Genomic DNA, 121896 nt, shown 5'->3' with positions numbered 1-121896 from the left:
AGTATATATCCAGAGATTTTAAGCCTTGACTGTACAGGCTTACACAGGCTAAAGATCGTCTAATTTATTAAGTCAAGGAGGACTGTGTTGGTACATAACCCTAGTCTAAACCTTTTCTGGATGAGATGTGGATCTCCTGTGCATGTGTTTTATTGTATATTCTCTGTTCTTTTCAAGATGCTTAAACAGAAATAATATAATCCTTCTCTTCATGATTTATGATTAGTATATATTTGAAAATTGGATCTCTTATGCAAATACTGTAATTATGCTACAGTTTTCTGTTGACAAGTATAAATGGAAAATATAAAATAAAAACTTTAAGTTATGCAAATGTTTGTCATTTCTGTTGCTCTCCAGTAGTGTAATTAGTGTTTATACAGTACATGTATTTGCAATAGCAGTACGTGGGAGGGCACTATATTTATTGCCTTCCTAGGTTATTTTGGTCTTACATCTTCTGATGAAAATGAAGCACATAAGGCTGGCCTGGAGATGCTGAAAATATTTTTTGTGCCTATATATACACATGCACACTTTATGAAAAGTATACAGGCTAGCATGTTCTGTAATGTTTAGGTGTCTGGATCCTGACAGTAAATACACTTCTTGCTCCTTATTTACACTTATTGCTCTGTATGGGGGTATTCTTCAAGTTATCAATGAAAATAAAAAATGTTGACTTATATTGATATTTAATGTATGGCTATTTGTGCTGCATAAAATATAAGATTTTTCAAAAATATGGGGATTCCATATGAGGTGCTTGTAGAAAGCTAAATGGATTTTGAACGTTTTTCTTCTAGCATTGTTGGGCTTTTTTTTGTAGGAAACATAAGCTGCAAAAGTTAGGTTTTTCTGATTTTTTGCAAGAAAATGTGAGTTTTTGTTGCAGAAATCTGCTGAAAGCATATTGAACAACTTTCCAAATAGAAACAGTAGGGCCCATTAACAAATCTTCAATGTCAACACCAGCCCTTTGAACAGATACAGTGTGCAAGAAGAGAAGAGTAAACGTAAGTAATATTCAAATGCCATGATATTAATTGCAAGTGGATGAATTACATAGCTGAGCATAAACCCAGAGTAAAATGTTAAATGTTCCATGTATTTATTTGGTATTTGCAAACCTTTTCACTATTCATGGTCAAAACTAGGTTAGATTAAATTCCTCTCTCCACTTAAGTTGAGCTCAAGCTCCTTTTACACTTTTACAGAGCAAGAATGATTTTTTTTTTGCTGCTTTGTTTCTTGCAGACTAAGTGTTGTGGTGATTTGTTTCTGTAATCGGATGTTCGTTGTGATAGATTGAAAGTGATGTGTGCACTGAAAATCCCATTAAAGCATGGCTTAGAAAGGCACTGGGGCTTTGGAGTGGAGATTCTGGTACTACTTATGCCTCATGTGTCACTCTTGATTAACAGATATATTGCTGAAAAGTTGATAGCTCAACCACATACATTAGAAAATGAATGGGTGCAAAGTAAATCTGCTCTCTGAATGCAGTCTCTAAAGGCTGATAGGTACAATAACTACACTTGTAACTACATATTTACACTTGTAAATATGGGGGCATATCCTTTAACCCTTTACTGATATTGAGAACTGCTTTTTTTATCTCCAGAAATGTTCTGTTTTATATATTTAAGGTGCACAGAATAGGAAAGGAACCAAACACCACTTAGGTGACATTAACACATTTTATAATGTACTAAGAAACATGCATGATTATACAGATTCTGTATGAAATGGTGGTTCTACTTCAAGCCATTTTTACTTTCAAGTCGAGTGCTATGTAACCCAGGGAGTGAATGTACAGTATATGTATACACATATCGGGAATATGGACATGCCTCTGGCCAATGACAACCATTCTTGGCATGCTATTTTGATTCATTTGAGGTTGTCTTCTGAAAACTACGACCTCCAGTGGATCTATTAATTTTATAGAGATTAACTTGTCTACTCAGTTTCTTTGTGATATTCCAGATATCACCAAAATTGTGTTAACTAGATTGCACAAAAGCTCACAAAGAACCCAGAGACCATTGTAAAAAAGATTAATTCAGGTTTTCCCTAACTGGCTTTCCCTTGTTTTGTAACCTTATGTGTTTAAGTGTTCAGTCTGGCACATTGCTGCTGTAGCTGGGTATGTTGCTGTATCTCCATTTTAGTTGCTGTTGCTTTTTTAAGGTGCATCTTTTTGTCATTCATTCGCACACTGTGCCTAAACATTTTTAAAATTAGCAACTTTTGTTAAAAAAAACAAATTTGAATGATTTTTTTTAAATGTAGGTAAAATGTGAAAACTTCCATGTAACTGTATGATTTAAACATTTTTTTAGCAAAACATATCCAAAGATTTACTACAGTTGCTCTGAGTATTTAAATTACAAATGCTTTTTTTGTCTTTTTTCTCTCACAGAAGATTTAGGCTCCCTAAGATCTCTGGTATATCCAGCATGAAATTAAAAAAAATATTGTGTTGAACATGTTACCTCTCAAATCTAAACAGAAGCATGTCTTGTGCTTGAAACTCACAGGAAGCTTTGTTGACTCAGTTCTTATGTGAAGCATACTTTATGAAGCATGGATTTTGTAAGAAGCATGGAACAAAAAATGCTAACAATCTGAAGCTAAATCAGTCCCTAGCAGCAGTTATTTTATTGATTACCTCTGTAGCACACGTTAATGGCATTAATTTCCAGATTTATTAAGATATCGTGAGGCCCTAAAACATGCCTTAGATAATAAAACAATTATTATGTTGTCAGAAATTCTGATTTTATAGGATCAAACTGCTTGCTTGTGCCAAAACGCTTAGTCCGTTTTCAATTCACAACTGATTTTATTTTAATTAAAGCCTCACATTACTGCAAGCATAATGGTCTGTGCCATCTAACCAAAAGTTAACAACATTAAAATGTATTATTAAAAATAAAATTACTAAAATTTGTCAAATAAATTATTTTAAACAAAGTTAACTAAAATGAAAACTCCTTTTTTGTTAGGCTCGCTTTGGTTTTGTGTTAGGAAATTGTGATGAAGATGAACAGTTTATGTGAGGTACAGTTTCAAACTGTAATATTGATATTCAAAGAGTGATATTGAGAAAACCGGGGGAGAGTAGACAGTCTTTCCCCATTAGGCGGAATAATTTGATATTTTATATCCATAAGGAAACCATTTTCTCAAACAAGAATACAGATGGAGTGGGCAGAGGCACAAAATAATGCAACATTATTTATACAAGATCACATTCACTAGTGCCTGAGCATTTGATTCTAACTTTCTACTGTTAGATGCCCAAAATAAATTAACATTTATTCATTCACCTCACTCACCCTATGCTTATTCATGTTTATATCAAGAAGAAAATGGTAGTGTTTTTAAAGGCTTCAGAAACAAAGAAATTTAACTTTGAAACAAACAGCCAAAGAGAAGTCCAGTACTGAATAAAACTCATAGTTAGAGTAGTTTTCACAAACTACTCATGATTCCTAAATTTTTTCATCCTTGGGTATTTTTAGCAAATTGTCCTGTTTTACAGGGAACTTTGCTTACTGTCTTCTTCAAAACCTGATGTTTTTATAGACTACTAAAAGAACATCCGACACATTTTTCACAAATTATCCAATCAGAATTTTTAGAAAAAAAAACGTAAACGACAAGACTAAAAAGAAAATTAAGCTCCAATGAACTGGGTCTCTATGGCGGTTTGTCTTACCGTATGGTATTTCTCCCTACTCCCAAAATGTTGAACTTGAGCTGTTCTAATTTGTAGTTGTTTTATGACATAGACTTTGTTTTTGCACTTGGTGTTCAGTTTGATTTTGATTTACAATGTCTGTTCATACTGTGCAATGACAGTTATCCATTTCTCCCTTTAGCTGAATTTGTTATGTCCATTATTATCTCATCCAATTTGAAATTTTAGGCAACCTTTCCAAATGGCACAGGGAATACAACATCCCAATGGAGAACATGCTCATCTACAGCTGCAGGGCCCAATCTCACACCTGCCCATTAGAGTCAAGACAAAATGAAGATGACATACGTCCATTATCACTGTCTTTTCTGCTCTTCAGTACTGTTCAGTTGGCTTTCATTACTTCATCTCTTCATGGTGTTAATGGAATCCTCAATGGAACAGTTGTCGGACTCTGCTTCACAGTTTGAACCTGCTTGCAGTCTTGGTAAGCACTTAGCAACCACTTTGGAGACCAGAATCTTAGGATACGCATTACAGATATTAGAAGCCACTGGGGTTGCTTTCATTTTCTAAGGAGGAAAAGGTTAATTGCAGTCACCACCTTTACGTGTTCCAAAACACAGGTGAGACCCTGAGGGACATTTAAAAGGTTTTGTGTACAGGCTGTCCAGACCAGCTTAGCTGACGATGGGGATGTGTTTCCGGGGCACATTTTCAGGCCCGTAGTCCGCAGCTGGGATGTCCATGTTGGGGTCATCGTTGCCCGTGGCCGCATTGATCTGGTTAGATTTGCCCAAGTTCTTGATGATGTTGAAGTTGGACCTGGCTGTCTCCACAAAGCTGTTCTCCAGGATCCAGCCGTCTGACTCGGAGTCGGGGTCTCCTTGCCGCAGAACGTTCTCCAAGGCTGTTTGGAGGTACCGCACCCCTGTCAGCACCGAGAGCTACAGGGAGAGAAGCATGTGGAATAGTGAATTCTTCACGGAGAGGGAAGGTCAGCAAACCTTCCCACAAAAAGATGATGTACATTTATTTTGCATACAGTATACTGTATGCTTTTATTCCTGATATATATATATTATAAGTACTGTAAATAATACAATAAATATATTATAAATCATAATATAAATATATTAAATATTTTAGGATACATTTTTCACTGTTTTTTCAAATGTTTTTCAATATGTCTTAAAATTCAGCATCTATTGAACTGACCAGTTTTGATATGGTAATATGTATTCAAAATATTCTTCCATGACATTCTCGGTTTTCAAACAAAGAGGAAAAAAATAGTAGATAATCTGAAATTGACACATTATTTATTATGTTACAGTACTGGTGACCTAAATTGTTCATTGGTGTTTTTTGGGATTTAAATATTTATTTAGAAACGTTAGAAAGCAACAAATGAGTAGCTGAACCCATAATATTTCTGCACTATTATATTTCCCTCTGTAAATGTCAGATCTAGCAGTGGACCTTTGTGGTTCTGAGTGGGAAAAAGTTGAGTCTTGGGTTGCAGTGGGAGTGGGCTGTGCTCTAGATTGCTTTATGTGACAGTGCACAATAGACCAAGCACTGCAGGAACTGGGTGGGTTTCAGTCAGCCTCAGCTTTCCTGCATCAGGACCTGCCAGGCACCTGTGAGTTAGTTCAACCAAAGAACAATTGGAGCATCCAAATGTATAAAAAAACTCAGCCATGGCCAAGTTGAAACAGACAACATATTTTGGGTTTATAGATTCCAGTAAACAACATTCAGAATACCTGCAGCAGTCCATTATTAGTATTAATTTAGAGGGTCAATGCAGGGTAAATCACTGATAAGAAACACAACACAGCAATGGGTGATAGCAAAACTGAGGGTCCTTGACAGAACTAGCACAGGACGAGTGGAAAACAAGGAGCTGAACAGGGATGACATGGTTCTGTGACGGAGTGTATGAGGAATTATATAAAGGATTATGAAGAACACATTGTGAATGAGCAATGGGATTCATTAGAGAAGAGTGGAGTCATGGCAACTGAACCTGTCAAGGTACCAATGTGCCCATTTTGACTTAACCTGTGTAAGGGTCACTCAACTTGGAGACCTTCTAATCTGCTTTATTATTAAGTTGATTCAACCAGCTTCTAAATTGTTATATTGTTCTTGCAAATCATTAGTAAAAGAATCAATGACCTTGTTGTAGTAAACTAGTACAGTATAGTAAGTGTGAAGGTCTACAGGTTGTATAGCCCTGCTGTATAATAAGACACATTACTTGTATTATATTGCAGTTCAGTAATAACACATCATCACTTTACCATGCAGGCTGTAGGGAAGCAGTTATGTAGTGCAAGTGCAGGCTGTAATTTACAAGGCTTTCTTTTTTAAAGAAAAAATGAAGGAATTGTAAAGTTAACTGACATTTTATAAACTGAACTTATTTTTAACAAAAATTGTTAACGTTAGCAGACCAATACAAAGATGCTTGTATGGAACAGCAGGTCCCTTATCCCAGGGGCATTTGAAATCTTAAAGGAATGCGTCAGCCTGTGGGTAGCGCTGAATAAATAGAAATCTAATCACCAGATGGCCAAATTGAATCTAAGAAATGGAGATATCACAGTGCTTGTGCTTGAATGTTTTGAGTGTCAAGGTTGCCCGCATTGGGTCTATAACCTTATGAGTTAAAACAGTCAATTACCTAGGAAGACTGAATTTAAAATTTCCCTTTGTACTAGCTTTATTGTACTATTACTGGATTTGTTTAACCCTTTGAAATAATGAACAAAGAAATAAACAGAAAAGTGTATGTGTGTATTTTCTACCACTTTAATTCAATTAGTATGAATTATTCTAAAGCCTGAAATGTTTTTTTTTCCAATGAATGTCATTTTTTTCTGTGAACTTCCTATGTATCTCTTGAAAATTCCAAGACATGCCCATGGCACTCTTCCTTAGATACAGGGCTACTTCATTTAGTAGATGCTGTGTTCATCACCATCTCCACTGCAGCGTGGAGGTCTATATAAGCAAATGCGAGCAACATAATATGTTTACAAGTAATTACTGTGCACAGACTGTGGGAAAATTAATCTGACAATATATTTGCGTTCTGTAACAAAAGGTAATTGTGTGCAATGAAGTGTTAGTATAAACACTTTGCTCACAGCTTGTGGATATAATAGCAACAGGGTATGTATCAGACCCACCTCAAAGAGCCAGATAATGAGGACCGTGAAGCCAATGGACTGCATGATCTGTGTGTAATAATCCAGCAAGGCCTGCCGGCATCCTTTCTTCCACAGGTTCAGCTCCTCCTTCTGGAAGTCGTAGTTAAAGTGGGCGGAGCTGTTGGTGATCTGGTACTGGATGCAAGGCCGGGGGGAGTTGATGCTGCAGCAACTAAAGGGCACTGCGTCCATCAGATACTTGCCATCAACGTTGCTCTTCAGCCGGCTGGGGGAGTGAGGGCAGAGAAATTGTTGGGTGTGAACTTTGTCAATGTTCTCGGACAGAAAGGCAGGGGGCTGGAAAACAGTACAGCGTAAAGTGAATGTTTTCTCGGAACACAAACAAGGAGGAGCAGTAGATGAAGAATGCCCAAAACATTTGAGAAAAACATGATATGAATGTGTAGTGTACAGTATGTAGCCTAACCCCAGAATCAAACAACTGAAAAACCCTCCAAATCCCTGTGTAGCCACGCCACACAGACTAAATGAATTAAGGAAGAATTAAGTTTATATACAATCCATGAAAGTAGAATGCTAATTCAGATGTAGAAGGGTAAACAGAAATCACAATTCAGAAATCATTCACTGAGGGGCTGCAGAAGAAAGCTTCTTTCGGTTAGACTAATATTTTGTTTTACTCGTAGCACTTTATATGATTTACCACATTAGAACGTGTTTCAAGCACTTTCAGCAACTGCTTAAACATCCTACAAACTGTATACCTGGGATACATCCTGGACAGAAAATCTCTTGCTGAGCACACACTAATTTTTCAAAAACAAATTAACCTACCAGCATGTCTTTATACAGTAGGAATAAACCCATGTTAACAAGGGGAGAACATGTAAACTCCATCTAGATAGCACCCCAGGAACTGAAACCAGGGCCCGAGCACAGCAAAGCAGCAATGACCACTGCATCACCATGCTGTCTTTTTAATGAATCCTTTCCTCAAGTCTGTCGAATCACATACATGATCTGATTAGAAACTAGCACCAGAACTAGCTGCTTGTAGTTCATCAGACTCAAAGTCTAGCCTTGGTGCCCCCTGGTAACCCTGCTTTTGCAAAACTCCCTATGCTGGAATGCAACCTCACCTACCCCTCCTTTATTGTTCACAGAAACTTTGCCTGATCAGTCTTTGCACTACTCTCCATTCTGTCTCAATCTCAGTTCAGTGGCCATTGCTGCCAAAATGCTGCTCTCACTCCCAAAAGTATCTTATGTGCTTTCGTAGATTTCTTCTCCATGGAGGCAGACAAGAAGAATGCCAGAATACCAGGACTACTTACTCTATGACCTCCTTGCTTGACATATCAAGGTAACGGTTGCTGATCCACTGAATTTCAAACCAGTCCCGGAAACCATTATTTCCGCAGCACTGGAACTCTATCTGCAGCATGTCAATGGTCCTCTTTAAGAAGCACCTGCCCGGGGTGTCCGTGTCCTTGTAGTACCTCAAAGCCTCTTTTAGCCCTTGGTAGAGAGACTCTTCCAGCTCGTTCCTCATGGTGTAACACATCAGTGCCCCCACTAGGATGCAGAAGGTGAAGAAGAAGGTGCAGATGATGTATGGAAGCATCACCAGCTTCCACCGGTGAAATTTGTTGGTATCCACACAGTCGTAACAGATCTTTCCACCTAGGAAGTTGATCCCGCAGGCGATCACTCCCACCGCAATCAACATGTTGGGGACAGAGTGGATCTCCCGGTTGGACATGAGTTCCCTGCGTTTGTGAATCTCAATCTTCAGGAAGAGCCCTAGACTCAGGAGGATGATGCCGGTGACCACTGAAATCCAGTTTAAGATCCACAGCACCTGGGCAAGCTTGTCCCTTTTGTGCTTAGTGAATTTCACTTTCAGGACAGCCATCTTCTTTAACTGGGGTTTAGAAGACAGGAGAGGGCGGGTAGGCAAATCGGCTACGAGACACAGAGGTGGGGCTGGGGGGGATCTATTTTCTTGGAAACCTCATAAGTAGCTTATCAGGTATTTATAAACATGCCCCTGCATATTACCAATTTTTCCTCCTCAGTTTAGACCACCAAGCACTGAGCATGTTATAAGCATCTCCATACTTGAAAAAGAGAAATGAAGAAGCATATGCTTTTTGAAAATGCTCACTTGTCAAGCTGTCCAGCTTTGATTCATCTGCAAGTCCATATAAGTAGCTTAGCAGAGGTATTTATAAACATCCAGGACAGTGGCTATCACTGCTGCAGAGGATGACCCTGTCAAATAAAAAAAATAAACTAAATATAACGCAAACACTAAGTACTGTAACTATAGGGGCATATATGGTCCTAATTTCCAGAATTCCATGTCCTGTTTCTAATACATTTCATATCCCAGTTGATTAATTCACCTTAAGAGTGTGTCTATGTCTGCAACTGTACTCGGTCACAACAGATTACAGTATGACAAATGTTCAAGAGCAATTCATTATGTTGCACCAGAGTATTGAAATTGCACCACAAAAACATTTTGATCAAATACAACCATTCTATGATTTCCCTTAAAACTGCACTTCAGACAAAAGACAATGGCTTTCTTTTTATATAATCTGTTTCAGTTTCCATATTAAAATTAGTTCCCACATTATGTACAGTAGGTCAAGTCAGCAACAAAATAAAATAAATGCACAGACTAAAAATAGAAACTAGGATTTACCTTTAGTTTGGAAATGCTTCTATTGCTGGAGGAAAGTCAAAATCAAAAAGAGGTTTGTCTCTCTGGAGGTGTGCTTTCCTAATTATCATTCTGAAAAATACTTAGGAAGGCTGACCTAGTGGCAGGAGACAAAGACTGTGGTTGCTACATCAAAATGACTTCCATACCCAAGCTATGCCCATCTATCTAATCCCCTTAACATTAATCAGCCCTATTGGATTTAAAGAAACGCCTTCTGCTGTCTAGCTCAGTCTTACAGTAGCAAACAGCTCCTGTGGAAAGAGAAATAACAAGGGTATTCTGTCATTTGTCATAGTTGCCTCTCAAATAGAAGTAAAAAAAAACTAAAGGGTTTTGGCCAAAAAGACTTAAATATGTTTTCAGAGATGAAAAGGATCAGTTACAGTATTTACAACACATCCATCACTTTTCAAGCTGCTTTATTCAATACAGGATCGCAAAGGAGCTGGACACTATCCTGGTAGGCAACAGGCACAATGCAGGAGACACCCTGGACAGGATGCCATTCCATCATAGGGCTCTATGTAGTTGCATACACAGGTCCACTTTTCCCAGAAGCCTTTCAGCCTAGCAGTTTACTTTGTAAACACAGGGTGAACAAAAAAACTTCACACAGATAGCATCCAAGGTCCAGAATTGAACCCAAGGGAAGCAATGCTAACTACTGTGCCACATGCCACCCCAAAACCCATATAATGTACGTGAATCAATAATCATTGGCTCTTGTTAAAATGTAGTTATTGTAGATTACATTTATATAAATAGGCTGAAAACAAGCTGTCTAAACTATGGATTTATAATGCCTGTAGGTATTCGGGGATTTTTCTGACTGAGAAGTCTTCAGTGGTTCAAAAATAAATATACATCAATCATCCTTTGCCAGTCAGCAGGGCTTGCTGAACCACCAGACTCCAAATAGTTGACTGGTTTGTCATCATATAATCTTTTTACCCTATAAGGAACAGAGTATGCTGTTTTCCAAAGTCTACAAAAGTCAATATGTTCTATAGCTGACTTTCACTTCGCAATAAGCAGTATGTATGCCATGGTAGAACTTGTATAAATTACTGAGCAATACTATTTAAATTGAATTGACATATTTCCATAAGTATAAGACATAAGTCCTCTATTGACTGTATTTTTGTGAAGGTAATGATGTCTAATTTGAGACTATACTGGTGTATTTTGAAGGTCTGTCCATTCATCTACCCATCCATTTTTAGGAAACTAATTTACACAAGCTCGCTTTAAATCTTTGAGACAGACAACAAGGTGGGATTGAAAGCCGTTCGTCCCCTGGATGAGTAGCCATAGAAAATATTTTGCTAAAGTTTTTTGTACAACTGGTAATTGCAAATTGGGTGAGTTGCATAATAAAAATAATTGATGATTTCAATTTTAAAGAAAGCAAAGAAGGGTTCTTCTGAGAGGTATACATAAAATGTACTATTCCTTCACAAGTAAAGACAGAATTTAAAGCATAATGGTTGAACATTTTAAAATACAACAAAATCATTTTTTGGATTGTGCTTTTGATAGTAAATTTTCTAACACCTTGTGACAGGCCATCTGTTGTGAGGATTGAAGTTGCTGTTAACCTACTGTATGACTAGAGGTTGTTGTGGCCTCTTTTATCTGTGTATAGGTTCATAGAATTGTTTATCTAATTAGTAGTTGGAGGGCTGAGAGTTACATTCTCACATGAGAGTAAATTAGTGTTTGAGATATAAAGGTACCCATGATGTTGCTTGATTTTTGTGTCATTTGTTGAGCAAGACGTGTGTGTCAGTGGAGAAGCTGTTTGCCAAATAAAGTCTTCTTACACTGTATTTTTACTGTCCATTGTGAGTCTCATGTACCTCACATTGAGAGGGAGGCCTACATCCTTCTGAAAGTGCATTGGTTAATATTGGCAGAACAAAGGGTGTTTGAAGAAGTTTTTTCATTCTATTTGATTTAGAAATCCATGGTGGTCTAAGCTGTAACTAGGTGTATGGAACCTGTCAATATACAAATGTCTTCATTTGAAATGCACATGAAAATGTGTGCTCACTGGTTGCAAAATACTGGAAATACAAGCCAAGAACTTGGGCTAATAATGAATGTACTGTAGTAATAACGCCTCTTAGTGTGTTTACATTACTTCAGGCTGCATTTGTTTGATTACCTGTCTCTTGTGGTTTACAGTTCATGTGTTGAATACATACAGAATCATGCCTTCTCTAGTAAGTTTCAAAGGTCTCTGCTGAATGGTGATACAGTATGAAACCAGTGCTCTCTTGTCTCAGTGGGGAACTCCACTTAGACAACAGCAAATCATGGGTAGAGTACAAGGAAAGAAGAATGATTTAAGTGTCTCTTTCCACCTCTTGAAAAGCTATAAGCCTTCAATAACAACTACTAATTTTCTGTTAGCATGATAATCTACAGATAAAGTAACGTCAAAGTTATGCTGTTTCTATTTATATACAGTAGGTATGTACAGTAATTGCTTGTTGTACATTACTTCTAACCACAAAATATGTCCACTAGTCCATTGTTAAAATATCTGAAGCTTTATGACTTATTCTTTTGGTCTTACAATATCACCTTTTCCACATAGAATTACAGCATACTTTAGAACTGAGCAAGCAAGTGTACAGCAGCCAATAAGGAATTGAGAATGTGAGATTAGTGGATTACCAGTGACCAAAGAAGATTTTCTCCTTTGTAACACTTATATCCTTGACATGCCTGAACACTCTCTGTAGATCCTTCCGTCCAATGCCTGACCCTTGCGTCTGTACCAAACAGGTGTATTGATAAGACTTGCAGAAGTAATTAAACACTCAACATTATGAAGCCATGTTAGTGGAGAGCTGGATAACTATTTGCTGTGTACTGCAAATACGAACTCATTTGGGCTTCCCTGTTGTTGGTTAATGTAATGTAATTAAAAGGCATACATTCATGAATTATTGAGAGAAAGAATAAAGGACTCAAAACAAGGTAAGTTCCACACATCTCTGTACTATCACAGTGTTTTGTTGTTGTCAAGTGAATTACAATATAGTGGTTACTTTAGAACAGTATAAATACCATGTGCCTTTATTATGTTTGTTAAAGAGATTATCTCATAAAAGGTTGGATAGAATTAAAACTATTAAGTGATTTTTGGAGACGAATTCTACTGATTTTAGAAAGCTGTCACGATACCTTGTTTATTACCTCTGATTGTTTCCATTTCTTTGGTATTTTTTCTATGACATCTCAGTGGCATGGCTGCTAGCACTGCTGGCTCACAGCTCCTGCATCTTGGGTTCAATTCTGGCCTGGGTTTCTGTAGAGCTTTTCTTATGAGTGTTCTGGTTTGCTCCTACAGTCCAAAGACATGCCATCCAATGTTATTGGTTCTTTAAAAAGTCCCTTTTTACTGTATGTATGTGTGTGGCATGCAAGGGGGGTTGCTTTGTACACATTTTCTGCCAGTTTATGGTCTGGCTCATTGCAACACTAAATTAGGTTCAGGTTCACTAAATTATTAACAATAGATGGGTAAAATATTTTTAATATATAGGCATGATTTTTTTATTTCAGTTTTGTTTTTTGGTAGTACCCATGAAAGCTTCATATTGACTATTACTTTTCTCATGTGGAAGCTTTTTGAAAGTGGTATTTGTAATTGTTTTGAAATTGCATTTGCACAAAGGAAATGCTGTTGTAGTTGATGTCTCATAGCACTGGGGCTCAGGTTCAATTTATGGGGTACTAGCGTGGAGTTTATATGTTCAACCTGTGCTCGTGTGGGTTTCTTTCGGGTGCTCTGGTTTCTTCCCATGATCTAAAGACATACTGGTAGGCTAACAGGGTTCTGTGAAAAAATGTGTGAGTGTCTGTGGATACCCAGTGATGGACTGGAGTCCAGGGTGTATCGTGCCTTGAACCATTGCTTGCCAGGTTAGACTCCAGCTCCCCAGTGACCCTATGCCGGATAAAACAGTCTAGATAATTAATGGATGGAAATCCTATATAATAAAATTCTTATGGCATATATTTGCAGTATTTCTACAATTTACTTTGGAGTATTAGGGTCAAGGAGTGGCGTTTATTATATTAAATTGCTGATTTCTTTATTTTGAATCTCATATGAAATTTCCTGTTGATGCAGGAATGCTGGTAATGCAACAGTATTGTACTCATTCAACATTATTAAAGCAAATATGATTTACAGAACATTTCAATGAGGAGTTCATAAGTAAAATGAAAACCATTGCCAATTTTTCATCCTATTAAACTGCAGCTTTGATGAGCTGTTGATAAACCTTTTGAAGACCATGTCAAAATAGAAATATTTGAGCCACCTTACGCAGAACAGAATTGTGGAAGTGTGCATTTTTTTAATTAGTATTAATTGCTTAAAAACCAGTTACTGGTTATCAAGCAAAAATATGAAAAGAATGTTCCTTTAGGACTGCAGCTTGCTTGTACTGTTTCCCTGCAGTGAGGAATTAATTACTAATTTGTCTTTATATTCCCTTGCGAAAGCTTAAAAGCTACATTATGAAAATTGGGGTATTTGTATACCTGAATGGGGATTTAGGACATGTACTGTATATATAATCAAGTGCTGTTGTGAGTAATTGATTTTTAATTGCTTTGTATCCCACATGATTTTGTAGAGAGAAGTACAAGACTGCTGACTGCTACACCTGCTGACCTTATAAGTCACAAAGCAATTACATAATAATTACAAGCATGTATTAGAAAAAATGAGGCATTTAATTAAAGTTCTGTAGCTAGAAAGATTTGACACACAGTAGCATACACCAAAATGAGTCCTTGGAATTTTCTAAGCAAAATAAGCTCTTGGGGCAGTTGCTGGATTCAATTTTCTGTATCCTTAAACTATACTAAAAAATCGTCAGACTACTGAATAGTCTTTTCTTGTTTGCTACCTTGTATTTTATGTAAGTCCTGTGTTTGTATTAAGGGTTATACAAAATAATATTATCTTCCAACATCAAACAACACATATTCCTACTCAGTTTTATTTGCATATGGATATTGTCGAGCAGATATTATTGTGTTATGTACAGTGTAATGAAATATTGATTAGTCACTAGTCCCCTAGTTCAACTGTGACCAAACAAGATTAACATTTTTTGTATTGTTATACTAGATGCTGCCCTCATCAAAGCTTAATTACAGCATCCCCTTTTCTGAACCTGCAAAGCACTGGTGCACTGGAGACCAGTCACAAGTAAAGGGGGCATTTTCAAAAGGTACCGTACAAAACTTTTTATGACTGATCTTAGCTTTTTGTTAAGTAGGTAATTTGTTATTAAGTACCAGGAATCAGGAAGAGTCTCTGAAGTGCAATAATCCCATCTGCAGCTTGCTGAGTGCTAGTTACTTGTCTCTTTTACTCTTTTACTCTCTTTTGTTGTGATATCATTGCATTTTTTATGCATGCAAATTGAAACTCAAAGTTTAATCCATGTGAATTTTCACAATGTATAGCATTTCATCCGGGAAAGGCAAAGGGGAGAGAAAAATAAAATTCAGGGTTTTGTATTAACATTTTCTTTGTCTTTTAATACCTTATTTAAACAAATTGGTTAGGACTACCCAATTGATATTGCAATTTATGCACTACTTGACTTCTTATTTTCAATTCCTAGACATTGCAGTCAATTTGTTATTTTCTTTAAACTCCCTCTAAAACTGTAGATAAATACTGTATTCTCTTAGTATTCTGATTTTATGATCAGGTTGCAGGAGAGACAAATAATTATTCCTACGCTTTTGCAGTTACAATACTAGAGGTTCCAGTCAGTAGAAAACAGATTTACTTCTGTTTTTAATACTTTACAGACATACAATTGTTTTAGTGTTGAAAAGCACATTCAATAGCATTACAGTTGGGACAAAACTGTAGGTTATGTGCCATTTTCCTACTCTGTCCTATAATGTGTTTATCGTCACTAAATAAATGTTGATACAGAACATCTGGTTTGGCACTCACTTCACAAATACTGATATATGACAAATCTAAATGGTTGTAGTCCTGGAGATGGAAGAATTTGCATATCTGGAAATAATTACAAATTACAATTTATCCCTCTTTGTTTTTCAAAGAACACAAGAATATCAGCAAGGCATGTGGGAAAAGTACATGTACTAGTAATGTTAACACTTCAACCATTGAATAGCAATTTGACTTTAAAAATGCTGCCTTTTTTAAATACCACAGAGTTTCCAGGCATCTGTTGGGTTGTGTGTGGAAGTAACTTGACGGTGATCAGGGTGCTAACTGGAGAGTGCCTTTCGAGCCATGACTTCACAGACAAAACAGTGGTTCAGGTGACAGAGTTTACATGGAGAAAGAACTGGTATCTGTTAGTAGAACTGCTGGATTCTAATGGAGGTTCACTCTGTTGTTACTGCCTGAGTTCATCAAGAGTACTGAGAGCCATCAGCATTCCCAGAAAGGTATAATATTGCTATTGCAGTCTCATGCTTCCAATTCTAATCTTTTACAGTCTAGAAAATACTACTGAGATACAAATCCACCGATGGTCATGCTAAAAAATCTCCACACTAAAATCTACGACAAACTGTGTAATGAGTCATAATTATGTCTTAGACTTTGCTGTCAATTGCTATTTAGATTAAAATAAAGTTTGTCAAATTTTAGATATGGAAACTGTGTTACTTTGAATTACAAAGAGCCTGAAGGACACATAGGTCAAAATTCTACAAGGTCTCCGAAGTCATTCTACTTTAGAAGGCAGTTATTATGCACTTTGCGAAATTGCAAAGAAAAAGGAAAATGTGGTCATGCATTTTTTTACATTGAAATTGGATCGTTTAATATTTGTTTATCCAAAAAGCAGCTAAAACACAAAATGGTCACAACATGCAAACAAAGCAAATAGGAAATTAAGTAACAGAAATATACATGAACCATGTACCCATTCTGTAGAAATCAATTTGAAAGTTCAAGTCTTTATAAGACCTAAGATATTATAGGACCTTTGTATCTCATACTCTGCATCTCAAGAATGAGTCTGGTTAATCCTCTATAGACTTTCTCTGAACATTTATATCGCTTTGTAAAAATGTATGCAATATACTCAAAATGACATAATGGCAGTTGTGATAAATGTAATAATGGTTTTGACATACAGTATGTATGTACTGTAGAGAGATTCTATTTTATGTATTTTATTTTATTTATTTTATAAATAGATGTAGGACAGTACAAAAATCCATACAAATATAATTTTGAATTTTGCACAGCAGGAACATCTGTGACTCTTCACAATGATTCACTCAGGGAATTTGAAAGATAATTTCCAATTAATTTATTAACTCTGTATACTCTAATATACCTAAGCAATTTCTTGCAGTAACATCTGACCTTTTTGTTAAATTAAAGATGCAGTACTAAATTACATCTGGCATAAAATATTTAAATTTAAATTACTGTTTTTCACTTTGAATAATTATTCTTTCTGTGTCTATTTTCATGGCACTTTCTTTCTTTTAGGTGAGCTGTATGATAGTGATTGATGAGTCTTTGCTGTTGGGGTGCAAAGATGAGGAATATCTTCATTCAGTTTTGAAATGTTTTTCTGGCATAGCTGTTATTGGAACAAAGCAAGGAGAAATTCTGCTAATAGATTTAGCCCTCAGAGATCCAACCGTATTCAGTACAGAGAAGAAGATGTCAGGTAATATTTACAGAAGAGAAAAACCTATACTTGTCATAATTTCCCAATCTACATACTGCAGATTCTGATTTTTGGAAAACATTTAAATTCTGGTGGTGATACAGCAGAGAAGAGACATCATCACCACATAATGAGACAGCTTAAAGTGGCTGCCTTCATTTTCACTCTTATAAAACCAACCACAGTTTTATAAAAGTGTATAGCATGTTGTAAAATGATACATGAAGGACATTTTGACAAAAGATTGAGTTTCTTGATGGAAGTGTGGAAGTGATAACAATTTCATATTTGTTATTTTTTGCTTCTGGAACGATCTGTTAAAATGGCTGGCTAATTCTGGACACAGAGTTGTAAATAAATCAAAAACTGGTTTGCCTCAATAACCTTTGATGACAAGAAAACAAAGTTAAATGCAGCTTTTTATTTGCAGTAAGGCTCAAAATGAATTGGAAGAAAATATATGAGGGTAACTTTCTTTACCTCGACAAAAGCACTGTACTGCATGACTTTTGACTTTTAGACATCTTTATAATGTGGACAATTTAGCGCAACTAATTTGTGCCTTATCAGTAACGGAGTAGTACCTGCGTCAATGTTTATTTTTTCTTTACTGGTTATGTAGAGTGTGAAGAGGTGCTCAGATGTGAAGGAAAAATTGAAGATAACTTGGATGTTAGCAGTCTGAAGCAGAAACACCCCTGCCTCTATCTACACAGCCATCAAGGAGCTCCTGCTACCTCTCTGCTCTTTATAAAACCCACCAACCAGGTAGTGGCAGGAAACTCAACAGGAAAACTGCAGTTCTGGAACCTTCAGTATCTCAATAAAGAGTATGTGTTTTTATTTAACTCAATAACACAAACAAACCGTACAATAAATCACCATTGATCACAACAAAGACATACGATCATGCATTTCCAAATCGAACAATAATTAAGAAAATTACATAGAGCACCCCGATTCACGCAAAAAAGATAAAGAATAAGAATCACAAAAAGAGATGTACAGAGCACAACTGTGTCTTGAGTGTCTTTAAAACACTTTATGGCCTGAATGTTTGTTTTTGCGTAAAAACAAAGCAACATGCTCAAATTGTAGGTCGCTAATCACATCGGGACCTTTGGAGACAAGCTCCCACTCTGAGTATTCACCAGGATTCTGAAGTCTAATGTCATGGTTCACTGAAAATCTTAATACTCATATTCATAGTTCATAGACTTTTTGTACTGCTGAGACTTTCGAGTTCCGATGGCCTATAAAGGTATAATTAATATACCTTTAATTAAATAAATTTGAACAAGGAGATGGAGCATCTCTCTTTGTACTGTAGTACTTCTTGCATCATCCCTTCACAGTACCTGATTTTTCTCTAATGTCTCATAGATTACTTCTTTTTGTGTTCATTTTGTGGATTTCCAGGGGACAAGATCCTTATGTTGTGCTTCTATTACATTATAATTTCTGTGGCAGGTGTGAAATTCAGTTGGAGTCTGGTCTGATACCACTAGTTTCTCTTCAGTTCCAAGAATCCTTCCCCTTCCATGTGCCACGGTGCTATCTTTGGGCTGTCTCCTCCGAATCAAGCAGGTACTGTGAAAGTCATTCTTTGTCATTTTGTGTCTATTTTTTGGTAGTCGTGTTACTGTGCTGTTTCATTTATTTTTTGAAGTGTGAGTAAGTTTGATGGAGACATTTAGTCAGACACAGGCTATTTCTGTAAAAACACTAATCTCTTGCCTCCACTGCAGTTATTCATACTGTATATAAATTACCCTTCTAACGTGTGGCCTGTGATGGTTTTCCCCAACAGTTTATTTGGAAGTGCTAACAAAGCATGAAATAATAATATGTTTTTCACTTATATTTCTTGCAATTAAGCTGTGATATCTCGAATGGATAACACATTTATCTTAATTTTTCTTCCAGCTGTTGGGGTAAGAGCTCAATAAGGGTAAATCTTGTAAAGCTGTTGTTCCGAGATTTTAATCAATCCTCGCAGGTCAGATACCAAGTAAGTTTACAATCCTTTTTGGAGCGCACTTATTTTTCTTTCCTATTATTTGTTTTCCTGTTTTATTAAGATTTTTCAGAGTGATCTGCATCCTCTTTTTTAAAGTAATATCACACACTATTAGTGGCAGATTGCAAATTGTGAAACTTTGAGTCATATAAATTGAAAATTTGCCTACAGCCTCAAACCCTTCAGTTGGATTAGGAGATTATGAGAAGCAAGACAGAGAAAAAACGTTTTGACATGTGTTTCCAATCCATGTCTTTCATTTGAGCAAACTGAAAAGCTGCCAGAAAGACCACACCTTTTTCAAATAAAAAAGAAAAATGGAAGAACTGTACTTTTAAACAAATCAGACTCAATGCGTATGCCAAGAAACTCACTGGAAAATCAAACCACAGTATAACTCTAAGAGCTGGTAACACAACTGTATGAATAGCAATGCAATAGACATAATGTACATAAATAACAATTAGTAACGATTAATAACGATTAGTTTTTTCCATCTTCTGAATCAAACTCCCCAGGGTTTTCTGCACGGTAATGTGTGTCACACACAGAAGCTGTGTGATGGAGCTGATCTCAATCCATGTGTTTCCTGGTGTCGCCTTCTCAGCTGCAGGATCATCAGCGGCTATGACAGAAGTGCCTGGGAATTCACTGCATCACCTCAATGTGGTGAAGCAACGGCTGTTTTTTTTCTGTATATCTGTCTAGCCATGGAATGGAATTTTTCTATTTTCAGCATTTTAGTTTTAAATGAAATTTGTAGTTTAATTTACATCTCTGCATCATTTTTCTGAGCTTCATTAAGCATGATATGCAACTGTTTGTTTTTCATATTTTTAGAATCTCTCAAATGGTTGCTTTGTTTGTTTTTCAGTAGTCTATTTTCCTCTTTACATGTCTGATCTTTTCTGTATGACGTTTTTGGCTATTTACTCCAAGAGGGTTATTGGAATCCCTGGGTTTCTGTTCTTTTTTATCACCTTTGTCTAGGTGTCCAAAGGAATCTGGACTATGGAAACCTTGCTATTTTTGCATGGGAAATAAAAAAGCCAGAGCTATTGACCTTTGTAGCCGTGTTTAGTCTTCAGCAGTGGCTGCAGAAGGAAATGCCGGAGCCATTAAAGTAAGGGTAGTGTAATGCTTTTTAAATTTCTAATATGAAACCATATGGCTGTATTGGTTTCAATGCATCATTATTAAGGGAATGAGGACTGCAGTAACTCTAGGGTAAGGGCAGAGCAGATTGAACATGAGAGATTGCATCCATCTCTTTTAATTTTCCAGGTTACAGTAGTTATTCTCATTGGTGCCTGGACAGTTGAGATGGACAACCTTCTTTGATGATGGTTCCTGATGGTTAGGAACAAATAAGGGAATGTGGTCATTTTTTCTGAATACAAAGTGTGATGCTTGTTATATACATATCTTGTATATCACATCTTTTAAAACTACTTAAACTACTCTCTTTATACTGTACCCTTTAAAGATATTGTGACAGCTTTTTGTCATACTCCTCGGTTGCATCAGCCATATGCTTTGGGTTGCTGTCACGCTGCATAGTGAAGTGCTGCCCAATCAGTCTTGAAGCATTGTCTCATATATACAGTACGCAAACAAAATGTTCCTAAAGATTCTAGAACACATTCTGCTGCTGTAAAAGATCTGTCACAATATCTATTAAGATGAACTATCCAGCTCCAGAGATGGCTATGTTTCCCCAAGTCATGATATCATACATCTACAGTACCATGCTTCAGAATTTGGACAGATGTGATCAAGATAAACCTTTACCAAAGTGATGGAAAGGTTAAAGTGTGCACAAAGAAAGGAACTCCAGATGTTCCAAAAATAATTCATATGTGTAATGTAGTGGAGCAAGTATGACTAAATGCATGAAGTTATTCAACAGTAAACATATATTATACTAATCATTCATGTTAATTTCATGGTTGCAAAGAAAAACTGCTTAACTGTAAAACAAACATTTTTGACTTAGCACACCCAGGACCTCAGGAGGGCACTATACATTTTACTCATTGCTTTATCTTTCATTTCTGTTATTTCTAGGTCTAACAATGAGCTGGAAGGTTGCCCCTACTTGAATTTGTGGCTTTTGGCTCCAAGGAGCAGTCACCCTCTGCCTATACTGGATACAACTGTGTTTAAAGATCTCCACTGCTCTAAATGGAATAAATGGAACGATGACATGGGGAATGGGAACTCCATTGATTTACTGGCATTAAGTGAGTTTTTGTATCATTTGCTTTCATTTTTCCAAAATATTTCTAAACACGAATTTCTGGTTTTATTAAAAGTGTCATGAATGTAGAATATAAAGTATATTTTATAAAACTATTTACCCTTAATCTGTAAGATAAATTCGTAAATTCATTCAAATTCAGCTGTTGTGAGACAATTGCTTTTAAATGTTTCCTGTTCTGGAATACATTTTATGAAATTAATAGAAAATATTTATCTTCATTGTATTGCACAGATGTTATGCAAATGTTGGTCATTGCATGTAAATCTTTATTTATTTAGCTTTGAAATTGGACTACTGACTAAAACTAAAACTTTCACAAAAGCAATTGGTCCTGTAATGTACTGTACATACTGTAGTCAACAGGATCATCTTTATTCAGTGTAAATGAGCGTTCAAGTGTATGCATGGTCATCATTCTGCTTTTAATTATTTTTAATAGGTGCTGCCACAATGTTTGTAGATGGCTTTACGTTTTACAGGTTTCCGGCTTGTCGAATAAAGGTAAGCCAAAAAAAATGCAGAAGACAGAGGTGGAGACATTTTCTTTTAAGTGTCTTTATTGCTAAGTGACTTTTGTTTCTCACAAACAAGCACAAAAAGAAGACAATTGCAATTTTGACAGAATTTGAAAAGAAAGAAAAAGAAACCAGATGATTGAAATAAACTTTGATGCAGTAAATGCAAATCACACCACAAGCCTGTATTGGATTTCATGGTTATTTAAATGGGTGAATTAATAAAATTGTACAAATATTCAATATCAAAATATCCACCCCATTGCAAGTAAATAATATTGTTCTTAAATTGAGTGACCCCTCATGTCACCCCTCCTGTCCAGCTTTACTGCTCTTACAAAATGAATTGGAAAACTAATTTGTTCATTAAAGTGCCTCCGGGGGGACTGTTTAATTTCTGAAGACATTAGACATTAGTGACTAGTTCATAGGCTGAGTTCATAGCTTGTTGTACAGTATTTACAGTTATAGTAAACTGATCCTCAAGGGCCAAAATACTTGCCAGTTTTGTTCTACTTTGAGTTAAGCACCTAATTTAATTATTTATTCAGTTAATTGTGAAACATAACCTGGTCTTCAGTGAAAAATGTACTAGAAATGTAAAACAAAACCTCATCTGATATTTTCTAATTTAGTTAAGCTGCCATACAATGTCTTTATTCCACCCAGTCAAACACCACTTTGTACTTTATTTCTTAAAGAGATATGCTTTACTAAGATATTAAGATACAGTATGTTACCCAAGTTAATTTAAAATGGAGTAGAAAATTTTCCTTCAGATTCCTCAGATTTATTCCTGAGGAACTAAATTATTTACTTTTACAGCAGAGTACAGCAAGAGTGTTTAGGCTATTTTCGAAGATATCATATGGCATGTTTCATTGATGAGGGACGACAGATGAATTAAAAAAACATTACATTTTTAAATTTAACAAATAGCTCATTGTATAGACTCGGTTCAGCACACTGAGAAAAAAGTCATTTTTGCTAATCTGCATTTTGATTTATATCTTATTTCAGCCTCTCTGTGTGAAGGGTTTTAGTGCTGATTTCCCTGTAGAAATCACAAGCAGCCCTATAGGGTTCCCAACAGGCCAACCCGCAAATTTCTGTCCACAGGTAAGCAAAAGCAAAGGGAGCAATAGTCATTTTTGTTATTAAGTTTCTTCACATCTGACTTTTCTGAGATAATTCAGACTGATTAAGATGAGGTTTAGGCTTCATACAGTATTCTGATTCTGCTTTCTATTTGACATACTGTATAATGCAATTTTTTAATAATAACACTTCAAAAATCTGCAATTAATTACCATTAAGATAGGTGAAATGTAGCAAAAAAGTATTTTTTTCCATGAACAATTCATATAAAAATAAATATATTTGGTGGATTTTTTGTGAATTTTCATCTTATTTTCTAGATTATTACATTCTTGCTTTGTTTTTCTCCATTTTAAAATGTACTGTATAACAATTTAACAAGAATCGCAATCAAACAAAAACAGAAAAACAAATTTCGTTACCAAACAATTTAAGAAATTTAATGACTTGTTAATTTACAAAATTCACAATAGCTGAAGTTAAATAACTCATATCTATACAAACAGATATTTCTTTATTTCAAATCTTTTCTTGAATTGGAAGAAGTTATGATCACTGATGGATAACCTCCTGGTCCTGACTTTTTTTCGGCATGTGAAAATATGTTTTAAAGATTTAATTTATTTTGAGGACCACATCTTAGCAATAATAGCAGCTGCTTATTACATAATATATAACAGTAAAAAAGATATTCCAATAATTATATGAAAGTCTAAAAAGAATTGTAAATTTCAGGAAGACACATTGCAGTGCTTGTTGACTCGGGCACTTACAAACCACAGAATCAGAAGAATAATTTGCTGGATGAAGAACCTTTCAAATGAAGGTAAATCTGCTTTTAATATAGACTTTATACTGTAGTTTTGATTTAATTCTCAGGCTTTTTTATTTCCATGTTTTATAGCTGCATTATTATCTAGTCTTATTATATTTTATGTAGTCTTGTTATATTTTAGTCACAGTTGTATGTTGTTTGGATATAAAACCTACATTTATTTGGCGTAATAATTTTTTGTGTTTAATATGTGTAATTTAGCTGACCCAGATTTAGACAACACGTTGTGCGTTTTAAGCTCTTGGGTTCAGAAAATGGTGGACCATGGCAAAAAACAGTTTCTTGCTCTCTGTAAGTATGATGTGAGTCTTAACATACCATGCATTATACTGTATGTTATATCCACAAACAGAAAATCTATATTATTGATCTGAAATACAGTATATATATACAGTGTATAGTTGCAGAATGTGGGACAGGGTTATCGATGGAATATATTTTGATTTTAGAATTTAGAGAATTCTCTACTCTGACTGCTAAAGTTTGTACAATAGTTTCATCGGCCCTGTTCCAATGAGGAAACTGCATTTCCATGTAGGTTAAGATAAGGTTCATTTTTGCATGTCATCTACAAAACCCTTGGACTTTATGAAATTCTACTTCTCTTAGGTTTCACTTCCTGCCAGAGCCATTGGATGTATATGGACCATCAGTCTCTGAGTCATGTTCTTCATCTTCTACAGTTTCTGAAGAACCTTCTAACCATCATCCAATTCATGAGAAAGCTACCACATCTTGTCCAATGTCCTGGTAAAATACTTGCCAATAATCAATATACCTTACCTATATCAGTACAGTATTTTGAAGGTTTTCAATTCTAAATAAAGACTTTGTCCAAATTAATCATTTCCGATGTGTGTCTAAACTCTATTACTGCAAATAAAGAAAAAGCACAGAGATCTAACAGTACATTTTGTCCTTGCTCTAACAGTACTGCAGATAGAATGTTAAAAACTGTTTTCCTCGGTTGTAAATGCAGTACATTGGGATCAGGAATACAGGACAACGAACCAGTACATTTTTCTTGTGAGATTAGTGCACTGGCTGGGCCTTACTGGACTTCTCCCAAAGCCTACTGGTAAATACATTTACTGCTGTTCTTGCCATGTGTATCAGTGCCCTTCGCATGCAGCAAAATAATATCTGTGGAGACACAAGCTGAACGCAGCAGCAAAAAATGGGAGGGAATAGTATACATCTGCCTACAGCAAGGTTTTGGCTTTGTAAATGGCCTAACAAAAATCTTTACTGTAAAACAAAAGCCTCTTCTGATTCATTGATCAGAGTAACCAAATATGTTTTAAAAACAAGGATACATTGATTACATTGGATTGAGCAAACTTTAGGTGATAAATGAGGAATAAATGAATTTTTTTCATTGCCTCTTTTCAGATACATGTGAAATAAAACGATTTTCCGAGATGTGGCATGAAATGGAACAGAGTTATGAGTCTTTTTGGTAATTAATATATATATATATGATTCATGATTATCTGTCATCTCCCTTTGTTCTCTTCAATTTGCAGAAATTCTGTTTTATAATATTCCTTTAAAAAGTTTATTCCTTTAAAGTTTAAATAAACTAAATTACTTATCAACTAATATACCGATGACTAGAATTTCCACAAGAACCTGTAGTTCCTATAGCATTTTAGTTATTTTAGTTATTAAAAGTTATTTTTTATACTGTTCTTAAAGTCATCATTGGTAAGCTAATTCGTATAAATTTTGTATTTTCTCATACTTTCAGGAACAAAGAAGAAGAAGATGGTTTGTTGATACACGGCATTGTGTCTCATTTAAATAAAATCTATGGCCCAATTTGGAGTAAAGAAGAACAGCATTCTGAACTTTATCCACCACCAAACCTTCTGGTAGGTTACCTTTTAGTTTTCGTAGAGATAAATACACAAACAGAAAGCAACTGTGGGTACATATTAAAACACATTCTCAAAATCAGTTCTTAAAATTTACTTAATCTTATCAAAATTATTTTCTATACATACTGTATGTGCATAATATCAACTGTCTTAGCACAATGGGCACAGCTCAGAAAAGAGAATGTAAGTTGTCTGTAAGTTGTCTGTCAAAGTTGTCAGTCAGTTTATGCCACCAGATGGTGACATTCTAAAGAGAGAATCTAAAGTGTCAAGCCATGTGCATGAGGTTTAAAGAAAGATTTCCTTATAAATAGCCAGAGAACACAGCAGAAGATATCTAGTCCCATCATGAGATCAATCCTTATAGTTAAGTTAGTTTCAGCCTTTGCACCAAAGTGCACATCTGATAAGGCTCAGTGCTCACCCATCAGGTTCAGGCTGAAGGAACCCCACTAAGGTTTAGACAAAGGGAATGCGGGTGAAAGACCATATTGGAACAGGGCAGGGATTTTACTGTCCTGCCTCAGACTCAGGTGTAAGATTCTCAATAGTTTGGATTGTTAAGGTGAGTAGGTCCTACTACACCACACTACAGGTTAAGATGGACCTGCCAGAGTAGAAACGTGAACTTTTTCAGAATGTCAGTGTAAGTGCTGAACTTTATTGCCAGACAAAGGAATTTGATTTTAAAAAGTATTTCTATGCATCTTAGTATGCTACACTGTAGTTTTACTGTAGGTTACTTTGCTCAGCTGAATAATTAGCTGGCTTGACATTGCAGCTAATGCTCTGTGCACATGAGATCATATAGTAATTCAAGTATTTCCCTACTATTTTTGTCCACGTTAGAGTAAAGCGATGTATATTCTGATTTGTTGGATCATTTTGTATCATGTAATAAGGAAATGTAACTTGTGATCAGTACACTGCATAAGAGTGGAGTTATGCTTCCAATTATTGATCTGTTAATGCTTCAACCTTAATAGTAACATAAAAATGCAAAAAAGGTCAGTGAAAAGGCTAATCCTTATGCCCTACATTTGGATTTATGTAATGCATGGTTATGTATACCAGTGTAGCCACCATGTTCATGCAAAATCCTTAGAGGTAGAGTAACCACAAAGACAAAAACTGGAACAAAATATAGTAATATTCAATATGTTCTAGTACTAACTGACATGGAGGTCAATCTTTAGAGTTTTGCATCTAAAAAGATAAGAAATATAGGCAAAAAACTATCACATAAAAGGTTAACTTCTTAATTATTGACAGATGAAAAATAATCATTTTAAATACTATATGCAGTATAATACCATATGTTAGATATACTGTACCACTGATTTAAGTAGATTAAAAACCAGAAGTGCATAGACACCTTATTAATGTCACACTTTTTTACAGGCTGTTTTAAAGCTGTTTCTGTTGCCTTGTATTGACACAGTTTCACTCCAGTCCACTGTATCTTTTTGTTCTTGGTTAGTATTACAAAACATAATGTAATATCCAGAGAAAGAAAAGGAAAAGGACAAGGCCTTATTACAACTTCTTTGCTCGATAATAATGTGACAACTCATAATTGCACAATTACTGGGAAAGGTGAATTCAGGATCACATATGGGTTTATTGCCAGGTTACTTACAGAGAGATGTGCTAGTCACTGCAGCCACTAGACAGTCATGAGGAAGAGTGAAGACACACCTTATTATTATAGGGAGGAAGGGGAAAGAGTGAGCCTTAAAGGGAAAGAGCAGAGGTCATTGAGACATTCTACTCAAGGGGGTACAGAACATTACAATAAATAGGGTTTCACAATGTTCTGCAATGATTAAGTATTTGTATTCAATGATACCTTTGCAAGCTGAAGCCTTACTGACAATATAACAAAACACTGAATAAAGCATAAGATAAACTAAATTGCTAATGGGATTCAGAGAAAGTTTCCTGGTCATCCAGGAAATCCAAGTTTTCTACTCATTCTAATGTAGCTTGTGTAATTCATTGAATAATTTTCCTTAACAAACTTTGGTAGTTTCTTTATTTCCTGTTGGATATAACACACTTCCTGAGGTGTGAAGACAATGTCTTGACGTCTTTTACACATACATTTGATGTGCCACTTGGTTTTTGCCAACAAATCAAGGGGCTTTGGTTTCTGGACCATGGGCACATTTCGGTAAGTATTCATTTAATTTCCCAGTAAGATGATGTGTCAGCACAAAAAGCCAGTCTGCTTGTGCACTGCATCTGTTAATCTCCTGCCTTTTTTCCATTCTTCCCCATGTATACTATGTTTCAAGCACATCACTAACATTTTACAGACTTCTTTGGATTTACTGCTGCACCCCAGCACTATGAGGCCTTGGCATTCTTGGCAACATTCATTGATAATCCAGACGTTGTTAAAGGAAGGGGAGTCTCTCAAAGCACTGCACCACATTCATCAGATACAGCCACCAATTGAGAAACCCAAGGACCTTAAGTTGTACATTGATGTCTTCCTTCATAACAGGTACAACAAATATGATAATGATAATGCAGCCTTAGCGGTTTGAAGTGTCTTATTTACAGTATTATGTATATGTTTTCCAAAGCTAGAAAGAACTCTTGAACACACATTAATCTTGTCACCTAAATCTATCTGATAGTGTTGATCAATTACATTTTCATATTCAGTGTTTGAAGATTTTGTTAAATTTTTCTAATTTGTTTTAAAGTGTGAATGCAATGCACAAAGAAAAGAAACACTACTTTTCATACAGTATTATACAGCGTTATACTATACATATACTCAATTATACATGTACTCAATATATAGACTGTTAGACTGTTTTCATCAGCATTAATCAAGTACACATTTTATCTATATTCACTCCCTTTTGCTAAGGTATGTTAAACTTAAAACAGGATTAAACAAAATCCCATATTTTTGTCTCTTTTTGTCATTTGTATGTGGGACTTGATGTAAGGTGTATTGCTGAGGCCTGGGCCCTTCTGAGAGAGATTGAGGACCCTGGTGATGACATTTTCAAGCACTTTCTTCAGAACTGTGAGGACTTAGGCCTGTACTTGGACCTGAGTTCCTTGTTAACATTGGACAAGGTCTAGCTTTCTTTTCTTTCTGAGCATACATTTTGTTTTGAATCAGATTTTTTCATTTGAATAACAACCCTTAATGTGATGTTACATAAGGAGTGGTACCATATACATTAACATACTGTAGTCATTATAAGGTTAAAAAAAACTTTTATTGACATTTCTATTTTGCTTGCACATTTATGTGTTTGTTTTTTCTATATGAACTAAGACATTGTGCTATGTCCCAGCTCCAGTTCTGGAAGGCCTGTAGGATTGCACATTCAACTGAGCTGGTAGTCTCTGGTTCTAATTAGTACCTTTAAATAATCTACTTGTTCGCTTGTTTAAAAAATACCCTCCTTCAGGTGTAGTGTTCCAATTTCAGCATATAGAACCTGTGTGCAGTCTCTCCTCATCATTTTTTATAAGGAGCTGGTAATATTATTTGTGTGTAAAGAGTTATTAATAAGTAATAAATTCTTGATGAACACACTGAGATGAAAATTACAATTTATCAGACACTTCCCCAACGAGTGATCAGAACCCAGCAGTACTCCCCCATCATGCTTATCCAAGTATTATTAATGTAAATAGGGTTAGAATCAATAGATTCTAGAATAGAACAAAGACAAGGCAAACAACAGAGATGGAAGTGGGCATTCTAAAAATAGCACATTTGGAAGACCACTTTTTTGCAGTAAACACCATTGCTAAGAATTTGGTATATACAATTTTAATGATGCTTTATGTCAGACTAACACTTAAGATGTGACCATGCATAGAGTGTATTTTCACCTGATCTACCTTTTCAGTGTCCTGTATATGAATGGTCATTCTCAAGGAAACAAAGGACATATATTCTTGTAATATATTCAGAAATGCATTAATTTCCAAACTGAAAATTAATCAGATACAGTACCTGATGATATTGGAAAATACAATTTGAACTATTTCTCTTAGATTGATCCGGCTCTGCAAAGAGAAGCTGAACTTGAATCCTTTAGTATAAGACCATGCTGATTTTCAGAGTATCACAGTGGTTGAATTAATTTGATTAAGAGGGTTTTAAAAGAGTGTTAAAGAATTTTAAATCAAATAAAGTGGAGAAAATTACATTAATATTAACCTCCTGAAACCAGACCATAATGACAAAGATTGTTATTTGATTCAGAAGGACATTTCACAAATGTAATTAAAGAAATGTTGCTGTTTTTAAAAGATATCTACTATCTACTTTTAAAAGAGACTTTTTCTCAAGATTGACTTTTTTGTTATATTTCACAGAAATATATGACACAAATTAAAAGAAAGAAAATCAGAACACCTCTTTCATTTGTTCAAGAAGGGTCATCAGTTGACGTCTCTCAGAGAGTGCCGAGCTTAAAAGTAAGAGGTAAGCCAGAGATGAACATTTGCTGTACGTTTTTCTGTTTTGGTTTAATCTTTTGAATGACCTGCTCAAAAAAAATCTTGGGTTTCAGGCAACCCTTACAAAATTTTGTCTGCATTCACATCAATGTAATGGGTCCTGAATGTTAGCCGATACTCTAAAACAATATTGAGGAAGGTATTTTACATACAATATGCAATCTCTATGTTGTAATACAGTATATTTATATAACAAAATAATGTTAAGCTGAACACTTATAAAGAACAACTGCTTAATAAAAGCAAAGGATAATGTTGATCTTATCCCTTTATTGGTGATTGGTTATATTTATTACTGTATATAAAAATAATAAATGACTCAGGGTACATTTTAAACTTAAAACAACACAAATCCCATGCTCATTCTAGTGCTTAAATAAAAATATTTTTATACTTTTCTCTTTTATGGTTTACAGCATTGTATTTCAAGTACAGATCATAAAGCAGCATAAAAACTTTGAATGTTAATGAGCTAATATATTTTACAATAAAAGAATTTAGTTTAGTTACATATACTGTAGATGATGGTCTGACGGAAATCTTTGGAGTTACTCTGAATTTCTAATTGACATTCTGTTTATAGGAACCATTTGTATCTGTAAACTCAGCATCTGTACTTCACACAAACAGTGCGACTAGTTGGGCCAAATGATTTGCATCTTTTCTTATGTTTTTCACATGATTAAATAAAAATTAAAATATAGTAGGTTCACCAAAAAAACAGTGGTGCAGCATCTTTTATAACCTCGTTATTATTCTTACCCAGGACAATCTCCAAAACCGTTTTCTACCTGGCTGTACAGTGCTAGTACATGTGAACCAATGTCTTCAGAGGATTTTTTTATTTTGCTGAAAGAATCCATACGTGAGGTGGAGGAAACAATTTCACCTAACAGGTACAAAGGATATATTTAGGGGATTTTATATAAATAACACTGAAAATATTAGTAGTCCAACAATAACACATTTGAAAGAATGATATCTTATAGTTCCCTGCCATATTCTAGGATATACTGTAATGCTTAGTTTACACGCAAATAATTATGCAGGGGAATGATTTGTAACAAGTACTATTTACCATATGAAGCTCAAGCATCAGAGTCTTGTGATTTGAACAGTGATGTCTTTTCTCCAAGGCAAAACAGAAAAGCTGTCTGGCCGACTTATTTGAAAGAGGAACCACGTGAATCTCAGCTGCAGTTGTCTCTCACCCCTCAAGCACTGAAACACAAAACTCTCAGTCCTTCTCCAACAGTCCTGAGTAGTGCGTTTAATTCAGACTTAAATGAACCGGGTGAGGATGTAACTGTCGAAGAACTGATGTCAGATAAGGTAGAGTAACATATCTAACAGGAACATATATAAAAAGAATAGATTACAGTGTATGTAAGACCTAAAATGAGATTAACATAGTTTCACCCTCCTCACATGTCTTTGAGAAAAGTTATTGGTTTTGATTTTGGTTTGAAGATAAGGGTTCAGTTACTTTAGTTACTTCTAAAACTTCTGGCACAAGTGGAGAATTACATGAGACATAGCTGTTTGGCCTAACTCTATTTTAATTAATTCCTGTGATTTTAGTATTAATGAATAAGTCAATACTTCAGGTTTACTACACTTTTTTTTAAAAAATGTAAGACGCTAAATGTGTGGAACTACCCCCAATGTTGTTGAAGGTGATTCCCTGAGATCCTTCAAGGAACAGCTGGATTGGCTGCTCATATTAATAATCTACAGTACTATCAACTAATGAGCTAGATGGTTCAAACATTATTTAATTTTTTGTAATTTTATTGATTGAATTAGCTGAATGTCTTCTTTTACCCTTTACTTTTTTTATCTTTGAGTACTCACTCATTCCAGTACTTCCCTTTTCCTCTTTCTCCTTGCAGGAGTATCCTGACAACCTGCTTCAAAGAGGCAGCATTAAACCTTCTCTTTCTCAAGAAACCTCCACCTCATCTCCATTGAATAATGGTCAGTTAGACAGTCCAATTTCATCCCAGATCTCAGGATGTTCACTGTTGGATGTATCCTACCTTCTGAATGACAGTGTGTGTGAAGTAGGGTTGGATGGGAACTTGGAGTATGAGTACAAACTCCCTCCTGAGGATTTGGTTCCAGGCCATTGTGATATTCTCTTGTCAAAAGAAAGCAGAACAGCGTCTTTTGCATTAAACAGTGTCAGTAAGGCATCAACTTCTGACTGTGAGTAGGACATCATGATTGTACACATTTTGTTCTTTAATGCTTAAATATTTTCTTCATTAAATACAAATAACGTTACACATAGCCGCAGGTTACCAACAGTTTAGTACTGACTTTTTTATCACAGTGGAAAGAAAAAGGTGCTGAATTTAATATACAGTAGCAAACATTCATCCATGAAGGAGAAGAGAAAGTCAGGTGAATATAATAAAGAAATAACATATTTATTAGTGAATATGTAATTGCATTTCTCAAACACTGATTTAGAATTCACATCCATAGGGAAATTCCACATACCTTGTTTGAACCCTTAATTGAACTATATTTTAAAGGATTTTTCAATTCCTAAACAGAAAGGCAGATTTATATATAGTAGATATTACCATGAACATGCACCAAATACTGGATTTTAGAGCTTTCAGAGAATCTATTTTTTTCAGATCAGAACATCTATGTTTAATTCATGAATTTGAAATGCAGCTTTTAATTCAGGTCATATTTGCAGAAAAATGCTTGCCGTCTACTCAGAATGTAAGGAAAATTTATATTGGGTGAATATTGGGTTGAGAGTGAAAACGACATTTAACACAAAATTTGTTTATGCAAATTATATTACATAAAAAGTATTTCTTATTTTAATGGCCGCTTATTGTATCATCTTATAAACGTTTACTGGTTCAAATCTGGACATTTAAACGATGGCTTCATACCAGTTTCCATTCCCACATATTATAATGTGCTTTCTTGGTGTTTCATTCTCATTTCATCTTAAAATAAATGGAATTAATCATACATAACTAAGTGAAATTGTCATGTTTAGAAATTAACAAAAATATGAATTAAACATATTATCAAGCTGTTCTGCAGTAAATAATATAGATCTAACATGACATCAAAGCAAATAAAGTAGCCCCAAGAAAATAAAAAATACAGTGGATGTTGATTTGGATGACAGACTACATGTTCACAAGACAATGATGTGAACAGGTGTAGCATTTAAACAGTGTATCAAAATACATTCAAGTTATTTACTTATTATTTACTTATTCTAAAGTAAAAATTACACCAGAAAGGTCACATTATTACTTTATTTTTATTTATATTTAATATACTTGTTCACTGAAAATAATGACATCTGTTTTAAACAGCAATGCCTTCCACAGTAACATTTGTTTATTATGTTTAAAAATGTACAGGGAGTATCCAGGAATGCACGAGCTGGGCACAGCCCCATGGAATAGCTAGAGATGGTCTGGTAACAGAAGAGGGTGCTACAGGCTTGGCTGAGGACACAATACAACTTAGGGAAAGGTAATATGAGACTTTTGAAAATACAATTTAACAAAAAAGTACAGAACTAGAATCATAAAAAGTTGAATATGTTATATCTTACACGCATACATTAGCTTACATACAGCATATTGTATATGCTAAATAATTGCTAAATCTGAGTTTATGGCATAACTGGAATCACTTTGATTAAATACTCTGTAGGATTACTAAGTTATTAGCTGTACAGAAATATCTGCAGATTTGTGGCAACATTTCTTTAATTATGATATTTAGAGATCAATTAAGCTTTTTTACACTGTCATTACTGATCAAATTATTTTATGCATGGTATGAATTTAGTCTGAATATTATAATTCTGTTGCCTTAAATTTCTATCTGTATTTAGTTCTTTCATCTGTTTTGGCATTATTAACTGCACCGTTATTCTTGTAGTAACTATTACAACTATTTTTGTCAGACGTGGCAGCAGAATGAACTTGCATCCTCAGACCTACAGCAGTGATGACGATCAGTCTGCTTTCTCTGCCAGTGACAGCCCAGCAGAAAATGAAAACTTCCTGTCACTAGACAAAGGTATTCAGCACGGTTTAATGGTGGTTTTATTTTACTTATTTTACCATTTTTTGCTGTTCCAAACTGCCAAGAGAGATAAATATATTCAAATGTACTTGTGAGCTTTAGCTTCACATACTGTAAATATACAGTATGCATACCTGTATATTGCAGAACTGCAGAAGCTTGCAGAACTGACATTCCCTGCAGGCAGGCTTTGCTACCTGAGTCCTTATGTAGTTTCAAATGATATAGATTAAACATTTTTGAGAATGTTTTAAGAATTTTTAACTTTAAAATGCTGACTAACAGTTAATAAAACCATATAGAATGGTCTTAACTTTGTTTTACAGAAACTGTATATTTTTATCTATACATCTTTTGGTGAAAATATCAACTGTTCTCAGGCTGTGTAATTGAATGATTTAGAGAATGGGCACCAGGTGAAAGAAAAGCATGATTTTTTACAAGTGGCAGATAAAGAATACCAATGCATTTTGCCCTTCTTATTGTTTCTGTTTGTTCCCTTAATCAAAAGTGATTTATGTCGATGGCTCTTCTGCAGCTGGGAAAGAAACAGAGGAGTTGGGGAATGGCACTCCAGTTGAGGACAAAACAAAAGAACTTTCTTTTTCCCAAGATTCATTTTCAAGCAGTAGTTTTGCCTCCCACTCTTTCCTTGATTTGGAGCCTCTACAGGTAATCCACTGGTCCCTGGGCCAAAGCTTGTCTTTTGAGCTGGAGTTTTGGAAATAGTGATAAGTTTCTCCATTGCTCTATGAAATAAAGCAGGGGTGTATTTATAGAGGACTGCACTCCAGCAGGTCAATAACTTGCTTTCAAACTCTTGCAACAAAAGATCTATAGAAAGGTAATAAACTGGACCAATTAAGATAATAATTGCATCAGTTAGGTAGTTAAGTGCTTGTGTAGGCTAAACATCCACAGAAACCCTCCAGGTGTGGAGCTGTGTACATATAACTTAATGTTGGCTTTTCTTAATGGATTGTTTATTTTTCTTCTCCATCAATTTTGACCTTTGTCAAAAAAAGCTGAAAAGCTGCACTGTTTAGTTGTTTCATTAAACTATAGAACACCACACACATTCAGTGTATTTAATGGAGTAAAACAGAAAAGTAGATAACCTATTGCCCATTACCATGTATTTGTGTTTAAGGCACTAAATAAGATGTAAATTTGTGTTACACAGAGAGCTACAGATGGACTGGCTCAGAAGGAAAAGATGGAACGGCACAGAAGAGATTCCCAGGAAGCAGTTGACCAGCCAGAGATCCTCACTTCCTGTGAATTTACTGAGACTATGCAGAGCTTCTTCAGTGACTATTATGAAAACAGTTACCTCGATGATAGTGAAGATGAAAGCCAAAGTGCCCCCAGTTCACCAGAAAGAAAAGTTTCAATAGGCAGGGAACACTTTCGAAAGACCTCCCTCTTGGTCACTGAGTCTGAAATTAAAGCTTCGGAGAGGTTTAAAAAGATCTTTTCACTGCAGGATACTCCGCTTTTTATTCCACCCCCTAGAACAGTGAGACAGACACACCCACAGGGCTCTAGGGCTTTTCTGTCTTTCAGGGGAAGCCGTGACCCTGCACTTCCGCACCTTCTGTCAGAAACACCCACTGACAAATGTCAGAGTGGAAGGCCTCACAAGAAAGAGGCAATATGTTTCAAAACTACATCTGACCGACTAGGTCACTGCAAGCTGGGCAGCTGGTGGAAGCAAGCTTTAGAAACCAGAAGAGCATCATCAGGGCTCCTGCCTGCAATCGATCAATTTTCTAGCACATCACCAGGTAATGCTTGTTTTTTTCTCAGCTTTATACTGATACTTCTCCATTCACATGAAAAAAGGTCCTACTGTATTCACTTTGGGAATTTGGCTGCTTGAGTTACTAGTTTAGTAACTAGAGTTACGAAAGTTCTGCAAGCTTTTGAAATAGCCTTTAAAGGAATGCAAATCTAGATTCTGCAGGTCTCCCTGTTGAATTTCAGAGTTGTGACAGATAGAAAGTCCTCTCAGTTTTCTTTTCAATTTCAACAACTTGTGACTTATTTGAATCACTCAATGAGTCGATTGGCCTTAATCGCCATTTGTTTCCTGGTCGTCCTGGTCTTCAGTATTCAGAATTCAGTTCTCTTTAAAACTTGCAGGGCTGTTACGTTCCAAGTCCGGGAATGTTTTAGAAGCTCCCTGAAGTCCAATGGCATCTTCTGCATTAAAGTAAATCCAGTAGTAAAGGCAATTGGAAAACACATTCCTTTCAACTCTGGGATGGAGTGGCATCCTGTCCAGGCTCCAACACAACCCTGTATTTAATAAAAGCAGTTAGAAAATGAATGGATGGATTGCTTTCAGTTAGCACTTACATTATGTAGTCAATGAGCTAAATGCACTGTAACTTATGAGAAATGTTACTTTCAAATTTAGTGCCTGTGCAATTTTTTAAGTTAGCGATTCAATTATGTGCAACATAAACCAAGTTATTTTCTCCTCTTTTTGGAACCCTTATATAACTATTAATTATTTTAAATGGCAATATCAGGAATCTTGTTCTAAATGATTACATCAGTAATTCCTTGTTACAAGACTGTCCACATTTGAGATCTTGGTTAAAATATCAGAGTTTTTATCATAGTTATTTGTAAAAATATTTCTTTCTAATTAAGAAACCTGTATTTTGCATCTTGGAATAGATTTAAACTGAAAATATCTCCTCATTCCAGTCCAACTGTATCTATATAATGAATGATTCCAGGAAAGGATTGATGTGATTATATTTGCCAAAATGCACCTTTGTAATTGTGAATAACTTAGCAGGTGATTATTTTAAAATGAATTGAAGCTCATGCCCCAGGTGTGCATTAATGCTCAAAACCCAATGGTTTAAAGCTTAGGTAATCATATGTGCCATGCTTTATGAATAATAAAAAGGGACTTAAGAGGAAAAATGAAGCTTTGTGGATTTAGATTAATGAAGTATGATTGAGTGGCTTAAATATTTTTTTTTGTTCTTAGAGTTTCATTATTTCATTTATTTCATAATACATACTGCATACTACACCCAGTGTATATACCAATGACTATACCGTTTTTAACAGAAATGCAGGAAGAACAAAAAGGTTCTAAAGGTTACCTTTTCTGGAGCCACTATTTCTAAAGTAGGAGAAATCAACATGCATTAGAGCAAACAGGAATATTGTTACAACGCAGTAAACATGATAACATCTGCTTCACCAAAGTGATCAAAATGTCATGGCTTCAGACTTCTAAATCAAGCCTCGTGATATCCTGTATTATTTTCCCTATAAAAGTCTAAGCTTGTTTTTTTAACTGCCTTAGTCTTAAAGAAATGGTGAAAGAAGCCTTAGGGAGGGAAGAGGTGTAGTTGTCAGTACACGTTCTTTCATTTTATACATCACTCAGCAACACTGTAAGATGACCCAAATCAGGGTAAGCATGGCAGTGGTGTCAGCCAGCTGTCTATTCAGCTCACGTACTGTACTAGGTGATGGTTCGAGGAGTTGTTAGTAATCGCTGGGAATTTACCCATTAATGTCTTCAAAGAAAACTGATAGCATTTCTAATAGCACACTTATATAAAAGAGAAAAAAATTAATATCAGTAAGTATATATTTCTCCACCCATGATTGTGTTGCTGCCCAGGAATATTAACTTGGTTTCTTTGTAATAATCCTCTCTGTGGGGAAGATTCATTGTAACTTCCATTTCCATGTATATTGATGAAGTGTCTTATTAAGGAAGGACATATTAATATGGATGAGGAGGCATTCTAGATAGTAGAAATGCTAATCATTCTGGGGATGGGAAGCAATAGTTTCAGGTCTTGTCTCAAATTGGATAGGTTAAGTTTGCATGACTGTCCACTTGAACACATGGTTGTTTATTGTCTGCTCTGCATTGTCTCAAGTCCTGAAGAGGCTTATCAGAATGCAGAATGGCTGCTGAGAATAAACTTGGGCATATGCACTCTGAAGGGCACAGAGAAAGACACTTAGAAGGTCCTGTTAAGCAGCTCACAGGAAACAGTAATGGAACTGCAGATGGAATGTGTATCTTTTAAAAAATGATCATCACAATACAGTCTGCTAATGCAATAAATATAATTCAATTTGTCTGCAAAATCTTAATTAGAATACTGTCATAGAACAGAAAGATACCTCATTATTATGACTGGAAAAGAGAATGAAAATAAGTTCGAACACAACATATTATTGCCAGCATTTTTAAATCCTTACATCAGAATTTCTTTGGAGTATTTTTCCCAGTGTGCAGGTAGGCTGCATTTGTCAATGACATGGTATGTGACTTGATTGAAAATGTCAGGCTCTACAAAGCAGCTGTTGAAGCTGGCATCTAGCATATGGCACACATGTTTTCTTCTGTGGAGACAGTGTAGTAGGTCCCTTTCACTTTCTACCAGCTGTTATGAGTAGTTCGTAAGCTCCCTATCTGATAACTCATAAACATTAATCAGTCACTCAGATGATGGCACAGGACCTATTGTTTCTGTGTTACCTAACATTCAGGGTGGCATGCAGTGAGGTCAGCAATGGAACTATCCCTAATGAAAATCTGGATTCTGCTTGATGGATGCTTGCCTGTTGCTGTCATCTCAGGAAGGCAGCTGTGCACAAATGTGACTCAGGTGCAGAGAAGAGGCAACGGTCCTTCCTCAAGGCTGTAGGTGCCCAGCTGTTATGATCCTGAGTCCCATCTGCTGAAGGAAAAATGAAAGGGGGGGGGGGGGATTTATCATGATCTGTCATGCTGCTTATTGACTAATGAAAGGACCCCTGTCTTTCTGAAATGGGTGCATGCCACTGGTACAGTCCTTGCCAGATGGGTATCTGTTTAGCCATGCAAATTGTCACTGCTTTCTTCCCTGAATTTGACTGTGGAACTGGGAAAGCTAGTCCCTGAGCAGAGTGATGTGTATTTTCTTTTACAGAATTCTTAAATTTTCATTTACCTCCTGCAGGTTTTATGTTATCATGGTTGCCACTCTAGTACCAATTTTGTACTTTTTTGTAAAATTAATTTCTGAAATGAATTATTTTATTAGATGTATATGTAGCAGAGCTAGTTCGGACACGGTGATGTCATTGTCCTCCGTGCGTGTAGCAGGGACCTCAGCTGCCTGGGCTGAAGGAGGTCTCCTTTAGCTCATGCGGCTGGTTTCCTGTTGCGTTCCCGATTTTGTGCCCCAGGTGTTGCGGGATGGAACAGCGGAGGGCACGAGCCCATGTGGAACCATGATGGTCACATATACGCCTTTAATCATTTTTATTCCTTATATATATATATTTATTCCATATATATTCCTTTTATGCTTTATGCTTAATATAGAAAGCCATCTAGACATGCTTCTAAACAGCTAAGTTGAATAATCTTGCTGAAAAAAGAGTCTTGCATTATTGCTTTCTGTTCCTTATCCAAATGAATTGGATTTGCATAAATATATTATAAAGCAAAACCTTTTGCTGCATTTAATTGTAGAACGTTTGTCTTTCAGAATCTTTTATTTTATTCAGAATCTTTTATTCTACAGCATCACATTTAACACTATATCTAAAACTTGAGGCATGAAATACAACAGGTTGGTTTTTTGTCTAGAATGAATTTTAAAAATCCTGGGCAATCTGAAAAGCTAGTTTTTCTAGGTCCACACACACGTGTTTTTCCCCTTAAGATTTGACAAAGATCTTGAAGAAAGAGCAGGTACAGAACCTACAGTGCACTGCAGTTACATTGCATCATGTTATGGGAGCCATTCATGACTCCCATGAAGTGCGTAGTTTAGGACCCTATGCAGACGGTATAATCAGGAAGAGACTGGAAAAGGGCTACAGGGAAAACACGGTCAGGAATAGAAGGGATGGCGAACATGGGGCGTTGCTGACAGTGATCCAGGTGTATGGGGGGAGCACAGGCAGACGAGTCAGAACGAGGGAAGTCCAAGCGGGAAACCAAGGCGCAATCCAGGGTCCAAGTGCTGGGAGGTTCATCCAAGACAAATGATTAAACCGGGAATAGGATCAGGAACAGGAACAAGGAAGTTGAAAACTAGGCCAGGAGCTCCGAGCCCTGGACTCAGCTGATCAGGACACCGTTTGGAAGCCTATGCCCTCAAGTTGCGGTTTGCGGGGTGACTTGGTGCAAGGTGGGTCTCCGGGCCTCCAGGCCTCAGGGCCTCCGAGTATCCGTCTTCCAGTGCAGAGCCTTGAGCTTCGGGGGCACAAGGTTTAAATAATACAGGGAACAAGGGGCAGGTGAATGTAATAATGAAAATAAAATACAAAAGGGTCGGAGCACCCTCTTGAGGAGGGATGATGTTCGTGACACATCAATGTGCTGTTTGACCTGAGAAAGTGAAAGTGCTAAATACACAAGACAAAGGTTAATGCCAGTTAATTCAATCTATTTTAATCATTTGCCTTTCAAAAAGGTCTTGGAGTGTGAAGATTGTATTCTTTAGACGCTGAATGTAAATATATTCTGAATATACTGTGTTATGGTGTTGACTTCAGGTGTAAAGATCTGGACTCACAGAGTTGGTCTTTTTGGAGGTGATAAGCTGTGGTTTAATCCTTTTCTAAGTCTGTATTCCCCTATTTAATATCACAGTGATCTGTGCTCACCCGATCACTGCTATTTCTATGACCTGGCTGTGAAGTGGCTGAGCTACAACATTTATTGATAAGTGAAGAAAAGATTACCACTTATCACAAAACAGGAATCAGAAAATGTCAGTAGAATTTGATTCTATGTTCTAGATTAAACAAATTAAAATCAGTTTACTATAAGTGTCTTCAAAATTAACTCTAGTGTACGAATCACACACTACTGTTGCTGTTGCTTTGAGACTATTTTTCTTTAGCCTGAGTTTATTTCTTTTATATGAGAAAAATAATGGCCACAAATCATACTGGCAAAGATCAGTGATTGTCCATAAGTAGCAAAACATTTAGTGGATTTTTAACATGTTAAATATTTATGTTTTTTTTTTTTATTTCACTTAGATAAAAATGCTTCATTTCTCTCTGGCAAACCTCTGTCATGCAGTCAGGGGAGCTTCTTCCATCCAATACCAAACCAGAAAGCTGAAAAATGGGAAGCAAAACAGGTAAATGCATTTCTTAGATGTATTCTAGGAATGTCTGTCTGGAAAACGTTTCCTTAACATCATCATTTTTTTAACATGTCCTCTTATTTTCAAGTGAAAATTTTCAGAATTAACTGAAACTTTTATTATGCATTTAGCATGAAAAGACATCTGAAGTTCTACTATGTTTATTGGTTTACTGCTCTTTTGTCTGAGAAAAACTGTATTGTGGTGGCAATCTAGGTATGTAACATTAAACAGACATCTCAAGAGTGAATTTGCCAGCTTTAATCTCGAAATCGAAATTACTTATCACATGTAATCTTCACATATAATTTCAGTTGGATCTTCAAATAACATTAAAAATACAATAACACAGCTTCTATGTGAACTCTTGCATAAAGTGCACTGTGATCCCATTCCATATGCATAGCACTACCCTTGTATGGAATTCATTAACATGCAGGACAACTATTATTAAAGTGTGTTCATTGTGAAAAGCAGCAGGAGGCTTCATAGCTGCCTTAGGAAATGCAAACAGTAATTAATCAAATAGCATTGGAAGTAATTTTGAACATGGCATATTTGCTAATAAATACCAGAGTCCCTAGCCATGTGTTATTGAAAATTAAGGCTGGGAGGTTGAGATGTGATTTATTTCTACTCTTTACACTTATGACACCAATATAAAGTTCCATGTGCAATGTATAATAATATGGATATGTGTATGTCAGAAACACAGAATGATTTGTATAAGAACGGGCAAAGATTGGGATGATTGTTGTTTTGGTTTGAATTAGAAAGATTCAAGCTGTCAATAACTAAAAATCTAGCTATATTTTAATACAATGTTCAAGTGTTTAGTGAGAACCTAATGTTGCATGAGGTGCAATTCAGGTACTACATTGCCTATTATTTAACATTAACTGCATGTAATTTGTATGAGACTGATCTGTAATGATACAGGAACAGAAAATCTGATCTGCAAATGGCATTTTAGCTCTCTTTAGCTCTCCAAAAACTAAAAGAAAACGTGCAGAGCTATATTTTCCTTATTTTATTTTCAATACTATAAACATCAGAAGATGAAAGAATGGTTGGTAAATAAAATTACCTAAATCCCAAAGAACCTTAGCACCTCATTTTGTGACAAGAGGCAATTCTGAGGCAATAGTCATGATTCTCATCCTTTTGAAATTAATAGAATTTGGTCTGTGAGTTAACGTATTTGATAAAAGCATCAAATAAGCAGAAGGATATCAGGGAAAAAAACATGAATGGTTATTTAATAGAACGAGACATGGAAAAGGGGGCTTTATTTAACTTTATATGATTGCCAGCAGGTGACAGTGTTGCCCAAGGCTCTGTTTTGGAGTGACTTCATGTTTCCACTCCATAGCTACTCCACCCAAAACATCTTAATGCTGCAGGATTTTTTTTTCTTCTCACAATCTAGGCACTTGCAGCATTTGTTCAGTTTCATCCAGTGAATTAATACAAACTCATATTAACATTGGGGTTGGCACATAGATCATGATAAACCTTACCTTAAACTATGTTTTAATATTGTTTTGAATTTTAAAATAACTCTTTATTTTCGTAACAATTAATTGAAAAACAATCAAATATTAAATGTTCCAAAATAGCTTTACAGAGCTCATACAACTTAATGAGGTATTATGGAGGCTACCATTATGATTTTAAGAATTGTAATATGCCTTGCATATGGATAATTAGTTTATTGCTCTAATTAGTGAGTGAGAGTCATGGAGACTGTCAGCGAAATTATACACATCAAATACAATTAAGGTAATGTCCAAATGATAATGATGATGATGATGAAATTATATTAATATATTTTGTGATACATTGTGTGTAAATTTTAGAGGAAGTCAGATCACTATATTGAATTGATCTTTTTTAAAGTGATGTTGTGCAGAATTGCAATAATATACTGTAAATATGGCACTTCTCTAAAATATATGATGTGTACACTAAACACGGTTACCATAAGAATATGGTCTTGGGTAAAAAGCATATTTACTTCAGGTACCGGGTATGCACAATATATATTATTTATTGTATAAAATAGCTGACACTAGCACAGAATTTACTTTTGAAAAAGAAAAGGATATTTTTTTAATATTGGAGGGTAGCAAAATTCATTAAATGTGATGTATGACCATAAATTGTTTTGTTGGTCTCTTTGAAAGCTTTGTCATCAATCTAACAGATAGCTTTACCTGTCGCTGGCTGTAATTCGAGGATGCCACAGGACGTTGATGGATAATATGTTGATCATTAGATTCTTAGAGATGAAAAAAAAAACATTAAATTGTCCCATGATTTACTTTGCTTTAAAAATGGGCACTTAAATTATAATCCCCTGTGTTATCTTCACCCAGTAAAGCATGCCAGTCATTTAAAAACATGCTCTATTCTCATTTCCATTAAGTGCAGCATACAATTTTGCATTTCTCTTTATGTGTCTCAGATTTTGGTTTTAATGGATCTCTCCATCTCACATCTAATCTTTGTAAAGGTGAATCTTTGAGTCATCATCAGGCTGATAATTGACTGTCTTAAATTTTATTTCATAACAATGAAAATACTAATATGGTATGCTTAGATTATATTAACTTTTTAAACTTATTTTACATCTACTGTAACTGATTTACAATAACCATTATTCACATTTTTCAAAAATTAATATGGAAACAACAAAATAACACAGATTCATTACTAACTTACCTGTTGTGCTCTGTAGAATCTCAAGAAATATTTTTAATGAGGTTTCCCAAAACAATTGGCAAGGAGCCAAAGAACTTTTTATTTTGTGCTACTGTACATTGGTAATGTGTTACTCTTGTGATTTATCCCTGATTAAAATTTGTTTTAAAATTCAAACACTCCTTCTGTTGGCTATTAAATCTGTTAACATCTGGCTGGCCATTAAAAACTTTTGGACTATATATTGTTGAATAACGTACTCCAGGCATTCATGGTGTTAATCTGAATCATGGAGTTACGTATTTTTGGCAAATAATAGTCCATTGGTACATTACCAGTGCAATGTTTCTGTCAAGTTACCAAGTTAGCTATGTTTTCTTTAAAGAATATTTTATTGGCAGTTAATTGACAGTATTTTAGTGTCTATTTTTTTAGTATTTTGTTTTTTGTTTTGTTTTTTAATTCTCAAAGAACTTTGATGCATCTGTGAAAAACCGTGGAAAATAAATGCTGCATTGTGTGTACAATGTATGAAAAATGAATAATTCAACCTTGTTTTTCTTTCATTGTCCAAAATGGGATTAAAAAACAAAATAAACGCTGCAGAAAATAGACAGTATGTGAGGGAACAGGGAACAAGATGTAATTCAGTGCAAATCGGAATCCCTGAAAAATTAACCCTTTGAGGCTAATTATTCATGACCAAACCTGTGTAATTTTTTTCCTTACAAGAAGCGAAGCAGAAACAATGGGGAAGAAAATCTTTCTTCTTAAGGTGGACATGGGGCATAATAATTTCTTTTTGAACACCGAAAAGGAAAAGATGTAATTAAAATATCAATGAAAGCTAAGCTAGAGAAATCGTTTATTGGACCAAGGTGGATAAAGATAGTTTGAAGTGGCACACCATGCCATTGACAGAAGAAATTAATGGCAACTATTAAAGGCATTTAATCACTGACACTTCCCAAGATGCCTTTTTCTCAAACCCCAGAAGCAAGATTAATTGCCCCGGATATTTCAAGTCCCCAGATAATACATAAAAAATGAACTGTGTGTCTGATTGTTTTTGTCTTTTTCAGGTGGGAAAAGAAGATGTAATTCTTAAGAAAAACTCTTGTAAATTCACCATGTACAAGTCTGAGAAGAGTGTGGGAGGCCGCCATGTTATGCAAACTAGGAGGACTAAGAGAAGCAAGAAATTCAAAAGAGCATGAAGGTGCTTGTGTTTCTAATAGCTCCACAACTATAATTAAAGATCAGACAAAAAGTCCTGTTATTTCAGAGATAATGAAAGGAAGTTTTAAAACAGAAAAAATTGAGTATTCTTTTTCAAATGTATTTTCTAAAACCCCAAATTTAAGCAAAACGTCTATAAAGAATATTATTATTAATTTTAAAAACACAGCATGTGCACAAAAGTGGTTTAACTTATATACCAGTCTTTTCATTTCAAACTAGCATAAATAAAAATTAAGAATGTTGAAAGCCTGGAAAACAACCTTTGGCTAAAGAAATTGGTTTTAAAGATGTGCCTTTTTGGAAAATTAAGTTACTGTTTTGATCCTGTGCTTCAGAACAAATACATAATCCTTTCCAGATATGTTCTAGTGTTATGTACTGCTCCATTGTAGATATAACTTTTTAAATCTAGATCTAGAAACACATTAAAAGTTATTGTATTGCTTTAGTGCATTTAAAAAGGCACATTCTCTTTATAGTCATTAAAGTTTGAGACAATGCTTAATTGTGATATTAATGTGAGGAAGGTGGCACATTGTTGTTACTTCTAACAAACCTTAATATTGTCTAACATGAAAAAAAAATTACCTCCTTACAGTAATGAAAAAATAACACCCGGTCAGAATAACTCATTTGTACAGGAGCCATTTTCAAAAAATATTATTGAAACTTTGCTGTTTAGTAACAAATTGATTTTATTGAGCTAATCATCAGGGTTAAAGTGCAATAAAGAAAGCTTCCATTGTGTCAATTGGGTAGTTCTTTGTGCATGTGAAAATATTATTTTAAAGAAACACTCTGCATTTCATCATTATTTGCAGATTGAGTAGGAATTTTAAAATATACTCAAGAACTGATTTGTGTCTTCTTTTCTCTTGGGCTTTGTGTGACCAGTGTACCTCTGCAGGGTTTCGAACACGTTGACTCCTAGGCACCCACCTTGTGAGTGGAGAAAACTGCTTCACGAAAAGGCTGGGCCTTCTAACATGGTTAAATTCATTGCTACAGTATATAGATTCTGATGGAGTGATATAACCTTTTGATTTTGGAGTTTGTTTAAATTGTTTAAAACAAGAGCCTGAAACATTTTTCTCTCTTTTTTGGTTTGTTGTGAAGCACTCTTGAAGGTGCTAGGGCAGGCAGAATCCAACCCCTGTCACTGGTTCTGTGTGCAGCTCCCTAGTAAAACAGAAACACATTCCATTAATGACATGAATCCCTTGTGGATGTCCGTGTTACTCTAACCCCCCTTCTACAGTCACAGTGCATTCCTGCTCTGTACTCACGGCTGAAAAGCCAGGAGGCCACTGTTTCACTTCTTACACCAATGTGAGGCTTTTAGTGGATCTGATGTGAGAAGTGAGGATTTAGACAACAGAAAGCCAGTCTCCCCTACACTAACAATGCAGCGGCACTCTAGGTTATCAGAGAAAGATAAGAAAGAGCTACAGCTGTACTGTGTAGATCTGGAGTACCCACAATGAAATCCTCTTGTTTGTATCCTTCCTTCTTCTAATGAAATAAATTTATCAGTTCTCAAACAATAATTACAAGTGTTTTCTTATCACCTTTTCTTATTGCTTATGGAACTAACTGTCCATTCAACAAAAAAAAGGGTTTTTAAAATCAATTCTTAAAAGCAAAAAAGGACTAGAATCAAGAGATCACCCAAAATACATTTTTGATAACCACCTTCACGTCTGCAGTGCACAATGTCTTATTAAATCAGTTTCACACAGTATTATTTCTCTTAGTTCATAATTGCCATTAATATTCATACAGATAAAAACATGATGAACAACAGAAGACATACATAACAAATAAACAGAGAGGGATTAAAACAAAAGGAATTAATTTCCATACTAAACTAAAATATGATGCAGAATTTGCTAGTGTGTGTGGTGAGGCTCTTGGACTTGAAAGTCATGATGAACAGTCCTTTCGGCAGCTCTTCTTAAGATAGGATGAGTTAATACAATCTGACAGGCTTTCTCCTAGCACCTTCCTCCATTTAAACTGCACACCAGCAGAGTGTAAGATTGGACTATGAACGTGCTTTGTATACATTCCCCTTGACTTTAGTGTACAGTTTTCAGTGTGCATTGAAAGCCTCTCATTTATAATTAACCACCTCAAGTAATTATTAATAAGTGCTAAATAATTAAATGCTGCAAGTTATATCATTTGCCTTGGTTGGCAGTCCTTTGCCAGGCAAATAATTAAAAAATACTATTATGTTACAGCCCACCTTTTATCATTAATATTATGAGTGAGTATCCAGCTCTGGAGTTTTATTTTTGCTGTTATTAGAATTTTCGATTTGGTTAGTTCTAACCTGGCCTATAAAATATGAAGCCTCACCAAGGCTAGACAATACTGATCATCTTCTCTTTTCTTAACATTTACTTGGTTCCTAGGGAACACATTAGATTTTCTTTTTGTGTATTAGGTTGAATAACTTACAGTAACACACATTTGCCTTACACACATCTTACAAATCTGACCTTCTGAATCACAAGCCTTAAATAAAAATACTTTTAAAGGGTAGGATGCTTGCCAAATCAATGCAGCTAATCTATATATACACGTTAGTGTAATGGATTGCCTATGACTGGTGATCGTATAGGAATCATTTTGTTTTGTCTGAGAACATGAGTTCTGTAGAACACATTTGGTCTGTTTTTCTACAGTAATTATTGATTGTGGAAGTATGATGATAATGAATTTAACATCTTTTGCATCTTACATTCCAAGCAAAAGTTTAGAATAGGAGAGACCTGTAAGTCATCTGTTTCCTACTTATGGATGATATACTAATTCACAACACAAGATGGACAGCCTCTACAGATATATGTTTTCCACTATGAAGTAACTATTTTCAAAAGGAATATGCATCCACCATGGATCACTAAAATAGCATGTATTACAATTAATTAATGGCAGTCAGCAAGATATGTGCCAATAATAAACTAGTGTTATTTGCCTTACAGGTTTATCTTCTGAAGAGTTACAGTACCTGTACTAAATATTCTCTTCACGAATCTTACATTTATACTAACATTATGTTCACTGTTCATCATAGTGGTGCTTTGGATTCTTCGAATATATGTCTGATCCACATTTATTGTGGATCCTGAGCTTTTTGTAAAAGCATAGTATTTACAAGGATTATAAGACCTGATGAATTGAACCATCTCTAATGATGTGAACAGATTAGACTAATTACAAAACACTTGTTGATTACATTTTTCTAACCTTGAATCTGAAAACAGTTTCCAGATAAAAGTTTTTATATTTGTCTATTTTCTTTCTCTTTCTTTCTTCCTAGTTTAATGAGATCTCTTTCCTACTGTGTCATGTTTAACTGATGATATAATAGGTTGTCTGAACAAGAGTTCAAATTAATGGTTTGATAGACACATTTGCCTTACTTTGTTCCCTAATTTCCTTTATATTTGAATCTTTTGAGGTCTGCTTTCTGTGACACTTATTGGTACTATGCAGAAATGGTTTAGCAACTTACCCATTCAAACATTTACTATGTAACTTAATAAGCAAACATCATTACGTCTCAGCAGTTAGATTCTTTTTGGGGGATGTTGTGTTTCATACATTGAAATAAACTTCCATTCATTTTTCCATTTTCTAACAGCTTCTTTCAATTCAGGGTTGTAGGGGAGCCACAGGGTTGTGGACAAGCAACAGGCACAAGGCAGGATACACCTGGATGAAACGGTAGATCATCACATAGACACGCACACTCACACTAGGGGACAATGTTCCCAGAAGCTAATTAACCTACTGTAACGAACAGTTCTTTCCGGACCCTATGCAGACGACACAGTCAGCGCCTGGCTTTTAAGGTGGGCTGGGGATAGGGAGCAGGTGCACAGAATAAAGTCACAAGTGAAAGGGCTGGAGCACCCTTAAGGAGGGGGGACTATAATCGTGACAGTACGCCCCTCCTTTTCAGGGCGGCTCCAAAGCCCTAAGAAAAAAAAAAGGGGAGAAAAAAAAAACGATGGAATCCAGGCTGCCAGGGTGCCGTCCGCGGGGTCCAGGTGTTGGCTCTGCATTCTGTAACGAACAGTTCTTTCCGGACCCTATGCGGACGACACAGTCCGACGGAGTGGGGAAACACTAGGGAAACGTCATGCAGGAAAACGGGGCTGAAGACAGGGGGGCGTGTCCAAGGTGCGCTGGTGCACGGGGGAGGTGTGGCCGAGGCGAACAATCCGAGAGTAGTCCTTAGGGAAAATCCAAAACGCAAGGGTAAGTCCAAAACCAGGAGATCCATCAGAGGAAGGAATTAAAAACCACGAAGGCCGGGTCGGAACCGGCGGACGGGGAACAGGAACGGGAACCGAGGTTAAAACCTTAACGGGACCAGGCGCTTCCTGGTCCCGGACTCGCACGATATGGAAATCAGAGCAGATGAGCGTCAGCGCCTGGCTTTTAAGGTGGGCTGGGGATAGGGAGCAGGTGCACAGAATAAAGTCACAAGTGAAAGGGCTGGAGCACCCTTAAGGAGGGGGGACTATAATCGTGACACCTACCAGTAGGTGTTTTTGGACTGTGAGAGGAAACCCATACCAACATGGGGAGGACATACAGTACAAGCTCCACACAGATACTACCCCAGGTTCAGAACTGGACCCATGACCCCTGTACTGCGAGGCAGCCACTGTAATATTCTAAATAAAAAAAAAAACTGAACAACATTTTGGTTTATACAGTGAACTAAAAGTAATTTAAATCTTCCAAATCCTAAATGGAAAAATTTTGAATTTGTTTCCATTAATGGTAATGCTTATTACCAGGAAAATGTTTATTCCATGCTGAAAATAAAATAAAAGAGTCACAATGTTTTGGAGCCTTCTTCAGGTGTGAGGGTCCACAGCCAAAACGTTGTTCCTCTTTTCTTTTACTTTCAACATGGAATAAGCCTTTACCTGCTCCTTTGCAGTCTACACATGCTGATGCAGCTACCTGCTTGTTATCCTATTAATAGTGATTATATCCATAGCTGTGAACGGGTAATACCACCTTTCTTGTAGTTAGCTGTTGTAAAAAAATTTTTTCCAGACATATCTTGTCCACAAGATTTTCAACAAGCAACGCTTAATGAATCAGAAACACATGAACTCTTCCCCCTCCTGTTTCTACCACGAAGAATGCTAGCTAAGCAATTGTGCTACTGGGACTTGGAAATGTTGATTACTTTTCAAAGCACATTCAAAAATCCCTGTTTATTGCCTGTAATGCAGTCTACAGCTACTATGGTTGGCAAACATTTTAAACATTCATGCGATTTTCTTTTTAAGACTGAAAGAAGTTGTTCCAAAATTATGAACTCGGCCAGGTAAATCTTGTGTCTATGACAGTATTATGTTGAATATAGTAATAAAATGCATTGCGTAGAATTTTGTGGAGCCCTAAATAATGCTCTGTATGTCTAGCATCTCTCCATGCCATTCTGTTATTCTTTGCAGCAAAATACTTAATTTAATGTTTCAATGTTTATCAATTTTTAAATAACTTGCTTATAACCCTAAATAACAAATGCATTCTCAAAACATAATAGGAAACACTATACCATATATACTGTACATGCTATACACATGATTTTCTTCTGGTCTTTAAAAGTATTTTTCATCAACACTTTAAACATATCTTGAGTACAACAGCGTATGCTATTTTTGTGTTTTAGAAATATATTTTTATTTGAAACAAAAAGGGTTGATAGAAGAAGGACTTTAATCATTTATACTGATAGAAATCACAAGAAATCATTGTAGACACACCAAATTAGGCATAAATCACCACCACCACCCCCCTAAAAAAGATACTAAGCTTAACAAAATGTGAAGTTTACAAATGATGCTCCATACTTGGTAACCTATACATATAAATACCTGTCTAGGTGCTGGAGGAAAGACATTTGTAGTACTGCTTGACTATTAATATTTGGCAATGCAAACAGCAGAAGCAAACCCTTTTCTTTTTTCACTGTCATTATGCCTCCCCCTATGTGTAGTATTTATTTCTTCCTACCTAGACAGTCAAATTCAGTTTGATATACAGTATATGTATATAACAACAGAAAAAAAAATGTGTAATAGTTTTAATAAAATAACCTGTCATATTTTCCAGAGGATAGTATGATATTAGTTGATTTCATCTTTAGTTTTCTAATGTTTCTTTCACTTATTGAGACTGTTGTCATTGTATTTTAGGGTTTTATGTTTTCTCATGCGTAATAATCATGTGTATTATGTTTTGTTGTTCACAGTTTTCTGCTGAAATTTTGACATGCATAATTCCTATTACCTGAATATAGTATGGCAGTACACAGCGTGTCCTTTTGACTGCTCACTGTTTCTTTAGCAAGCAGCAATGATTGAATCCGTAGATGTGTATGAAATCTCTACTCACTGTAATCAGACCTAATTGACATCTCCTGGTGAAAGCCTGATAATTGTAATCAGTGTAAGAACCCATCTGTTGCTTATTTATAAATGTCATCCCAATTCTCCACACTGTATTCAGTTGCTTTTGCTCGTTGGGTCATAAATGCATTGCAAATTGACCACTCTCTGGCATCATTTAATTTTTTTAACTCAAGCATTATAGTAAAAAATAACTGATTAGAACATTTCAAATATTTCTTTTGTGGATGACTCAAAGAACATAGTACTGCAAAACTCTTACCTGTTATTACTTAGTTTTACCAAACTAGATAAAGTAAAAAAAAGGATTAACAACTATCAGCTTTGAAATACTGGCTTTTCTTAGTCTATCATTCAGGGATTTAACCAAAGAGTGCACATGTGAACTATTTTCAAAGAGATTTATGATTAATGTTTTCATTTTCCTATTTCTTTGGCATTTGAATTGCCATAATATATGCCAGATCCAAGAGAATGAATACAGGTGATTGTTGTTTTTCATTCTTTTGCCTCTAGAATTTGTAACAGCTACAGAGTGGGTTAACCGTACAATTTCAATCAAGTACAAGGAAAGCTTCCCCCAGTATAGGAGCAGAGAGAGATTCTCAAAAGGGGATTGAGTCTGACCGTGTGGCTCTGGCTGCCTCTTCTCTTGTCCAGGTCTGTTATGAAAGCACTTTGCCTGGAGCACTCTGAGATTGATCTGGTGGAGACTGCTGGTACAGAGAAACAGAGGAGTCCAGGAAACACATCAGACAGGTTCAATGGAGCACAAGTGATCAATATGTGACTAAGCTCACTGGGGTGTGTCGTTAGGTAACTGTGTTTCTGCGTATTACAATACTGGACAATAAGAATGAGATTATCCGGTGTGCAGGTTTGTTTTTTTTGGGTTCCTCTTAGTGTTTCATAAAAAGGCATACAACCACAAAGTTAATCTTTTTTTTGTTACATGAAAGTAGAAAATGTTTATGAAATAACCCAAAAATTAATAATGTCTCATTAATTTGATGATGTAGAATAACTACTACATATGAAAGTTAAAATACAGTATGTACTATTTTTCTCATCTTTAAAGGAAACCAACCCAGATTTTAAAATAAAATGGCTAGGAAAATGTGAACAATCTGCTACACATAGAAAAGAAAATGAGTAAATTCTCTTAACAGCTTTTTGTACTGTATATAATGTTTTCTATACTTTTTCTATTTTCACATTTAAAGGGTATAATTACCAATGAAGGGTTAAGGTCAGGCCTAATATTTCCTTTTGTCTCCAGTGTTATTTTTTTTCCTAAAAATGCTTTGGGCATAAAAGTCCATTAAACTTTGTCCAAAAAGTGTAGTCTTACTGGATTAGTTGGTAATGTGCCACTGGGAAATGTTAAAGCTGCCATGGAGAAAATGCAAAAAGTTTTGCCTACAGTAAATATCTTTACCGTGTCCTGGAGAACAGCTGGTAAAAGTTAATAAAGAGAGTTTCAGATAACATACATATTATAACTAAAGCTGTCATTTTAAAAGTCAGTCATCAGCCATAATTAGACTTAGAATTTTAGATACTATATATTAAGGTATTGTTTTTTATTGGAAAAAAATGTGAGGCATCAATAAAGTAAATACTAAGGATATACACAACAAAATATATTGTACTTGAACTTGATGAATAGATGCCGATTACATTGAACGTAGGTACTTTTATGTTCATCACCATAATCCTGACAAGGCTGTCTGAACACATGCTTACTGTAATTTTCACCAGTCAAGTGAAATATTCGTTTTTCCATCTCGTAAGTGATGACAGAAGCCAAGCATTCCAAAAAGGGAGAATAAATTCACTGGCTCCTAAAAAGAAGTGTGTTGAAAAAACCAGAGGACCAGCAAAGAAATATGGACCAGGGATTGAATTTCTTCCAAGGTTATATCACATAGATTATCTATTCCAAAACATTCATTACAACTGAATAAAATTCCATCTTTGTAAAATTATATGTACTGTACTGTACTTACTAAAGGACTTTTACCAAGAAGGTTTTTTAACCTGGAAAATTGTGTTTCTGCCATCTGAAGGGTGAGCTACAGGAGGTGTTCTGTTATTGCATAGCTCAATAGAGCAGATATTTTAAAGAAACCAAGATATTCAAAAGAAAACTGCAAAGCTGCATTTATGGTACATGTGAAATTCAGAGGACTGTTGCGATTTACTCAGGGTTTGTCATCTCAAATAGACACGATATTAATGCTGTTGGGACCAGAGGGAAAAATGCATCGCTGTGAGGAACTGAAGTCTTTTGCCGGGTTGTTAGATTTGAGGGTTATAGGCCTGATGCTGCCTCATCAGTCAGTTCACACGCTCACATCAATCTCACAGAAATACGTGTAGACCTACTGTCAGCTTGAACGACTAGTGAGCTCTGCTTAATGTGGATGAGAAAGTAGACCATAGGGGAGTTGGGTCTTATGCGATTTACCTGACTAATGTCATTCCCTGTGTAGACCCATAATACCACTGAATGTAAAAAAAAACATATCCAAGAATTCATGGAAATGTGGATTTGCAGCTGCCCACTGTATGATAGGATAACTTAGATATTTGGTTGTTCTATTAATTTAGAATAAGCACTACAAAATGCATGACCATAGTCACTCGAGAATTTATTAGTCATACCACTCTTAGCTTTCTTATAAATCTTAAACACTTATTTAATATATTTACAGTAGCGATCTACTGTTAATTTGGAATATCACTGTCACAAACATTACTTCAAATGTACACCATGATTCTTCATCATTGATTCTGATAGTAATTAAATTAAAATGGAAATATATTTATGGAAAGCTATCCAAAAATGAATAACTGGGGGAAAAGTATTTTGTATGAATCAGTAAATGAGGATTGTTGCATCTTGGCTCTTAACACTATTTTAAGATGCACGTGTAGGCTAATAGACTTAGACATAATAGTAATGTTAAAAAAAAGCGATTTGATTAAAATAAAAGCTCCCTGGTTCACCCTATGGTATTAATTTTTAGCTGAGGCAGATATTACAGGGCTTCATTACAATGAAGCAGGAGTTAATTTTTCTAAAATCTGCCATCTGGCAGCCTAAGGTTGAATTATAAAGATTTTACTAGATATTCCTGAGGAACTGTATATAGTGAGCTTTAGCAATATGTATTCTGTTTACACTGCTGCTGAAACACATTCCTTTCTCCCTCACATCTCATTGCATTAATTTGTTACTAATACGAAAAGAAACCATCTGTCTGGGCCTCTCCTGGTGTAGGTTCTCCGAAGGCAAATATTGCTGTTGTGTTTCAGATAGCAGAGATGAAATCCATCACAATGAAATAAGAGGCCATATTCCCTAGGTGCACACAGGCTCCGCAAATATGATTTCCCTTATTATTTGTCTGTTTTTCCTATGGTAATACTCACCAGGAATCTTATTTAAAAAAAATAATGATTGTATTAGACCTTCAAAATAAAAAGCAAGTGCTTTCTGTCACTTTTAAGTAACCATTGCCACATGCATGTCTAAGACCAAACTAGCAAATGAAGACATACAGTACTGTAGGTCAAAAAAAAAAATGCATATGTCTAGACCAGAGGTCTTCTCAGTCCCACTCCTGGAAAGCCAGTACAGTTAGTCATATACAGTAATTAATCCTAAATCACCTCTTTTTTAAACTTATAATTTAATTACTATCATAAATTATTGATCAATTAAGTAAGCAATTTGTTCAATTAAAGTAAGCCTGGCCCTTGAGGGCTGAATTGTATTTTGTTTTAAAAATCTCTAATACATCAAAAGACAAATCACCCGCTTAACATATTTAATTTGTTCCAGGTCTTTAAAAATGTATGATTTGATAGTGATTTATAAAACCCATTGGAGAGTGTTGGAAACTCCTGTTCCAGACGTTCTAATAACAACTTCCATAAAAAAATATATATGTAAGAAAGGAATGCCTTCCTCAAGACTGACAGTCATCTGCAGACTGTATCTCTTTCTGTTTTGATTCTGATTCCAAGAAATACAGCAGTTGCTAGGCTATAAGGGCATCTGGCTAATGTACAGCCTTTTCCCTCCCCTTTTAAGTAATACTATTTATATTTGGAGTGAAAGATGAAGGATTTTTTAAGAACATGCAATTATGCCTGAGTAGTTGATGGATTTTGTTAAAAGCAACAATTTGCCTTTCTATTGGTTGTGCATATTTATCTGCGTGACTAGATCAATTAGACTAAAGATCTTTCACATCTCCTGACGTTTACCTATCAAACATGCTCACCAAGTTACATGACAGCATTGATAAGGATTCCAAGAAGCAGTTGGAATATCAAGTGTTGCGTTGAAGCAGCATGATTTTGTGCTGTTGTCCTGTGCATGAAGGCCCAGATGACAGAATGTGTGACAAAACATTTTTGGTCATTGTAGGATTTTTTCCACAAAAAGTTCATACATATACAGTCACTATTTTCTTTGCAGTTTTTACTCTGAAGCTTTTATTTATGACTTTCGAAAGGTATAGCCCAGATAATTATTTTATTTTGTGTCACGGATGTCGGAAAGAACGAACCGTGGAATGACAGGAGAGCAAAAAGACCCTATGCGTAATGGCGAGACGGGGGTTAGTCCAGGCTCAGCTGTTCAGGAAATGCCGAATAGAAACCTATGCCCTCAGGCAGCGGACGTGGGGCGACCTGGTGCTAGGCGGGTTTCAGGACATCCGAACGTCAATGCTGAGCGAAGGCAGAATGAAAGACCCGGAAATATATAGCCCCAGAGAGAGAGAAACACCGGAAGGACAGCTGAGAACCGGAAATGAGAGACAGGACAGAGAAGGAGCGCCCTCTGGCTGCAGAAGGCATGACATTTTGCAGGTAAATGATTCAAAATATTCATCACTATGAACTCTGTATTGTGAAAAAGAGGACAATATGCAAAGAACTACAAGAGCTCAACATCTAGCAGATACCGGAGAACTAAGAACTAAAAGTATTGTTACAAATGGTGTTTATTAAACTGGTAAAAATCAGCAATTGACCGAGTGTTTTAGTCAATAAGTGAAATAACCCCCAACTTGTACGTGATTTCTAACCATATACCCGAGTGGCTGATATAACTAGAGGCACATTAATTCTTTATAATCTGGCAAAGCTTTGTTGAGAGGAGTAATAATAGTAATAATAGGCACACTTGGTTAAAACAAATATGTATTACTGTAAACTACACAAGACAAAACATACAACACACAAAGTTACATCATATACAGTATTTACAGACAAGGCATTTCAGAGGCCTAACATTCTGGTCATCCAGATAACCCCAGACTGCTACTAAGCACTAAACTCTAAATATGTCTAAACTTAACATGTCTACAGAGGCCACACAAGAGTTGAGCTGCCTTCTAACTAAATACAAAGCAACCTGCAGTTAAATCTCTCTCTCTGCACCCTGGATGCCACAAAAAAAATAGGAGCCTATATCCCTATACATAAAATGCACCCTAATTAGGAAATCAGGACATTTCTAACTGAAGTATCTTTCACCCAGAAAACACAAGTTCCCTAAAACACAGAAAAGCAAGCTCTCTCTAGCAAGGTTTGAATATTTAGCTCCATTCAAGTTTGTTTGGATGATCATGAAATACTGTAGGGGCTCTCACCTGGTACAAGCTTCAAGTCCCAACTCCTCTGGACTCCTCTCTCTTCTCCCTGCTCTCCTTGTTTCCTCTTCTCCTTCCCTCTCTCTCATCTTTTCCTGTCCTCTCATTGTGCTCTTAAGGTGAGCTTCTACTGTGCCTTTCTGCCCTGCTCTTTTACAATCATTCATCCACACCTTGCCTAGGCACACTAAAATAAACTTTAGTATTGTTTGTGCTCAAGGGACCCCCAGACCTCAGCAAACTTCCTCTCTCCTTTGAAGTTAGAAGTATTTACTCTTTCCAGTGTCACAAACTTTATCTAAAATCTAAGAGATACTTCTAAGTCACCTAAAGCTGTAACAGTATTATACAGTATGTTCAAATTCAAATTGTCTCTCATGCAGATACTATTGGTTTTACCATCCTAGTTTTACTAGTCTGGACTAGTTGTTTGTTTTAAACGCAAACATAAAAGCAATTATGCGATAACTTCAAAATTGCTGGTAAGAAAACAGAGGTTTGATTTAGTTTAACTTATTTGTATAATTTTATAGCAAGAGCAGGGAGAGAGTGGTGAGTCATTGTTTTAAATATGTAAACCAACATAAATCTAGCTTTGGTGAAATCCTAGCCTAAGTGATTTTGAAGCAGGAATGTATTCCACTGTGTTGCTCTCTTGAATCGTTAAATCACTGAATGAATCAACTTGGGTCTTCAGGAATTATTATGTTTTTTTTTCTTTCTATATATGGTACACTATGGTAATGGAAAAAGGATAAATGGCCTTTGATCTGAAAGAAAAAGGCTATGGGTTATTGCTTGGCTTCAGTGAGTGATTTAGGGAACTTTGGTAACTAGTCTCCTCAGGCTGTAATGATTCAAACTGCATGTACAGGCAGAATTCCGTCCGAGACTTATGCTTATATCATGTTAGAAAGTAATCACTAAAGTGACTGAGAGTGCTGTCCACACTCACAAAAACACTTGTAGTATTCTAGAGGCATTCCTAAATGATTTCCTTCAAACCCTTCTCATAGCCAACAAACATCAATTCAAACTATGCATTGTATTAAACAGCACTATAATGTGACTGTACTGCATGTATTATTGTCTGTCAGAACCTACAGTATAATCCAAAACTTGTTATGCATCAATGTAACAGGCCAAAACATGAGTCCTGATAAATGAATATGACTCAGAGCTGAATCTCCTTTAATACAGCCAAAACCCAAAAGTTTCACAATCTTCCTATTCTAAGAAAGTATAGTTGACAAGATTGAGGATTCCACGTATCAGAATTTCCTAAAATAAATAAGATCATATTATTTAGCCAGAATCTACTTGATGAGACTTATCAGAACAAGGTTCTCTCACGTGAGATAGTCTTCTTTGAGTTCTTCTTCTGTCTGTCTCTTCCTCCCTGCCCTCTTTGTGTCCCTTTCCTTCTCTGTAATTTTGCTGTGTTCTATGGCTGTTTAGCATTTATCTTTATCTTGATTAACCAGAGTAAACCATCAGAAAGCCCCTCCTCGATCATCTGTTTATACCTGCCTCTTCGCCCATGTGCAATTAGACAAACACCTCAAAGGTCTAAGGTAAGTGCTTGAGTACTGTAATCAAAAGTTATACAATTTATGATCCACACCTGGGTAGTTGTAAAAATATTGTTTTTGAGGGGAAAAATTAGCATTGGATATTTTCAATTAACTGGCAACTAATTGTACAATTTACAAGGAAAGACGTTCCCTTTAGTTTGATTAAATGATTTGGGCACATCTGTATTTAGTACACACCTCAACTACACAGCAGCATATTGCCTCAGTCAGAGAGAAGCAAGTGGGAGAGGTCATGAATATGTGGTAGTCCTACAATACCATTTAAACAGTCATTCAGGAGATTCAGACAAACAACCATAGTGGTGTGCAGTTTTGTTGGTAAGTCATTTGACACATCAGCTTCTGCCACTAAATTGTTTACCAAAGAGATTAGCAGTCTTCCTAAGAGAATGAAATAATTGGACCTTCTTTACCCAGTATACAGAAGGTGGAATGAGCTAAGGAAGGGGTAAAGATGGATAGAGGAGTGGAGGCATTTGTTCTCTTTCCCACTTGCCAGGGATAGAATGCCTGCAGTTGCACTGGCCAAAGTTTGCCAGAGGCTTAGACAGAAGCAAGGGTCAATTGCATAGCAGATGCTCTGAGAGACTGAACATAAGGGGCTGACTCTGCGTCATATACTGTAGGATGTCAGATATCAGCAGAAAGGGTCAAATTAAAAATGTGTGCTGACTAGGCCACAGGTATAAAACCTGTAGATACCGAACTTGCATGGGTTCCAGGAGCTACAGGAACAGTGATGATAAAGTTAGGTAGATGAGTACTAAGTGGTGGAGCTGGTTGGTGGTTGTAGACAGGTTAGACTCCATATTAAAGGGATCTCCCAACGTAGGACATTAAGCCCTGTGATCTAATTTAAGTGTGATTCCACTCAAGATACAATATTTTATTCTATCAGATATATTCATACTGTATCTAAACTGGAGAATAACTGATTTAATTATCTCAATTTTAACAATACATATGATCTGAACTTGATATATACTGCTTTCTTTCTCTAAGGTATTATTTATTTTAAATAGTTATTTTTAAAGACAAGCATACATTATTTTCAAAGAAAATTAATGATACTGTAGGGGCTGAAAAACACAAGTGCATTCTAGCCACATCTCTTAATTTTTAAAGAAAGAAATATGGATGAAACACATCAAACCTGGTTTGTACAATAGTTGTTAATAATGTATTTCTGGATTCCGAGTATGGATGGTTAGGCGAGTGTTGTGCTGCACATTATTTTTTATAATAAACCCTGGAATTAAGAAGGCAAGTGTGGACCTTATAGTTAATGCTAACATGTACTGTATTTGTAGTCATATACAAAAATGTACTGAACCTTCTTTAATGTAACTCCAGTAGTAAGGACCTCACTCTCCATCTTAAAGTCTCAGAAGTTGCACTTTGACACATCCCACAATCCCACAAAGTGTTAATGCCTGCCTCATCACTGGCAACTCTATGATGGATGACATCATTAGACTGAAGTGAATCATAATGGACTGATCTGCAAAAGTCTCCATGTGCCAAAGCTTGGCCATATTCACTTATAGTATCTCCAGCAGCTTCAATTGATTATATGCCAGTATGATTAAATCCATCCAGACAGAAAGACTGAATCGATCTTTTTAATGCAGGCACATGCACTGTGACACAATACTGGGCTCAAAGCTTTAAATGTCACCTTTAATGGGGTGTCATTTAAAACTCTTGTATGTCACAAGTTTACAAGTAATTCCTAAAGTCTCCTATTGGTAATAAGCAGATACTACATTCTGAACAGACCAAGTCGGATTCTAAGTGATGGTTCTATATCAAATTAGCCATATACCTAAAATATTTTTTTCATTAGAAGAACAAAAGTCCACTAGCAAATAATTTTATATATTAAAATCCTGTTACAATTGTTTTTTGTTACACAATTCCTATTCTGTTAAAAATGTTAGCCTTCTGCTGGCCATTTCCATTTTCTTCAAACTTTCAGTAAGATTTATGCTTTGGTTGTCTTAAGGAACATGAGGCAGATTTCTGGTACCAACCTTGACTAAATGAACCCCAGTTCTGAAGACTGAGTTCCAAAGAAATATGCAGTTTGATCCCACACATCTATATCCTTGTAACTTTTATGATTAGAAACCTCACTTGATTCAAGAGTAAATTAGGATTTCAGAGCAAACATTTCACATAATTGAGTAAAAAATGCTCTTATTCAATCTGATTTTGGTGCTTGCAGATGCCCTGCTCATTATTTAGTTCAACAACAATGCAGTATTTATGTTAAGTATGGCTGATACTAGTTATGTGTGTACAGTTTTCTGTACTTACACTAAAAAGCATTACATGTTTTTCTTTCTAAGAGTGGGTAAACCAGTAAAGATGCCTGTTGTGTGCAGGTGAAAATTGAGCTTTATGATTTAGGCATCATGAGAATGATTCTGGGCCAGGTCACTACCGAATATTCTTCCAGGAGCAGGATAAAGATTAGTTTGGTCAGTATTCAAATGTTTGTCAGCAAAAAAAGAGTGAATCTGCAGGTTTGGAGTGGCAGCAGAGAGAGAAAAGTCAGTCCTCTAGTCCTGCCTCTCCCAGGTCTCTCCATGTTGTATAGGAGTTGTTACTGTGTGGTGCAAAACAACAGGTAATTTGATTTTGAATGGGTGCATAATACCTTCTCCTCCTACTACCTGAATACTAAATTCAAGATGAACTTTTACAAAACACATTTGTTATTTAATTTAATGTTTCGATTCTTATAAAGTGCTTATGAAGTTAAGTGGCCTTTTCAATCAATCAATCAATCAATCAATCAATCAATCAATCAATCATCATTGTAGAAACTTTGAACTAAGGAGCAATGAAAATTATTACAGAGCTGTCCACATCTAGAAACAATATGGCTACAGTACTGTACATCTTCAGTAGAAGAATTCCCATAAAAGTGCTATGGAGAAAATGCTGCAATATTTGAAGTTGGAGTGGATGCAGGGGTGCTAGAAAAAAATTAAGATACTAGCTTTACATGTTTCATTTGTTATCCATCATGAAAACTGTCAGGATCCTTCATTTATTTACAGTACATGCCAATTCAAAGACCAAAATAAACTACCGTATGCAAATTATGCAGATGTCATGCAATAAAGTCATATTTGTTCAGTCAATTTATAGAGAAATAGTTAATAAAGTTCATTCAACATTTGTGGACTAAAATGTTCTTCTCAAAAATAGTATTATTAATACTCCTGGCTAAAAAATCAATATACAGTACACAAATGTATTTATTATCTTATAACCTAAGCCAGTTCATTCAAAAATTTATTAGCTGTTTTTTTTATTCTTAATATCAAATGTTTAAAATAAAGAATGACCCTAGTAATTCTTAATTGTATTTTTTCTGAACTACAGTGATGATTTTAGTTTGAAAATCACTGCCTGACAACATAAAGCACAAGGTGAAAGTTGCTTCTGCATTGATGAAGGCAATAAAAAAGTGATTGTTCACATTAATCCACAGCCTTGAATCCTCATTCAGACTTAGCTTGCTGTAAGCATTCTTTACAGGTATATAACTGTGTAAGTCTTCATAAAACATGTTTAAAGGGACTGTCAACTGTTCTTCTTATTTGAATGGAAGGGCAGGCATACCCTTTGAAATACGGTAGGAAACTGTGTAGGATTACTTGAAATTACGAAAGGTGTCATAATGAAAATGTAAAGCGGACAGGTAATTTAACAAATGAAATGCAGCTTGAAGCTTAAGACATACTGTAGCTTTTGAATATTTTTTGTTTGCAACTTGAATTTCAACCAAAGATATTTTTTTCTAAATTCACTGACGAATCAGCTAAAGGGTTTAAATCATACAGTTTTGGCCAGTATAATTAGCATAAATGGAAAATACTAGCACTTGTACTATTTTTATTAAAATGGCTCATGTATTCTGCCTTGAGCCCTGTGCTTCCAGAATACACATTAGGTTGATTTGGTCTTTACAAGGAATAAGAGACTTCCTGTTGATGGATGGCTTATGTTTCAGCTGATCTGGGTTTGTATCTGATTCAGATGATACATTTGTTTTTTTTTATTTTATTTACTGTAACAAGCCACTATTGTTAATTCATACATTTAAAAATGCTGAGCTGATCTGCATAATATGATTCATTTTCTCAAATAACTAGAAAAAACTGTAACTACATATTTCAGAAAATAATAATGCAATTATGGTACACATTTTGTCTGACACAGTCTTGATATCATTTCTGTAGCTGGCTTTCTCTTGGGTGATCTTCTTTTCGCCAGAGAGGAAACTTTGGCTACAAAGATTAATCTGAATGAGGAAGACAGACTTTCAAATGGAGTTACAGTATGTACAGTACCAAATAGTGCAGAATGTGAGCAGCATATTTCTTTTTGGTTAAATGAAAAGCTACTAATAGTCTATAACACAGAAAACGTTAACAATCCTAAATTAGCTCATATCTGAGCTTCTAAACATTAGTTTATTAATAGGTAACCGTTATGCAACCAATTTGTGAAGTTTTGTATTTTTTTTGTACAGTTGGCAGTATAGACATGTCTTATACGAACATCAAAGAACACAAATAATTGTTGCAACTGGAAATTAGGTTAATGAAATAACTGACAGCTCTGTGGAAACCTCTGGGGGTCCAAGTCTTGATATTTTTTAAATAATTATTTCCCTCACCCCTTTCCATTTACTTTAGTAGACTGTTTGGCCACTTCACTGAATTGTTCAAAAGGCTTAAAATCTGACATTGAAAATGGCAGAGTGAGGAGAAACTATTGATCTTTTCTCATGTGAAAACAATGGTTGAATGTACATGCAGGAGCATTTTTAGGAAGAATAATACAAATATGATCTGAAATGTTGTTTAAAAACAAGGGTCTAAAAGACACACAAACTCAAAAACCTTAATTACATGTAATTTAAATATACCTAGAGGCAAATAAAATGATTGTGTTCCAATGCCTGTCAGTACATAACTCTACATACTGTAGTAATAAATTAGTGATGTTAATTACAATTTATATTCAAGAAATGTAACATTTTTTATCATTGATAAAAGACAAGCTTATCCATAAAGCTTTCACTCTGTGAAATTAATTATTCCATAGTGGTTCTTAAGAGCGCATAATGTATTGATGATACCCATTTATTTTTAATTACTATTTTTTTCAGTGTTGAGATTTATTTAATCATTATGTATATTGTAAATTGAAGTAAAAATATGCAAACAACAGTAGAATGGATGCCGAGGGAAGATTCAATTCACGGGGAAGAAACAATAACAAATGTAAACATGTTTTTGGTTTTTCATTACGAAATTAAAAACAGCTTCAAATATGTTCCATTCATTTGTAAAAAAATTGTTTTTATAAAAAAATATATAAATCACTTTAATCTGTAAATAAGCAGAGTTTCTTTTTCCACGTTTTTCTTTTTTTCTCCTTAAATTACGACGTTTAAACATTGGCAAATTATCTCCGAAAAAATGCAACAGAAGTCCTCTCAACTTGCCCATAGCGCAGATCACTCTCCGTGGTGCTGGAAGCAGAAGGTTGTATACAGTACTTCTGGAGGTACTGTATCCTCTGTGGTCGAAGTTTATTTTACAACATCTGCTTTTAAAATGTCATTCGAAATCACTGCATAAGTGTGCATGCCAGTATATCAAAACATTTGTTGCCCTCTCGGTATAGGACTTTTAATCATTATTCACTATTATTTTGCACAGTTAAAAGTGTAAATTTCTGGTCTTCTGAATACCGTCTAAATGACGACTCTTTCTGCATGTAGTGAAAATGCGATGTCGTATGCATATTTATTAGATCGAAATGATCGTGATTGTCACTTTTACTGAAATGGGTATCTCCTTTCTTCCTAATTGGCAGTTTATAATTGTGAAACAGAATCCGTCAAAGCCACGTTTTAAGGGTTATCTTGTCAGGACAACCACCATAAACGCCAAACACTACTTCATTTTTTTCTGTTTCATTTTAATGTTCATGTTATTTAATCCATGAGTCTGAACGTTTTGCTTAGGTATTCCTAAAAAAAAACTTAAACCAGCAGTATAGCACGCATTCTATAAGAATGAACAGTTGTTTTTCTACGTTACCTCTTTAAATTGTATAACTTTGTATTGGTCGAAGAAAATAACAGACATGAAAAGAACGCCTATTATAAAGCATTGGGAAAACCCATGCAGCAGTTCAAAATAAAATAGCATGTACTAAGTACATTTTTCTCTTGCTTTGTACAGTAGCTACCAGAGTCCAATAGTTGTACAAGCAGAAGAGATGCTCTGCCTTACGCGTCAGTGTTTGACTGCGCAGTCGCGGCTTCACTGGGCACTGAAAGTGAATGCCAAAAGAAGAGAAAAAATGGCTCTCGATAATTTCCTCTTTGCCCAGTGCATCTTATATTTTCTGGCTTTTCTCTTTGGCTTTATCGCTGTGGTGCCATTATCTGAAAACGGCGATGATTTCCAGGGGAAATGCCTTCTGTTTACACGAGGGATGTGGCAGAACGAGAACATCACCGTGGAAAAGCAAAGGTTTATTGTGGAGGAATGGGGACCCGAGTCGTCTTGCCGTTTCAGCACTTTCGTTGGGATAGTATCTCTCATCTTATCCGCAGTGCAGGCTTGCAGAATACTCTTCTACCTCTGCAAGGGTCATGATGAGTGAGTTTTTTAAAACAATCTTAGGAATTAATCTGTGCTTTATGTGCGCGTTAGTATTTATTACATTCGTGAGATACACTTTTTAAACTAAAAATTTAATTTTTCAGGCATATTGTTCTGATCCCAGTTTTATGGTGTACTAAAACACATCCGATCCGCCAGAAGCCTATGAATGGTGTCCCTGGAATAGAACGTCTAATTTTTCCTCTTGTATGGTCACAAAACCTCATTAGACGATTGAGGTGAACTTTCTTGGAATATGTTTGATCACTAAATAAATAAAATGTTGGCATCCTAGCTCTCGTATTATCCTAAGGATGTAAAAACCCTACCCCACCCAGATTTAGCATTCTGGGATTACATTAAAGATTAATATCGTAGCAGCAATTTGTGTTAAAAAAATTATAGGTAGAAAGAAAAAATACTGAATTAATTATGCAAGAAGGTGATGAAAGAGGCAGTTAGAGAGTTCTCTCTCATAATGACCAGTTTTGCATAGATTAGTCCCCCCCTGCTGTATTGCATCAAACAGCACAAAAAACATGCAGTACAGGCCTTTCATCTCAAATGATTACTGATATTCTAAAAGTGGGAAGAAAAACTTTTGTATTAAAAATGCTAAATCTTTAATTACTTCATTTCTAAATATACAAAATATGTAAATCTATATCTAAAACACACGCATGTACATGGAAAACAACAAGGATACTTTTTCACAACCACATGAGTTGCTTAAAGGATTTTATATACAGTATATATATAGACAATAATGCATACACAGGGGTAATAGCTGTTGTTATTATTTCTTTTTAGTTCAACTGATAAAAGAACAAAACATTCCCATATAATATCGTGTAAAGAAAACAATATTTTTTTTCTGTTTTGAATTCAAGATGGTATAGCTTATCTTTCAGGTAAATCGATCAACTGAAAATCTAAGAGAATTATAATAGTCCTGAAATCCAGATTCATGAAGTGAGTCTTATGTAATGGAAAGCAATATTCCTCCTACACAATCCAGATCAAGAAAAAATATCAAAAGATTTCAAGCCTCCTTTTCTCAAAGGCCATAGAAGCTCTGTTTTTCTAGTGATTTGCATACCATCAATTTCTTCTCTTTAAAAGATGTTTGATGTTTTAACTAATTATGCCAGTACCCTCATCTTCCTTGCCATGTAACATTTGCCCAGAGAATGACAATTAGAGAGATTGCTGATGTTGTGCATATTTTTATGTGTGTCATATAACCTTGACTTTCTCTGTAATTACAGCTCCTTCTTTTATGCCTTCATAAATCTTCTGGTAAGCTCCTTTGTGGTTTTTGTAATCTTCGTTGCTAGTACAATAGTCAGCGTGGGATTTAATATGTGGTGTGATGCCATCACAGAAAATGGAAGTATGCCAAGCAGGTATGTACCCCATCGTTGACTTTCACTTTCAAAAACTCTTGTTGTGAAACTGTTGAACACTTTTGACCACAGTTCCATGGTAAACACAGCTGGATGGGTTGATTCTGCCATAACACAGGATTTTGAAAACAGATTTTTTTGTCTTTATTTCTGACATGCAAACATTGGGTGATTGTTATGCAACACTTTTTACTATAGTTTTGAACTGGCTGAAAACTGTGGCTTGAATTGAATACATGGGGTGGCTGTATACTGTATGTAGTATATTGTTTGCAAACACCTCTGGGCAGATTATCTCTCTAGTCATTTTCTGTATCTCTGTAAGTGATTAATTGATTCTCCCATTGTCACTCACATGCCCATGAGCCCTGTGCACTCTGTAGCTTTCAAGTAAAAAGGATGAATGCGGAGATATTCTTCTCAGAAAGAACTTCATAGTTGTCCTTTTTGAGAAGATTACTGAGTCATCTGAGTAGTCATTTTTAAATTCATCTTTGAGTCAAAGATGCAATAATTGCATCAGTAATTGCATCTTTACAGTGAGATTATCAGAGACTCTATGGTTGTGACCATCGGTGCTTATAAAAAGTACATAGAGTGAAAAAGTATCTGGTAGGTTGTTTTGGGCTGCCTTTCCATTGCAAAATAGGTGCTCCAGGGTTTTTGAAGAAAGCATTAGCTCAGAGTAACCCTTGTTGTTACTGTTGGTTTTTCGTAACAATAAACATCAGGATTCTGAAATAATTACATTTTTAGTAAAAAAGCTCAGGAACCTTCTCCATTAACATCTTTAATCTACTGTAAAATCCTTCATTGTTAATAATTATAACTTTAATGTGCAATGTTGTTCAAAAATACTTTTGTCCTATATCTACTTCATAAGGTATAGTTTTGTGCTTTGTGTAAAACAGATGAATTTAAAAAGGTACCCCTCTGTACTTAAGTGTGTCTTCAGATGTGTTCAGTATAATTGTTAATGTATACACGTTTCTCTTCGCCATCATTTTTTCACAGCTGTGAAGACCTGCAGGATACTGACCTGGAATTTGGTCTTGACAACTCCTCTTTTTATGACCAATTTGCTATTGCACAGGTAAGAGAACAAGGAGGAGCCTGGCAGGATGATGTAGTTTCAGTTGTTTTTTTGTGGACATTTTGCTTTGGTTTAACATCTTGATCAGACATTCATTGCTGCCAAGCTTAGGTGGGTACTACCACTAAATAAAATCAAGTTCTAAGCTGCTTGAAAATCACCCTTTAAGCTTTCACATATACTGTGAAAGAAATCTCTCAGGAGAAAATAACTCAGTCCTTGCACTTGAAGGCGAAGAGGTTTTACAACAATCCCTTGATTGTTCTTACAGTTTGGGCTATGGGCTGCCTGGCTGACGTGGCTGGGAATAACAGTCTTGGCATTCCTCAAAGTCTACCACAACTACCGGCAGGAGGACTTGCTGGACAGCCTGATTCATGAGAAGGAGTTGCTGCTGGGGAGATCATCCCGACGGGGCTCGGATGGAGATGAGAAAAGTGGGATGATCTAATCCCCCCATACCCTCCTGGAGATTGAGTTACTTATAAACTTCCTATCACTGTATGGGCGGGTGGTTGACATCTAGCTGAAACCATCTTGATGATTTAGTCTCTTATCCGCAAGCGGGAGTACTTTAAGATTCATAAATCATCCAAGGACCTTGTGTAACATTGCTAAGCCTATACAGATGGTTACGAGATTTAAGTGAAAACATGTTATTGTTTCCTACAGCATGAATTGAATTATTTTTTAAAAAGATGGAGCAATTTTAAAATGTGGAACAAATGGCTCACATGGATCACTAAGAGCAAAATTCACATTAATGGGGCAAATTATATAATTCTGTATTGGATAATTTAGGGAAAACACAATTTTCCCATTATTTTTTGAACACCATATTTAAAGAAAACTATAAAATCATTGAGTCATTGTACAGTATGTAATACTATAGTTGCTTCCACATTAGGCAAATTAACCAGATTGGTCATTCAGCACTAAATACAATACTTTCCAATATATTTTCTTCAAACTGGCATCATTGCTGTAATGCTCATCAAGTTCTTCAGTTTTCTAAATTACTTTGTAAACAGGTATTTTACAAATTGGTCCACCTCTTTCCTGCAAGTGCTGTGGTAGTGGAAGTTTGTAATCCACAAAACTCCTTAAAACACTTTCATGGTTGGTTAAGCCTTAAGAGCAATATACCCCACTCTCTATATTAAGGGAGCCAAGTATTTTGCATGCTGCAGTAAGATGTGGTGTGTGCTTTGGCAGTGTCACTTGTATGATAAAACATTTGTGTTGAGAACTTTGTTAAGGATGTGATAGAAATTGTACGAAAATATTTTGAATGATCTCCTTGCATCTCTAGCATTCTTTAGTTTTGAGTATTATCAAAAGTTTCTTAATGTTTTATGGCTCATATCCTAGAAAGTAGCATGACTAAATAGGATTTTTCCTAACGTTGCTCTGTCAGCACAATCCCATTTGGTTGTGACTGCATTGTTTTCGCTTTGAACCCTTGTCTCTCAGCATGGTGGCGATTTCTGTAGCACTCATCAGTAACGTGTATTCAATGGTTTCAATGGATAAGTCACTTGGTGATGTTTTTCAGCCTGTCCAGGAAACCTGTAGCTAAATGTGTGGAATGCAATTTGGCTCTTTCTTAACAAGGTTTGAAATATGCTGAGATAATTTATTGTAGGTTTAGCCTTCGCTTACTAAGTATAGATTTTTTTTTTATTTAAATATATACAGTACTATAGATATGCAGGTACTTCCCTGGAATGTCCAATTAACAACACTTAAATTAGTGTACTGTATTTGTAGCCTTTTGGCTTTGGACAGAAAACGTTTAAGACCTTTAAGCACTTGCTCATCTTTTCAGTAACCATATGTCGATAGCTTATGAAATACAGTGTACTGTACATGTACCCAAGAATTTCAGCAGAGGGCATTGTGCTTAAAAGTTCTAACTTACCATGACATGGATAAAGAATCTTTAAATCTTTACCACGTCGAAGCCCAACAAGCAAGATGGGCCAAACAAACATTTCTTGTTTATTATTTGTATCGGTTATGTTTCTAAGAAGTTTCTTATATTTTGATTATTCCATAACAAAACGGGGGCTTCTGTACAATATATTTTGCATAAATCTTGCCATTTCTGATTTCTCAAAGGATTCTACAGTAATGATCTGGATTTATATTACAAGAATTATTATACAATTTATTTTGTGGCACAAGCATAATTTAAATACATGCTCATGAATGATACTCAAATATTAAATAATATTCTAGGGAAGTGCTCCTGACAGTGTCAGCTATACTTTTTTCCCTCCTTTTTGTGCTTTTTTGGTTCATCGTGAGCCCAGGTCAATGCACTGAGATGCAGCTGATCTTGTAATTAACTTTTACCTACTGTTCAACTTCCTTGGGTTAGCTTGACCTCATTCGTATCCATCTAGTGCTAAAACTCTCCATGAATTTCCAGTACAGCACCTTAGAATGCAATTTACAGAAAATACACAGTGCCTGCATTTTTTCTTGGCTTTTCTTGTATCATCCAATGAGACATTCCTCAGGCACCAAACTTCAATCACCATTATCCTTTTCTCCCACTGTGTTGACCAAGTTTTGAGGTGAGATATACAAGAGACATTTCCTCAATGTATTTCTAACTTTTTTATTTGAAAACAAAAAAGGACAAAGAAACAATATAAAGACAGTTCTTTTAAAAGTGGCTAAGTACAGAATACAATGTCAGTAAAATACAAAAGGTATATAATTTAAAGGACAGGTATGTGAACTTGGTAAAGATATTTTTGTTGCTAGAAAATCCTAACTGTTCAGCTCAAGTTTTAGCTCTGAAATATTCATTATCAATGTCAATAAGCAATGTATTCTAATGGACAGCTATTGCATTGTATTGCTTCAAATTCTTAAGTGTAAGGCTTCCAAATAAACTATCCTTACATATATACAGTGTATAAAGTTTTACCTAAAACGTGGTATGGAAAGAAAAATTCTTAGAAACTGTTTTGTCTTCTTATTGTTCTCAAAATAAAAGCATTGACAAATTTAAAATTTTATGTCTTTTTGTAGCTGTTTTGTTGTCTTTTATTAGTAGGCTTTAAAAACAAAGATTTTGCACATTAGAAAACCATTATTAAATGTTTTACATGAAAGTTAATGAATAACAAATGATCTGTAAATATATAGAGGGTATAAATACAAAAGGGACCCACAGCTCACATGAAGATAAAGTTGTGTCTTTTACTCTCACTTAAACATCTACTTTTAAGAAAAGTCTGTAGTCTAATATGTGTTTTAAATCACATATCACATATATTTCTAAAGTGCAAGATTTTATTCAAGAATGAAGTTTATATTGCTTACAAATAATAATGTTCAAACCAGAGTACAAAAGAATAATTTAAAAATGAGAAAAAATAACAGAAACTTCAACAAACAGTAAAAGTATGTTACGCTTATATTACAGCATTAATAGAATTGTAGCATCTTTTGTTTTTGGAAAAACTATTCACTTTTGACTGCAGCTTTACCAACTTACAGCCAAATCTCAGCAGCTCAGAAGGTAAGCAAAACTTGGCCTGGCTAGCACTGAGATTCAAGACCTCTAATGGAAACTAGACCAATGTTTTTTCTTCAGACAACATCAGTGCAACCTTTCAAAGTAGTATGAAAAGGAACCATCTGGTCTAAGCAGATAATGAAGAAAACTATGTCTGAAAAACTTAAAACTGAAAAAGTTCAGCTAACGTTTCTGAAAAGTACCATTTTGGCTACTCATGTACTGTATAAGAGGTTTTGGGAGTCACCAAAAATTTTCTTAAGAAAATTCTCTTGTAACATACAGTACAATACCTCCTTTGAAGGAAACTGATATTTAAAAATAACGTGAGCTAAGCTATTACCCACAACCATGTCTGCTTTTAAGAAAATAGTCCAAAGAACGTTATGAAGCCTGGTCAAAAGATGAAATTTTACCTTGAGATTCAAATTCAAATTAGAGTAACTATGGTACTATGTTAATTGATAAAATTGGTCCATTTTTGACATTCACTAAATTCTACCTTATGCTGGAGCTTTGTGCTTGATACAGCTTTAAGAATGTCTTTGGTTATGAAAATGAAGACTGATTTGGTCCAAGAAGGCAGTATTTTCTTGTCTGAAACCTTCAAATTGAATAGATGATACAATGTAAAATTACTCAGTGTGGATCAACCTTCAGATTTCCCAAAAACATTTCACATTTGTGCTTGTCACAGTTTTGTAATTAATATACCATGATTGAAATATTTTACACATGATTTAACTTGCTATTTAAAGTCTAAATGATTGGGGTTAGCTTTAATAAAACAGCAGGCTTTCATTCTTAACTGTATTTCTTAAACATTTTTGAATAAACAACTGCTTGACAGACTGTATCTCTGTTTAGAATTTTCCATTTGGTGAAGGTTAATAGCAACGTCATCTTAAATTAAGACTCCTGCAAACAGAGAGTTCAATTATTAATAATTAATAATCAAGACTGTGGAATGTATCCAAAAACCTACCCATTTTGATGGTAAATTCAGTGATGTGAGGCCGTGGTAGTTTTGGAAAAACATCTCATAATATATTAAAATAAAAAGATAATGAATTTAACAATTTCTTGCCTGAAATTCCTTCTATGTGGAATTTGCTCTCCCCATTCAAAGTGTGCCTACATTTTCTACCATACTCCTAAATTATTAAGTATATCTAAATTATCCCCTGTCTGAGTGTGTAGTAAATGTGTCTGTGAGCCCTGTGATTGGTATCCTGCCCAGGGTGTAGCATGCCTTTCGTTCATTGTCTACCAAACTAAAGTTAAGTTCAAACTCCCCTCAATCAAATTCTTTTTTTTAAAAAATAAAAGTTATTTTTGAAAATGGAAGGATAGATGAATTGATGGTTACCAGATTTGATAGATTGCCAAGGACACAATTATCAGGTGTCTGCATATGCTTAAACTATGTTAATAGTTTTCATATGCTGAAAACTTTGAAATGTGTCCCAAGTCACTCATCCAACTGCTTGCTCAGAGAAAAGGTCGAGTTTTTTGCCCAAATCATTGCATGTCCATGCCTCAGACATGTCACCAGCTGACAGTGAGCAGGATTCTCCAAGTGGCCAGGTGCACCACCAGCAAAACAACAGCCCTTGCGACCTGCTGGGCTCCTGCAAGCTTGCAGTCAGAGTGAGATGTGCTTTTCCTCCCATGAGTCCTAACTATCCAGTAAGGCACAGTGAAGTGTAATAACAGGTGAATTGCTCTGACAGGTGTGTCACAGGAGTCTGTTTATAGGATCCTCAAGTTCAACAAGCAGTACAGAATTTATCAGAATGTCAAGTCTTAAATGAACTAGAAGTTCTAAACTAAGCAGCTATATATAAATATGTAATAAAATAATTGATGATAACCAACCATAAAGAAAAAGGTGATTTGTTAATGTTAACCTTGGTATTTCTATTTTCTTTTACAAGGAGTAAGCATATTCATATTCCTCTATAATTACTTCTAATCATAACATTTATTTACTAAATCTGATCACAAGCCTCTTCATTCAGAGATATTCCTGTTTATGTTCATGTCAATACACACCCCAAATCCTGAATAATGTGAAAGACCTCTGTATAAACCTTGTAGAAGTAGATATTAAATGTATGTATCCATATATTACAGAATGAAATGTGAATTAGCTGCCCCAGTTTCACAAAGCTCAAAAACAGAATCATCTAAATAGGCTTTGAATTATTATTTGCATACTGTGTAGCTTCCAAAGACAGCTGCTATTACCCTACAGTATATGGGGCTCATCAGCAGATAACTAATATACAGTACAGTATGTATATATACTGCAACATAAAATATCACGAAAATTAACATAATGGAATCTGGGCATATATTCTCTCTTTAATGATACTCTTCTGAAAAACATTAATTAAGATGGAAATAAGGCATGATGTAATTTAGTGAGCTTTTATTGGTGTTATTTGTCCGGCTGAGGAGAATGGTAACTACAGTATCAGCGAGGACAGGTTTGTCAGAACCCCACCCCCTTTTAATAAGGAATGAGCCAAGGAGCTGCAAGAGCAAAGAGGACGAAGATAGTGTACAGTATGTCCTTCTCCTGAACTTGCCTTTTTATACTCCATAAAGCGAAACTTAAATGTACTCTTTAAATCATGAGGATTTTTTTCAACATCACCTTACTGTATATTGTCAACCCTGTTGACATATTGTAAACCTACAATAGCTAACATCAAACTGGTAGCTACAAAATATTTGCATTTCTACCAAAGTAACTATTTAAGGTTGGGACTATACACTTTTACAAGGTACTCAAATAATGTCCACCTTATAAGGTGGTATAATGTCCACCTTATAAGGTGGTATAATAACGATCCAAACTGCAGACTTGCAGTATAAATTAAGTGACTTTCAGCCACTTCACTTGCTGAAGACATCCTTTCACTGAAGTGCTGGATAAAGGACACGGAAGACCTCCCTTCTGTTTAAATATTTTTCTCGGTCATTGCATTGTCAGCCAGATCCAACAGCTCCACAACACCTGCTTCATCTGAACGAAGCAAACACTTAACATAGATTCCAGTTCTTCACACACTTTGAGGTGCCTTCTTTTGTCAGTGCAGTACATAACAGCTCCAAGGATGGACAGCAAAATAAACAGACAGGTCAGCAGGGCATAATGAGGTCTGTTTGTAGAGTTGTTATACACTGAAATACAAAATAGTAATTTTGAGAATATACCATGTCCCATTTAACTGTGTAATTAGAACCTTTACGTTTTTTTTTATGAACTGTAGATGATCTATCACTATTATTGTCATGCATCACTATTTTTGTTTGATTTAAATTTAATGTGGTAAAATCAGAAATCCCTTGATCAATGACAGATGATTCAAATTCATTGTCCAGATTGGTCCACTCAGAGATTTATGTAGTTTTTCTCCAGCATGCGCATTTCTGTCTGCTGCTATAATACAGTGCCTCGAAAAAGTATTCACACCCTTGACCCTCTGAAGGTCAGAGCTGTCACAACTGCACTCAATTACAAGGAAAGACCTACAGGTAGGTATGCAGCTGCAGAGGTGAGGACAGCCGACATAGGAGAATTGAGATTTCAGTTTAGCCTCTTCCCAAACGTATGTTTAATAACCATTTCAGAAGTTCCGTCAAATTCCGTTCTCTAATTGCAATGAAACAAGCATACTTAAATGAAGAGATTGCATACTTAGTACTTCAAGTGTTTAGTATTAACTTACTTGGCTGAGCTATTACAACCCCTAAAAGGATCTTCAAAACGCTGATACAAATTTCTTCTAATACAGAACTATTGGATTGAGTTAGTTTCAATGAAACGTTTCACAGGCACTGATTGGACCACCATATGAATGTGCCACAGTGTTGAGTAAATTAACGTGAGTAAAAAGATGGAAGAGTTGTTTGAGGTAAATTTGATATGCAATGTTTTGGAGGACCACTGATGGAGAATCAAGTGAATAAGATGCGGCTATGATGCAGGCAATGGATCCAAAGCCAGAAAATAGATGGCTGTAAAGCCACCAAACTTGCTTGCTCTGGGCTGGGCAGCAGAAGACACTCTGGTAATTCAGGAAGAGTAGTCTGAGCTGAACTGTACTGAGATGAGAGTAGTACAGGAGCAGTTGTGAGTTAGCAGTTGCTGAAGTTTTCTGAAAGTGAATGTACTGTATGAAGAAGGACACCACATGGAATCTCCAAGCGAAGAAGAAATATAAGCTACTTCTGCTGGTGGAAGCTTGGATAAAGCAAAGAGTTGTAGGCGAACACCACACCATTTGGATGGCAGCAGAAGGGTGGGTGGCTATGGTAAGCCTGTTGCTGCAGCAGCCTGGGCTGCAATCAGGGCAAAGGTACCAGGGACAGCGAGACAAGGGCCAGGAGCCCTGGCCCAATGCAGACAGACTCCATGCACTTGCACACTTGGTCTCCTTTGGGGACAGAGAAAAGGAGCATTGGAAGAGAGGGTGGAGTGAGTGGGGAAAGCAGTAGAGAGAGGTGGAAAGTGGTTGTGGCTGTTCCAGAGTTCCACTGAAGGTTAATGACACCAGGATATCTAACAGAAATCAGCAGATGATGGCAGGTTCTGGGAGCTATTTGTTTTCTGGGTAAAAATTGAGGTTGAAGAGCTGCTGGTTTGAGAAAAGATGAGAAAGCAATGTCCATCTTGGCTTTGAGGAGAAGAATACAACAAAGGTAAGGTCTTTGCAGATCTGGGTGTGAGAGATGTCTGTTTCTGAAGAGACTGAATGCACAGTGCTAGAAAATATACACACAAATTTGTGGACAGACAGTAAGTATTTATATAGGAGAGCAGAAGTACAATATGCAGTTTGGCCTCCTACCAAATTTGTGTTTCATAACACCATGTTTTACATCAGTCCGTTAACAGTACCTCTGCTGATAAGAAAATATGGTTGTGGAATGTTACAGTATATTAGTATATAAGACCTGTCTTATATGTCCTATAGTATATCATACAGGACAGTGAAGCTTGAAAAGACTGATTGGAAGATGAGATGATGCAAAATACCTGAAAACAGGCTCCAGACCTAAAACTAGGACAAAACTTCACATTTCATCAAGACAATGACATCAATGACCCAAATCACAAGACCAGAGCTGCACTAGAGTGGCTTCAGACTGAGAAAGTAAATGTCCTTGAAAGGGCAATCAAAGACCTAACTTGAATCCTTTTGCGAATTTGTGAAAGGACTTGTGCTGCCCATAAGCAGCGTGAGAGAGCATGAGCAAATCTGCCAAGAAGAATGGACAAACATTGCACCAAGCCAGTGTTTAAAGTTGGTAGACACCTATCCAATAAGAACAGCAAATTGCAATTGCTGTTAAAGGTGCTCCCGCCAAATATGGGTCTGAATACCTTTGCAATCAACATATTTGTTTTCTTTTTAGTTTTTTACTGAAATTTACTGTATCTTACCCTTAGAAGTATTCAGTCTAAGCATGCAGTTTTTGAGAAAAAAATAAAATAAAAAATGTGTATGCATAATTTTGTAATTTCACAAAATGGGACACCATAGAAAGGGTCTAAATACTTCAACAAGGCACTGTACATTATGTTCTAATTGTTCACTGTGCCAATATTTGCAGGTAACATTTGAATGTTTGATCATAATTTGCATGTCATGGACATCTAGAAGTTTGATTTAATGGTCTTTTTAAAGAACTTCATTCTTGTATTGTTATATTGACAGTACACTGATATACTGACAAAAAAACCCACAGAAAATAATTTTCATGTAGCAAGACAACTTGCTATGTATTTTCAGAGTGGGCATGTACATGGGATGATTAACAGTAATGCAAAGTAAGTAACATGAAAGTGCAAGAGACCCATTACACTTTTCCAGGTAGGCGGGGGATGGATATGTGCGTAGGGGAGCTGTGGGAAGGATTAACATAAAAAGCTGTCATTTGTTATGGAATAAAAATAGCATGCCGTTAAAGTGGGGCCCATATGCAAACACCAAGAGATCCACAGAAAACAGAAGATGAATGTTTCCCATGAGAATGAGCAACAAATGAAAACCCACACATTTCAATGGTTGAAATGGGAGTGCTGGAATTAAATTACAATATTGCAGTACAATATGTGGTCATTTTATTAGAAACACATTTGCTGACTTTATTTCTAGGGGACTTATCATATCTTATCCTGGTTTTATTAGGCTTTAGAGGCAGGTATTACAGTTATCAATTCAACATTTGTTTTTATTTTAGTGTTTTTATAATGAGCTCATCAAGTTGATAAATAATGATCTTTAAAGTAGAATTTTTGTGTATTTTAGAGGGCTGTAGACGCATATTAGTTTGATATTACCACTGACACTGGACTGTAAAAAAAACGTTACCTATTGTTTTTTTTTCATTTTTGTATAGCATTTGGTCTGTAATAATTAAGCAGATAAAATTGCTCAATTTAAAAAATGCATTTAGATACAAATAAGCAAGGTGTGTGTATATAATTTTGTGTGAATATAATAATAATTAAAACATGCAAAAAAGCCATTTCTCCATATTCAAAAGTGTTTTAATAAAAATATTAAAAGTATGTGCTGTAAATTTGAGTAAAAAAGAAAGCTTTTAAAAACAGAATCTTGAGAGATGTGCTTCATATGTTCTTGGTGCATCAATTTCCAATACAATGATAAGAAGTACAAAAACACTAATAAATGCCATAATCAATGCTGATAAAATCAGGTTTCTCATTGAAAAAGAAAAACAGATTGTTTTTTCAAAATCTTACAAATTTTAGTAAATTTGACCCCTTTTCATTTAAAAGTATAGAACAATGTCAATTACATGTATCTTTGACAGCTGTTATTGATGAAGATGAGTGACACACAACTGACTGCATGCTGTCTACAAAGGATGTTTTCAGCTTCTAATTTCACTTACCTAGTAAATAATCGTAATAAGGAATGTCTGAAAATAAGATGAAAGTCACTTTAACGTTTGCAAGACCCCATAACATGAAATTGAAGGCATGTCAATTGTTTTAATTTAAAAGCTTAAATCTTTACAAAAGAGAGGGAGCTGTCTGGTTCATCTAGCACATTTAGGTTGTAGTGGTTAAATGAGGTTTGGATTTCACACACCCAGTTCTTAAACAAAGCCAGAGTACAGTATCATCTTCAACAGCATGGCTGAGTGGCATGTTCTAGACTCCAACAACATCAAACAGTAGAATTGTCTCTTTAAAATAGTGTGTACAGAAAGATGCAGAGACAGATTATAATTGTAATAAAAAGAGCATCTCATATTCTGCAGAGTATTTGCATTTGTAATTGCACAAACACATTTTATATGTATTTTATTTCCTCTGAAATGGTTGCTTTAAATCTCAAACTATATTTCTTAGGGGGATTCTAGTTTTTGTTCACTCAGTGTTTCTTAATTGAACTAATTATTTTCGTGCATATTTAATCTTTCTGCTATGTCAAGATATAGTACTTCAATAAATGTTTATTGGTTTATAACAGAGGTATCCATTTTTCGTACAGAGCTGCAGGGTGTTCTGCACAAAAATAGGTGTCTAACTATTTTCTTTCACTTTTAAATTTTAAAAGGTACAGAACAAATAAAACATGGAAGAAAAATGAATTTAAGATACTAATTTTAAAACAAGAAACATTATTTGACACCCCTAATTTAGAAATGTTCAAGGGAAAACCAGAGTGATTAAATTAATCAGTAAATAAATACAACATACCCCTAAACGGCTGAATAGAAAATAAATACATTTGATTCACTCTGGTTTAAAAATTAATGTTCGTCTTCAGCTAAATCCTGAGGAAGTGTTTCTGATTTTATTATCTTAAAAATATCAACTGCAGATTATTATTTAGAAGTAATGAGTTCAACAACATTAAATACAACAACATTTAAGATTATCTGCGTGGATGTTTTACAAAGGACTTCTTCTGTATAGAGTTTGAGCCTAAGGAAATGTGTACAAATATTACAGTAAAAGGTGTGTTTTGCAGTTTTCTGCATGTCTATAATAGCAATTGACTTTATTGTTGAAAACTATTTTTTTACCAATGAGATTTATAAATATATTTTTAAACCTTCTTGTTTATTACTTGTTGAGTTACGCGTTTAGATTTAGTTCTCCATTTAGGACTGAAGTTTAAAAATTCAGCCAGTCTCTTATTAGCACTTGGTTATGGCATTGGTTTGATAGAAAAAAAACTAATATTTGTTAGTGATAAGCCTCATTACCTACTTTGGAGTTTTGCTTTGATAGCTAAGATATTGTTAGACATATACACTAAAATAGTTTCTTAATCTTGATTTGTTCAGTTTAAGAAAAAGATTTTATGAAACGGTTAAGTTTTCCAAACCTGAAAGGGATTCACATCATACAAAGTTTCCCTTCTTTCTAAATGTGTCCAGATGCTGCACTATGTTCAATCCTTTTCAGTTCTTACCATGTACAGTGATCTCAGGCTCTCTGAAATGAACCCTGCGGTCCGATTTTTTTCTGTGTGCTAGCTCTTTGTCGTCATTGCTGAAGTTTGACTTCTTCCTCAGTATGGAAGTGGGAAATGTACATGTTGTAGGAATGCCATTCTGTCAGAACAAAGGAAAGGCTCTGAGCTTACTCAAGAATTAAATTGATTATACAGGACATCAATACTTTTGAGAGAATTCAATATGCATATATAAAAGCTTTTGCTCAAAACTCTGGAATTCTAATGAGTACATTTCATTAAAAAATCCATTATGACAAATGGATTGATTTGTACCTCAGTTAAATGTTAAAAGATAAAATACCTTCTGCTTTCTGACATCTGGAGGAGAAGGGACATCCTTTTTGTGATGAAGTCTCACGTCTGAGCGTTCCTCTGTCTTTGCTGGGGGAACACCATTAAGAGCATCGCTGAATGAGTCAGTGGTGGAGAAAGTCTTGGAAAGTGCTGACATATACTGTCCTAATGTATCTGTGGAGGCAAAGCATATCATGGGCCTAAGCAGGAAACCTGTATTCTCTCAGTGTTCACCAATCTACCAAGCTCTTGTGTGTCATGTTCCTTTCCAAAACATTTGAATATGTATAGGCACAAGACTCATCTAAAAATTATGATCTTCTTAATTTTATTCCTTTGCCATTTAAAGGTATTTTCCACCAGCTGAAATAATGCTTTATTGAGTAAAATGTAAAGTAAGCTTTGTTCAGTAAAATGATAAAAATAATCATCTTAATGCAGACTTTTCCGATCCTGGTTCTAGAGGCTTGGTGTGTTTGCAGGCTTTCATTCATTTAAGTCAGCTGATGCTATTGCATTAAAGAGATTTGAAAAGACCGTAGATATGCTGATCATACAGTAACAGGATTAGGGACCTTTGCTTTAAGAGGTAAATCAGTATTCAACCATAACTTGTGTTATTACAGGAGCTCAAATATCAGAGTTATTTAAGAAGCAAAACTTGAGTGAACTGTTGCAGGAAAGACAGTGCATTTTGCATACAAAACAAGGCTGCCACAGGGAACAGAAGATATCACAGAAGGGACAGTGAATCCAGGATTGACTTCAGTTTCATACATAATTTCCTGATTCCAGACTATTTTATTTTTTTATTAAAGGGATATACCTCCAAAGCAACATCAAAAACTTAGTGGAAAAACCTGCCTTTCTTATGTGTTAAGAATTAAAACTAAGTGAATAAAAGCAGGTTTGAAAAACTTAAGCAGTGAAAAATACAAATTCAAGAAAAGCACTGGAACAGTCTCAAAATATCAACAGACCACATATTGGTCTGTGCAGTAACTACCAAGTCATAAGTAATATAGCTATTTTCAATGTACTGGATGAATGTCCTCTGGTCTTGGGATCTTTATGGACTCAATAGATTAAATGGATAATATGGCCAACAGAGGAATAACATTGAAGTTGGATATGTTCTAGGATGCTCTGTTGATGTTTTCATTGGGACAACATGAGTCATTGTAACTTAATTTAAAATTATTGTCCCACTATAAAGACTAAAAATATTTACTCCGTCCTTGTCAAAGACATTTTAATTATGATGAAACAAACCAAAACCAAGCCCTACTATCTGCTAACAATCTAATACAATATCGCAAATATAGCTCAATGTGAGAACACCATATAGAAAACTATTATATACTCTATTGTCCATACTCTATTTCATGATGTATGTTCCAGCTATGAGAAACAGTTGGCACTCCATATCACTGTAATATACTATGAAGGACTATCACCAAGACTTCAGATGAATGGGATAAAAAATATATATATTTGAAACAGAAGATTTTCACTGCCAAATGGAGCATAATAATTTTAATGTTGTTAATATATAAATATATTTGAGATTACAGTATAATTGATTACTTTGATAAAATGCACTACATTACCTGTATTTTATATTTTTTGTTAATTTGCTAATTTGACAAAATGTTTACATTGTGAAGAATATTTAGCATAAAAGTTATTTTAAATATTTTGTTTTTATTGTTTTCCTCCAATTGGTGAAGACTGGAAGATTTATAACCAGTTGCTGAAATAAATCTTGAAGCCTTGAGGTAGTCAATTTCAGTATAACTGAGTGTTGTGAATGTTTTCTTGGTGGTTTCTGTTTTTCATCTCATCTGTGTTTCCAGATTCTGAATGCAACAATTTTTTTGCATAAGTTCTTTAACAACAATTGTATTAAAGATACAGATTACATTACATTTTGAAAACCTGCTTGACTCTCTGTCCCCTAGCAGTTTATAAGTTAAAAGTTCACTTTTGTAACAGGCCCCTTCAGTATAAGTCTTGTACTTACAGTATTGTTATACACTATGTACTTTCACAGGCACATAATTTCCCTTTGAAGACATAGCTTTACATAACTAAGCAGCCTATGAAACTTTGTTTCGATAGGCTGCTAGAACAGTCCATAAATACCTAAAACAGGGCTATGTTACACCCCTAACTCTACTGTACATACATTGATGACTGTCATTTCCAGCTGACCTTTAAGCTGTACATTAAACCTCCATTAAAAAAATATTTTACCTGAATACTCCTTCTTTCCTATTTCTGCATAGACAGAAGCCAGCAGCTCCAGGCTCTTTGCAGTAATTGGGTGGTCATTGCCAAATGTCTTCTGTCTAATTTTAGTTGCCTGAACCAGGAAAGGAGAAAAAAGATCAGAACACTGCATGGAGTAATAGTGTTCAATCACCTAAGTTAAAGGATTTAAGTATAATTTGCTGTACATAGCAAACGTCAGAGACTTGGGCTTATGTATCTTTCAGCATATAGAGAAAACAGTATGACATGCACTAGTTGTGTGCATAAGGAGTGGTCACCTTATGGAAAATTCCAAACCTCTGATAAAAAAAAAACACATGTATAGACAGAGATAGTTTCATTTAAAATATAAAACTGTACGTTGTACATGTTAAGTTTAAAAGCAAATGATACATACCTTTCCACTGTACTCTAAAGCCAGATGAGGCCTAGAAACAAGGGAAAACAAAAAATGAGAATGTTTTTTCTTGTGTGATGATAATAGTGATACTACTAAAAAAATATTATTTTAATTTCAATAGTGGTTATTAGTTTTCTGGATCCCAAATTATTACAGAATGACATTATGCAGAACCCACCAGGTTAATATGAGGCAGTATCATTTTGTTTATTTATGAAGCTCATTGATTTCTCCAGTACTAATATTTGCTGGGTGTACTTTGCTTCAGTTGCTATTGTTGCATGGCACCTGAGCTGTCCTCCTGAGCCCAAACTATGCACATACTGTAGATAGAATTTTTGGTTTCTGTTTGTTATATGGGAGGCTCTTGCACAAAGTCAATACTCTAAACACACATGGTGTGTTGCAGCTAACATATGGACAGTAGCTGCTGGACCTTTACTGCACCTTCCTCTAGGCAAAAGAGACACATGGGGCAGTATCTGTCTTTTACATCTGCCAAGAACAACTAAGGGCTAATAAACATTTAACTTCCGTTGAAACTGGTTTCCTTCCTGAAGGTGATTAGAAATAACACAGTTTAAGAAAATTACAGCACTGAGATTTAGCTCTTATTTCATAATGTGTAGAACTGGTTATTGCCCAATCCTTATGTCCAGTCCTGAAAACCCTAGGTGTTATGGTTTAATCTTTACAAAAACATACATATTTTTACTGTTAATCTGGATTCACAACAAAAACAAACAGTTTTGAAGCTATTGGCATATTGATATTAATAACACACTTGGAATGTGTGCTGTGCAGGTTTATGCAGGTAGCGCAAAGATAGATTTCAATTCCTAATACAAAGATTAATAACCCAACCCACATGTCAAAAATAACCTTCCAATTACAGCTAGAAATTTGTTGTCTGTTTACCTATCTTCCTTTATCTGTAAATTGGGTCCTAATCTTGTCGGAGCAAACAACATATTTGCTCAGGAATGTCTTTCCTGTTTGCATTTTTAAAGAGACTAAATAAGGATTGCTTGTTCAGGTCTGGATTATACTATTAACCACCTGGAATCCCCAAAATCATGGTGCAAAACAAAATGACTTTTAGATTGGTTTGGTGGGATATAGTTACTCGGAATTATGGTATCTTGGCTTGTCTCACAACACTTCCTCTCATTGCTTTCTGGGCACCAGTGGCATCAGTCCACTATTTTATCTCTAATGTTGGCAGTTCCCAGTGTGTCAGTCTTTTAAAGAAGTAGATGGCCTGATAATATACTGTATACAGTATTTCAGAAGAAACTGCATGTGTGATACCCACTTCCTCTGTTCCGGTATGATGGCTGTATGATGGAACCAAACTGATTCTGAATTATCGTAAGTGTGTATTTGTGGCAGGAAAAATGATAAATAATACAGTATGTGCTATAAATAAAAGAGAATTGCATTTTTTAAAGTTATTTCAGATAACATTGCAACATTGCAATTATAAAACTTTTCTTTAAATAATTGTTATTCACTGAAAAAATGTCATTATTCTTATGCAACTTCATACCAAAGTGTTAATAATAGGAGATAATAGTTAAAACCTAAATCTAGCAATGACCGCTTTTCAAATGCTGTGCATCAATTGAAATAAATAATTAACTCCTACTTAGAATGACTAGTAGGACAACACCACCCATTATTAGAAGGCTGCTTATTCCTGGAAAGATTCACAGCAACTCAAGTCCTGTTTCAGAACAGTAGGGTATGAAGCAGAACTATAACCTGCACAGGATGCCAGTCTATCACAGAGCACACACAAACATGGAGACAATTTAGAAATATACCAATTAGGCTAGCATGTCTTGAAAGCTTGGTGAAGATGATACACCCAGAAAAAAAAAAAACACAGGGATATAGGGAGAACATGCAAACTACACACAGAAAGCACCCAAGTCCAGAATCAAACCCAGGACCCAAGAGCTGTGAGGGTGTAGCACTAACCTCCATGACACTGCACTTCCCATGATAACATTAGAGAAGCCTAAGGCTAAGTGGGTGACCTACATTTTAAGGACTTGTTTTGCTGTTAAGAGTGTAATAAATCTAACCCAGATAAGCACTGATGCTCTAGACCAGGTGAAGAGAGAGAGGTATCCAGAGATGAGATGAAGTCAGTGGAAATATCAGGTTGGTGCCAAGTTGTGGTGATGTGACCTGGCAGGCAGGGGAGGAGGAGGGCGGGGTGCAGTTTTGAATAAGCTGAGTTGTGTAGTCAGATAGCACTGAGGGGCCTCTGCTGCAGTTCTCTAAAGCAGAGTCATAGAATGCTCATAGTGCTTTACTGCAAGGTCATCCATCACCTCCATGTGTACTTCAAATTGTAGAGCAAGTTGTATTTAGTACTACAGATGTCACTGTTACTGTTCCAAACCATATCATCTTAAATAAGTAATGGAATGGAGTCAGATGTCCTGTTTAAAGTGTGCAGCTATTTGATACTCCCTTTAAAATCCCAGCTCTAGGCCTTCAAGCATCAATGAATGATTTACACTTCTTGTTGGAAAGGTGTCATCTACAGTAGAGGACTGCTTTGCTTTATTATTTTAATAATGTAATAAACAATAACAAATCACAAGAGAGTATTTGCATAATTAAAATGCCTTTGGTGTAAATGCCACTTTGCATGTGCATGCAGAACTGTCAGCATTTTCTAAAGAAACTGGCCAATAAAAAATGATATATTGTACCCATAACTTCAGCCTTTTTTTTAGATTTTGAAGAACTTAACAAGTACATTTATGGATACTTTAAAGCTCCAGGTGGAATATCTACTTGGGACAAATTGTGTAACTACTGCTTTAATTCATGTAATTCACATGGGAAAAGCCTAATTTTGGCACAGTCCAGAGTTAGGAACCATCATTAGAAAACTGTGCTAGGCTAAATCCAAGGCTTTTTACTGACATGTACCTGTAGGAACAAATAAAGATTAACCATTCAGTGATAATAAATAGTGGTAAAAAAGGCAAAATATTTTTAATGTGAAAATTCCTCTATCCTTAGCAATCAAATTAAATAGTTACAGCAAGGCAGCTTTTATATTAATGTTTTATGAAGGTCTAGTAGGTAGCTGTGCCAGCATATGTAGGCTGCAAAGAAACAGGTTTATTCTACGCAGAAGGGAAAAGAAACACAATGTTTTCAGCATTGGAGCCTTCTTCAGGTGTCCCTTTTTCTTTCAGCATGGAATAAACCTTTACCTTTTCCTAAATGTTTTATGTTTACTGTTTTTGCTTAATGAGCTGTTCCTGTATCAGACACAGCCTAAAGAAAATGGACACCAGATTTAGGTGTTCTGGTAACACCTGAAACTTATTGCAAATGTGGTGTTTGTTTTCCTTCTGTGCAGGATCTAGAATAAATTAAAGTTCTTCTTTTGCATAAAGCCAAAGGTACAATGATGTCAGATTTTGATACGTTTACTAGGAATATTTCTTTTCGGTTTTATGCGAAAGATTTAGTGATTGCACCACGTTCTTCTACTACAATATGGTTCAGTTTCAAACATACAGTAATCAAGCAAATGCATACTGTATTTGTTTTACCTTTGTACTGTATGCCATGTGGTTATTGAATACTTTTTCATTAAACATTTAATCTTAGTAAGACTAGTTAATGATTTGCCAGTTAAAGAAGCAAATTGTTTGAATTAGAAAACATAAGACGAGGAAAACTAATACTGTCCACAAAGATCTTGCAGATGTAAATAAATCCGTACTGCATACTGAAATCAATCAAACAAGTCATAAACCAGCAGACCACATTTCATTACTTTTAAGAAGCAGTCAGTATCCAGGTAGCAAGCAAACAAAGGAAAGCCCAACATCCACATATCACTTTCTGTAAAACAACAGGAGCATATGTAAATCAAATGCCCTTCATGACAGGAAAATATAATGTCACAGTGGTGTTACACAAATCAGACAGAAGAAAGATTGCTTTAGTTTACTACATCTCTATGGTGAATTCAAAAACACAAGTAACAAACACAATTCCTGAGTATTGCAAAGATATAACATGTTGGCTTTAGCTCATACACAAGCTTAGGAATAATAATTATACTCAGTACCATACAGTTTAGAATCCTGAATTAATTATTGAGCTCATCTTAAATCATTTCATATTGATAGAAGTTTGAGCTTAAAACAATAGAACATAACCCACTAGCTTGGTATCCTATCTCAAAAAGCTAAAGTGTAATCTAAAGACAGTCTTATAAGAAACTCCTGGAAGAAAATAATTGAAATGACAACAAGACATGCTGTACAAGAGCAGGAGCTCTTTCAGTCATTCGGTCTCCAGATCGAAGGCCTACCTTTTACTCATGATGCAAAGCTGGGCAAGTTTTTCATAGTCCCTGGCTTGAGAGGCCTGTTCTGAAAGATCGTCTACAAAGTCCCATCCTTCTGCTCCCTGCTGCGATACTTCAGAAGGACCTGTCAGGGATAGTGTAATCAGAATCAGTCAGCAACCAGCAGTCCTTCAGAAGGCAAGGAAACTAGATCCCAAACATGGGCATCTGGCCACCTCCAAGTAAACCTAGTGCGTAGGAACAGAAAAAAAAAATACAAAGAAAGAAATACTCAGTTCCCGACTAAAATAGGAGACTTTTTTTTGTTATGTACAGTTCTATGAAGCCATCCTGTATGGTGCCGTAGCCCTTTCATAGCACACCTAACCATCTATGAGTCATAACCTTGGGAGAGAGTGGGGGAGAATGAGACAAAAACTGCTGGTGCTGCTCGGGTGCAGAAGTGCTGATTCAGAGGCCTCTGTGTTTCCATGGAGCTTTGCATCTCTTAATCAGATAACGCAAGCAAGGAGTGTTTTTGCACCAAATGGCCTGGGCTGCTTGTTCAGTGCAGATGTGAGCTTACTACATCAGCAGAATTTGCAAAAGAAATGTAGCTAAGGCTGTAGTAGCCGATCTATTGCATTTGCATCTGAGACTTGCCCCAAAACACAGCAAAATTTAAATCTGGAGATATTCTTGATATAAATTATTTGCTGAGATAAATAAGGAGGAGAGAGCTGCATCAGCATGTGTAAACAGCAATGGAACAGGTAAATCTCAGCCGTTATCTCAAATCTCAGCTGTGCAGCCTTCTTCAAGTGACTTAAAATTAAAAACAAAATAAATGACAAGTCATCAGAAAGTGACAAGAGTATTTTTCCCCTAACTCAAAATTACATGTTCTGAATCTTTCCGTACGCTAATTGTACACAGGCAAGAAATGACAGGCTCATACTCTAAAGTTAGGAACCAGTTGAAAGTTGTGACCAGTGAAATATGAAACATTGTCCGTAGGTTGGGAGGAAAAAACGTTACAGTTGTATTTAAAAATATTGGACTTCCGATTAAATAGCATTTTATTGCCAACATTTCTTTGGTTAAAAATCAAAGTAAAAAACATTTGCCTATAGAAGTGACTTTTATATGTTCCACTTCAATATAAACGACAGAGAAACCTGTGTTAAGAATTACGATATAGCTGATTTAAAAAACAATCTGTCTTAATTTAATCCCAGAACTATCACAAATACGTCTACTGACATTAGGTAACTGATGCGCCTTGGGGTTCTTGTTGTGTCCTTCTCCCAGTCTCTAAACCAAGAAGTATGATTCAGACACACATAATCCTCTCAGAATCATTATGCAGAATAATTTACAGTATGTATAGAATGTGAAGACATACAGTATAGTACAGTATTGCACACTTCATGACAACTGAAGGTTTTACCACTTTTTTAGAGACGCTGAGAACGATCAGCTTAGCACAGTTTCCATCAAAATTAAACTTTATCTCTAAAATTATAATTTTAACAGTGTACAGCTTATCAAACAGCTCAGAAGAGAGATAATATACTTAGTCTTGTTATGCTAAAAATCATTATGACATTATTATTGTTCCATAGTTCCTCTACTTTCTTTTTGTTATATCACATAAGGATTCCTGACCCAATAAAAATAAAGTAATTATAAAATTCTCAGCCATTATAATTAAACATTAGGGGCAAGACTAGAATTTGCAACATGGAAAACAATGTCTATGGAAAAAATGTAACTTCAAAAGATAGAAGATGAGCAAAGAGGGGAAGATTGTTCTCTAATAATACAAAGCAATTGAGTAATGAGACCCTACCACTTATACAATAGAGTGGCAAAAGCAATTGTATAAAAGCCAAGTAACATTCAACTAAATGTAACAATCAACTTACTTTGTTGTACGATACAATACTGTCCATTTATAAAAGAATAAGCTTTACAGGTTATTAACTTAGACAAACACTGGATAACTTAATTGTACCTCTCATAACAACAAACCATAAATTGTACATAAATGAATCTGGTGAAATGTATACATTGTTAAACCTAATATCCCCTGATTTTGATTTTACATACTGTAGGTCTCTTCATGTTGAGGCATCTCATGATGTGTGCCAAGTTTAAAAGCAGAACAAATCTCATAGGAAATACACTACAGTAGCAATTAGTTAAGCAGAAGCACGCTGAGGAAGATAGCTTTTCTGATTAGAATTAGAAGAATCTAAGGTTTCCAAATTAAATACACATTATCTGTGCAATATTCAGAAAATACAATAAGACAGAAACTCGCCTGAGGTCCCCTGATGAGCAGTGAGGTCTATCAGAGCCACTTCATAGAACATCTTCTCTGCTTGAATGAACTGAAGGGCTTTTGCATCTGTTTATATTGGTTAAGGATTAACTGGGGTGTCAGTTGTCACTTAACTGAATGGAAAAGAACAATGGCCAGAGAGGGCCCAGCAGGTCAACAACTCTGTTTACAGCCTCCTTCTTGAACCTGCAGTCAGAAATATACCTACTATACAGCCATGGCTGAACATAATCATAGTGTAACAGTAGCTGCTCACTATAAGAGATATGTAGCATAGTTCATTTTTAGATTCTGTATAATTTGATAGACACGCATATTATTTCCAGGTCAGTTTATTCCTTCATGCTGGAAAGCCTTCGTACACGTGCTGCCCCTTAAAATATCCTAATAGCTGGAGATCTCCACAACCTATTCATGTACTACAAATAGAAGAGAATGTGTCATAGACATCCAACAGAGCAACCTGCTTGAGCATGATGAGCCCCAGATACACTTAGATGGAGAAATGTGTTTAAAATAGAGTAAATGTTAATATGTACATGCTGACTAATGACTCAAAGTAATGACTGATTTCGTTATAAAGCAGTTCCTTGGTTTCATCACTTTAGAAAGAGCTTACTACTACAAATTAAGAACAACTGCTTTCTATAAAAAACATTGATGATTACAACCTATAGTCATTGGAAGTTAACGTTCATACTTGTATTGTCAAGAGAAAAAAAAGTGACACGTGCACAATGAGCTCAACAAAGAGACACATAACAGGGACCATTGCTGTGTATGGCTGTAGGATGATACAGTACCATTTACTGCAAATATTTTAAATATTTGTGGCTTACAAATGTGTCATTCTGTCAATAATAAAAAGAGATACTGCTGTTCAGACATTAGGAAGAAGACCGAAGAAGGATAAAAACTTTTGCCCACTCCTCGGCTTCTTCGTATGTGGTGTTTTCAAACCTATCAACAGGCTACAATGTATGTCATAACAATATAATATAATCAAAAACATAACATAAAAATAGTTCACAATTGATGAATCTCCCTGTCTCATTTATTTGTCTTTGTCTATATCAACATAAAGTAAATTACAGTTTATGTTTTTTTAAGCTTTTCTAATTTATTTTACATAAAACATCCCACACTGCACCTCAATGTACTACATATACAGTGTGGTAGATTTATACACTTACCAAAGCTGAACTGAAGAACAACATCGTTCGATGTTTGAATTTTGTAATTCTTACTGTACATGTGTTCTATCAATTTAAATGTTATTAAACCATCCATAGAAAAAACACATCATATGCCAACTATAGACATGGCTAAGGACCCTAGACATAAAGCAGTGCCAATTAATCCTTTTAACCTTTGGAAAACAAGAAAATGTTCTGAGAGGCAAACACCCACTGAGCCATTTGCTTTCATGTTAATGTGGTCTGAGAGCTGGCAAAACTAGAAACATTGGAGCTTTGCACTTTGAGCTTACTGGGATAAGTCACTGCAAGGTGACTTAATGCCAAGATCACAGACACTATTTTTGGCATCCATAGATTCTGACTAGAAATTAAAATATACATACTATTTCACATTATTATTCTATCCTTTTGCTAAAACTCCTGTGAGGTTTCTGTGAGGTTCAAAGGACTGAAATATCTAAAAGTCAAAATAGCAAAAGCAGCAGGAAGGTATTGTTGAGATGAAATATTTTTTTCTCAGAGTGGCTATAAAGTCAGCTTATTCAACCAGCTGTGTTGTGAACACTTGCATTGAGGAACAAAAAAATGACAGAAATATACAAATGGGACAATAAGAGGCACATTCCCTTGGACAATGATAACGAACACCAAACATCTTAAAGCCTCTGTATAATTCTAAAGACATTACAAAAGTAGATCTACTTACAAAGTATGGCACCCAGACAGAATTCGATTTAAATACAACCTCAGGTATTGAATAAAAAGTAGAAGTCCCTTTAGGTTTGCTAATAATAAATGTAGGAAAAAGGGGCAGTATTAGAAGTATTAGAATAGCTCTATAGATTAAACACTCTGGGATTTTTAAGAAGTCTTTCTGAAAAACAAGAAAACAGAATTAATTATTTGCACTGATATTTCCCCTAGAAGTAACTTATCACTAATGGATATATTTATCCAGTATTACAGAACATTTAACTAAGTTATTTGGTTTATCCACTAATTTGGGTCGTAGTAAAGCTGTTTAGTAAATACTTGTGCTAGCATTGGTTTCTCAGACTAAAGTAATATGATTTCTCTTACTGCAGTTTGGATTCTTTCTATGTTGTGTTACAAATTAGTGAAGAAAATCACTAATCGCAGTGGCATGCAATCTTTTCACATATACTGTATCTACAGATATACTGTATTTCAATGAGAAACATACTTGGATGGTTCAAATGCATAATACTTTACAGCACAAAGCAAAATACAAGGAGTGCTCTCTAACAGTACCTTTGGTGTTTAAAATGTTATATAGCTGTAATGAAGTTAGATATTTTTTACAGACAACACTTTTGTGAAGGCCAACTCTTAGCAAAAATATACGGTCAAATTTGATTTACCAAACAGGGGGAAGAGACTTAAGTGCATTACAAATTGATCCTGACTGTTCCACACAGCAGCTGAAATAAAAAATAATAATTTTCTTCCTAAACACAGGCAATGCACTGCTTTTCATGCCTATTTTTATAATCTAGTCTGAGTTTTTAAAATAAAATGGCATAGTGCTGACTTTCATATATAGTATAGGTCATCCCAGGTCACCTATGTTTAAGGATATTCTTTGTGACAGCTGGACAAATGTACAATAGATTTACTTTAAACGTTCTAGGATGGATGACGTAATGGTTTTCAGCAAAAGACAATGTGGGCTTGAGCATAAAATGTGAGTCAGAATTTTTGACAGGAGCAAGAATGTACCATTAGATGAACTGTATTTACACATGATACTGTAATAGTAAGAGGAAAATTCATTCAGGTTCATTTGCCTTTTCATTAAAAGTGAAGGTAAGATAAGAAGTTATAGCTTATTTATAACAAAATGTCAACCCCCCTGATGAAACTGCTGTGATGAATAAATCAACCTCCTATTTTAAAATCACAGAAACCTTAAATTTTTAATCCACAATACAGAAGGCTTTTACATTTACAAAATGACAATAGTCATTCTCTCTTTGAATGACTTATGAATGGACACTTCACATTCATTTGTACACATTGTAAAGAGAAGATATATTAATGTAGTTAAATTGATGGGTCTTGTTTTACATTCAGAGGCTAAGCTTCTTTGCCTGGAATAAAATGTAGTTTAAGCACCTTTAAACTTTTTTCAAACAATGTGCACTGACTTTCAAATATCTTTACTTGAAAGTCTCTTCATAAATCACAACTTCACAAGCATATCTAATGAGCCAGGGAGAGAAGGATATTCTGTAATGACAGTACCTTGATTTAAAAATTTGTCATGGTGGGTTTTGGCAATAGAAGCCAAGAGTCAGTGCATTATCACAAGCTTCTGTCTTTCAGGGATTTCGAGAAACACCTTCAAATGACTTTGGGTGAGTCTGTTTATTTTTAATAAGAGCAGTAGGTGGTTGATATTTTAAATGTTAATTTTAGCCCTGTTTTTACATTATGTCAGAATAACATTTTTGCAGAAAAACATACTGTATACAGTATCTTGTGTTTACCAAAAAGTGGATAAGGCTATTAGCCTTAATGAGAGGATATTAATGTAGACTTTCCATGTAGTGGAGTAGTTCATTTATAGCACAGCAATAATTGCACAATCCATGGTGCAATGTTTCAATGTGAAAAAATGAAGACCATAGAAAATTAAGCAGCAATCTTAAAAGGATACAATTTTTGTCCTTGATGAAGACTTCAGCAATCTGCAAAATAAACAAATAATTTAGATACAAGGCTATTTATAAGTAACTGGTGAAGTCATTTAAGATGTTTTGTGAATAAATTAATTTTTTTGAAGAATGTGGAGTAGAACATTGTGTAATTTAAGGAGCACTTCTGGACAATTCATTTCTTTGTGGTCTTGTTGCAATTTCACACTTGCGTGAAACAAAATAATAGTTCACAGCACAGTTTCAAAATGGAAGTGGCAATTAAACAGTAATTTAAAAGCATGGGCCTTTTTTTAGATTAATTGAATCTGTCCCTAAGCTATTTTCATGACTCACTGGGGTATCCAGGAGTGGCAGATACTGTACAGTATGTTCCCTTTTGCAGCAAATGAGATCACGACTCTTCATTTGTGCTTCCAGCTTTTGAAAACTATTTTTCTCCATTGACACTTTCTTCTAGGCCTATCTCTTTCCTGAAAATTAAACATGCATAAAAATATCTAAAGGGGAAATAATAAATGATCTACCAAATTAAAAAATTAGGGTGTCCCCCAGGTTTGGGCATCTTTTTATAGGTGGGTCTCAGGAAGAAAGATATAATTACAGTGCAGTAACATAAAACATACAAAACCAAAACAATGCCTAGCTCATCTTTGAGCTTCTGGCTAACTTCTTTAGTTCACTGTCTACAACATTAACTGGGCAGTTAAGCTGCTTACTGTCATTACAAAACAAATTTCTTCTCAATCTGAAGAACTCACAGTTTTGTCTTCAACATCTGGAGAATTCAGGAGCCTCGTCTAGCATGTTTGTCCTTATTTATTTCTATGTGAAGGAAGTCAGGTAAATAGTGGTGATATTCCTGACAATACAAACACAATGGAACACCCTCTAGACTAGAGCAAGCTGGTGCAGTATCTGTTCCTTTTCTCAGGCCCTTCTATGTGTCTCCCGGACCACAACTCTAATGGCATTGAAGGCTTATATCATGTAGGGAGACTGTTGCTTTATGGCTCTTTTCTGAAAGCCCTTATCTTACTTCAAAAACTTCAGAAGCAATTTAACGAGATGTTTCCTATCCTCTGTCTGCAACTAAAGTAGAGTTCACTCATCCAACTATCCATTTTCTAACCACTTATGCCTAGTCAGGGACTTGGTAAATAGTGGTAACAAGCAGAGCACGGCAAAGCAGCAACAGTTAACTGATCAATATTTTCTTATTTTTTAACAAAAACACCTTGTCACAAAACACTTTCACCAAACACCTACAAGAATACACTGTTCCACAAGAGCTCTGTCGATAGTATATTATTTTCTCCATCATATGTAATATCCTCACGTGTTGAGCATCATAGTAATCAATCTTTTCAGTGGCAGCTGCCAGGAAACCAGACAAATTCAGCTGTAGATAACTGAACAAGTGCTCTTTACTTGCAGTGCAGTAACACAAACCAAACTAAACAAAGCATTCTGTAGCGTATCTTTGTGCTTCTAGCTGCCTCACATCTTGAGTTTAATCTCTATAATAAATGTGCAGGTAAGCTGCTTATTTGAAAGCACAAAATAAAATGTCTTTCCAATCTCAAGAACTCACTGTCCATCTCAGTGTCTTTGTCACACAGACTCTCTATATCATACAGTTTTCTCTCTTGTTCCCGTTCTTTTCCCACACAGGGTTCTTCATTCCTTTCCTGTTCTCATGTACTGTATGTCCAGAAGCCTCAACCTCCCAGTTTTAAATCATCACATGACCAATTACAACTGGTCAGGTGACTGAGAGCGGCAGGACATTTCCCACAGCTTTTTGGAGAATGTAGTTCAAGCCATAGCCATCTTGCTTGCCCCTGCCATACTCCCAAGATGGATAGTATATTTCCTGGTGTAGAAAAAAGGAAGCACAAGCAGTAAAGCTTTATCTTAAGGAGAACAGAGAATTGACTTTATATTTTAACAAACTTTGTTTTAAGATAAAAAATAGATGACTGAAGCAGATGCCTTACAACCTTTTAAAACTGTAAACAACACATTCTAGAGCCTCAAAATATTAATTTTTATATTAGAAAGAATGGAAGGAATCAGATTCAGATATATATACACTTTGGTCTGGAGAAGGCACAGTAAGTGAAAGAAAAAAGGTTAAATTTGAGTGCCTGCAGAGTCACTGTTTTTGGACTTTCCACAGAGTTACATTTTTTCTTGCATGTACTGAAAACTGTAATATTGTACATCAATAACTTCTGTTTATGTTTGATACAAAGTACAATAATCAAAAAGTTTAAACTTTTATAATCTTAAACAATTTCAGTATGTCCAAAGCTATTAAATATGTAAAGGCAATTCTTTATAGTTTTAATTGATCTGTACAGTTCCTATTATACCGATTTGTACAGTACCTGTAGACTATCCTGAGCAGCCAGATGATACCTCACACACTCTGCTTAATTTTACTGAAGACATACATTTTATGTTGTTGATAAGTTGACATATTTATGGGTCAGGTGTATCTGGAATCTATTTTAGTTCGTATTTTAGTTGCATGGTTAATACAAATGTCTAACAAGACATCATAATAGAACTGGTAACTGCATTTCAAACAGAACATAGTATTTTACTCTATAATTTAGAAATTGCTTTTGTCAAATTATATGACATGCATGAATTTTACAGCTCAGTGATCTGATCTATATCAATAAAATAAATATTTTATCATTTATTTTGAATTGACAATTTTTTTGTAATAAAATAACCACTGTGTCATCATTAATTGTTTGAAGAACCATAAGTTATGACTAATTTACTACAGTACATGTAGAGAATGCAGACCACCATGCGTAGATACTCCATGCATCACAGAAACAATGAATATTTGGTGCTAAATATTTCAATGTATAGAGAGAAACACAGTACAGTTCTCAATGAATAGAGAAGACATGTTGCCAAAGGCACACCAGTGACAGGAGTAGATGTCTTATGGTGTTGATTTTGTTCACTAATGATATCCAGCTAAAGGTAGTAAAATGCACATGGTGGTACGGTGTTAAGAGGCATCTACTGTAGGTGCTGAGAGGAAGCAGCAGGGTATTCGAGAGAAAGGAGTGCCCATTGTGCTTAAGACAGTTTATTGTGCAGCCTCAGACGTGTACTACCTCCCCATCACCATTCATCCTGTAATAAACATTCATTACAGTCACCATTGAGTCATGGATGATGAGAGTCCACAGGGCTGAACTGTACTTGATTACACTGAAAAGCTTTTTAGATCAGCACTGAGCAGTCGGTATTTTTGAGCTGAACTTTCCAGATCATACTGTACTTCAGACCTCTGCCTGATAGGCAAGTATTATAATCAACGTCTACACACATGGCCAGGTTAGTCCTTTGAGTTTAAGCATTTTTATAAGTCAGAAGTAAGTAATTTAAAATTTCACATCCCTCTATAAATGGGACATTAATGAGTGATCATTGATTCCACCTATCTGATTTGTTTTTTAGAGCCTTACTCTGCCCTGATTATAATTTGTAAAGCAGTCAGCAGAAAAACAACTCTTTAAAAGTTAGATATACTATTTAGGTGCTTTTTTATCATTTCTTACTTGTGTAAAAAAATAATTTACCTTTAGAAGTTCTAAATCTTCTAAATCCTTAATTCTATTTTCCTCTCCACATTTAATAAGCATTACCCAACAGACAGAAAAAAAAACATGCTTAAACTGTTCTCATAGGATATCCCACTTAGTTTTGAAATGTTCATCTGCAGGTGCATATTGTTGGCAGTGTCTTTTCAAATTTTTCAGAGGAAATTTGTTATGATTCACCACTGGCTTTAGGAAAATATTTATTTCTGTCTCAGTGGTATAGTTGCTGAGGTCTACATTTATGCAGTTTAAAATTATGTTTATAATAATATAAATTATATAATTTTAATTTATATATTGATTAGTAAGGTAAACTTGGTATTAAGAAAACTGAAAGATGCCTCATGTAAAGCAACTTGACAGGAAAGATGGATAATGTATCATAATACTTTCACTCATTGTCTCCCATCTTTATCTTCACCGCTGAAACTTCACAACTCCAAAATATGATGATAACTGTGCAACCACACATCATTGATCTTTTTTAAAACCCACCTGATATGAGTCATAGCTTTTTGTCTTCCTACATTTATAATTTGGAATTGTGTTTCCAGGTTATGCATCAGAAAAAAGAATAATAAGTAGGCAAAGCATCGGTACATTTTTGCATATCAAACTTTTTTTTTTCAATTTCTTTCAGAGTAATTATTTTTTTTTGGTGTGGTGACAATATTCAAGTGTCCTAAACTCAAGTTCTTCCTCTATGTGTTTATGTATTAATAAAACAGATAAACAAAGAATCCAGATGTGAACCATATTATGACATTATATAGAACATTATGACCAGCAACCTCAATTAACATGTTTACATCTTACTAATATATCCATAATGAAGGAAAACAATAACAACTATGACCGTAATTTCAATGCTTACAATTACATGCCTAATCCAGTTAAAGATCTGTTAAATATTCTACTCCTGGAAAAAAATAAAAATTTAACTTAACCTTTGCCACATAAACATATACAGTATATGGGGGTATTCTGAAATAATTTTTTTCTTTGGCACCCAAGTTGTCTGTAACATTTAAGGAAGAAAGTTTGTTGCATTTTGATAGACCTTCAACTAGATATTTAGATTATAAGGTAGAAGTCTGAATTTACTGCATTTTAGGATTAAAACACATCATAAAAGATATGTAGTATCGTTTATACAGTATATATAGATATATACTGTAGTAACTATTCAGACTGTACCCATGGTGTCCCAATATTTTGCAAAAAAATGTCTTTAAGTTATAGTAAATGCCATCTTAAAAGCTAAAACTAAAGAGAAAATGTGTTGATTGCACAAGTACAGTAATTAGATCCTTGAACTCAATATTTGGTGGAAGCAAACAGCTGCATTTTGAGTAAATCCCTACCAGCTTCACACACTGTCTTGGTGTTTGTGCCCATTCTTTTTGGCAGATTTTGCTCAAACAGTCTCAAGTTGCTTATGGACAGCAGGTTTCAAAACTTTTAACAGATTCAGTCAGGACTTTGACTGGGCAATTGACTAGAGAAGGCAGTGCCCACAGGGATCTTTAAAGTCTTTGATATTGTGTTGTACCTACTGTAACTCCTGATCTGGTATTTTCAATGATTTTATCCCTGGCTTGCTTTGAATGCCCTTTAGTCTTCCTGGTTGGCCTTTTCTTCAAATAAATCACTTAGAATGAGCAAACTTGAAAAAGGCAGTGGAACAAGTGGAAAGTTTGTGGAAATGCATTTAAAAATGAGAACAGAAGGCTCTTCTTTATTCAAAGTATTGTGTGTGTATGGAACAGGCTACCAGCAATGTTCTTGAAGCTGAAACCTTGGTTTATTTTAAAAATGGTTGGATGAGATACTGTACTTAGATTAATTAACTACTATTAAATTGGCCAGGTGGGCCAAATGACCTTGTTTCATTTGTAACCTGTCTTATATTCTTCACTACCCGACAAAGGATCCTCAACGAGAAAGGTGTTTTTATTCTTAGATCATGAGAATCACTGGTTTCCTGTAGACAGAGAGAGGCCACTCAACTAATTGTGTTTCTTGTTAAGTTAGTTTTGTGCAACTAAATTCATTTAGGATTGCCAAAGCAAAAGGTTTGATACAATCTTGAATTTGCCATTTTTCTTTCACAATATCTATTTACATTTCTTTTTGTTTTTAGAATTCAGTGTGTGGAGTATTGAGTGATTGTGGATATTACATTCATTTCTACTTTTAAGTGTCATGAGTGAAGATTTAAATCAACAAAATATCAAATTGTGCAAGGCTGAACTCTTTTGTAAGGCACTGTAAATTTCTAGTGAACATTCAAGATTATGCAGCATTTTCCACTTTAAAAAAGAAATTAATCCTGCATTTTATATCCCTCAAGACATTTTCCCATTAAAATTGGTTTTGGTGAAAGATCAATGGTAAAATGCAACAATTTACAAACACAAAGATAGGCCATGTCACAGGCCATGTTTGTGAAAGTTATAATGGAATCCTTGCTTGATCAATATAGAGATGCAGGTGAAACAAAACAACATTATTTAAAGAAGATTAAACAAGGAACTAACAACAAGACCACCTACTGTACAAAAACACATCCCATGTCAATGTGTCTTTGAAAGTGCTAATGGAGTCCTCACCTGGTGAAGACAGTCTGGCAGAGAGTGAAAGCTGTGCATGTTTGTCAGCCCCAGCAGACAGGCCAGGAAACATCTCAAAGCAGCCTCTGACTCCCCCTGCTGCTGAAACTGCCTTCCTTGATTATAGAGATCCTCCCTCCCATTGCTCAGCATGTCTGCTCTGCTGAAAAGCCTCTCAGAGCTGTAGAACCTCCCAGTTGAAAAACGATTGATGAAAATGCTGTATGTATTCCAAGAAATGAATTAGGAAAGAGTCATGCCCTGTAGGCAAACAACTGCATTTTCTTTATCCAAAAACAACTAGAACTTTGGAAGCCCACAAGTGTGTGAGTTAAAAAGAAAACTCTGTTTTCCTTTTCAGATATGCAGCACAAAGTGAAACTGTAGTCTGTCTCAGTGCAGTTTGATTACTGACAGGTCATTCACCCAATCCCTCTTCAACATAATGTACAGTACACGGTGTACCACTTTTTTCATCGTATTTATCAAAAGTGAAAAAGTAAAGCTTGGATTGTACATTTCTGTGCCTGTTTCAAATGATTAAAAATAGTTAAATATTTCTCAGGAACCAAGTTAATACTAATACTAATACTAATACTAATACTAATACTAATACTAATACTAATACTAATACTAATGTTACAGGATTATAATAATAAAGATTTCCTTGATATAAGTCTGCTAAACTCCATGAATAGTATAGTATCTAAATATGTGATTCAATATACCTTGTTTTAGTGTCTTTAGTGTGTGGTTTGCTATAGACAGGTGGTCTATTTTTTTAAAGCAGTATGCTTCAATATACAGCTGTTATTGCACAGATACATTTTGTTATACTTCATCAATGTACTGTATGTTGTGCTGCAAAGTGCTGTTTGTTTCAATTAACAAATCAAAAGTTAAGTGTGACCCTATGGTATTTGTCAAAGCATGTAAAGAATGATATGCCAAATTTATTTTATTTTCTGTAGGCAAATCTATATCCAATGTTAAACACAGCCTTCAATGTAACACATGGCAGTCAATGAAAAAACACTGTAATTAGAATTAGTTGGGATGTGTTTTATCCTCTGTGTGGAAGAAAAAATGCTAAAAAGTATTTCTAAAGGCCACCTAAAAATGTTTGTCCTAAAGACTAGAAAAATAAGTAATATTTACATTTCCTTCACACTTTAATGATCAAGCAATATGTACCCTGTAGAGAAGAGTCAAGGTGAAAAATACAGACCATATTATAAGCTTAATGAATACCTATGCTACCTCTGGAGGGCACACTAGCATGACACTTTACACAATCCCTACAACAGGCCTTCTGAAATGATCTCTTTATCATATAGGGTGCAGAGGAAAAACAAAACAGGCAAAGTTAACTCCCACTAATTCTATACTGGGTAATGGCATCTGCCTAGTTCCAGTAACACTGGTGTTTAAGAGTTCCTCATATCCACCACCAAGAGGACACCCCCACATTAAAATCGCATGGCTGACCCATTTAAGAGGCCTTTGATTGAGTGCAGATTGAGTGCAGATTTAACTGCATCTAAAAAAGCATGGGAGAATATTTATGCAAATAGGAGAGAAGCACAGATTCTTTCAAGCTTGAAAATTAGAATAAATTAAATATAATGAAAAGTAAAAAAAAACTCACTTTCCCTTTGTGGAGTATATACTGTAGCATAGAGTAAACCAGTAACAGCCTTCTTGATTAGTAAATTAAGTAGACAAGCAGTATTGCAGTGTCTATTTTTTCTGATTTCTTAAAGCAAAATTTAATATTCTTAGGTCCCTTTGAGTACAGAAGTTGAAAAAATATGGCAATATTACAATTACATTGAGGAGAAATAGCATTCACAAATATGTTGGGAAATGATATATCGGTGTCATTATTAACAAATAAGATGACAATAAATGCAAAGCATGGGGGCTGTAATGACAAAACTTTCTTCACATAGCAGTGTTCATTTCTAAATGTGTTTTTTAGAAGCACTTACAGATCTGGGCAGCAAACAACGCCTACCCTTGAAATAGTATGTCTGCACTGCTGTAGCCATGTGAAACCACATTTTGTTTAACGAAAACCCCTCTCCTCTTTTGTTCATACTGAGACCACCACATTCCTCTATCATAACCTTGGTGAACTTCCTCGTTCCAGCCAGAAAAAAATATGACCTAAGTGAGAACAAAATAACTACTACAGGACAAAACAGTCACACTGTCATTAACAGACATTTCAGAAATACTGTATTCCGAGGCTATAGTAACTGTATAGTAAACTGTATTTCAGAATATGGTACTGTAGTAATATTAAGCCTTCAACACTGGGTACAAGCATTTGGTTATTGATGGTCCCTGTACATGTTTCAGTGAAGAAAAGGTAATAAAGTATATATTACCTTATATATATATATGAAAACATAAACATCAGATTCAATACAAACTAAAACACCAAGAGACAATCTTCTAGGGCTTTTCCAATTTTCCTCTCAGAAAGCACATATTTATCCCTTGAGAGGGACTTTATCATGCACACACTTTACTCAGTGTTTGAGCAGAGGGAAAAACCTTCTTCTCTAGAGACCCCAACTTCATATACTGTACAACCACAGAAGTACATATTACTGTAACTGAGCAGCTCTCATTGTACTGTGTTTTGGCATCTGGAGCATAGTTAAAGGACAATTTAAAGATACACTAGCTCCAGGCATTTGCACACTACAGACATTCACACAAGGGTGCAACAGTGTTCGGATGTCACTTACTGTAGGTTTCTGTTTAAATGGAAAAAATAACTCAACAGTAGGAGACTCCCAGTTAGACCAGTCTCTCAGTTTAAGGTTTTTTGGATGTTGAAATTCACCTCCAAAGGAAGTACAGAATGTTCAGTGCTTAGCTGTTGACTTGGCTAGATTGGAGGTTACAACAGAGAAAACCAGGTGGGAAAAAGCACAATTCACTCTATCAATAATTACTCCATTACTTAGGGTTTTACAGTATTTTTCATGAGGTCTGTGGGAGAAGGTTTTAGAGAGTATTGGTTGGGCATTAGATGTTTCGCTTTGGTTAAGTTTAGCCACAACCTCTGAGCGCCCATTCTGGAGAGCTGGTTTACTCCATTGAGAAGTGAGGTGGAAGCTGTCAAATGGGTGGTTTGGGCTGAAGGTATGCTGATGTCTGCAGCCATATATTGTATACTTATAACTAACCTCTGATACAGCTACACTGCAAATTCCTCTGACCTACATAATTCAACTGACATTCCTTCTTTTTTGAGGGTTCAGCCTTCAGCAAGCAGCACCTCTCTTCTGTTTCCATGATAAACTACTCCTCTAAGCCCTCACAGTGTTTCCCCTGACCACAACAGGGTTCCAAAACCCAACTAGTGTGTGATCAGCTTACTGGTAGTTCTCCTCCTACTTCTGTGTCAAACTACTCTTCCAGTCACTGCAACATTTTCCATTGCCATTGCCCACATCAGAGCTCCAACCCCAAGCCAGCTAGTCCTGCTACTGCTGCTAGCTGCTAATACTACCACCTGTTCACTGACTTTTCATCACCCTCAGAATACGTGCTCTCATGCACTGCATATCCAAATGTATCCATTCAAACAGGCTCAAACCTGCATCCCTTGTCATTTGTCACAAGCATGTTCTGCTCAGTTCTGCCTGAACCGACTCACCCTTCGCTTAGTATTTGAAATCTGTGTTTGTATTTTGGAGATTCTTTTGGGGGGGGGGGGGGGGGGGTGAGAGCACTACTCTCCAACTAGAACTGTCAATTCTGCCGCCAGATATGTTAAAACCAAAGTACTTAGCCTGCCTCCCTTTATATTCATCAGCTCATTTTGTCTTTGACCGACTACTGATAAGGTGTTATTGAACAGAAGTCCAGGTAGAGATCAAATTCTAATTTCACCCTTTTACTTCCCTCTGCAGGAAAGCTCCCTGGCTGCAGACAACACTGTGCACATCTTTTCTAACACCTCTCCCTGCACCCCAACATCTCAGTTGCAGCAGTTCTGGCTCATACATCATACAGTAAGTGATGGGGTGTGTGACAGTGCTGATCTCCAATCAGTTAAATAATTATAATTAGGAGAGTTGAAGCCAGAATACTAAGCATGCCACACCTTTACACTTGTCGTTTAATCATTATTAGGATTTGAACAAACAACTGAACATGGAGACAGAAACCAAATTGAAATAATTTGAATACATACTGTATAAGTTTTGCTTTGCAGAAAAAATGAAAGAGACTGTATTAAACTACTGGTTAAGTTCAACATACAGTAATATGACTTGTATAAAGCTGCCATCAAAATTAATTGAATGCAACACACAAGATAATAGGATGGTAAATTAACTGTCCCAGGAATCATAGTCATTGTTCAGTACAAAGGAGGAAAAAATATAGTATTCTTTATTAAACATGACAGAAATAAACAACAAATGCCTTGCTGGAAGGTACTATGCAAAATGAATCCAGCATTAACAAGAATCTCTTACGAACACTATAGGTGTGCATATGATCCATCATAAGCAAACACAAGGACTCATCTCAAAGCAACAGAATACATTAGTCTTTTGCTGATTTTTACCATTTGATATTAATAGCATCTCACATTGCCAAGCCAATTATAGATAATCTGCTACATTTTTGCAAAATGTAATATCTTGAATGTAAAATAATCTACTGTGCCCAACATTTTTATTTCCTAATACCTATTGGTTCAGTTCTTCAGCTTTCTCTAATATACGTTTGAGCAATATATTGTACATCTGTTTCTTCAGCTTTAAAAAGACTATAGTAAATACTCATATAACAGAGCAGCACTCCTTTGACAACAGTAATAAAAGTTAATAAATACTGTATACCCAAATGTTTTTGAATGACAAATGCACTTATGAAGTAAGAAATTTTATGATTTTTGTTCATTTAGCATATTTAAGGAAAACAAAATTAAAAAAAGATTGTTTGAAATAAATTGGAAACACAAATAGTATCATTATGGTGATTGCTGTAATAATGGTGATTGCAGCTATGGAACATTTTCCTTAAAACAGCTATAACACTAAAAACTTATTTAGATAATGTGCTGCGATAATTAACACAGTTAAGTGCTTTTTTAAGCAATTAATGTTTTATTGCTTGCTAAAATTGTGTTAATACATGTTGCACTTATTATAACCTCAGAAATGTGATTATTTTCTGATTTTACGACAGGTATTTGTGTGAATCAGTCCCAAGCAAAGCTTTAAAACTCTAATATAGCATTTCTTCTAATGCTGATTGAATTGGTATGGTTCCCTTGAAACCCTTTTAACATCTGAACAAATGACATTTACTCATTTAAAATAAATAAAAAAACAGTTCTTGTTCCTGTTTTTTTCATAACATCTGGTCCCAAGGTAGCACTATAACACCCACAGAATAAAGTGAAATGGTTTTAGGTATCAAATTAAGAAAACAGCAAATTCTATATGTCCACAAACCCATGCTGTCACATGAAGAAGAAGCCACAGACTACCTAAAAATAATTATCTAAGCAGCAATATGATACTAAAAAAGAAAAATCAACATACCAGAATCTTCCATTTTTGTGTTTTGAGTCTTTTTTTAATTTGTTGAAAGGTTAATGGTCATATCTGCTGAAGATTAATGTTGTAGGTGAAAAAAGTATAGTTCATGGCGTACTGTTCGTATTAATGTACAGCACAGCAATTGTAAAGCTTTATCTGTACAGTTCACACTTATTGCAAATAAGGCAATCCTTTCCATTGTACTTGGCTAAGTAAAGGAAACTACTTCCTGCAATATAGATAAAACATTAACCTTTGTATTTAGAGATTCAAAATCATCATGAAAACTCTGCAGCTACGGCACATGCACCACATATGGAGGTATAACAGTTTGCCTTGTGTTTTGGAGTTTTGTTCTTTACATCAAGCGATCCATCTGCACCTCCTGGTAAAGAATGTAACAGTAAGTCAACCCATACATTATTATTACTAATTACTAAAAGCAAAATTGCAACCAACCAGCATACGTTTCAGAGAAGTTCGATGCAGTGAAGGACAGTACGTTATATTAAAGCCCTTTAATAATAATAATAATAATAATAATAATAATAATAATAATAATAATAATAATAATAATAATAATAATAATAATAATCATAATATAATTGGATACTGAAAAACATCTGCTCATCAACAGACATTTGACTCATTGGTCATCTAGGAAATATACAGTTGTAGGCTCTTGCAGGTACGTTCTGATTAGTATTAAACAAATGTTCTAAAAACAGAATATTATTTAGGCCGTTAAAGAGAGTGCCCAAGAATAGACTATTTACAGACTGTTCTTTCAAATGTAAATCTACTCTTGGTGTCCCTGCTAGAAGAAATAGGATTCAGTAAATGTGAACTTCTTTAATGCACTAATAAACCTACTTTAAAGGAGTTAGCAATAAACATGTTATGGTCTTATCACACTCCCTTGGTCTCATAAGAGCATTACTCTCTGTCAAGAGAACAGTATTTTGACTTAAGGGTTTGACTTTCATTTTAATTTGCTGTAGAACAGCTACTCAGTTGCTCTGAGGTGTTTATACCATAGACTTCTCTTTACTAAGGACAACCTTAAAGCTGAACAACAAAGATGTGGGTGACTGAATTACAATGTTCTAATTTTAAATTACTTTATTTTCTGAAACAGTGGATGTTTAAATTTAAAAGCCTTTACTGTCAGGCACCTGCATTGTCAAGTGTAATATAAGTGGGTATTCAGTCTTGCATGGCTTTAACTGGTACAAAAGCTTTATATCAATGAAGTTTCAACACATTAGGCTCTGGAAACACAGACAGTTTATTAAAAATTAATGTGCTACAGCTACAAAGAAACAGAGGCTAGCGTTTCTGGTCAGCTGCTTTTATGGCTGACATGTTGTATAAAATTTCTGCATCCTCAATTACAAGGAATGTGAAATAAATGTGAAATATTCCATGCATTTTATATGGCCATACCTAAAAGCCACAGTGACATTTAAAACCTAATGAAAGATTTGAGTAGAGTATAGAGTACAGTAAGTATCAGAGACATGCCTGATTCAATTGTGAATGTAAACAGTTGTGTTAAAAGAGGATGTCACACCCATTTCCTTTGTGTTCATCCTGAATAGTCAATAAAAAATTATCCTAATTATTTTATAAATTAAACATATTAAGGATTTATCGTCATGTCTTTTAAAACTGATAAATGAAAAATGCACTGTTTAGAAGTATGAACAATTATGTTAAATATTAAATAATTAGACCAGCTATGTAACTGAATGCTGAAGTGGAACATAATCAAGAAGACACTAGTCCCTTCAGGAACTGAATCAGATAACCCCTCATTAAAAGTATAGCCCATTATTAAAGATTGAGTTTATTAGACAAAAAACATTTGTTGGATTTGTCGCATTTGCTACAGTGATCTGACAGTGCTTTCCTCTTGTGACCTTCTCTGTAATGAGATCAAAATCAATGATAATATACTATTATATTAATGAAAATATAATTTTTTTAATGCAATGCATCTTCTAACACTTGAGAAAAGAATGGATACTGTCTTAAGCCGCATATGTTCTTATGTCTTAAGCCACATATGTTTTTGTTAAAAAATTATCTGTGTAAACAGTGGGATTCCCAATAAAATGACTTTATTTCTGTTATTTTAAAGTCACAACTTATAACAATAAATATACTGTATACTGTAGAAAAGTCATCAAAGTAATGGAGCAAAAATGTGTGCTCACCATTGTGCTCCACGCTTGTGGAATAGCCAGCAAAATTAAGTGAACCTTGCAGAAGAAGAAAGAAGCAGCTTTTTGTTAATGGTTAAGTGGTCTGATGTTGATTGCCGATAGGTGATATGGCAATATCATTCTAACTATTGGCAAAAAATCCAGTATATATGACAATTCCGTTCCATTCCCATGAATAAAACTGATTATTTATGTGAAATAATTTAAAATATAACTACAGGTACAGTACATCCAAATGCAGATTTAGTGCTGGGAGTTCTGTGAAGCTTTAAAATGTATCTGGTCTATAAATTGTACAATACCATCACTTTTCTTGTGTTCTGTCAAACCATTTATCACCACTTTCCCTCTGCGTTTCATTTTATATTAGTGATGCTTTAAATTCAATTTTTCAAGTTCATAGGTCAGAGCACATGGGTAAAACAGTAAAATGTGTCATGGCTACCTAGCTATTGTAAGTCTGGATACTTGTTTTATTGCTGTATTGATTGCTGTTCAACAGTTCTGGAATAGGAATCTACCTGTAATTGAAATATTGATTTGTTTTCCTCCTATGAACGTCCACAGTGGCTTTGAACAAATAGATTGGCATCATTGACATTCAGATAAGCATTGTCACTGGTGATTTGTTTTTACAGCTAATGTATGAGATTTGTGGACCATCAATTAAATATGAGAAGCAATATTCCTTGATTTTATTATATTCCATTTCCACCAATATTCCATAATGATAAGCAATATGCACATATCTTAAAAGTACCCTGATACTTATCATCTCACAAAAGAAATGAATAGATATGTTACTTCCACTCATCTGTTATACAGTAGATAGTTCTGAGACTAACTTCATTACACTGGATCAAGCATTATCAATGTCATTTTTTATGAGTTTGTGAAAAGCAAGTAGTTACAAAGCTATACATACCTGGGAGGCTTACAGAGAGGTTTAAATTTCACTGGAACAATTATTTACTGATAAATACAAAATCGAATTTGAAAGTGAAAACTTGAATAAACTTGGTGTTTAGATTTACATGTAGAAGACAAAGAAAATTCATTAGAGAAATAGATTGATCACACCTTATAATGTAATGTACTAGTAATAAATATACAGTATGTCATACAGTAATAATGTACTGTACCTGTAAGTGTTAGTCCTGTATTAGTAATTATAATATGCTTAGAAATAAACCAGCTGTGTATAGCTGGATATTTTAATTTGGGATAAAGAGAACATCTATCATAAAAAATAAACGTATTTCTAATAGGTGTTGCAGCAACCTGGAGCCTATTGTGCAGGCACAGGGACAAGGTGAGATAGGATGCCAGTCCATCACATTACAAATACAGGAACAATTTAAAGACACAAATTAACATAGCCAACATGTTTTTGGGAGATATGTGAGAGAAACTCCAGTCATGCAAACATCACATGGAAGGTACATCAGTGCCAAATCCAGTCCATGACACAAGAGCTACAGTATGTGGTATCAGTGTTAACTTCCACACTCCTATACAGTACAGTATATTGTTACAGCTTTAGGCGACTAGGAACTCTTTAGAGTTTAGATAAAGTTTGTGACCCAAGGCAGGGTAAACACATCTAGCTTCAAAGTAGAGGGGATGTTTGATGAGATGTGGAGGGTCCCCTGATCAAAAACTATTGTAAGGTTTACCTTGGAATAACAACAGTAGGTAATCAGGTCGTGGGTTTGGGATTCCCAATGAGCAGTACAGAAACACACCATATACTGTAGGATCACATTAATATGACAGGGGGTCAAGAAGAAGAAGAAGTGGACAAGAATAGAGAGAAGAGAGAAGTTGCCAGGCGAGAGCCCCTACCTTCACGATCGTCCAAAACAACCTGACTGGAGCTAAATATTTTAACCTTGCTAAAGAGAGCTTGATATTCTGTGTTTTAGGAAACTTGGGTTTCCTGTGTAAAAGATAACTCAGTTAGAAATGTCTGTCCTGCATAGCGTGCACTTTTAGAATAGGGAGATAGGCTCCATTATTTTGAGGCATCCAGGATGCAGATATGGAGATTTAACTGCAGGATGTACAGCATTTATTAAGAAAGGCAGCAAATCTCTTATTTGGCCACTGACACCATTAAGAGTTTTATACTTATTCAAAATCTGGGGTTTTCTGGGTGATTTAGATGTTAGGCCTCTGAAACGTTTTGTTCAGTACATACTCTACCTAGACTTACTTGTGTTTTGTATGTTTAGTTGAGAGTAAAGTTGGGAGCTATGAAAATATATTTTACTTATTGACTTATTTGCTCTGTCAATTCCTGATTTTCACCATTTTCATAACCCCCATTTGTAACAATATATATTATATACATAATATTCATTAAAGGTCAAAGTTGTGGAAGCAAACGTGTGGGGTTCCAAATGTTATTTCTTAATGCTAATTCAACCTGTTCTACCTGCAAAATAAAGGTAAATATTTCTTGAAATATTTTACTATTTTCTTCCCAAACTATTTCCTCAGGTACTGTAATAAAAATGTTTTTTTTTTAATAAAAGAGCATGCTCTACCAATGGAGCAATACAGTAACTGTCAGCCAGATGATAATTTGCTTTCCTTTCCTGTTCCCAGCTCATAGACATGTGAGCCTGTTCGAGCCAGTCCTACTGTATATTGTTGTATTGTTGTGCATGAACATATTGTAGCGCTACGGGGTTCACGTGGGCGCCCTTGCAACTGCCGCATCAGGTCGGCCCCCAACTGTCGAGGACTCAAACCCGGGCCTCCGGCATCACTTAACAGGGACCCAGCCTCTTGAGCTAAAGAGAAATCTCCCGTCAGCCCAGCGGCTGCGGCCCCTGCTATCCAAAGGGGAGGGCGGTAATGTCACCACTCTGGTAAGCCAGCTCAGCTCTCGTAAGCAATGGAGGCCGTAAGCGTTACAATATGTTTTCTTACTTGTATTTATAAATTGGTATTTAGAAGATACCCCAACTAGCTCAGTTAGTAGAGCATGAGATAATCTCAGGGTAGTGGGTTCGTGTCCCATGTCGGGTGCAAGGTTCTCTAATAACCCATACTGGGCAGCAGCAGTATGGGGCGGTGTTGGCAGCGGAGGGTCACATATCTGTGACAACGGCAACAACACTCTCACTATCTGTGCAGAAGAAAGGCCTGGTAATCTACTTCTGTATCTTGCCATGGAAACTCCACGGACAGCGACAGTGGAACTGTCCATAGGGTCGCCATGAGTCGATACCGACTCGACGGCACTCAACCACCACCACTTAGAAGATATCTATTTCTATTTAAATAGCAAAATGCCAGCTTCACTCACGTCTGCAGTATAATGAATTATTTGTATGATATGTTGTACACTAATTTGGTAGTCAAAGATTTCTGCCATATTTTTATGTATCATAATTTGCATTATCAAACCAGTTGTAGCATTCTGTTTTTTCTTCTGCACAACTGTTTACAAATTGCAGTAGTGGGGCTATACTGTCTTCCTATTTTAAATTTACAGTAAACAAAACAAGTGCAATCTTCTGCAAGGAAATAACATTATTAATAAGATACAGTACCTTTTGGAAGGTGTACTTGAACAACATCTTCAGCATTCAGCATGCCTAGTAATTGCTAGAGTACTTTAAAATCTCTTTATTTCCTTCAAGGAGGATGACACCTTTTTTACAGTATATAGCAGTGTCCCCATCACTATACAGAGGCATTAGGACCCACACAGACCTCAGTGCTCACTGGTCCTACAAACACCTCTTCCAAAAGCAACCTTAGCTTTTCCCAGGTGGTCTCCCATCCAGGTACTGGCCAGGCTCACACCTGCTTAGTTTCATTATACTGCCAAATGGAAATTGCAGGATGATATACTGTAGTTACTGGCAGACTTTTCGTCCTGAAATAGGGATCTTTGGGACTATTCAGAAAAAGTATAGAGTATTCCTCGAGTATTCCTGGCAACATATTACCATTCCTTCAAGACAGAGATGTCATATCAACACTCTTTCAATAATCTCTAAATACAGAATCATGCTTAACTGCATGCCACAGTATACAAACAGCACCATGACCTATTTACTTAATATCGAAGCTATTGCTGTACTTTTGCATAGAGCACTTTATGCACCTTTTCAGAATGTGTATTACAGATCACATACCACCATTGAGTAACTTATTTCTTACATCCTGGGATAAGCAAACGTGACCCTGAACTGGATAAGCAGTTGAAAGTGATGTGATGATTTCTTACTGTACAACTTTGACAGTGAAGTGCAGTTTACTACACAAACAATTACAATATTCAGTAAAAAGACACCTACACCTATAGGCCATTTTGTATCTATACAAAACTTCTACCATCTGAAAGCTCTTTGACTTTTATGGGCTTATATCTGACATTCACTGTCTATTGAAAGGTTTTATTGTCTTCATGTAATCAGCAGTAAAAGTGTTCCAGCTGTTTCTTTTTTTTACCAATTAGCTGACCAAAGATTTTTTTGTGCAAAATATTAAAGGGAGCCATTAACCCTTGCAACTCTGCTAATTAAGTATGCAATGCAATTTTTCTATGTAATTGTAACCATGCCCTTCAAGCTGTTTAAATTGTGAAACTGATAGTGCCTCATAAAGTTTCACAAGCTAAATAGTGACTTGCCATACAAATAAATTCAAAACATGGCTCATTTATCTTGTTTTATATCTTTACATTTTAGCTGAACAAGGCAAAAGCTGGCTGACAATAATGATCAAAAAGTAGTATAAGTCATAGAGACTTGTTTAATGTGTTTGATTAACATATGTACATACAATATATTAATGTTGAATGGCTCCGGTTTCACCAGGCCTCTCAGAAAGCTGGAAGAACAAGATAGATCAGAAACCAGGAAGGAAGTTAAGTTTCCTTAAATATGAGCAATTGCCCAAACTGTGTTAATGACTGGAGAATTGTCTGACTAAAATATTAATTTGATTTCTTTATTTTGTTTTGTAAAAATAGAATGCCTATGATTTTTACAAGTAGAAGACAGCTTCGTCACGCCCTCTGCAGCCAGAGGGCGGTCCTTCTCTGTCCTGTCCCTAGTTTCCGGTCTCTCTCTTTCCCTTGGGCTATATATTTCCGGGTCTTGCATTCCGTCCGGGCTCAGCATTGACGTTCGGATGTCCTGAGACCCGCCTAGCACCAGGGCGCCCCATGTCCGCTCCCTGAGGGCATAGGTTTCAATACGGCATTCCTGAACTCTTTGCACTAATGAGCCCGGGTCTTTTTCCCGTCTCGCCGCTACGCATATGGGTCTTTTTCCGCTCTCCTGCTCCCCACGGTTAGTCCCTTTGGACGTCCGTGACAGGCTTGGTTTGGCAAAGCTGGACAGAGAGCGTTTGTCACGATTATAGTCCCTCCTCCTTAAGGGTGCTCCAGCCCTTTCACTTCAGACTTAATTCTGTGCACCTGACCCCTGTTCCCAGCCCACCTTAAAAGCCAGGCGCTGATGTTCATCCTGGCTGTGCAACTGGTTTCCGCACCGTGCGAGTCCGGGACCTGGTAGCGCCTGGTCCCGTTAAGGTTTTAACCTCTGTTCCCATTCCCTGTCTGCCGGTTCTGACCCATTTCCTGTTTTAATTCCCTGTTGGATGGATCACCTGGCTATGGACTTATTCTTGCGTTTTTGGATTCACGCTATGGATTACTTTTGGATTGTTTGCCTCGGCCACACCTCCCCCGTGCACCAGCGCACTTTGGACACGCCCCCCTGTTTTTATCCCCGTATTCTTGCATGATCCTTTTCCTAATATTTCCTCACAATTCTGGATTGTGTCGTCCGCATAGGGTCCGGAAAGAACTGTTCGTTACAGTGTGACACAGTTATGACAGCACTTAACAAGATAGCCAGAAAGCAGCAATGTTGGGGAAACAAGGAGTTCATTAGTCAGTTATACTAAACGTGAGATGTTAGTAAGGCCAGGTAGTGAAAGCTTGAATTTGATTTTAATCAAGGTACCATATACTGTAATATCTCCTGCATCTGAGTGCTCCTCGTTGCCATGCTAGGGAATTGGCTTGGAATGTCTTCATATTCCAGAGGCAAACATGCCATTCACTGATCAAGTACACAGCCACAAAACAATTCCCCTTGGATTTCTCCCATGCAATTACTGCCCAGGCCCAGCTTGGCTTAGGATGTGAGATAAGATGAGATCAAACTTCAAAACCCCCTAGTCACAAAAAGGTGCAAGAATTAATGGACTCAAAAAGATACTATTTCCCCTTCCTTACCAATTTGAAAGTGGGCCCCCTGGTTTTATTGATTCTTCAGTTCTTTACTTCCTATACTACTTTGCAACTTCAAGAAAATCCCTTCATCTCTCCATTAAGCCCACTGAAGAAATGATGAAAAACACCTTTAATGTAAAAACACTACAAAAGCTTCTGTAGGTACAGTAATAATGGTTCTGAACTGGCTTCAAAAATCCTTTCATATGAATCTTTTCTGTAACTGGTTTAAGTTAAAGTTTGAAGTCTTACAAGTAATACAAGGCAGTTTTGTTGTTCAATAAAGGACTCCAATTGCTTTGTACATGTTAAAAAGATTATATCTGTTATTGTAAGAGCTTTAAAGTACAAATTACAAAACATAGAAGCTAAAATTAATTAAGTGTGCATGTACCACATCAATTAATTTGGATGTATCTCTTATAATCCAAAAGCAGTATAAATTGTGGTAAATGAGAACAATGGTTCTTTTTAATTGTGATTTTGTGAAATCATCCTTTTGTGTTGTTTTATAAGAGCATACTATAAATGTACAAGTGCAAAATATACAGTATACCTTGTAATAGTTATTGTGAGAAAGAAATGTACATTAAGTCCAATGTATGTCAGACAAAATACAAACCCTGGGTTAAATAAGCCAAGAAACATGGAAAAGTTTTCTAGTCTCTGTTAACTTAAACATTAAATTTAGTTGTATAATGTACTCTACATGTGTAATATTCACACCCACACACAACATGCATACTGACATACCAACATTTACTAAATTAACTTTCTCATTTTTAAATTATGTTTCTCATTTTCAAGACAAAAATCCTCCCACTGGTTTCTAAATGTAACAATACTTTATGAAATAATGCTCACATTTGCTTTAGAGCTTTGATAAAATGTGGGGGTGAGTGTGTATGAATTCTATAAGACAAAGCCACAAATTAATGCACAAAACTGTACCTTCTACCTCATAAATCAAATGTAGATAAAGGAGATCTGGACTTTTTCACTGAGCAAAAGTATTTATAAAAGCAAATATCCCAGACTTTAAATTTAACCACAAGAAGAATTTATCATATGTGGCAGATGCTATACTGTAATTTATTATAGTGTAGGCTTCTTTTTTCTTTCTTAAATCCTACTACCTATGAAAGTCAATAAATGCCACTGTGGAAGTTGAAGTAATTCTGCTTACTATTAAGTTAAAGAGTAAATTCTAGTTTTTGTGATGGTACACCCTAAACACCCAGCACAATATCAGACTCATCTGAACAGTCTGTATATGACTTTGTCAAACAGGTGCAGTACAGCCATTCTCAAACTTAACCTTTCTACCATGCCTGTTTTTTGTGCTGTCTTGAGAACTCTTAACAAAAACCTTACAGTCAGCGTGGCACATGAAGCAACCAGTGAATCCCGGACTCTAAGTACAGTACACTGATGGAAAAAGAAATGCAACATTTTCTGGAATGAGAATACTATAGTTATAGTTTATGCACTTTCACAAAAGGCTGTTAATTTGTCTTATGCCCTCTGACCAGCAATACAGCTTGTGCAGTGAGGCATTGCAACTTGCCAATCACATGAAAGCTCGTTAGGTACACTTTTACCCAATGAGGTCCAGGTAGAACAATACCTGATCAGGCCACCTTTAAAAAGGCCTTAATTCAAAGCTTAGTGCAGTGCAAGAATAAGGTCACACTTAGTTTTCAGTTTTTGGCATTCCATAATGCCTCGAAAGTCACCAGAAGCAAGGGAGAGGGCCATTGGCATGCTGCAGGCAGCCATGTCATGTGCCACCATTGCCAGACACTATTGAGTAAGCACTGTGATCTGACAAAAGAGAAGGTTTCAGCAGACCGTCCAAGATCCGGTCGCCCTTAAGTGACCACACCAGAGCAAGACTGGTCCATCTGAGAGATCGTTTCAGATCTGCCCACTGTACTGCTGCTGAACCTGCCGGCAGACACAATGCCTGCATGAGTGACAGGACAGTGAGGCTCCATGCTGCTGGTGTTAGAGCAAGGCGACCTGTCAGAGGCCTTCTGCTCACACCTCCTAGACGTCACACCCGACTGGCTTGGGCCAGACAGAGGCTGGGATGGACTCATCAGCAGTGGTATCAGGTCCTCTTCATGGATGAGAAACTCCTCAGCCTGTTCCATGCAGACGGAAGGGCCATAGTGTGGAGGAGGAGGTGTTGCATTTCTTTTTTCCATCAATATATATTACAATGGTGTTTAAATAAGTTATAGAAAAATTCACAGAATAATACATTTATTAGTACATTTCAAGTATATTTAACAATATGGCCATTGTATGCATCACTACTCTGCACCTGGTTTAAGCTGGTTGATGCTACAGTATGGCACCAAATCCATGGTAAAATATATTGTTTTGTAAATATCTGAGAGTTGCTTCATTAATTTCAGGATGCACACTTTGCGGAACACTAGTTATAGATGATCTTGGGCATTAAACCCAAAGAAATACTGTATTTGTAGATAGTTTTCTTGTGTTAGTTTTCCTTACATGAGTCTTTAGTGCTACAGACATTCTCAGCTATAAAGGATCTGCTTAAATTCCCTGCTTTTATCGCAGACAGTACACTACAATCTTTCTCTGTAACATCCCCAACAAGACACGGGCTCTGTACACCTACTTGAGTTGTTCAAGAATTGCAAATGGTGCCATACGCTTTACAAACAGAAATAAATTCACACTCTACACCTCAGTGCTTAAAAACATATTTAAACTGGCACTGGTAGATTGGTAGCATTATGACAGACAGGTGATACTTCCCTGTGACAAAGTAGATAATGGTCTTACAGAAATCCACCTATTTAAATGTACTAGAGTAACTTGTGTTTTATTACCTAAGGTCTTAGTCAAGACCTAAAACATCTTAGTATTTGTGTATTTAAGAAAAATTCAGTGAAGCCTTGCAAAATTGATACACTAAAAATAATGACCCATGTACTGCACACAGCACACAATTGCTAAGAATTACTTCCATAAGCCTTAAATTGCCAGTAATGTTTTATGTAACTTATTCCCTACAACATGCCAGCAGTCCTGTCCTTAACACTGTTATTGAGGTTTTTGTTAGCAATTGACAATAAATTCCAGTATAGAGGCAGATTCAATTCAAAAAGCTGTTAAGATGAGAACCAGTGCAGAAGCATTTAACCTGCTATGTATTTACTGACAGGTCTGTGAAAGGTAACAGCTCAATTTAATGTAGTTTCACAAATGTAATCCAGCAGAATGTATCATGGAAGTGAATGTTAGAGCTACAATATTATTGCCAAGACCCTTTATCACTTTACTTTCCCTTAGAAGACATACATCAAAGCTGTGGTTTTGCAACTGTTTATTTTCGGGCTTTTTTAACCTGTATTGCTGACATACTGTACACACAGAAACAGCTCACAGTTGCCAAGGTGTTTCAGTTAAATCATACTAGTCCCAATACTTGCATTGAGATTAGGCTTGGTGCCATTACATTGGGTGATATATTACAAATGCTTCTGCTAATATTCATAGCACATTTCCTAAAATAAGAAATTTGTTTCTATTGCTCGTGCTAAATTGTAAACCTCACGCTTAAATATCAATGTTAAAAAAAACTCTATAAAAAGGTTTTTACCAGTTTAAAAATGAATCCTTTCATTCCGTTTTTCTTTTTTGTTTTGGTTGCTCTAAAACATTCACCATCATCGGGACAGCGACTCACTAATCGTTACTTAGTGATAAAGCAAGGGTGTTATTGCTGCCTGTATGGAGCTAATTGGACTACGCTGTGCACTGAAATAAGCACCCATTTGCCGCCCACTGTGGAATTAATCAGTCTTACAGAATTACATAATGCATTTCTGAAAGCCTATCTGATTGCCCAACAATCGTAAAGCCATCAAGTGTTTGACAATTAAGTCAGTACTCTCCCTGCACTTGCAATTCTGTGGCTCTCTCTCCTTATCTCTTTTGGATGGTGTAAACAGTGATTTCCCACAAATGCACCATTGACCTGCTGAAACCAGTCCTGGCTGTTCGAGCTTTCCACCACAGGTGTTCGTTTGTTGAGTTGGTAGGAAAATGTCATTAAGCGCTTAAATAGGCAATTTAGACGCAACAAAACACAGGCTATTAGCTAATAGCCATTGTCACTTGTCCTGCCTTCTGAGTGCTGTGTTAGGCCAATTCCCTCTTCACTCCATTTATATTAAAAGCAAAATTCATAATTACTGGACATCTGCGGCTTTTGTTTGTGGTGTCCTCAAGTTTTCTCAACACTCCTTAAAATGTCATGCTGAAATTGTCCCTGAATGCTTTTCATCCCTTGACTTTAAATTACACTTGAGGGGTAAAAGTGATGGCAGATCTGTGCTTTAAGAAAAAAAATATTTTCACCAAAAGGATTGGTGAATTTGTACATATACATTTGGCTTCTCTTCATGTGTAAATAAATGCAGTTGAAAGTAAAAAGGGGTCAGACTCTAGTCTTGCTCATGTCTACCTACCGTTAGTCCCATCTAAGGGTATATTTGGTATGACCATGGGCTAGATTTAGAAAATCATTCAGTTCTCTTCATCTTTAGGATTTAGATGAGAATGCAAGTTTATTCATGTTTGCATCCTTTGAATTAATGCTTACTTGCTATTAATAACAGGCTGAAGGTGCCTCTTATTGTCCTAATATACTTGTACAAGGCCTCTTGTGCATTCTAAATCTGAGCTTTCTTCTTCTATCTATCCATTATCAGAAAGATGTTTAGTCCTGGTAAGTGTTACAATTTCAATGCTACAGTGTTATAGCTGAGTAGAGCTCAAGACATGTTCACACCTCCACAAGAACACAGGGATGTTTAGAGGCACTAAATATCCAAGCATGCATGATTCTGCAAGGAAGAAAACCTATGCAGACAGGCAAAGAACATAGAAACTCCAGACAGAGATGCTTCTGTATGGAATCAAAACTGTGACCCAAGTGCTTTGTGTCACGATTATAGTCCCCCCCTCCTTAAGGGTGCTCCAGCCCTTTCACTTTAGATTTAATTCTGTGCACCTGACCCCTTTTCCCAGCCCACCTTAAAAGCCAGGCGCTGACGCTCATCCTGGCTCTGCATCTGATTTCCGTATCGTGCGAGTCCGGGACCTGGAAGCGCCTGGTCCCGTTAAGGTTTTAATCTCTGTTCCCGTTCCTTTTCCCTGTCCGCCAGTTCCGACCCGGCCTCTGGTCTTACCCATTTGTTTGGATTCTCTCTAAGGATTACTCTTTTGGATTGTTCGCCTCGGCCACACCTCCCCCATGCACCAGCGCACCTTGGACACACCCCCCTGTCTTCAGCCCCGTATTCCTGCATGACGTTTCCCCAGTGTTTCCCCACTTTTTCGGATTGTGTCGTCCGCATAGGGTCCGGAAAGAACTGTTCGTTACACTTTGAGGCTGTGCTGCCCTACTTCCTGCTTATTATTTCTTACAATTAAACATTCTTGAATACCCAATAATATTAGTCTCTGTGTTGTCTCATTTTCTGTTAAGAAGAAAATAGTTTGACCAATTATTGCAATAACCATTTTATTGTTAACTAGAAAACATTTTCTCTTTCCTACTTCATCGACTCCTTAAAAAAAGAATATATTCTCCTTCTCATGAAGGGAAAGTAATAGTAGATTATGATCATACTTTGAATATTTCATTAATCACAGACTTTTCTAGCAGTGAAAGGTCAGAAGTCTCTGATTTGGAGTTCATTAACAATAACTATACTGGTAAATATTACATTACATTTTCCATGGAAGAATAATCATCCACAATTTAAAACAATGTGCAGCTTTGCATGAAATTGTGTTTGACAGGTGCAAAGCTATACCTACTCTGCAGGAAATCCATCAGTTTTATAGGTGGGTTAATTACAGAAGTGTAATTGCAAGATAGAAAACCCCCAAAATGTACTTGTTAACTACAGTGTACTGTAAGTGCACTACACTTGTTTTATTAATAATATAAAAAATGTTAATATTCAATTACTGGAACTAGTCATTTTAGTATCTTATATAAATAATTTTAAGCATTCACACATTTTTTAAATTCCAGAGTATTCAGTAAGATATTAAGCAATAGTAAAAATGAACCCAACTTGTTTTTATGTTTTTCAAAATTAGAAGACAGAAATCAAACTTTCAACTGATCAGGATTTCAGCTGAAGAGTTATCATTTTGTTTTAAAGAATAAAAAAAATATCGGATTTAACACTTCCCTAGTTTATTTTTTACAATAATTTGAAAAAAACATAATGCAGATCTACACAAACGTGTGTTTATCTCATTAACAATGTTTCAATACTGCAATTAAAATAATTGCCAAATGAAATCAGATTTTATCAGAGATGTACTAGGCTATTTAATGTGATGTACTGTACATGTCACAGAGGTTTTTCTACACATATAAACACTGTGGACAGACAATGGAGTTTAATGTAAAGCCATGCAAATTTAATTGCAACTGTCAGACGGAGGAATGAAGCTGGAAGTAATCTGGAACATGATCCCACTGACTGACACTTTCTCCAGTGCCTCCACATAATGCTGAAATGGCTTTGATAATTGATGTCAACTCTTTGTATCCAGCCCTAGTTTCTCATGTTTTGTCTGTAACAGAAATGCTGAATCCCCCATTGTGCAGAGTGTGGGACTATTGAGTTTAATCTGAGCCAAACAATATACTGGTTCATGAAAGAAATTTGAGCCAGGTCCTTCTTCTCAGTCTGTCATCACAACAGACCAAATTAATAAGCTGCACCTGCAGCCCAGATTTGCAACACCACCATCTTTCATGCAGGATATCTTCATTTTCTCAGCGATTGCTTGCTGCACTTGCGTCATTTTGCAGCTGGGTAGGCTTTGAAGGGAAATATTTCATGATTTCAGATTTAGCTTGACCAACTGGAAAAATAATGATGGATTCTGGAGTCCCTTTGTCATTCAGAGTGACTTTGGCAATGGCATTTGCTCCACAAAATAAGACAAATGGGGTTTAAAAAGCTGATTCGGTCATGAGCTTGCCAGGCTTAACAGGTGCTTTCGTGGAAATATGTTCCTCTATCCTGGGAATTGGTGCTTGTTATAGAAGCAAAGACTTGCTTGACCTCTTTGGGTATGGAAAATTTGTGGCTCGCTCTGGCGTTTCCTTTAAATATGCATAAGAAAGACAAACATCATTCATGGGTGTTTAATCAGCTTTGGAAAAAATTGCCCACACAGTTTTTCAATTCCTCCTTTCCAAAACCCACTCTTCCAAGTGTACAATCTTGTACAGCTTTGGTTTCCTCTGTCTTTATTTACCCACAAGCAACAAAGGTAAACAATAGGGCAACTTATTTCATAAAAGAAAGCTCCAAAAGATTTAACCTAACATCTCCAATTACATTGAATTCCTATAAAATGGTAAACATACCATTTTGTGTGATGGAT

General features: G+C 35.7%; 4 protein-coding genes across 15 annotated transcripts; 2 read left to right on the top strand and 2 right to left on the bottom strand.

Annotated features, from left to right (window-relative positions):
• Positions 1-1701: 1701 nt before the first annotated feature.
• On the bottom strand, positions 1702-9732 carry prph2lb (peripherin 2-like b). Its single transcript, XM_069192945.1, has 4 exons — positions 9605-9732; positions 8226-9165; positions 6910-7156; positions 1702-4656 (listed from the first exon to the last, which is right to left on the bottom strand). The coding sequence occupies exons 2-4, from the start codon at positions 8804-8806 to the stop codon at positions 4390-4392; spliced, it is 1095 nt and encodes a 364-aa protein (XP_069049046.1). The 5' UTR covers positions 8807-9165; positions 9605-9732; the 3' UTR covers positions 1702-4389.
• A 2642-nt stretch (positions 9733-12374) lies between these two features.
• On the top strand, positions 12375-47159 carry LOC107077789 (protein ELYS-like). 9 transcript variants are annotated; one of them, XM_069193327.1, is made up of 33 exons: positions 12375-12613; positions 14784-14886; positions 15858-16096; positions 17157-17340; positions 17963-18170; positions 18811-18927; positions 19267-19351; positions 19879-20029; positions 20351-20483; positions 21428-21603; positions 22063-22124; positions 23159-23257; positions 23972-24062; positions 24273-24362; positions 24681-24821; positions 25051-25149; positions 25464-25530; positions 25822-25945; positions 27353-27409; positions 27981-28124; positions 28249-28460; positions 28918-29050; positions 30311-30419; positions 31221-31350; positions 31591-31786; positions 32347-32662; positions 33859-33973; positions 34413-34528; positions 35046-35206; positions 35718-36321; positions 41570-41673; positions 45465-45601; positions 46519-47159. In XM_069193327.1, exons 2-32 carry the CDS (start codon positions 14784-14786, stop codon positions 45597-45599), a joined length of 4701 nt encoding a protein of 1566 aa, XP_069049428.1. In that variant the 5' UTR covers positions 12375-12613; the 3' UTR covers positions 45600-45601; positions 46519-47159. The 9 variants fall into 9 exon arrangements, with proteins under 9 accessions (XP_069049428.1, XP_015206134.2, XP_069049433.1 ...); XM_015350648.2 differs by lacking the exon at positions 46519-47159 and having other exon boundaries at positions 28270-28460; positions 45465-46371; XM_069193332.1 differs by lacking the exon at positions 46519-47159 and having other exon boundaries at positions 32347-32431; positions 45465-46371.
• Positions 47160-65611: 18452 nt separating this feature from the next.
• Positions 65612-71567, top strand: LOC102693354 (transmembrane protein 179). Its single transcript, XM_006632464.3, has 4 exons — positions 65612-66038; positions 67310-67447; positions 68462-68540; positions 68812-71567. Exons 1-4 carry the CDS (start codon positions 65653-65655, stop codon positions 68989-68991), a joined length of 783 nt encoding a protein of 260 aa, XP_006632527.2. The 5' UTR covers positions 65612-65652; the 3' UTR covers positions 68992-71567.
• A 3338-nt stretch (positions 71568-74905) lies between these two features.
• Positions 74906-100749, bottom strand: c8h14orf180 (chromosome 8 C14orf180 homolog). Of its 4 annotated transcripts, none has more exons than XM_015350907.2 (10): positions 100364-100749; positions 94119-94149; positions 90219-90305; positions 87917-88037; positions 83557-83587; positions 83142-83250; positions 80893-81059; positions 80547-80688; positions 79012-79038; positions 74906-75267 (listed from the first exon to the last, which is right to left on the bottom strand). In XM_015350907.2, the coding sequence occupies exons 1-10, from the start codon at positions 100514-100516 to the stop codon at positions 75062-75064; spliced, it is 1074 nt and encodes a 357-aa protein (XP_015206393.2). In that variant the 5' UTR covers positions 100517-100749; the 3' UTR covers positions 74906-75061. The 4 variants fall into 4 exon arrangements, with proteins under 4 accessions (XP_015206393.2, XP_015206396.2, XP_015206395.2 ...); XM_015350910.2 differs by having other exon boundaries at positions 80893-80972; XM_015350909.2 differs by lacking the exon at positions 79012-79038.
• Between the last annotated feature and the right edge of the window lie 21147 nt (positions 100750-121896).

Source organism: Lepisosteus oculatus, chromosome 8 (assembly GCF_040954835.1).
Source record: "Lepisosteus oculatus isolate fLepOcu1 chromosome 8, fLepOcu1.hap2, whole genome shotgun sequence".
In the NCBI taxonomy this organism is placed as follows: Eukaryota; Metazoa; Chordata; class Actinopteri; order Semionotiformes; family Lepisosteidae; genus Lepisosteus; species Lepisosteus oculatus.
Note: the sequence above shows the minus strand (reverse complement) of the source record. Positions and strands in the feature narration are given on the sequence as shown.

What these genes read in the sequence shown, in the direction of transcription:
- prph2lb (XM_069192945.1), bottom strand. Translation starts at nt 8,806, where the DNA reads ATGGCTGTCCTGAAAGTGAAATTCACTAAGCACAAAAGGGACAAGCTT. An exon ending in TCAAGCAAGGAGGTCATAGA is followed by an intron (nt 7,157 to 8,225) that starts GTAAGTAGTCCT and finishes TCACTCCCCCAG; the next exon opens with CCGGCTGAAGAGCAACGTTG. An exon ending in TCATTATCTGGCTCTTTGAG is followed by an intron (nt 4,657 to 6,909) that starts GTGGGTCTGATA and finishes CTCTCCCTGTAG; the next exon opens with CTCTCGGTGCTGACAGGGGT.
- LOC107077789 (XM_069193327.1), top strand. Translation starts at nt 14,784, where the DNA reads ATGCTGCCCTCATCAAAGCTTAATTACAGCATCCCCTTTTCTGAACCT. An exon ending in TTCCGGCTTGTCGAATAAAG is followed by an intron (nt 22,125 to 23,158) that starts GTAAGCCAAAAA and finishes ATCTTATTTCAG; the next exon opens with CCTCTCTGTGTGAAGGGTTT. An exon ending in GCCGAGCTTAAAAGTAAGAG is followed by an intron (nt 30,420 to 31,220) that starts GTAAGCCAGAGA and finishes ATTCTTACCCAG; the next exon opens with GACAATCTCCAAAACCGTTT.
- LOC102693354 (XM_006632464.3), top strand. Translation starts at nt 65,653, where the DNA reads ATGCTCTGCCTTACGCGTCAGTGTTTGACTGCGCAGTCGCGGCTTCAC. An exon ending in CTCTGCAAGGGTCATGATGA is followed by an intron (nt 66,039 to 67,309) that starts GTGAGTTTTTTA and finishes CTGTAATTACAG; the next exon opens with CTCCTTCTTTTATGCCTTCA. An exon ending in ACCAATTTGCTATTGCACAG is followed by an intron (nt 68,541 to 68,811) that starts GTAAGAGAACAA and finishes TTGTTCTTACAG; the next exon opens with TTTGGGCTATGGGCTGCCTG.
- c8h14orf180 (XM_015350907.2), bottom strand. Translation starts at nt 100,516, where the DNA reads ATGCTGAGCAATGGGAGGGAGGATCTCTATAATCAAGGAAGGCAGTTT. An exon ending in TGCCAGACTGTCTTCACCAG is followed by an intron (nt 94,150 to 100,363) that starts GTGAGGACTCCA and finishes TTTATTTTGCAG; the next exon opens with ATTGCTGAAGTCTTCATCAA. An exon ending in TTATTACGATTATTTACTAG is followed by an intron (nt 75,268 to 79,011) that starts GTAAGTGAAATT and finishes TTTGTATTTCAG; the next exon opens with TGTATAACAACTCTACAAAC.